Genomic DNA, 140,126 nt, shown 5'->3' on the forward strand with positions numbered 1-140,126 from the left:
GGCCCTTTCTATTAAGTAATGTTGCTATAGCAACTGACCTGAGCAAAGATGACCCCCTGATGATGTCAGGGTCGCAAGGTGGTTTCCTTGCATTTACACGCATGTCTCACCTCACAGTGAGGGTTGAAATGGAGCCTTGACCCTGCTGACGAAGTGCTTCTGTGTGGTCGGACCGGGTCACAGGTTCAGCTCGAAGTTGCGAAAGGTCGAACACGAATGGCGTCGGTGTCAGTGTTATACATACTGGCACTGGAGTATACAGGCACTGGAAACTCCTCTATCATCATTAAATTCTGTTTTCAACATCAATTTTAGCTTCTAAGAGGTTTTTGGTGTTTATTGATTTAAAAACGAAATATTAAGTTCGCCTTGTTTTCTGTTATTTAATTCAAAGTCCATCTGTTCTCACTCGGAGCTCGTTAGTGCATCCGGTTATGGAATCAGACTAGCTGAGTACATTCTTCCTGTGTGTCCTCACACATGAGTCTGCTGTGATTTATGTACATGACAGGTGCTTAACAAATATACACTCAGGACGAGCTGTAGCCATCATTCCCATAAAGTCAAAGTCGTAGTCATAAACCTTTGCTCCCCTTTCATTTGGACAAAGTTTTTTGTGGATGCCAGAATAAACGAGTTCTACATTTCTGTCATTGAATATGCCTATTCTCATAACACCAAAGAGAGTTACTTTTCCTAAGCAATCATTTCAGTTCATGTTTTGGGAATTAAAAGTCTGGCCAACATCCACAGCACGCAGAGGGAATTCAGTTGAACTGCACCCCATTGGCCACATTATGTTTGACTAGTTTTTTCTGATATACTGATAAAGTTAAGAAATCTTTCTCATTATGATGCTTGACTCCAGACTTGCTACCTCACAAAATGTCATGTTTCTCTAGCGTGTACGCATATGTGTGAAAGTATAAGCATGCAAACTTTGGAGCAGCTGGCGCAATCTTCTTGGGCTGTCCTTGATTGGGGCCTCCTCTCATTGGTACCATTGGGCAACCAGCTGTGGTTAGCAAAACGCAGCAGCATGGAAGCACTTAAAGCTAAGGGATGGCCCTCACCCTGACCGCCCCACGTACTTATGAAATACAGCCATGTGTAAGAGTGGCAGGGTGATGACTTTTCTTTTGATATTCAGTATGAGGGCAGTAGGCATGACTAATAACACGGTGTTTATAGTGTGTAGTATATAATTATATGATAAACATCACTCTGCTCTCTTAACCTGGATCTTGAACTTAATCTTCCAATTTATTAGCTGTCTTTAGACTGAGCTCACAACTGTAAAAGCAAACCACAGGATAGCACATGGAGCACAGGTTGTCTCTTTTTACTGCCTTCAGGACAAGAACACACCATTCAGTTTCTTCCAAAGTCATTTTATCTACTGAAATCTCAAACTTTGGCACACAGGTATCCATCCAAATCCTTGATGATAAGTCAAACAGAAGCTGAACTTTCTCTTGGTTGGATTCCAGTTGCTCTTAAATGCAGAAATATGAAACTAATGCCGGTCTGTGTCTGTTAAAGTCAGTTAGTGGTCTTGACCCACACACAGGGGACAGACAAACTTGTATAAATAGTGTACTTCAGTATGAAGTAGTCATTTGTGTGGTGCATGCTAATTGGATGGATTTGTACTCACTGTATGTGTCCATTGTATCACTGTTTGCCTAAAAGACCTTTTTTTAATATTTAATTTTATTTTGAGTTTTGTTTTATTTTGATGTTAAACCTCGGAAAGGCTACAACCTGACAGGAGCCACAAATACAGGAAACAAATAATCAAAACTAAAATTCTTAACAAAACTTGGCATGGCATTGAAGCTGGTATATATATATTTTTTTAGATATATCATACAGTATCTTTAAGAACCTTCACCCCCATCCATTCCCTTAATCCTTCACATATGTACATATAAACATATTTATCTTTAAACCTAAACGCACATATTTTGGAAGGGGAAAGGAAGTTCTTCAATAACATTCATGCCTGTTTTCCCGGGATGTCAAACTTATTTTATATCATAGACCACATACAGTCCCCTTTGATCTCAAGTGGGCCAAACAAGTGTCACTGTAAAGATGTTTAACTACACATTCAACCCAATTTAATATATATATATGAAAGCAAATATTATAAAGAAAAATCTATCTTTAAAGAAATGCTGCTATGCTGCTCTAGTAAATGAAGGAAATCTGTCAGAATGAATAAATAAATGTGTAAAATTACTAGTAATTACAAACACGGGACAGTAATTCATATTAATAATAACAGTTTACTAACAAAACAAACTCTCTTTGGAGTAATTTGGGATTGAAAAAATTGAAATTTACACCAGATAGTGACAAAACAGGATTACTTTGGTGTAGTATGAATGACAATGAGGGAGGTCAGGCAAACCTGTGAATGCCATGAAAGTAAAAAGTCTGAAGTTGGTTCCCTCCATCCCATTTTCCAGAGCTGTCTTGTAGACTTGCCAAGACTCTGCCATGATGAATCAGGCAGCTGTATGTTACACAAACAACAGTTAAAAAGCTAAGCTGTCATTGGGGCATTAATAATGCTGAAACATTAGTTCAGTTATATCTCCAACACTGGTCTGGCTACAAATAATGATGGTGTACATGTACACAGCATGATGTACATTCAGTTATACATTTGATATTCAATACAGAGGAGTCTCTGTGTAACCATTACCTGCATATTTATCTTATTTAGTGACACAAGCTTTCGTGAAGCATGACCATAGTTTACACCTCCCAACTGGACCATACAGTAAGATGATTTTCAACTTGGATTCCAAGCCGACCCTCACTGTTTTCTTTGATGTGAACACAAAAATGCAGGTTAGCTCTCATGTTGCACTATGATATAAAGCAGGATGAAAAATATTCCCATATTCACTGTCAGACTGTAAAGTCTATTACTCTCACGAGTGTCTTTAAGGTCGCTGACTTGAGCGTCTCTTCTCCGCATTGCTTCGTTCTCCTTTGATATCCGGGTTGTGATTTTTTAGGTTTCCGTCTCCAAGGACCTCATCGGATAATTTTTACAGCCAGTCCAGATTGCCGTGAAAGCTTTTCTTCTACTCCTGATTTGAAACAAGGAATAAATAAAGAGCAGATTTTTATGACTAAGTTTTGGATGTCAACAAAGAAACAGCAGACTATGTCATGAGATTTTTTTTTTCTGTTTTCAATGAAACACTGCACGATCTCAGATTTTATCGTGGTGGAGAGGATACTATATGGCTGTAATGTTTTGAAGGGAGAATATTGTGGGTTTTAAAGAATCTTTTATTCATATATTTAAATCATTTTAGATCTATTGCTTTCTCTTGGATTTGCTGAAGAAGACACGTCTAGCAAAGCCAGCAGGAGATGACCGGGGCATGTGAGAGGCTGCCATCAGTTTGAAGGGACCAGCGAGCCTGTGTTTTTGCTGCAACCTTTTGGTTACAGGGCAAATACCTCATCTTTAAAGACTTTATGCTGAAACCGCAGAATAACTGCTCGTGGGACAGAAATGCTGATTCTAAAAGCAAAAATTAAAGAAGCAATATCAGAGCTCCTCAGTACCAAAGCCAAACTCTGGATTGCTAACAGTTCTCATCTCTGGTTATTATCAGTGTGTTAATCTAATGCTGTGCATATATGTGTATGTGTGTGTACTGCATTCCAACCTCTACTACAAGATGTGTTATGATACTTACTCCCTGTAACAGCTCAAGATGATGGCTTGGTATAACATCAGACTAGACTGACGGGTGTGTGTGTGTGTGGGGGGGGGGACTTTGCCATTCTATCATTGGCTGAAAGGAAATTCTTCACCAAGCTTGACAGCCCATCTGATATCACCTGTCAGCGAAAAAAGTTACCTTGTTTCTATTAATTAGGCCTTTTTGTGGGATGAAAAACAGGCAGACTAAATGACTTAAAGAAAGACAAGTTATGAGCAGGATAATGGGCAAATAAGAAAGCACTGTTTTAGCTCACTGTGATATGTTGTAAAGTGAGGACAGTTATCAATAAACACAAATCATCAGAACAAGAGCTCCTAATCTCTAAAAGTCATATGCTCATACAAACCCAATTCCAAAAAAGCCAGGATGCTGTGTAAAATGTAAATAAAAACAGAATGCAATGATTGCAATGATTTTTAATTTCATATATCTTCCAGAGTTCACTGCGCCATCCACAGATGCAGATTAAAGCTCTGTCGTACAAAGATGAAGCCATACGTGAACATGATCTAGAAACCCTGCCTGGGCCAAAACTCATTTAATATGGACTGAGCCAAAGTAGAAAACCTTTCTGTGGTCAGAAGAATTGAACATGAAATAATGGAAAATCTAGACACTGTACCAAAAGAGGAGAGGCACCACCCAGCTGGTTATCAGTACTCAGTTCAGTCAGTCTGAATCACTGATGGTATGAGACTACGTTAGTGCCTATGGAATTGGCAGCTTGCACATCTGGAAAGGTATAAACATGATGATACTAAACCCACATGCTGCATCTATTACTGCAAGAAATGGCATGGCTTCATAGAAGAAGAGTCTGGGTGCTGAACTGGCGTGCCTGCACTCCTGACCTTACATCAAATGAAAACATTTAAAACATCATGAAACAAAAAATATGAGAAAGAAGATAGAGAATTGTTTAGCAGCTAAAATCTCATATCAAACAAGCATGTGACAACATTCATCTCTCTAAGGTCCAGCAACTCGCTTCTGTCAGTCTGCCCCAGGGCAGCTGTGGCTACAACTGTAGCTTGCCTCCACCAGTGTGTGAATGTGAGAGTGAATGAATAGTGGCATTGTAAAGCGCTTTGGGTGCCTTGAAAAGCGCTATATAAATCCAATCCATTATTATTATTACAAACACACAGTGGTACACATGGTTCTGTCCCACCTTTTGTTTTTGGGATGTGTTGCTGCTATCAATTTCAAAATGAGCTCATATTTTTCCTCCAATGGTACGCTTTCTCGAGTCAAACATCTGATGTGTGTTCTGTCTTTGATTGCGAATAAAATACAGGTTTATGAGATTTGCTTATCATTGAAGCCTTTTCAGAATTGGGATTGTACTTCAGAAGAAGTGAATCTGTTTAAATTAAAACCTTAACACCAGAGGTGGGACCAAGTCATTGTTTTGCAAGTCTCAAGTAAGTCTCAAGTCTTTATCCTCAAGTCTCAAGTCAAGTCTCAAGTAATGTCAGGCAAGTCAGAGTCGAGTCTCAAGTCACTGGTGTAAAAGTCCGAGTCAAGTCACAAGTCTGAAACTTTGAATTTCAAGTCCTTTCGAGTCTTTAAAAAAAAACAAACGAAAAAATAATGTTGCAGTTATATGCTAAATGTAAATATTAGACCATGTAATTTTTAAATCTGTGTTTTTCTCAACACATGACAAAATAGTGAACTTAGAAAATATACACAAATTGTGAAATTGCACCTCTTTAAAATGCAGCTCAATTAAACCTAGCTCCAAGAATAATTTTCACCGACAGTTCTGAGATAAGCTGCATGTTATTCTTGGATGCGGTTGTAGGACCAGCTTTAAAATCGCATGACAAAAATATCATACACATTAAAAAAAAACTGTATCACCAACGTAGCCTGGACAACATTTGCTAGTTAGATGAAGTCAGCTATCTCATTGTAGCATATTTATATGCATATTTATAATCATACGGTTCTTGGAGTGAGCGCATACACTCATGAAGTTTAGTAACTTCAGGTCACTGCAACAAGCCCAGGTACAGTTTACCGACGGATGGGTACAGGACCTTGAAATGCACCGTGTAGAACGAAAGACCATCGTACGTATCATAAGTTTACCAGTCTCACAAATTGTCGTCATAAATACACATTCCTTAACCGTTTATTAATAGGACCTTTGAGCTCAATGGTAATTAATTAGTAGTGGAAATAATTTCTGGTACCCATCACAGAAATGTAGCAGTGACAACAATATTGTATGCTGTAATCGTACTGGGCAATTAGTGATACAAAAAACCTGTTTTATCCTGTGAATAAAAGTATATGTTTTTGTCAATGTACCATAATAACAGAAGCGAAACGCAATATTGTGTCAGGACAATTCACTATTTATGCACAATAAATAAAGGAGCATAGCGCGACAATTTCTGTTCTTGCTTGTAACCTATATCACCAATTATGTTATGAAAATGACGTATTAACTACTAAAAAACACTGACCTTCGTGTAAATGCTTGGAGCAGACTAACCTGTGAGCTGGAGTGTTCTGGGACGTTATATTTGATCTTTGAATGGCTGCAATCCAGACCATCCGTCGCGTCTTTGTTACTTCGGAAACATGGCTCGAACAATTTCTCTTCAACGACGTAATCCGATAACAACCGATCTCTTTACCCGTCGGCTTCCCGTGGCTGTCATGCGACCGGCTATTGCAGTTAATAATACAACAGCTTCTTGACATTTTTGTGTTTCTTTTTATCGCTGTATAACTGATTTTAATTGAAAGCCTGCGTGCGCTAGTACCGCTTGCCACGAGTTCCCAGAATCCTTTGCGGTTCTACCCGTGAATGACGTCACATTTTCAATCTCTATATAATATGCATGTTAAATTTTATATTTGGGGTAAAATATCAAGTCTTTTCAAGTAAACCGGTTCAAGTCCAATTCAAGTCCCAAGTCATTGGTGTAAAAGTCCAAGTCAAGTCACAAGTCTTAGAACATTTTTTCAAGTCAAGTCTAAAGTCATAAAATTAATGACTCGAGTCTGACTCGAGTCCAAGTCATGTGACTCGAGTCCACACCTCTGCTTAACACATTAGCTTAACATTAGCTTTGAAGGAGAAAGATTGGGGTTAAGTATTTATGTAACAGCGCATTTATCCAGCTGTGCTCAGACTGAGAAGCCAACGATGGACTCTCACTATATGCACAATTCACTGGTATGTGAGAATTTGTACTACAAAGCAAGTTCAACATACCAATGATGTTTTTTCAGTAATGTGGCTTTGCTGAGCCTAATATCAGCATCAACCCTAATCAATCACACAAACGTGGTTATGAACTCCATAAGTCAGCGCAGGTTTTGTAAATCTATCCGAGCTCGATAACATGAAAGGGACAAGATGGCACCAGAGGACCAAACATGGACAAGTTTAGAGTAACATACAATATTTCTCAAAAGAGAGCATCTATGAAAGAAATATGAGGAATTTGAAAATACATGAGGGGCTGAAAGCAATACTGCTGCTGCAGCCAAGGCTAAGAAGAAAAGTTGGCAAAAGAAATGTTAAATGTTTAAGTTAATGGGCTTATCAATCAGTGACTCCTGAAGGTAGATCTCATTTACAAACATGTATTTACATTAGCTTAATTCTTAGATTACATGTACCATTATCCTGGGGTGTGTAAGACCAAATGCTGTGCAAACGAAGCACAAATAAGAAAAATATTTTAACCAGTAAGCAGGCTTACCTTCAAACATTGGAGCTTTAATGCTGCTAGAAAAATGCTGATAGAATGATGAAATGTTTTTGCCAGCCGGGGAAATAAATGAAGCCAGGAATAAAGCTCACGTCTTTGAGAATCTTTATCTCACTGATACTCATCAGGGAAAGCTAGACTTTCTCCAAAAACTACAGACTCCCTCATGATAGACCTATACAGAGCAGCCCTGAGTTCCACACGTGGCTCATCAGAGAGTTTAATGATCTTCTAGGCAAGGGGACACTGTTTTCCAGATAACTGGTTGGTTGGTCTATAGGCTGTGTTTTTACACATTCTAATAACTAATGTTAAAACTCAACCTATCCCTGAGCTGGTTAGGGCTGTAGTGCAAATAGCAACTGTAATATATCTCACTAAGAAGTGAGCCTTCGTAGCACTGAAACCTCAGCCCATATCTCACCATACAGGCCACTAGTATGATGTGGCTTGAGTAAGAAATGCTTTTGCTCTCAGTTGTTTTCAATTAAATTTTCTAGGAGAGAGACCAAAAAAGAGTTAAGATGACAATCGATATTGGACTCAAGCTAAAATTAATTTCATCCATCGGGATGTAGAATTTAGCTTTTTTGTGGGCAGCACTGTACAGCACACAAACGCTACAATGCCTTCTTTAAAAAGTGGTTCATCTGACCAAATCAAAGTGCAAACACCCTTTTACGGTTCCCGAAAATTTCCATATTTTTTTGATTGTTTCACAACCACATATTTTTCTGATGTTTCCCATGTCTGTACTTCATCTTTCTGATTAATGCTGTTGACCTTTAGGTATAATTAGAAATGTATTTTTAGAAGAGCTTAAAAATGACTTTTTCCTGCTCAGTGTCATCATGTAAATATCTCCCTCAGTTCATGGATCTGATGGACAATGACCATACAGGTCATTCAGGGCTGCAGTGTACCAGTACCTCTCAACCACTAGGGGACTCCGTGCATTTGTAAATGAAGTCATTAGGATCCATGAAAGCAGAGATTAATCCCTCTGTGTGGTTTAATACTAAGATTCGATACAGCTATGTTTATATATTCATATTCTATCATGTATCACAGTGGAATTAATTCAGTCAATCCTCACAGCTTAACCTTTGGATAAAATAGCATGTCAGAGATAAAGTGGATAATGGAGATATTGTCTGAGCAAACCATTAGAACAGGCCAATAAAGTTGCTGGTTTAATTAGGATTAGAGCTGTTTTCACTGGTTCAGAAAGGCACCAGACAACTATTCCAGACTGAGAGTAGCTAGATGGGGGAATGTGGTTGAAAAAAGGTACAATTAATCTCAAGTCTCACTGCCATAGGCTGGAGAGAATGGTGTGAAGCAGAGATGATGAGAATGGTGAGGATGCATAAAGCAGAGATGATTACAGAGTGAGAGAACGTGAGAACGTGAAGTCTGAACAGAAGCTCAGTTGGTCAAACTGAGCCATGTTAAAAGAGGACATGTGTCCATATAGCTGCACGGGCCAAATGAAACCATGAGACTGTATTTATACTGTAACACTAGATTTACAATCTCAGATGGCGATCACTCAATTCTTTAAACTGTTCCACCCTCTGGCATATCCAAATGATTGCCATGTAACTCATGATGTACAGTAAATGTCTGCAGGGATCCCCAAACACTACACAGTGACTGATGACCATAAATTATGTAGTTATAAGGCTGTTTATATGTCATCATAAGAGTCAAATAAACATACACACACTGCCCATTGTGGCCATGATGGCACTTAACAGCACACATTCCTCCTCCCTCAAGCGTGTGTAGTTCATGTGCAAAAATGCACTGCAGTCTAAACATGCATGTTGTTTAAACAAGATTTTCTCTACCCCCTTTTTTCTTTCATCAACACAATTGCATTAAATGTGTGGTTAAACTGTTGTGTTTGTTTAATGTCATTGTGCGTGCCGATGCGAGTGACACAAAAGACACTTTGAAATCCGATTTGAGAGGTCATAGTGTTTGGCTACAGTCGCACAATAGCACAGACTATGGAAAAAATTGGTTTCTGTGATCCAAAAGTATTAGAGACCCCAGAGGAGAAGCATCCAGACCACAGACGATTTAGAGTTACGTAAAGTATGGCTGTTCTAAAAAGAGAAGTCACTGCTGAAATGCTTTTCCCCCAGACCAGCAGGGGGCGTCTTCTCTGGTTTCAAAATGAAATCGCAAAGAAAAGAAGCCAATAAGAGAACCTAATCATTCTTGTGATTTATTGCCTCAATAAACACTTTCCCAGTCAGCTTAAAGTCTCAGTCATTCTTTACAAGTCTTATTTAACAGCGCACAATTGCTATTTTGTGAAATATGGTCTTATTTAGAGCAAAATAAATGAAAAGGCTAGAAAGCTGCTACTGTGAGTTTGTAGTGTTCACAGTTTCCCACTCCTCATTTCCAGTTTAGAAAAAATTAGATGGTGACCGTCAAATCATTTCACCCATGGTTTCAAAGCAGAAACAGACAAACCAGTGGGTGACCTCATGGTGATGACATATCTGAGGGTTATGGTCAGTGAAAACCTCAAATAATCAAATGCATTTTGGATCCTTTCATGCAGGATTTCTAAAGTCGATCTGCATACAATGTGAATATACAAAAAAACCTGTCTGTCTTTAGCTATAGAGACTCTATGCAGTGCTTTGAACATCATTGCATGCTGATGTGTTCATATCAACAATGTGGACATGCTGATGTTGCATAGGTAACCTATGATATTTGCTATTTCCTATGTTTTCCATCTTAGTTTAGCCTGTTAGGATCCTTATATTATAGTACCACGCAAAAATGCATCATTATGCGTCTGCACAGTTTGGTCACAATCCAAGTTGGTGGCAAAGGGAAACTCGCCCGAGGATCTTGCTGTACTTCCTTCAGACAGGGGACATGACTGTGTGTCCTAAAAGTTACAATGACATATAAACAAATGTCAATGAAATTTTTGTTCGTAGCACACATGAAAAAATCACTGGATCTTATCCAGTGTTTGTAAAAACTATCACAGACATTTCAGTCACACAAGACATGAACAATCTGAACGATGTTGCCTTCCCTTCAAAAAGTGGCACCAAATATACAGTTGGATTTGTTGTTACACATTTAGTATCTGTTGTTTTTGCCACACAGTTCATCCACACTCACTCAATACCATAAATGCCACAAATATCCGGAAACAAGTTGAACTGGTACAAAAACACAAAAGTGTCTTTGTTGTAGATTAAGAAGATTTATGCAGCTTACTTTGGCCCTGACAGGAGTCAGTGTGGGTATGCCTGTGTGAACTCTGCAAATCTGACTTGCTTGTTCCAGTAGGCCTCTGCTGTGCCTGAACAAGCTTACACCTCATTGAAACCTGCGTCACCTGATTATGTGAGCTACATTTGAATGTATGTCAAAAGGTATCTGTTTGTTTTTATACCATTGTAGCCACTCTTCACTAAGTGCAGCGAGCCAATCGGGCATGCACTGCACTGCATACTAAGTGCAGTTTGTTTATAATACGTGCAAACCCATAAAAAATGTCCTTTTCTTTACTGACGCAAGCCGCTGTATATTTCATCAGTGCTCACTCTGCTGAGACAAAGTTGGGATCAGTGGGTGCCAAAATGATGGCTGTATGTTGAAGTGTGGGTTTGAAAAAAAGATGGTGTTTGTTTGAAGTCTTTCAGATGGTTTGGTTGCACTGAATCACCAACAACCTCACAATAAGGTGAAATCAGATGAAAGAAAACATGTTATAAAGAGAGGAGAAGAAATTATTTGGGTGAAAAGCAAGGTCAGTGATCTTCTCTGCATTCCAGCTTATAAAATAAATACCTTTGGATCAGGTACTAGATGGGTTTTTAATGGATTTAATTTTTAACCAGCTTTAATGACAAATGTAAAATGGTCAGCAAGTTACCTTGAGCTCAATAATTTCTCCTTGACGTGTGTGTGTGTGTGTGTGTGTGTGTGTGTGTGTGTGTGTGTGTGTGTGTGTGTGTGTGTGTGTGTGTGTGTGTGTGTGTGTGTGTGTGATTAGCAGTTACTGCAGCAACAGGGGCATTCAGTCACAAACCTTCATGAGGTAACAGGCTCCACATCATGGAAGTGCTGCATTGCTCTGTTTTAGCTTTTCTACCATCTGTTCATCTAGCCAGGATTCAACTACGCATCTAGAATGCTACTTTTATAACGATCAGGCACTGGGAAAAAATATATATATTTTACAAAGGTGAAATTTTTGAGGTCATGGGGAGCTTAGAGAGAATATGGTGGATTGTAGTTGAGTGCACCTGCAGGCTCCTTGGCATTTCTACATCCACAGGTAAGACATAAATATGAAAAGAAGCAGAGAAAAGCAAAAGATTTCATTTAGCGTCATGTGTGTCTCTTCTCGTTTTAGTATGAGCCAGATTCTTTGGGTGCACCTATAGATCTTTCAAAAAATCTTAAAACATCTCGTCAGGGGAAGAGGCACCCATCATGTCTTTAAAAACAATGTTAAAAGGTCAGACTGTGACATAGTCTTGATCTCCAAGAGCACTAAACCCTGTCTTGGCTGATATATAGAGCATATACTTGATTTACGTTATTGTCCCTCCTTTTCTGTTTTCCTCAGACACACAGGGACAGATTGTACAAAGCTCTCTTTGCCTCAGTAAATCATCATAAAAGCTGTTTGCTTGTTGCTTCCTTCAGAAAAATATGGGACCCCCCCCCCCCCACACACTTAAATTCAAACATCTGCAGACACTGAATATTTATTGAGAAGCATGTGCCACAAATGACACAAACAGTCTCTGTGTCCAGCTGGGTTATTGGGATTATGTGATCACAAGCTGTTGTGCATTCGTGCCTACATGAGCTTTCTGTGCATTATTTTTATGTGTGCGTGTGTGTATCAGTCTATTTTTGGTAAATGTCTATGTGTGTGTGCCTCTGGCTGGCAGTCTGCTGTGAGTTCACATGTCTGGGTTGGCCTGTTGGTGTCTGTGTGTGTTCCACATGCTCCCAGTACATGCAGGGAGCAGCTCTGTTAATATCCAGCTGCTCTATATGCAGCTTTAAATCCTTGCATACTCTCCAAACTACTAGAAACCATTTAGCCACATTACCCGAGTTTCCCTCTGCTTCAGATTGTATCACTGAATCTCTTGATTTCTGGTAAGCAGGCCAGAGAAAGTGCTTCCATGTGTTTGGCAGCAATCCCCATTTAACCGGGCTTATCTCACAAGAGGATGACTGGTTAATAAAATGCACTTTTGTTTAAAATTTTAAAAATGTTGCTGTCATGTCATTTCTTATCTTGTGTCACACCAGGACAGTAGTGCCCTTTCATGTAGCAAGAAAGGTATTTTATTGTTGTCAGCACACAGCTTGGGAGAACTTCCTGTTAAAGGAACACTGAATGGTGCTGGTTGGTGGATTGTGTTACATCTGGACAGAGTCAAGCCAGCTGTTTACCCATGCTTCCAGCATTTTTGCTAAACTAACCAACTGCTGGCATTAGTTTGACATTTACCATATAGAAGTGTAGTTAAGTCACAGTTAGCATTATCTGCTGAAGAGATTTACTATCTTGATGCTAAAGCATAGATCTCATGGATTGATGGCGTTTTATGGCATTAGCCATGACTGTGACTGTGTGATATGTCCACTCAAGTAAAATTACCTACTGACATTGGTATGGCAATTGCAAGCATGAGTAAGTTATTACCAAAGTTTCATGACCATGACAGGAACAATTGCAATAATTGCTTAAATTAAGCATCTTTAAATACCTTTAATGTACATCACTAGGTCAGTACCACCATTCCTGTGGTATGTAAATGTGACTTTAAGTTGCATTCCTTGTGCTACAGACAGTTGCCCTTTTCTTGAGGAAAACATTCAGTCGGCTTTAAATTACTGTGGCTGACAGAACACTATAGAGACAACTTTTAAAGCAAAATATGAAAGACATGGTAAAAAAAATAAATCCAAAGAACACTGAAAACGCCACACAAGAGTGTTTAATCCCAGTGAAAGTACTGAGAGCATTTACAGAAGGTTACCTTGGGCTGCATTCCAGCATCCAGCACAGAAAAATTCATGAACTTACTCTGACATCTGGTGGACAGAATCTGTTCACCAACAAATCCATGAATTAAGCTGAATTATTGTCCCGTGTCTTTTTCAGTGTTGTGTGCTGTGGGAGTGGAAACACTACATCAGGGAGAATTCAACAGCCTTGGCATCTATCTAATGTAAGCGCTTACTTTTTGAGTCTACTTCTTGACTTACTGATGGGATTTACAAGCACTCCTGACTCTGGTGGCATTCTTGAGTTACAAATACACAGCCTGGTTTTGAAAGCTGGCAAAGCTAAAGACCCAAGGGCTTTAAGAAGATGGTTTAGAAAAACACTGCACATGCTTTTATAGTCTCTGATAAATAAACACACTTGAGAGGAGCTGTTGGGAAGGACTCAGAAAGTTGAAGCAGGGTGCAGAGGGCAGAACAGAGGACATCTTCTGATTCTTATTATTATCTCTGTAGTACAGAGACAAATTCCCACAGAGACAACAGAAAACATCTCTCCAAGGACACTAGAAACGAATGACTGTTTATTCAATCACTACACATAAAGTTAGTGCAGATGGATGCTGTCCTCACACACAGTAACACACAACACACCAATTACACTTAAAAGAGGTTAGTTTGTAATACTGGTTAGTCTGGGTGCATTTTTCTCTATTGCTGGATTAGATAATTGTAAACTAAATACAAGAAAATTGCAGTTGTCACAAACGTTTTCTTTACCATATGTAGGGTAATATCTTGAGCACTTGCAGCTGCTTTTTTTTAGTGTAGAAATTACTGAGTATATCATCATTGTCCAATTTCTTCCCCCAGAGTCTCATTTATTGGGATCATGATTCTTGAACTAGCCTATTTCCTGGATTCTCTCCTGTCCATGTGTCTGCCGTGAGTACACAACCCTCATGGCTACTGTAGCAAAGATAACTCACAATTCTTTGAGGTTTTCAAACTTTGAACTTTGCAGTCTAAACTGCAGTCTAAACTGTAATAATGTAAAGTAATCCTGACTTTTTTCTTGCCTTCTTGCCTGATATCTCTACAGCTGCCCTCCAGACTGGAAGTTGTTTTTACTGTGGGGGAAGATGGCTCGCATTGGAGGCTTTCATAAGTTCCTATACTACTCCATCATGTCAGTGGTCTGTTTCCTGCACCCTGTGCTGGTGTGGCATGCAATCATCCCAGGTAAAACAACACCAGCAAGTTCAATACTTCACATGACTGTTTCCTGTTGCTGTGGCATTTCAGCAGCAGATGCTCCTATCATGGAAAAGCATAAAAAGCATAGATGTAGCATAGAAATTAATGGTGACATTATTATTCTAACTTCAGGAACAATGCTTCTGGTGACAGCCTTTTTCAACTTCATACTGAGCAAGAAAACAAAGACCAAACCTCCCAAAAGCCCGCAGGAGAGCTTCAGCAACCAAGGCCCAACTGCTGTCTTTGTGACAGAAAGCACGGGCTCAGACGGCACCTTCTCATTCTTCCATATGGTGACAGGCAGGAGAGGGCAGGGGCTGGCACCAACAAGCAGAGACAACTGCCTCAGCACCGGAGAGAGAGGAGACAACATCCAGGCTATGCTGGAGCTGGAGCAGACAACAGCACCTAAAGACACAGATGGGGAAAGGAGGAGGAGGTGGAAAGAGAAGAGACTATTATGCTTTAGAAGTGGGGAGGAGCCTGTGGAGAGGGAGATGGAAGAGATGGATGGATACTGTGAGCCAGACACCACCTCAGACACTGCACCTATGATTACTGACTGAATGTCGCTGTGCTTACTGATAACACACAATGGAAATGATGTATAAAGAATAATGCATTCACGCATACTCTGTACAACCAGCTGGTCTTGAACCAACTTTTTGTAGAAAGCACCAATGTCTTCCACAATAAGGTTTATTTTATGTGATTAAGCTATAAAAAAATTGATTTTTATGAAATATTTGACTGATTTGTATATTTTTGGAGTCTTGTACAAATTTAAAAGTTGGAGTTTCAAATGCATGCACTCAAATAAATGAAACCATTTGTACCAACATGTGCATGTGGGTGGATTAAGGCCTGTTTTTTTTATTTTTTTGTTGTTGTTGCTTTTGTCAAAGACAGCACTGAATGAAGAGCAGACATTAATGCCCAGCAATCCCATCCAGTTACTGCCACATACATTATTCATAAGGTCATAAATTAGATCAACTGTTTCACTCATTCAGAGAAAACATGTGCAAATGTGACAGAGAGTATAGCAGGCAGTGGAGCTTGTGCAGGTGCATGCGTCGGCCCTCATTGTGTGTTTGTCGTGTGCGAGCGGTGACCATGGAGACAGAGCTCTGGGAGGAGTGTTCATGTTAATATGGTGATGAAAGAAACATCAGATCGTTCACCGAAAGCACGGCTACAGGCTTCACCCAAAACACGTCTAGCCAAACACAGTAAATTATTTATCGATAAAGGGTCATATGGTGAGCACTAAGAGTGAATCAGGCAGTTTGAATTGCACTTATTTTTACTATAATTATGATTCAAAAGTGAATAGAAAAAAGCCTGTATTGATGTTTCTATTGTTTTCCTTTTTATTTTATTGAGCTACAAAGGACGTGAGACTCTACATGGGCATTCCTCTTTTGTTCAGGTCATAAATCAATATTGTCTTGTTCTGTCAAAACACACACACTCCACACACACAGGGTATTCCTCAGTCTTTTGTTCACTGAACAATAAATATATAACTGTATGTAGCCCTTAGAGGAAACCTCTCTGTGGCATCACAGCTAAGGAGAGAATCGATGTAAACAGAGAGCCCTATTCATCAGAAGGCACCTCAGCGAGAACTGAGGCCAGATAGCATGAACAACCTGAAGGTTAAACAACAGGGTTATTCCACATATTTCTCACAAAGTTACACAACCCAGCATGGTATCACCTGGTGTCATAAATAGCGTCGATATGTTTTTATGTCATGACATGTGTATCCTCTCCAGAGGGACGAGACCTTCGCCTGTGTTGTGGAAAGAACAACAAAGAGTCTTTGTCTGGATTTTGCTGAGGCTGCTCACTGGACCATAACCTGAGCTTTATTATTATCTTCACAATGATCTTTGTTCAATTAGCAGCTGACTGACCTATAAACAGACGGGAGGAAAAGAACGGCACTATTTCTCGCCCTCTTCTATAAGCGCTCCGGCAGCTTTGTCATGTCCACATCCGTCAGAATGAGGGAAGTCGTTCAGCTGCTGGAACAACTTACTTCCTCTGTGCATAAATCATGAATCCTATTCAGACACAGAGAGAGAAGCACTTCCTACAGTTTGTGTTTCCACCCTGCAATAGTTTCCTAGATGGCAGATCCAGGCTCAAAAACAGGATGGGTGAAAAAAATCTTAACAGGTCACAGGAACTTCTTCCCCTAGCTGGAAAAATACAGCAGAGTGGGTCGTTGTTGGTGGTGTTGGTAAACCAATTAGATTTTTCCTGTCACTAAATATGTAACAGCAGAAAGAATTTAAAGAATATATCTCAGAAGTGGATATTGAAGTTAAAATTCACCCTCGACAGCAAATAAACCAAAACTACAATTTGTTACCCATATGGAAAACAAACATCCAGCAACAAGAATACTCTACGAATACATTATTTATCATTTAGAGTGTCAATTGTGTTCAACAGTTCAATAGAAACCAAAATATGCGGCATGGATAACATGTATTTTTTATACAAATCTCACTTAACCCATATAACTTTCAATCAAAACTCTAAATTAAACCTTTATAGTCTTAGAGCTGAGTCTTAACACCCTTAGTGTGGCGAAGACCACAATTTAAAACACTTCTGGCTGATAGGATTAAAGCAAAGCCCCAGAGCCACCTTGATCAAGAAGGGAGAGGTATGCAGCCCTGTTTCAGCCCGCCTATGCTCGAGTGTGGTTGGCTGCGGTGTATCAACGCGGGCTGCTATTGGATATTCAGGATGTCACCTTTATCTCTCGGCTCAGAATACCGCACTGCCAAGGAGGCATGAAAACTGATAACGAAAAGAGGCATATAACGCTGGTGATACGGAAGAAAACGGGGACGCACTCTGTTATGGTAAGGCTCAAAATGATTCAGTTTATGTTTAGTTACGTTTAAAGAAGGCACAATAACTTTCATCCTGCAATAAAAGCCCGGAACAAATAAAAATAGTCTGATAAGAAGAGATGCTCAGAAGTTGGATGCAGGTTAAATTACGCTTTGTTTTGTCTTTTGCTTTTGGGAGTATTGACTAGTATAAGAAACTTTCCGTTAGCCTTCATGTGATCTACTATTTGCTGTTAGAAACCGCGTTCGTTATCGTTAAAGCTCTAAGTCAGCCGTGATTTGCCGATCAGTGTTATCTGCCTCATTAGCATTTTAAATTTATACTTTTTTTGTTGAGATATGTTTCGGAAACTCATTCATTGAGTGCTTTATTTGGAGCTCTCCGTGTCATTTTACGCGTGGGACTGAATTGTCTTCGGGCGCAGCTGCCGGTGTAGGTGTGATAATTGGATACGAATCTCGCGATGATCAAACCAATTAGCAGACCTGCAATGAAAGCTCTTTGTCCACCGAGGAAGCTTGCACACAAAGATGATGCATGAATAGGAGAGAAAAGCTGAGAAAACGCAGACGACGTAAATTCACCGAAACCCGAGCCCAGCCAAATAAAATGAATTTTCATCGCACAGCGTTTGGCCCATCTACCGTATAGCCATTTGTGATTGTTGAATAATTCATAATAATGGTGACAGACTGGAATCCTTTAAGTTATAAACCCATTATTGTGTATAAATATGTATGAGAGGTAGACTGACCATCTCTGTATGCACATACTTTGTCAGCACATTGCTTAGCTGAAGCTGGCGATGGGCAGAGGTCATTAAAGGGGGAGGTAGGACAGATGTTGTTGCCTCAGTAATGCATGAAATAAATGTGGACTTAATTGTCGATTCTTTAAACCCAAACCAGGAGGATTTTGTTAAGGTTATATCTTTAACTTCTCTCTATTTTGTTTAGTTTTTTTTATTCCTATTATTTGGTTGAATCACCTCCCAGAGATCACTTCCCAGTCAGACAGTATGGGGCAGTCTGTTTCCTGATTTCTGTGGTGGCTAACACTGCTCATGCAAGCATTTTTTCTTCTGTTTTTTTTCCTCCTCTACCGGACAAAGTTCTGTTTTTGCTTAAAGATCTAGAAAAAAATCATTTCCTGTATGACTGAGGTTTTTTTTCAGAAAGATCTGCCTCCCTTGATTCTGAGAATAAAAGATTTAATGACTCATATTAAAGTCATCATGAATGGGCCAGTTCCAGATTGAAATGAAGTGTATCAAAGTGGAACAGTATTTATTATAAATAAGTCACACAGCATTACTTTAACTGATTAACTTCCCTTTTTTTGTCATGTGATAAAATCTCAGGAAGTACTGAGACCAAAAAATAGCTCAGACATTTGTGTTTTTTTGTTTTTAAAGTAAAATCTGCACTAATGCTGCACACAAAGCTGCCTTTGTCTCCTGCTGGTGTGAAAGAGACTGCAGTCCCTGTAAATAAAGGTTGGCTCATTATAGATATTTATACTCAGAGATTAGTGGTGAGTGAGTATATACTTGAGTACTCACTTTATCTCCTTCCTAGTGCTGTGTTGGACATCCTTTTGCCTTCAGAACTTCATTAATTCTTCGTGCCATAGATTCAAAAATATGCTGGAAACATTCCTCAGAGATTTTGGTCCATGTTAACAGGATAACATCACAAAGTTGCTGCAGCACCACATCATGATGAAAATCTCCCATTCTACCACATTCCAAGGGTGCTCTATTGGATTAAGATCTGTGGAGGCCATTTGAGTACAGTGAAGTCACTCCTGTGTTCAAGAGGCCAGTTTGAAAAAAATTGGAGTTTTGTGACACGGTGTGTTATCCTGCTGGAAGCAGCCACTACCACCAGACTGAACCGCTGATACAAGGCAGGTTGGATCCATGCTTAAATGTCGTTTGCGCAAACCCTCTGAATTTTGCAGCAGAGATAGAGGGTCATCAGACCAGGTGACATTTTTCTAATCTTCTATTTTCCAGTTTTGATCAGCCTGTGTGAATTGTAGCCTTAGTTTTCTATCCTTGGCTGAACCCACTCTGGTATCTGCTACTGGATCCCATCTGTTTTAAGGTACCAATATACCTTCTTTTTAATAAGCTGTTATTTAAGTTACTTCCTATCAACTAAAAGCAGTCTGGTCATACTCCTCTGATCTCTTGCATCAGCAAGACATTTTCCCCAGAGAAATGCTACTTCTCTCCCTTTCAGATAATTCTCTGTAAACCCCAATGTCTGTCTGGCGCCAACAACCATGCAACATTTAAAGTACATTTAAAGCTTTGAGCTTCACTAGGTCACCTTGACCATATCTATATGCTTAAATGTATTTAGTTGCTGGTATATGATTATTTGCATAAAGAACTGTGGGGCAGGTGTACATAATAAATTGAGTGTGGCACATTAAGCGGGAACCACACTGCTTTAAGATTTCATAAGTTCTATCTTGCAATAGCCACTAGATGGCACCATAGCATCATCTACGTCATAGGTGACTAATCTGTGTGTTGCATAAACATGTTCTTGGTGAAGATAAGACATGTTTTTTTCACTATACTTATAATATAATCTTATGATCAGATAAATGTAGTATGTTATCAGGTGAGGGGAAAAAAACCACAAGCCTTAAATGTGTTAAGCGGTTTGTATAAAGGGCCAAGATTACTATCAAGATTTTTCTTTTTTAAGTAGTTAGCATTGAAGTTTAGAATAACAATTCATTTTTAGTCGTGTTTTTTCAATCACTATATTTTTTTGTTTTCCCTTTTCCTAGTGTTGTACTTCTTTCCTCTTCATTAGCTGTTGGTGAAATGTAGATATTACTTTACACCTTGGCCTTTACTTGCCTCTCATAAAAACCCTTTAGTGTATTTTAGTGCATGTGATATGGTAAAGATAATTAAACTATAAACGTACTGAGTACTTCTATAGCTCTCTACCAATACTGTTATCCTGTTGCATCATCTACAAGAATCCTGTCATACCTAATAAATACCTGGTTCCAAAGGAACCGCCACTTTCCCACAACAGATAAGAAAAGTCCCTAAAATTAATTCCTGTCCTTTGACAAAGGTGCTGTTATTGAGGACTTTCACTTTCCATATTAGCTCACATACTTCTACTTTTTTTTTTTCTTCTTTAAACACTGGGAGGGGGAAATGGTACAGGTCAGTGCATGCTTCACTTATTCAGCTCATGCTGTGCAAGAAAAAGTATTTATTGCTGAAGTTTCTCTCTGTGTCTGTATATTCTGCTTTGACTCCAGTAGGGTGTCACATGATTTACACGAAATCTCAAATGGATTTTGAGCTTAACTAGCTATCATAAAACATTACAAAATCCACACCCTGATCACCTAGATGTTTCCGCATCTATTGTGCAACACCACCAACCATTGTAGTCATAAAATTCAGCATACACAATAACCACTATGCACCGTAATGGTGATCAGTTTCTCCATTGCTTTTACGTTAGGGATTCTCTCAGGTAAGAGCCATGGAAAAGGATGTCATGCATCCAGATTATAAAAACAACACGTGGTTAGTTATAGGTTATAAATTTAGGATACCAATACAAAGTTTAAGTGAAAACAATTTGCTTTATTCCTGCAGCTGACTTGAATCCTTTAGTTTATTAGCTTAAGCTGAGGCTGTCTGCTCGGTGACCTCGCATATCCTGCCAAGGAATAAAATCCCTTTCCTTTCCTTCAATTATTAAGAATATCAAAGGCTTAAGCCAAAATAACACAGTCACAGAATTGTTCAGATATGTTTATTTAAAATAAAGTATAAAACATCAAGCAGTCATATAAATATAAACCACAAAATCTCGAGTTGGTCTTCCCAGCTGCATATACAGAACCATGGACTTGTTTTTTCATTTATGAGCCTCCAGGGCTTTGCTTCAATACATCTTCAATACATAGTCATTAAGAATGAAATAATAAGGAGACTTTGATGTAGAGCTTAGACAATTTAAAGAAGCTTAATGTCTGCAATGACATAAAGAGAGAGAAAAGACACAAGTGGCCTTACAGTAGTTTCTCCCCTGCGCACACTTCACCTCTGTACATACTTGGTGTCATTTTTTTCCTTCCTTAGTCTGACTAGCTACTGAGAGTCTCAGGATGAGACTTTCCTGTTTTGGCCTTTTCTCCTCTGTCGAGTCTGCTGGCGTTGGCCCCCTCTCCTTTTCTTCCTTTGTAGACACAGTTTTGCATCACGACCCAACTGCTGAACTCTGGAGGGGGAAAAACATAAAGGAGCACAGTTAAGAAAAAGATGAGCTTAGAAAATCCAGCATTAAGTATCAGTACTTAATATCAGACCCTTTTTCTTCTTCTGATAGAAATTTGTATTCATTTGTTGTGCAATAAATTCACCTGAAACTGAAATTTGTTACTGATTCTCAAGCAGCAAAGCAGTAGGAAAGATTAAGTAGCAGTACAGTGCTTTGTTACAAAAACCGGCTGGGCAACTTATAAGACACTGTTGGTTGCAATCTACAGGAACTTTGAAGACGGGTGTATCCCCTATGTGTTCATTAGTTTACTGACCAGTGACAAACAGATAAATCTCACCTAAGCCAGCAGCGAATCAGCTGTTTGGCCATCGGCGCTTCTGGATTCAGGCACAGTGATTTATTGTTTCTTTGCAGGGTGACTCTGAAAAACGCACGAAACAACACTTTTAGTTTACAATCACCTCAGTGCACACAGGTCTGAAGAGGTGAAAGTGTGTCTGCAGTATCTGGTACTCACATGACTGTGACGTTGTGACAAGTGGAGCTTGGTAGTAACACTTTGAGTGCCTTCAGTTGACCTCTGACACCCTGTTGTGTTTTTGGACAAACACATCTCCCCGGGATAAATGTGCTGCTTGACTCTCTCACTGCACAGAAATTGTAATAAGATCAAAAGTCAGCTCAGTCCAACCAACAGCACAGGTTAAGTCACTGAAAACCCTGAAAAAGAGTGAGTTTTAGTTGTAAGCATGGATAAGTGAAAAGACTCTTACCTGTGATCAGTACACAGCAAAGGCTAAGGATAGCGAACGCACAGACGGACTGAGGATTAAGCTTCATGCTGAAGGACGTTGACACTGAGCCCAGAACCACATGTTGGCTGCTTTATACTCATGCTCCTCCCCCACGTGGTGTGTTTTCCCAGCGAGGAATTTCCCTGTACCACCGTCCATCCACAGTATCAGGATACAGGAATCTGGGCAAGGATCAGGGACATCTCTCCTGCTTTTGCCAGAAAAAAAGCACCCATTGATTAATAGGTTTCCCTTTTGTTTTGTGCTGTCCACTAGATTCTGAAACAAAAAAGAAGACGACACAAGTGACACAGACATAAATGATGCAGCGATTGCTGTCTTTTTTTCTTGTCTGCTTGTTTTACTTATAATTACACATAAGATGCCCACTGAAGCGGCCATTAACCCCTTAATTAGATTAAGATGTTATTTTCTGCCATTTGCGCTGCTCTATTGCAACATGATACAACATGATGGCTGCATGCCAATGTCATGTGATTTCTCCTAAACCACTGTCCTTGCCCTTAACACTGGAGCAAATATTTTAAATCCTTTTCATTATAAGAGGAAAAAACATCCCAAAGATCTCCAACTTTGGAAAAAGTATGACAGCAAATAACACTAAGTTGCACTATTCTTATTATATGCTTTAACTGTATTTCTGTGTTTCTGTTCACTGCTTAAATCCACACAGACTCTCACAGTCAAAATTATTGGTACATTAGCATCACATGCATATTTTAATTTTTGTGTTTGATGTTTTTCTGCCACAGCTGCACTCTAGTCAGAATGAGTGCGCATCAGACCTACGTGAAGCTCAGTGAGGAGAAACTCATACCAAAGTAAGTGCTCCTTGCTCCATCACTGGACAGTTTTTCCGTTACAGTAGAAATTCACATTTATTAAATTTTTATCAGTGCTCTCACTTTTAGAACTGATTCATCTTTTTGTGTGTTCATGCTCAGGTCTGATATCTTGTCACTGCTGAAGACGTACAACTGTTACCATGAAGGGAAAAACTTCCAGCTGAGGACTCGTGAGGTAGGAAAAGCGAGTGGCTCATGGACCACCTAGCAAGAGACAGTGCTGGGGGGGGTGACCAGAGCAGTTTTGAAAATTGCCTTGCTGGAATGCAGGACACGCTACATAAAATGGCTCACGCACATAACAAAACTGGAACCAGTTGCTATAAACCAGCGCTCTGGTTTTCAATCAAATGATGAGGGAAAAAGTCCCAAGACTGAACTGGTTTCCAATGTGGAGACGGATCTAAACACAGACCTGAGAGTGCTGTGTTTTGTTTTTTGTTTTTTTTCCTTTGGGACAAGCAGTCGGCAAACCACAAAAACGCCCCTATTTCCCTCAAAATAAAGATACAAGGAGAGACAAGAGTTTCAAAATTTCTTCATCAAAGTCTGCTTAGCACAACATTTTTTTTTCTGCAAAATGTTGCTGTTGTGGGTGTAAAGCTGTTTGCAAAAGTTTTAGTTATTTGTCAGATATTCATTCTTTAGGTTTTTTGGTTGGGAGTTTCCCTTTGCGTTTACCAGCGGGTTTTTTAAGGAGGAAGCAATGTGTGAGAGAGAGAGAGAGGGCAGGGCAAGGTGGTCAAGATCTGCCCCTCTTGTTGTGCCCCTAGAGTGAGACTCACTACATTGTCACTTTTGGGAAAATCCCCCATAGCCACAGACCCAGCATGGATACAAAGGCACCAGTGCTATTACAACATTAACCATAATATTAAAAAACAAAGTGGTTGAAATGTGTAAAAAGGAAAAGCCTTAATGTGTGATAAGAAGAGATTAAATAAAACATTTTCCCTTCTAATTTCCATAAAGAATGACTTCGTACACGTTACAGTGGTGGAATGAACCACTGTAAGTTTGTAACAGTATGTCAGAGCTGATTTTTTTTTTTCTTTCCCCAACTCTGCTGAACATGAAAAATGAAATTAAAATTTCTGTTTATCTAAGCTGAATATGGATTTATCTGGGGGGGGAAATACCCTACTGAAGTCCACCACATGGGATTCAAGATTCAAGAAGGCATCGGTGGGCAAGAGACGAAAACAGGGCGTTGTTGGAATGCTACTACGCAAGTAACCCCGGCGGAAGGGGCTACATGAATAGGATGAGGGACCTATGGATTCTTCGATACCCAACATCCACAATGACGGCGAAACAACTAGTAGCTCAGTGTTCCAACATTCGAAAGAAGGGACTGCTCTCACAGCTAGAGTTTGACGAGGTACAACACAAATGCTACGGCAAGGAGGAGTCAGGACGCCAGGTCAGGGGGGCGATATCATCACCCCCACCCGAGATTGGGTACATAGCCCCAAGTGCGATAGGAGAAGGATCGTTGAGTGCGAGAGGAACTGACCTGAAAAATAGGATCATGGCCAAGCTTGAAACCTGGATCCCCCGTAGCCGGTTACCAAGATTACGTGAAGTACCCTCAGAAGGTCTGCTAGATGATGTTAATGCAGCACTACGGGCAATACCTACAACCACGATTACCGACACTAACAAGCTGATCTACAATACGGCAGCAGTGATCAGTGAGATGCTTGGCTACAAGTTGAACAGCGACAAGGGGCAGTACCCTCCATGGAGAAGGAGGCTAGAGGGCAAGATCAAAGTAGCACGGAGGGAGGTTAGCCAACTAACGGAGTTGCAGAAAGGTAAGACAAATAAGGTGCCTAAGAAATACAGCAAGCTGTCCATACCTGAGGCCTTGGAAACTGCCAAGCAAAGACTCACAGCCTTGGCCAGCCGCTTGAGGAGGTACACCAGAGAGATAGAAGGCAGGAGAATAAACCAGCTGTTCTCCACAGAACCAGCAAAGGTGTACTCTAAGTGGCAAGGGAACAATAAGAGAACAGCACCACCAAGGCTGGAGACGGAGCAATACTGGAAGAGCATATGGGAGAAGGATGCAACCCATAACGGCAATGCTCAGTGGCTAGAGGATCTGAGGGCAGACCACAGCGACCTCCCTGAACAGGGTCCAGTAACCATCACAGTGGCAGATATCCAAGAAAGGGTCTCCAGTATGAAGAGTTGGACAGCACCAGGGCCCGACATGGTTCACGCCTACTGGCTGAAGAAGCTGACTGCACTCCACGAGCGTCTGGCAGCACAAATGAACCAGCTGCTAGTTAACGAGAGACACCCGGAATGGCTAACTGAAGGCCGGACGGTCCTGATCCCCAAGGACCCCAAGAAGGGACCGGTCCCCTCCAACTACCGACCAATAACCTGCCTCAGTACTACATGGAAGCTCCTGTCAGGCATCATATCGGCTAAGATGAACAGGCACATGGGTCAATACATGAGCGGGACACAGAAAGGAATTGGCAAGAATACCAGAGGCGCAAAACACCAGCTACTGGTAGACAGAACAATCAGCCGAGACTGCAAGACCAGACTGACCAACCTGTACACTGCCTGGATTGATTACAAGAAGGCCTATGACTCAATGCCCCACAGCTGGATACTGGAATGCCTAGAATTGTACAAGATCAATGGGACCCTAAGAGCCTTCATCAGGAACTCAATGGGGATGTGGCGTACAACACTAGAGGCCAACTCCAAGCCCATAGCACAAGTCACCATCAAGTGCGGGATCTACCAAGGAGATGCTCTGTCCCCACTGCTGTTCTGCATAGGCCTGAACCCCCTCAGTGAGATCATTAACAAGACTGGCTACGGATACCGACTACGGAACGGAGCAGTTGTCAGCCACCTCCTGTACATGGATGACATCAAGCTGTATGCCAAGAGTGAACGAGACATCGATTCACTGATCCACACTACCAGGCTATACAGCAATGACATTGGAATGTCGTTCGGACTGGAGAAGTGTAGCCGGATGGTAACAAAGAGAGGGAAGGTAGTCAGAACTGAGGGGATTGAACTACCAGAAGGCAACATTGCAGACATAGAGGACAGTTACAAGTACTTGGGGATCCCGCAGGCGAATGGGAACCATGAAGAGGCCGCTAGAAAAGCTGCAACCACCAAGTACCTGCAGAGGGTCAGGCAAGTCCTGAGGAGTCAGCTGAATGGTAAGAACAAGATCCGGGCCATCAACACGTACGCCCTGCCCGTGATCAGGTACCCTGCTGGGGTAATAGGCTGGCCAAAGGAGGAGATAGAAGCCACTGACATAAAGACAAGAAAGCTCCTTACCATGCATGGAGGGTTTCACCCCAAGTCCAGCACCCTGAGGCTGTACGCTAAGCGGAAGGAAGGGGGCCGGGGACTGGTGAGTGTCAGCACCACAGTCCAGGATGAGACAACGAACATCCAAGAATACATTGGGAAGATGGCCCCAACTGACCGAGTGCTCAGTGAATACCTCAGGCAGCAGAAACCCAAGAAAGAGGAGGGAGACGAGGAACCATCATGGAAGGACAGGCCCCTGCACGGTATGTACCACCGGCAGATAGAGGAGGTGGCTGATATCCAGAAATCCTACCAGTGGCTGGACAAAGCTGGACTGAAAGACAGCACAGAGGCACTAATCATGGCAGCACAAGAACAAGCTCTGAGCACAAGATCCATAGAGGCTGGGGTCTATCACACCAGGCAAGACCCCAGGTGCAGGCTGTGTAAAAATGCCCCAGAGACAATCCAGCACATAACAGCAGGGTGCAAGATGCTAGCAGGCAAGGCATACATGGAACGCCATAACCAAGTGGCCGGCATAGTGTACAGGAACATCTGTGCCGAGTATAACCTGGAAGTCCCGAGGTCAAAATGGGAGATGCCCCCAAGGGTGGTGGAGAATGACCGAGCTAAGACCCTGTGGGACTTCCAGATACAGACGGACAAAATGGTGGTGGCTAACCAACCGGACATAGTGGTGGTAGACAAACAGAAGAAGACGGCCGTAGTGATCGATGTAGCGGTTCCGAATGACAGCAATATCAGGAAGAAGGAACACGAGAAGCTGGAGAAATACCAAGGGCTCAGAGAAGAGCTCGAGAGGATGTGGAGGGTGAAGGTAACGGTGGTCCCCGTGGTAATCGGAGCACTAGGTGCGGTGACTCCAAAGCTAGGCGAGTGGCTCCAGCAGATCCCAGGAACAACATCGGAGATCTCTGTCCAGAAGAGCGCAGTCCTGGGAACAGCTAAGATACTGCGCAGGACCCTCAAGCTCCCAGGCCTCTGGTAGAGGACCCGAGCTTGAAGGATAAACCGCCCGCAGGGGCGTGCTGGGTGTTTATAAAAATAAATAAATAAATAAAATTACTGTTCAAAATGGGTCAGCTGTTCAAGAGTCCCCACTGCCATCAAGAAGGAGTTAGTGAGTCTGGATGTTCTGGATTTCGCACTCCTAAACCTTCGTCTCGAGGGCAGAAGTGTGAACAGTCTGTGTTGGGGGTGTGTGGGGTCTTTGAGAATGGAGGCAGCTCTCTTCTGGACTCTGTGACGGTAGATGCTCTGCAGAGAGGGCAGCGGAGTTCTGATGATCTTCTCCGCAGTTGTTATCACTCTCTGCAGGCGTTTGCGGTCCATAGCAGTAGTGCTGCCGTACCATGCAGTGATGCAGCTAGTCAGGGTGCTCTCCACAATGCAGCTGTAGAACCTGCTGAGGATCTTGGCCGACATACCAAATTTCCTCAGCGTCCTCAGGAAGTACAGCCTCTGCTGAGCCTTCTTGACCAGCTGTGTGGTGTTCAGTGTCCAGGTGAGGTCCTCAGAGATGTAGACGCCCAGGTACCTAAAGCTGCTCACCCTCTCCATTTCAAGGCCCCAGATAGACAGCGGTGGGTGAGGCCTCCTCTTCTTCCTCGTGTCCACTATCATCTCCTTTGCCTTGTCAGTGTTGAGGGTGAGGTTGTTGTCCTCACACCATGGCACCAGACCGGCTACTTCTCTCCTATAAGCCGTTTCGTCCCCTCCAGTGATGCCACCGATCACTACAGTGTCGTCCGCGAACTTCAAAATGATGTCTTTGTTGGAGTCACCCACACAGCCGTGGGTGTACAGGGTGTAGAGGATGGGGCTGAGGACGCAACCTTGTGGGACACCAGTCGGAGTTGGAGTGTGGGCTATGTGTGTGATTTCTGTATTATTACCGAGGGGCAACCTCCAGAAATGAAGCCAATGTGGAAGTGCCACATGAGGCTGGTTTTGGCCTCCATGAAGTTTCCCCACTCAGAACCACTTTGAGTGGGTGAATGACTCTTACACAGCTATCTGTATACTGAAGTCTTAGGGATAGTGGATATAGAGCCTTTCTGAGTTTAATTAACAGATGTCTGCTAGGCGTCACCATCACAGTCAGCAGAACGTATGAACAGGTAACTTTGACTGGGGGGCCTTCAGCTCACGCTGCGTTGCTATTCTCCCCCCAGAAAACAAACAAACATATTTCAGTTCAATTCAGGTTTATTTGTATAGTGCCAAATCACATCAACAGTTGCGCTAGGTGCTTTACATTGTAAGGTAAAGACAGAGAAACCACAACAGTCAAATGACCTTCTATGAGCAAGCAGTTGGGTGGCGGTGGGAAGGAAAAATTCCTTTTCTTTACCGGAAGAAGCCCCCCAGCAAAATCGGGCTCAGGAAGTGGCGGCTATCTGCCTCGACCCAGTGGGGCCGAGGGGAGGGAAACAGGACAAAGACATGCTGTGGAAGAGAGCCAGAGATTAATAATTACTAATGATAAAAATTCAGAGTGGTGTATAAACACACACACTGAAAAAGAAACACTCAGTGCATCATGGGAAATCCCCAACAGTATGAACCTGTTGCGGCATAACAAAGAAAAGATTCAGGGTCCCGTAATCCAGGCCTAACTATAAGCTTTATCAAAAAGTACAATTTCAAGCTGGATCTTAAAATTAGCAAGGGTGTCTGTCTCTCAAGTCCAAATTGGGTGCTGGTTCCCCAGAAGAGGATCTGAAAGCTGAAGGCTCTATTTACAGAGGCAAAGCAAGACCTTTCAACCGAGAGCACACAATATCCTCAACACATTTTCATTTGTTTTGAAATTTTCTGGTGGGGTCATGCTCTGGAAAGTACCGCTCATGTATCGTTGAAGCTAAAAAGAGGTCATTTGTCTGCTTGTACAATTTGTTTCAAAGTCTGACATACATAAGCCCACATTATCAGTATCCTCCTTTGTCATGCTGCTTATGACTGCTCCAGAAGCACTAAACTACTGTGAACCAAATCATTAAAGTGAGCTGGTACTGCAATAACTTCACTGTGATATGGGTGTTTTAACCTTTTCATTACCATATTGTATGAATTAGTGTAACTTATAGTTAAAGTATAGCAGTAGAATTCAGCTGACGGGGCACAGTGACTTTATTGGGTGGGTGTGGACCCCTGAGGCCCGTTCATAACGTCAGCAGTGCCTCACTTCCACTACTTTAAGTGATTAAACTGGGCCTCTTCAGTTTGTGTGTGCTGTTGGTGCGTATTTGGAGATTTTTTTTTAATTGACTTGTTTAACTAATAATATGGCCTGTTGTGTTGTACAGACTACAGAAATCTGTGCTTCAGTTTCAGTGAGGGAAATTCCAGTATTTTATTAGTCTTTTACTTATGATAAAGGTGCTTTTTACCATGCATTAATTATAGGTAAATGTGTCTGTGCATTGCATCCATACAGTTTACAAATGCAGCTTTCTACCCAGGTTTATTAGTGTTAGCTGGTAACTTAGAACTCCACCCTCTTGTTCGCATGTGGTCACTTCTAGTTCCAAGAAACCAACATGGCAGCATCCAAAAATTCAACACATCAGAGAGTGGAGCCCCAAACCCATTGATGATGTCATAGTGGCTACAGACATATGTTATTTTGCCTTTGGTTATTACTCAATATTCCAGTTAACAACACCAGCAGCAGCAGACACAGAGAGAATTTGTGTCACGGGCATAACAAGACGATGACGCATTCACAGTGACAATGACTCATACACATAAGCTAACTTTACAGGTCACACATCACCAACTCTTACTAGATTCATATTACTTATTTTTGTCAAGAACAATGTATTTGCTTTCTTGATAATTAAATATCAGCTTTATTGTAGTGGTAAAGTTCAAATGCTGTCTTATTTTAACTGAAAATACACTCTTAGTGGAGAAATATTGCTCAGCAGTAATGTTGATGCAAGGATAAATGAAAATGAATTATGTCTGTGTTTAGCTGCATGAGAACTGTTGACAGGGACTTTTGTTCGGGTGCATCACTGAATCCTAATGCTAATTTTGCTGGCAAACAAGCTACTCAATCTGATTACCTAAAGCTGTTTTCACTCAAATGCTGGACAATGACAAACATAGTGGCCATGTAGAACAAGAAAAAGTGCCTGTTTTCACAGCTGGATGTACTCCACTTGGTTTAGGGTTAAGAAGCTGCTTGGGTCAAGTGTGCAGGGAGCAGGACACGAAGCCCAGCCATTTGCTGTGAATTCTTCATACCACTATCTGCTCAATTCTCACGCACCCACTGTTTGTCCCATTGTTTAGATTGTACTGTGAAAACTCCCATTCCTTAAAACAGTTCTGCTAGGTGAAGCTTTAATGTGCTTCTGCATGGTTGTTGTCAAGTCTGTCTCTGTTATCATAGAGTAAGTACAGTGTAACACACATTCAAAACATTACCTTTTGTTGTTTTCCTGCTTGTCTGAGTTTCAGGATTTCTTCAACTATTCTTAATCGCTCCACCTTACAAGGTGTGTACAGAAAGACTGACCAGTGCCAAGAATTCAGTCTTTTATGATGGTCGTACTACAGGAAACGCAGGAATAAGTCATAAAATAAATAAATCATCAAGCACTTTTTTTAGATTATAAACATAGTTGCCTCTACCAGTGAGATTGTGCTTTTGGTAGTGTTTGCATGTGTGTGTGCCATTCTGTCTATAAACGTGGTAGCTCGAAAACCTTTGAATGAATTCTGATAAAACTTTGTAGGGGTGGCGAGTGGGGTTGTGTTAACAGTCCGTTGAAATTGGGCTCACATCCATCAGGGTCTTCAAGGTCAGCCTAATGATTTATTGGTGGAAGTGCTACCAAAGAGCCTTAGAACTTAGAAACTGTATAAAGTGTGGTATGTATTGTCAACATATACAAAGTGCTGTATAGAAATAAATAATATCATGCCACATTTAACCTCTGACCTCTCCTTCAAGTGATAATAGTGCTTATTGTCATTGTTTACATTAACAGCATATATTGATATATCAAAACCAGTTTAACCAGTACCACATAACAATTTAAATGCATGTCCAATAATCCCAAATATGAATAATTTTTTGAAAAACTAAAAAACTTGTGATCAAAAACCTTTTTAACTTGATACTTCTCACTGAACATTTAAAGGACATTTTAGTCAAGACATCTTAACAAATGAATGCTACACATGTATTAGATCCACATAAACAAAAACAAGTAAAGCATAATTATACTCAAAATTATGTCAAGTATATTTAAACGGATTTCAGTGGGGCAAATGACAAAAGTCTGTATGTTGCACTCACTTTTATTGCACTAAAAACATCCTAAACTACGTTTAAAAAGAACAAAGAAAAGGATATTAATATATACAAAATACAATACTGTCCCCTTAAAAGTAAATACTGTCTTGGTGGAGGTTTTGTTGGTAAATGAAAGTGAATTCCACATGGTTTCACCTTGGAGTGAAAGACCCCTTATCTGATTCCAGGAGGAAACACAATCCTCTTGGAGTTGTGTCAGAAAGGGAAAAAAAGAAAACCCTGCAAAATGAAATACGCCGAACTACCCGCTGTGATGACCCCCTGTGAATAAGGAAGCAGCCGAAAGTAGTTTCTTTGTTTTGTCAACTGTTATCAAGAGCAATCTGACCACAGGGTCATGCTTCATCTTCATCCACCGAACAGTAGATATTTTGTAGATACGGCTCACAAATATTACACTGTACTGACACTCCTTGATTATAAGATAAAAGTAGAAAATTCCTCCTGTGAATTGCTAGAAAATATGTGTCTGTAATTAGACAAAGCCAGACTTGCACAATCATTCAGGTTGTCTTTGGAAAGACATATGTGAAGTGGCGGTTGGAGGCTGCAGAGATGTGTTGTTTTTAAGAATCACTCATGATCAAATTCTAAAGGTGTAGTCAGGTGATGTGTATTAGTCATACTGGAGGAGGAGATGTCAGGTGCTTTGAGGTGGAAGTTTAGTACCATCCAGAATAAACAACCCCAGGACCTGTGAGAAGAAAACAAATTCTAACATGTACACTTTTAAAGAGTATCACTGCAATATCTGTAATAATGCAGGTGTAGACTGCCGGAGGTGTCAAATTCTCCTTTCACTCCTCAGATTGCAGAGCTAAGTTCCAAAACATGCTAAAGAGCACTTCAGCATCTGGGTTTGTCTTAAACGTAAACGGTGGATACTGTTTGGGTGTATTTTTCAGACTATAAAGGCTACCACACTGTTGTATGGTGCAACGGTTTCAGCCTGATCTAAGTAAACACTGGGCTCACTTCAGCCACTCCTGAACGTTGCACAGGAGTGGTAGGTTGGTTGGTATATAATATTGCTCTATTAACCTCCGGTGTCCGTCAGTGAGTATATAGCGCACTCTAGTGGCCGAATCCAGGTTTTGAAATGTAGCCCCATTTCTCACCGCTGGATGTCACTAGCATGCTGAGACTAAAAGAGGTCAACGGAGACGGGGGAGGAATCATCCTGGTAGATTTGTAGCTGTGATGGAAGAAGTTTGAACTTAAGTTGAAGCACAGTCAAAAAAAAAATTAAATGGACCATTTACAAGTCGTGCATAAAAATTATTATCATTAGAATTTACTTGGGGGCGGGACACTCACTAAAATGCTTTCTATAGAATATCTTAATCCATGTTCTAACATCCGGTTAAGGAAATCCCAGAAAGTTGTTTCTGTTCATCTGGACCAAACGTTCTTCCAACTGAAAACTCTACGTCCAGGTGAATGGAATAAACCTTTTGGGACTTCTATAAAATAGTTACTTATCTTTAAATATAATTACATGTTATATTCTTTGGATCATCACCAGTGATGTTTTAATATGTAAGCATTTTACTACAAATGTTGTTACTATATCTTTTGTTGCAGTAGGTCAAAGGATGTCATTTTAACTACAGCTGTAGCTTTGGTATGATACTGCACAATATTTCACTATATTTATATTTATTATAACACTGAATAAAATAGAATATTCAGTTGACAGAAGTATCAGCATTAAATAGATGCTCCTGCAGAATGCTGACTTTCATATTTTTATATATCAGCTATCAATACTTTAAAAAAAACATGTAATGTACTATTTTAATATTGGTTTAGATTAGTAGTGTATATTTGTCCATAGAGTGTGAAAAATGTCACTCTTCCCTTTTTTCACTCCATTACTTTCCAGATGTCATCAGTGGGTGTTTGACTGTTGATCACATGATCACATGAGTGTCTGTTTATTTTAGCAGGAGAGTTGGTCTGCTATAAGAATGATTTCAGATTTAGAATTTACTCATTCAAGTGTTGTTTTAAAATGTTTACCTCTGTTATATAGTGTAGATGAAGTACAGAGTAAAATTCTTTCTGTAACAGGGTTTGACTAAAATATGTGCTGCTTGCCTGCGGACACAACCTCTCACACTATGGATGCAAATAACAATTGTTGTTATTGTCAGTAGACTAGGATCATCTACCTTTTTTAATAAGTAGGGTTTAATTTGACAGAAAACCAAAAAAAAGTCTATCAAAAGATCTCAGACGTTTAAAGAGGTTTTTTTGTTTTTAGAGAGTGTGACTTGACACACAAAAAAGAGGGTTTTTTAGTCATCATCTTCTTTGTGGATTAATCTCAGAAACAAAAACATGCTACTTCAGATTCTGTTGATTATTTTACTATTTTATTGCAAACTATAGCCTTTACATCTTAACAAAATATTCCTTTATGTAAACATGTAGAAGTGCAGGAAAATAAATAAGTCTTCGTTTTGCTCATGAGTCACATAGAGATTTTATCACTGAGCAAATACCAGCAGTTCACTTCCTCCTGTGGCTCCTTGTTTGGATACTCCAAAGTACCTCCAGGGTTTCCCACAACAACAAACAAACCTCTCTTTAAGTCCTTATCTGTCCAAACAGCCAGTCTACTGGGTCCTTTCCCTTGCAGTCACGTTCTCTGCTCATCCTGAGGGAAAAATCCTCTGTGCTGCTGTTTAGATTCAGACTGGAAGGTCTGGAAGTCCTTAATGTGCGCGGAGACCCGCGAGGTGCTGAGGCAGAAACTGAGAGCTTCATCTGAGCCTTTGAGAACTGCCGCAGCCTGGGGGTCCTCTGGAGTCTGACAGGGCCGTAGCTTGGGGCCTCAACAGGTCGGGCAAGAGCCTGGATGCTGGTCATGTAGTCCTCTAGAGACTGGGAGCTCTGGGTGGACTGGGAGGATGAAGGGTTGACAGGCAAGTCCTCAAGTGTCTCGGTAATGGTTGGCAAGTGAGGCAGAGACAGCAACAACTGTCTGCGTTTCATGCTGCAGCGGAGAGGAACAATAAAATAATTAGACTCTGGGAAGGGGGTTCTTTTCAAGAAAAAATCAAAAGAAATACAGATTATAGCTGTAATTTCTAATATTTGACAACATATAACTGTGCTGCTAAAACATCTGACATAATCTGTAAACATCTCTAATTACACTCATTACCATTTTTTTAAATTTAAAAACAGGAGCTAAACTGAAAGATGTTTCCCCCTTTCCTTATTCTGTATTGTTTCCTGAAAATAATTACTTCCAAATCATTAACTTAATTTTATAACTCTTTAGTTAATGTTGAATACACTGCTAGGATTTCTCTAAAAATAACTTGTGGGGATAATTCATTTGTAGTCCTGAGGAACAGCTAATAATGAAGAAGTAAAAGAGGAATCATTCTCACCTTTGATACTTGTGTTGTAGGTTTGACATGCAGAGAGAAATAGAAGTGATGTCCAGTCTTTGCAGTTGAGTCTGAGTGGACTGGAGTGTGTATCCAGCCTTTATAGAGGCACGCTGCAGCAGAGTGATTAACCGCTAGCTCCAAAAATAGCTCAGCTGACCTAACTCGCATCTGTGTGAATTTGTGTGCGTGCACTTGAGGGTGTGTTCATGCCTGTTCAGGAAACTCAGGAGTGGTGGGTCAGCGAGGTTCAGTGGTGCAGCTGCACTGAATGTTTATATTTCCAAAACAATGAAGCCCCGTGAGCGCCTCCAGAAATCCACTTTCTGTCTCTTCTTTCCACTCTTTAACATTTATGATTGTTATCATTATGAAAATGAAAACAAGCATAATTATTCTTTCAGTCATTTCCAACCATTATGCCTCCTCCTGATCCCTTGTTATAAAACCAACAGAAAAAAATACACAAACGCACACATTTTCAATGCAAATCAACTCATTAAAAGTTTAAAAAAACAAAACATGAGGATTATGTCTGTAACGGCTCAGACGCCTGTAAAAATTGTTCATCATGTGGTTACTTCAACAATCAGTCTCATGCACACAAGTGAAATGCATGAAAGCAGAGCATACACGAGGATGCATCACATGCAAGCTGCTCAAAAAGTACATAAAATATCTGCCCTCTAATATGAATTGTTTTGTTCTTGTTTAATTAATAATTAATCTGTTTGAGCTCAGTGAAGCCACATGTTTGCATGTAACACCTCCTTAATTAGAAGAATCCATTAAAATTTATTACATTTCAGTGGAAATGATTCAATCTTATTGGAATGTATGTAAATTGAAATGTCAAAACTTGCATACATTTAAAATTCTCTGTGACTTATGAATTCCAGATATATTCAGCCTTTTCCAATGATTTTACTTTTTATTACATAAAAATTATACTTTAAAAATCGATGCTTGTTGGTTTTACTGGTGTCAGCTGAGCAGTTGGGCTTCTGAGAATTAGGAATTATTTCTTATCTGTGTTACTTTGCTGTTGAAACTGCATAATAATTTGATTCATCAGCTTTTCCCCTCAGCAAATCTGTTAAATGATATTTATTGTATTTCTGGGTAATGAATTAGTTATAGTGATGATATAACAAGTTGTTTCAGGCAAGCAGACGTCCTAAAAGTGTGGTGGATGGCTGTTATCACAGTCACAGATGTGTGGTATCTGATTTATCATTGATCTAGCTTTAATACAAAGCACATAAACCTTGACTTGTTGTTGAACCTCTGGATTTATTTTTCACGTTAACACGCCGAAGGCCCTTGATTTCTGCTTTAGTTCTGCCTTTTGTGTTTTGCATTTAGCTGTAAAAGCAAACAGTTTTGTTTTCTACATCCAAAGCACGTACGGCATAGTTTCCAATCTATTCTAATTTTAGAGTTTCACTTTTTTTTCTCAACAAAAACAACAAACTCGCCCCCTGCGTGTACGTGACTCACAGCAGTTATTAAGACTTTGTTCCATTTTGGCCCTCCCAGACGTGATTCATTCTTGTAAAAAGGATTGTGTGACACGCCCTTTTTTCCACAGTTTCTGAGAGATGACAGAGCTCACCCTGCAGCTGTGAGCGAATGTCCCAGCACGTACACCTGATATTAAACCATGGTGGCTGCAGGCCAGCAGGATATCCCCTCTGACAATGACTGCTGATAATTTGTTGTCATACGTGTGTTTGTGTCTGTATGCAGGAGGATGGAGAGTTTGTTCTTGAAGGGCTGCTGAACATCTACTGGGGTCTATGTCGACCAATAAGACTTCAGATGTATGATGACAATGAAAGATTTCGTTTCAGCAGGTATAACGACCTAATTAAGATGCCAGCTTCTAATTTCAGTCCATTTCTAAGCACTTTGAAGCCAAAAGCCAATGATATGTTTCTGAAGAGAATGATTGGCAGTTTCATCAATACTCAGAATAATTAAAACAATTATTCTACTTTTGAGCTAAGCTAAGCTAATCCTCTTTTTACTGTAGCATCATAATTATCTGAAATATGCTAATCTGCTCATCTAGCCGTCTGCAAAAATGTAAATCCATTGCTTACTTAAGGCTTTCAATCACATCTCACCAGTTCAGAACAAGGTAAATACAATAACTTCACATAAACTGTAAAGATACATTAACCTTGTAAAAGCCTGAACTATGACATTAGGTGCGAGAAAATTCTCATTTTTAAAACTGGAATGTTTATGGAAATGTCTAACATTAAAAAAGTAACTATCAATTTGCAGATTTGACTTGTAATTTCTATTGTATTTGTATCATACTACAGTTTAAAAATTGCTACGTCTGACATTTTTGTGCAACGTATGGCTTAAATATGTATTGTGCAATTTAACTGCACACTGCTAACATCACACTGATAATGTAAAGATAACATAAAAACTCATGTATCAAATATGATACGCTTGGTGTTCGAGGTTTAAAAACTTTTCCCTTTGTTTGTCTTCTACAAAAACGGCAGATTTACCGTGGCGAAGCAGGTGTCAGCAGAGTCTAATAATAACTCGCTTGACCGAGAAACCGGACCAGCAGGTGAGTTTGAAACACGTGCGGCTATTCTCTTTCACACACACACACACACACACGTGCTGGATTAGTTCAGATTACACACCTACTGAAGGAGATTATGGTCCCACAAGTGCTTCATTAAGCACTTTGGTAAGGTAGACTCACATGTTGGGCACATACGATCAAGAGATGCCACTGAAATCAGATCACCAGCTCTATAAATAACCAGTTAGACTTGTTAGAAAGGCCTCAAAGCCATCACTAAGCGGTTTTGATAGCATCTGTTTTCTCACAGAAGCACCTTATGACTAAAGGTAAACAACGCAGCATGAATCACCACTGAATCAGTGGTTTAACATTTTGCCATACAGTGGTGATGTGGTCCCCATTATATGACAAAATTAAAAAATATATGGAAGAAAAAATGAATATTCACAACTAATACTATATGATCTACTTTTTACTGTTATAAGTTTTGTTAGATTGTGATTGTAGAGTTGTAGTGTACTGGTGAGAGTCTCAAAAGCTAATTTGGAAAACTCTTGTTAACTTGTAGTGTAACACTGATTTGTCAGAGCTAGCTCTGAGGAGCAAGATTTGTCTGACTTTAACACCATATTAATAGCTGTTTGATTTATGATTGATTATTGGAAAAATCCTGGACATTATTGTATTTATTGAACTATATAAATTGCTTTCAAAAAATTAACTGAACAAGGGTGCTGATAACAAATCAAGAAATCATTTTACTTATTGATGCTAATAATTGTCTCATAATTGGGAAGAAAATACCACAGGGTGAAAACTAGGCTGCTGCTGCTGCTCATGTAAAAAGAATGTGTCAGCAGATGAATAGTTTTTATTGGATATAAATGTATGAAATATGTTCTCCCCTAACCCCAAAATGATTGTTCACATATTTTAATGTTACATTTAATGTCAGTATGAAGCACAGGCTATTGAATCTACACTCACTGTCCACTTTATTATCCCAAAAGGAGGTCTAAGCCAGTATAACCATTACTGGATTAGACCCCCTTTTGCCTTCAGAACGGCTTTAATTCTTTATCCAGAAGGGTGCTAGAGACAATTATGAGATTTTGGTCCATATTGACATGATAGCAACACACAGTTGTTGCAGGTTTATTGGCTGTACATCCACAACTCTCCTGCCTACCACATCCCAAAGGTGCTCTATGGGATTGAGATCTGGTGACTGCAGAGAGTGCAGTGAACTCACTGATATGTTCAAGACACCAGTTTGACACGATTTAGGTTTCGTGACATAGTACGTTATCCTGGTGGAAGCAACTATCACAAGATGGGTACACTGTTGCCATAAAAGGACAGACATGATTATCAACAAAACTCAGGTTTAAATGTCACCTGCTCAGTTGCCACTAAGGGGCCCAAAGCGCACCAAAGAAATATCCACCCTGACAATCCACCACCAGCAGCCTGAGGGGTTAATACAGGGCAGGATTGATTCGTACTTTAATGTCATTTACACCAAATTCTCGCTATATTATCTGAATCTTGCAACAAACACTGACTCATCAGACCAGGCAACATTTTTCCAGTCTTCTATTGTCAAATTTTGGTCAGCTTGTGTAAACCATAGCCTCAGTTTCCCGTTCTTAGCTCACAGGAATGGCACCTGTTGTTGTCCTCTGCTGTTGCTTCGAGATTCAACATGTTCTGCATGCCTTGGTTGTAACAAGTGCTTATTTGAGTTACTATTCCCTTCCTTTCAGTTCAAAGCTGTCTGCCGAATCTCCACTGACCTCTGACATAAACAAGGCATTTTTACCTGCTGCTTACTGGATATTTCTCTTTTATGGAGTGTTCTCTGCAAACCCTAGAGATGGTTCTATGGGGAAATCCCAATAGATCAGTAGTTTCTGCAATACGCAGACCGTCTTCTCGGGCACCAACAACCGTGTCACGTTCAAAGTCACTTAAATGTTGTGGTTGGTTTTGAACTTAATAAGGCTCTCTGGACTATTTCTCTATGCCTAATCAGGAGCTGCTCCTACCTTATTTGGTGATTAGGTATTTGCAGTTGAATCAATGTACCTGTGTTAAAACAGGTGTGTTTTTTCTTTATGTGTCTCCCTCAATGAGGTGGTGACGTGGGTGGTCAGGATGAGGATGACTCTCCTCAGCTACTCAGGACCAGGAGTGATGCTTCCTTCATGCGTGTTCAGAGGAGGTCAAAGACTCACACTGCCAGAGACCTGCAGCGCTTGCGCACACACAGGTTCTCAATCAACGGCCACTTCTACAACCATAAGGTACATAAACAGAACACGCATAACAGTACACCCGTTAATGTTTCTGGTTGTTGACACATCTCCAGGTGCAGAGGGGCAGTGCTTTCCTGTGTGGGTGTGCCTGTGCTTTTGCTGAGTTTTACAATAGCCAGCTGTGATCTCATTTCATTAATGTGCCACAGGGAGGAGAAAAAAAGGGGTTACACTGTGTTCCTGCATCAGTCTCTCAGATACAATACAGTGGGGCAAAAAAGTATTTAGTCAGCCACCTATTGTGCAAGTTCCCCCACCTAAAATGATGACAGAGGTCAATAATTTGCACCAGAGGTACACTTCAACTGTGAGAGACAGAATGTGAAAAGAAAATCCATGAATTCACATGGTAGGATTTGTAAAGAATTTATTCGTAAATCAGGGTGGAAAATAAGTATTTGGTCAATAACAAAAATACAACTCAATACTTTGTAACATAACCTTTGTTGGCAATAACAGAGGTCAAACGTTTACTATAGGTCTTTACCAGGTTTGCACACACAGTAGCTGGTATTTTGGCCCATTCCTCCATGCAGATCTTCTCGAGAGCAGAGATGTTTTGGGGCTGTCGCCGAGCAACACGGACTTTCAACTCCCGCCACAGATTTTCTATGGGGTTGAGGTCTGGAGACTGGCTAGGCCACTCCAGGACTTTCAAATGCTTCTTACGGAGCCACTCCTTTGTTGCCCGGGCGGTGTGTTTTTGGATCATTGTCATGTTGGAAGACCCAGCCTCGTTTCATCTTCAAAGTTCTCACTGATGGAAGGAGGTTTTGGCTCAAAATCTCACGATACATGGCCCCATTCATTCTGTCCTTAACACAGATCAGTCGTCCTGTCCCCTTGGCAGAAAAACAGCCCCATAGCATGATGTTTCCACCCCCATGTATGGTGTTCTTGGGATGCAACTCAGTATTCTTGTTCCTCCAAACACGACGAGTTGAGTTTATACCAAAAAGTTCTACTTTGGTTTCATCTGACCACATGACATTCTCCCAATCCTCTGCTGTATCATCCATGTGCTCTCTGGCAAACTTCAGACGGGCCTGGACATGCACTGGCTTCAGCAGCGGAACACGTCTGGCACTGCGGGATTTGATTCCCTGCCGTTGTAGTGTGTTACTGATGGTGACCTTTGTTACTTTGGTCCCAGCTCTCTGCAGGTCATTCACCAGGTCCCCCCGTGTGGTTCTGGGATCTTTGCTCACCGTTCTCATGATCATTTTGACCCCACGGGATGAGATCTTGCGTGGAGCCCCAGATCGAGGGAGATTATCAGTGGTCTTGTATGTCTTCCATTTTCTGATGATTGCTCCCACAGTTGATTTTTTCACACCAAGCTGCTTGCCTATTGTAGATTCACTCTTCCCAGTCTGGTGCAGGTCTACAATACTTTTCCTGGTGTCCTTCGAAAGCTCTTTGGTCTTGGCCATGGCGGAGTTTGGAGTCTGACTGTTTGAGGCTGTGGACAGGTGTCTTTTATACAGATGATGAGTTCAAACAGGTGCCATTCATACAGGTAACGAGTGGGGGACAGAAAAGCTTCTTACAGAAGACGTTACAGGTCTGTGAGAGCCAGAGATTTTCCTTGTTTGAGGTGACCAAATACTTATTTTCCACCCTAATGTACGAATAAATTCTTTACAAATCCTACCATGTGAATTCATGGATTTTTTTTTTTCACATTCTGTCTCTCACAGTTGAAGTGTACCTCTGGTGCAAATTACTGACCTCTGTCATCATTTTAAGTGGGGGAACTTGCACAATCGGTGGCTGACTAAATACTTTTTTGCCCCACTGTAAGTGCATGTTGTTTTTGAACAGAGTCCAGGTACATAGTGAGAGATTTCCTTTCTGTTTTAGACTTCCTGTGGAAAATGTCCAGGGCACTCAAGCCTAGGAATCCATACTGAAGTGTTGATGAAGCAAAGCGCCTCTACTAGTACTCTGTATTCTACATGGGCATTTTCTGTTGTGAATTTTTCCATTATTGTGTTCCAGACATCTGTTTTTACTCCAGCCTATGGTTCAGTCACTAACGTAAGAGTAAACAGCACCATGACAACTGGCCAAGTCCTGAACCTGCTGCTACACAAGTTTAGGGTGAGCAATAAAGATACTGGTCTCACTTCAAGTTGATTAAAATCAAGTATTTATCTTATTAATGTATTCATTTGATAAATTTTATATACTTGAAAATGTGAGTGAAGTAAGCCGTTATTATCATGGGTGATCATTTCGGTAAATCAGTGGTAAACTGGATCTTGCCACTGACAAACGCACAGTGCTAGCCTGGAGACAGCTACAGTTTCATAGGCAGCATACTCAAGGAAACCAGTCCTTCTAACCTGCTGGCATAACAGCAACATTGTTTTTGAACTAAAAGCTTTCTATGCCTGCCTTAATACTTCTGTCTTCTAAGGTGGAGAATAAAGCTGAGGAGTTTGTTCTTTACATGGTGCATGAGTCGGGTGGTAAGTGAGACCTTTCAATCTGTGTTGTTGTTTTTTGTTTGTTTTTTTTAATTAATTTGTTTATGTTTTTTTTATTTTGTGTGTGTGTGTGTGTGTGTGTGTGTGTGTGTGTGTGTGTGTGTGTGTGTGTGACTTTGCTTATGACCTTGCAGAAAGGACACGACTGAGGGTTGGTGAATACCCACTGGTGACACGTGTGCTTTATGGACCCTGTGAGAAAATTTCCAAGATCTTTATCACAGAGGCAGACCTGGGAGAGGAAGTCACATATGATGTGAGGATGGGCTTAGTGCCACTACTCTTCTTTTATCTTGTGCACATGACTTCTTTTTTTTTTCTTTTCTCTTTTTTCTGTAGACGCACAACAAAACAATGGCTCAATGATAGACAGTTGGGTTATAATTAGCAAGCTGAGAAAAGATTTCCTGTTTAGGGACTGATGTAACAATGGCTAACATGACTAAATCTGTGACAACACTGTAATATAAATAAGGTTGCTGCTCGGTACATTCCCCAAATAGTCTGTCATTTGAATCACTCTAAATTAAGAAAGGCAACACTATTTTTCCACAAGTAAACAAAAGTTTTACCTTTATTTAAAATAATAACTTAAAGCCAAATCTCACTTGTCTGATTTCGGTTCATTGTTCATTGACATGTCCTTTTATTATTGTCGTGTCATCTTATAGTTTTTAAAAGATTAGAGTTTTAAACAAAATGCCAAAGTAATATTTATTCCCAATTTTCTCTGGGTAAAACACAGAAGTGACTTTTGACAATTTGTATTAAGACAACTGAAAAACTGTTCAATACGTGTTCAGTTGATTATTTCAAATAAAGTTGAGGGCTTTTTTTTCTTGGAATAAATATTTGTTGATTTAAGTATTTGTAGTTTAAAGTATATTTTATTTTGTTTGTGTTATGTGCTAAGAGTGTGCATTTGGTTTAGCAGTTTGATTATCACTTTCTGCAAAAAAGTGTATGTTATGCTATGTCTGGGAAAATTTAAAATAGCTCCCTGCAGGCAAAACAACAATTTAATAATGAACAGTAAATGTCATATTTATTAATTTTTTTTTTTTAAACAGAGTATAAATTAGGATTAGAGTCCCAAATAATGGGTAAACAAATATCTATACATCTATATTATGTATACTATATCTATACATCTCAATGAAGTTAAGAAAGAATAAAAAAGAATGGGATGCAGACACCCCAATTACTCCTGCAGGTGTGAACACAAAGTGCACAAGTTACAGGTATTCATCTATTTGGCTATGTATATGGGCCACAATTGCAGCAGATTCCAGTCGCAATATTCACTCTCACACAAAATGCAGACCTTTCCATGAAAGCAAACAATATATCAGTTGCACTGAAAAGCACAAGAATACAATAAATAACAGTAATGAGTGCTTTCTGCCATCTTAGTGCTAAACCAGGGGAAAGGAAAAAAGCTTTGTTTTGTGTAACATTTATTTGTGGATAGTTCTCCCTCAAAATGATACGTTTGAATTTATCTTTTTCCAGGTTGCCCAGTACATAAAGTTTGAGATTCCCGTTTTAGACAGCTTTGTAGAAAAACTGAAAGAGGAAGAGGAACGTGAAATAATCAAACTGACCAAAAAGTAAGTCAAGAGTCTCTCCTCTCATAAATGTTGTAAATCTCGACTGATTTATTTCATGATGTGGAGCCAATATGCATGTTTCCTGTCAGTATTACTGAATCAAAACAAGGCAGTCACTCTTCAGTTAAGGACAGTGTCACGGCTTATTGTTTGCAAGCTTATATAATCTTTCACCTCATATGACTGAGATTTCAGCCTACTAAGCCTGACATTGTATGTACTTTTATGACTCATGTGGCCTTATGAGTCTGTTTACACAGTTCTGTGGTAAACAGACTCTCAGACTTGCTTCTCTTCTGGAGACAAAAGGCACATCATCATAAGAAAAATATTACATTGCAATGTTAAGATCAGGTTTAAGGTTGGGATAACGTTTCCATGAATTACTACAAGTCAGTGATGGAATCGCAACTGTGCCTTCCATGGTTACAGTTAACTTGCATCAAATTGTCTCAACCTGTATTCTTTTTTAGGATTTGTGTTCTAAGTAGCTAAGCTCCACTGACAGTCTGACGAACAAGTCATTCATAACACATTCTTTGTTCAGTCTTTTCATTAAAATAATACCACTCTTCAGTAATAAATAAATATGTATTTGGGTTTAAGTGTGAACATGCAACACAAAGCCTTTATTCGAGTGTTTCTTTTCCCCACCTCTGCAGGTACAGTGCCCTGAAATCTATGATACTGCATCAGCTTGAAGACAGAGCTCACACTGATGACAGAGCATGATTGTTTCTATAAGCGCGTGCTGATGTGTAAGGGGAATGGGCGGGTGCAACACTAATGATTGTTGTTTTAGTATGGGAATAGTTCCAGATACTTTAGTGAATGTAGAGGTAAAGGAGAAAAAGTGAGTCACCACTTTGTATCATCTATTCTGTCAATATTTTTACAACTAAGTGCATCACTGTTTTGATATCTTCTATTAATATATTCACATTTTGTATGAAAATCTTTACTGCACATATGGATATTTATACTGAAGTGTTTTGGTAATGTTTTCTCTGACTTGGACCTTTTTATCTAATAAATCAGCTTTAGTGTTGTCCTTCAAAAATACTGCTTGATGTCTTATAATAAAGAAACTAAGCTTGGGCTTACACACACAGCCATATTTATTATTTCCTGTGTTTCCACAGACTGAACACACATTAGCATTGTTCTTCTAAGCAGCCCTCTTTGCCAGCTACTTCCCATGGTGTGTGTGTGTGTGTGTGTGTGTGTGTGTGTGTGTGTGTGTGAACCCTGACCCTTTCAGCATTACACAATAGAGGTATCCTGAGAGAGTATGGCTGTTCCTTTTTCCCACAGATTTACAAACGGCAAGACTTTTGTAATATTTTGTGGCTCAACCTTGACTTTAAACACTGACCTACAATCACTCACTATTATTGTTTTATCAGATCATAACAGTAATTCAATAATGCTCCCTACTCCCAACCATTAATCTCGCATATATTCACAGAGCTCATGGTCTTACTAAAGCAAATTTAGTTTGAAAAATTGGGCAAGAGGAAGATTGGTCACATTTATCCACTACTTAAGGGAATATTGCTAAAGGTTAACTGTGTCCAGCTAAGGAAAGCTGTATCTTATGAACTTCTAAAACCCTGCAGAAATGGAAAAACTCCAAGTATAGTCATGTTTGCTGAAGTAATTTCTTTTGAGCCTTTGAATACTGGTTTAATTTTCAGTATGAAAAACATATGCTCGTGCAAAATTCCTGATAAGCATCAGAGTCTGCCTTTCCTGCAAATGGATAAGATATTCTGTTAGATTGCTATATATTAAACTAAATATCTATGCATGGAAGTTAGTAGAAACTATAAGCAGACATTGGATTTACATAGCTGAAAATTTCTGGTTTCTGATTGTGTTCAATAAAAGCAAGTTTTATTGATCATTGCAACTGAACTTGTTGCATGCATGTAAATGTTCCATTTGGGGGGGATAACAATTCTGAAAAGTAATTTCAAAAACATCAGCTATTGTCTGAAGATGGTTAAGCTTTTAAAGATATATCGTTTGCATCTATAAACAATGACTGATTCACAAAACAGGAGGTCTTGAACCACATCCGTGATCCAAATAAAACTGCTTCATAGGAAGCTGTGAAAACCTGGCCTTTGCACCCTAGCTGATAGGTCTGAGAGACTGGCAACTGATTAGCAGTAAACCAAAAATAAAAACAATTGTAATGATTTGCATTCACCAAAGAGCTACTGTGTGGACCTTGACTGTTTTATCAATTGGTGTTCCTGTTGTTGTAAATTTACTTACAATCTCATCTCTGAACCCAAAAACAAAACGTTTTATCATATTTTAATATCATCCTAAAATTAAAGGGAGAAAATCAGTATTAAATACAATGTTAATTGTGCTGTACTGCACATAAATTAAAATGCCATTTAGAAAGACTTATTGTAATTCGCTGTTTTCATGTGTGTGTAAATAACACAAACAGGCCATTTGTTAAAGCATTTTTTTTTACTGTAATAGCACCCTCTAGTGGCCATTGAAATACTGATGCACAAAAACTATTTCTGTAGGCACAACCTAAACAGAACCATCTGTGTGGAAAAATTACACTGGTGCAGAAATGACAAAACTGCAAGACCCAGACCAATGATACCATCTTTCATCTTGTCTATGGATTAAATTAACTGGGAAACTGTGGCACACTACACACTCACTGGCTCACAATTTGATTGGCAAGTCGATAGGCAATGTAAACAGGCTTAGTGAGCTCTAATCAGAACCATAATTTACAAAATGAGCTGTTATTCCATTTAGTATAATACAAATAATCTGAAAAAAGTTTACTGAGATCACAGGTCAAGTGGGGGGCTGAAAATTCTAAAGTACATCAGTTACTTCAGTAAAAAATTTCCCACGTGTGAGAATAATAAAAGTTTACCTTATCTTATCTTACAATGTGCAAAGTTGGCAGTGACAGTTAGCGAGACCTAACCTCTCTAAGGGGGTTCGATCCGACTCAAAGGGGACAGAATCATGCCAGGAAAATTATGAATTATTTTTCTAGGAGTGCAAAAAAAAAAAGAAGAAGAGGAACAAACAAATGTGGTCACTGGCATTTCTGGCGTAATAAACACCTGGATTTTATAGGACTGTTGGTACTGTTAGGGGTGTGAGATTATTTATAAAAATAATGGTGATGAACGGTTGAAGGGGTCCCCTGTGAATTTTTGCTTAGAGTCCATCCCAACAGCAGCCTGCTGGCCAGTTAAAAGAATGGAGTTTTAAGGCACTTCCAACTTTTCAAATTAGGAACTGGTAGCTAAATCTATCAAGGGGCCACTGGAGAAACTGGGACTTTTGGCACTTCAGCACTGGTTTCATTTTGCATTAGTTGCAGCTTGGTTGGGAGATGCTCTTAGAAAAACATTAGCATTTAACAAACAGGGCTTTAAAAGGGCTTTAAAAGTTTTAAAAAATCACCAAATTGCTGTTGGGGCAGATGTGTCTGTAAATCATTTCAAAACTATATTTCTCATTTTTCTTGCCTTTTATGGTCCTTTCCCCAGTTTGATGTCAGAGAAATCATGTCAAGTGTCTGTGGTCACTGCTTATATAAACAAGTTAGTACAAAGTGAAATGATACTTCCTGATGATGTGTTTATGGTCCGTTAATTGTTTCATTTTGTGTATTGCGTTTTCCTACGGACAGGTACCGCAAACATGCTGCAGCGCAGTCTTCCAACTGCACGTTCCTAGACGTGGATGACGTTGTGCGTTGGTCAAACGGTGATTGGTTGAGAGGTGGGCCGAAACAGGGAAGGAAAGGACAGGTAACTTCCACCAGTAGCAAGAGAAGAGCTAAAAAATAATAATGAATACAGCAAGAGAGGCACAGACAGCGGCTGTAGTGGGCGCTTTTCATTTCCTTTAACACTCTGTTTCACTTCAGCTCTTTGTATTACGTAACTTCAGTCTTGTCCACGGCTGGCTGAGTAGCCCACTCACCTGTAGCCTGCCGCCTATTTTCGACACTGCCTCCATCGACAACAGACCCTCTCTGCAGGTAGACGTGCCGTCCACGGACTGCCAACGCGTTACCGCTACTATATAATGTACACCGATATATAAGTCACACCCCACTGTATGCTCGAGTCACACTGTATCTTATTTCATACACGCCCCGAGGTGAAGTTGAGATAAAGCTGTGAGAGCGACAGTCCTACAGTTCGATGCGAACCAAGGATGGCGACGAGTGCGGACCCAAAGATAGTTATAATAGGATGTGGAGTATCGGGTATAGCAGCGGCTCACCGGCTTGTCAAAGCTGGATATGGTCATGTGCGGATACTTGAGGCGACTGGAAGAAGCGGGGGACGAATAAAAACAGCAACTCTGGGTAAGTTTATATGTAGTTTCTGTTTTAGTCAGTTTCGTCTTTACACTGTCAGAAAATCAGAAACCAACTAAATTAAATCCTTAGTAAGAACAACATTAATTTCTAAGTGTGAGCATCTTTATTGCAGACAATCTAGGAGGATAAGCGATCCAACATGTTCTTGTCTCTTTCAATCACCTGCTGCTGTCAGCATCTTCTGTTGTACTTATTCTCAGTTTCAGTGCTTGGACTGTTGTGCAGCTTTCTGATGTTTTCCGAATGGTGAAACAACACAAAAATGATGCCAGTGCATACAGACACCTCACATTAAAGTTTTTACAGGACACTATGCAGTGCCGTGAAAAACTAAGTGCATCTTAGCAACCAGGTGCTGTGAAAGTCTGGATGAACCTCACCACACAAAAAAAAAGGGTTTTGGCAGTCTGCTGTAGGCATGTGACCCGGGCACCTTGCAGTCGTTGAGTCGATCTCTGTATGCCAAGGTATTCTAAAGTCAAATGTGAGTGTCTGTCTGACAAGCTAAAGCTTGGCCCAAAGTAGGTCAGACAACAGGATCGTGATCCCAAGCACTAAAGCGGAATAGCTGAAAAAGAAAATAATTGAGGTGCTGCAATGTCTAAGTCAAATTCCAGGCCTCAACACGATTGAATGTGGGACCTTAACAGAGCTGTGCTTTAATGGATGCCCACCAACCTCAATAAACCGAAGCAACATTGTAAAGAAGAGTTGGCCAAAGTTCCTCCACAAAGACGTGAGAGACTACTAAAGTCATGCAGTAAAGAATAACTTATAGTTATTGCTGCTACAGGTGGTTCTTCCAGCTGTTGACTCATGGGGTGTGTTTAGTTTTTCTCAGAATTACAAAGAGTTAACCTGATCTACTAGTACAACGGCCTCCCATCATCAAGATAATTATGCTGTCAACTTAATCTTTGGTCAGTTTACTGTCATTGTGCAAGTAAATGTACACAAAGACTTGTTTTTCTTTGACAGGTAGCACTATTACAGAGATTGGTGCGGCTTACATCCATGGCCCATCTGAGGAGAACCCATTGTTTTGTCTGTCTCGTGACTATGACCTCCTGCCTCCAGAAGCCCTCACTCCAAAGAACCAGGCCGTAGACGTGGATGAAGATCCTCCCTTGGTCCCCAACTGGTTCAGCAGTTCAGGTGACCAGACATAGTAACACAAGTGTACTTCAGCACATCGCATCATCGTGTATATTAATAGCGTGCTTGGTAAGCTGTGATTGTTATTACAACTTTAAATTCTGTCCCAAAGGTCAGAGGCTGAGTGCAGAAAGCATGGAACCAGCTGAGGAGCTGTTTCGTGAGATTTTAGATAACACTTCACAATTTCAAAATCGCAAAAACACATCCTGGGAGAGTGTAGGACATTTCATGCGAACAAAGGTACATTGTTTTGAATTATGCTTGTTGCTGATGATATAAAAAGCTGTAAAGAAAAAAATCTGTTTTGTTGAAATTTGGCATTTTGTGCAGGCGCAGAACCAAGCAGCGGGAAGGTGGAAAGATGAGGATGAAACCACTAGGCAGCTGCTTCTCTCTGCCTTCAGTACTATGCTGAAGTTTGAGTGCTGTGGAAGTGCGACTCATAGCATGGATGACATAGACCTGGCAGGCTTTTCTATGTATAAGAGCCTACGTGGCGTGGACTGCACGCTTCCAAGGTTTGTGCATCATTGTATGCATAAAGGGTGTTAACATAAATGCCATTCATTTACTTGTCATTTGCTCACCTGTAGCAATTTAAGTTTATGCCTTCACCACCAAGTGCTGTCAAAGAGTAAAGCTGCATTGATTAATACTGAGTTATTAAAGTGGCAGTGATTTAGATCCTTAGTCCTTTAGATTGTTTCTTTTATTTACTCCTCTGATCAGCCTGTGTGAGAACCTTCTGTGGTTTTTATTATAGCGATTAGCTAATTATTATTTATTCATTTATTGTCTAGTTTTACAAGAACAAAGCTAATTTATCCACAATAAAGACTAAGACAATGAAATACAGGCACCTTGATGTCTGTAAGTACGCACTAAATAAATAGAAAATGCTCTTGACTGCTCCAGTTTCACCCAGTTAATCTTTATAATTTGTTATTTATTCACTACAGATTATATTTAAAGTAGCCAGACAGGATCCATGGACATGTGCTTGAGCTAACTCTTAGACATATTTGGCACTCTGCCATATTAAAGGTCATGGGCCTGATTTCCATTCGCTGCACCTTAATTCATTTAGAGAATCACTAACCACGACTAAGTCTTGAAAGACTATGAAAAAACCAGGAGCACATGCTGAAACAACTTTAAGCTAGCACGGGGCTGTCACAGAAACACAAAGCAGGAGATGAAGCATAGCTGAATATGTTTCTAAACCAACTTCATTCTAAGCCAAAGACTAGAAAATATGATGAAGCATATCTTCCCTTTGGCTTCACCTGCACAAGGCATTTTTTGAAAAATGTATTGATAGCAATGTTGAATATTATTACACAGGAAAAAAAAACAACTACATGTAAAATAATTACACCGTGACGCCTCTGCCTTGTAAATGGAGTGACAGTAACTGTGTGTGTATGTAAGCCTGTAAAAACTGAAGATAGTCAGATTAACAGTAACAGTATTTCGTCTCTATCCGCCATTCTGTAAATCAGCTCATGTAAACAATAACGTGGCGCACAGCGTGACGTGAAAAAAAGGCACATACCTTTGAGGTTGCGTGGCGACGTAAAGGCAAAAAAAGAGTTTTAAAAAATCTCAGTTTTCGGTGATTGGAAACGCCGTTTACGTGTGGACGAAACAGCTGCGTTTTCAAAAATACCCGTGTAGGTGTGGACGCAGTGTAAAAGAGTTAGTAGTTTATTTTATTACTACCTGTCATTTTTAATTGTTTACTAAATGTTTGAGGTGTAAAATAAACCGCAATGGAGCAAAATAAGGGTGTGTGTGGTTGGAGGATGTCTTTGTGTGTGTGTGTGTGTGTGCGTGCGTGCGTGCGTATGCGCGCGAACATTTTTCTTGTAAAACAAAGGGGGGCCTAGCAAAAAATGTTTGGGAACCACTGCTCTAATCTAATGAACCTCAATAGTAAGCGGTGAGTCAAGTTTTGCACACTTCATGGACACTCATCATCACTTTGTCATTGTCAACAGCTATGATTATCACATCAAATATAAAATACAAATGTACTACAGATGCTGCATTGTGGTCATCTTAATGTATCTTATCTTGCAGAGGATTTGAGCGCCTAATCGAGAACTTGATGTCTGAACTCCCCTCTGATTTGGTGACCTACAATTGCCCTGTGAGCTGTGTCCACTGGAGCAACACAGAGTGTGGCTCAAGTCCTGTGACGGTTGAGTGTGAGAATGGCGAGAGGATTTCTGCTGATCACGTTATTGTCACTGTGCCTTTAGGTAAACTTCTTTTCATATACTTCATCCTGTTTTTCGTATCTCTGCATGAAATTGATTAATTGTAAATTCCGTGCTACGACCAATGTCAGAGCTTAATCTTAATGGCGGGGTTTTGGTAGTGTCACTTTAACAATGGAATACAGACCAAGTTAGATTTAACCCTCTGCTGCAGTTTATGCAATTTTTAATACGTTTTCTTTTTGTCAGGATATCTGAAGAAGCACCACTCCTCTCTGTTCTACCCTCCTCTCCCGGCCCACAAGCTGAAGTCGATCGAGACACTAGGATTTGGAACATGTGACAAAATATTTGTGGAGTTTGAATCGCCGTGGTGGGATGCTGATTGTGAAATCATCTACCTCGTGTGGGAAGACGAGGTTTGTAATACAGCAGCCAGAATAGTTTCATAAGTATGTACCGAACCTGTCTTAATAACAGGTTGACAGATATTTTTAAACTTTGTTGCACAATTTTAAAGATATGAACCTGTTTCTTTGTTTTTATGTATATGATGCAATAAAATATCTCAGAAATGTTGCCTAGTAAGGGTAAAACAATAGAGACATTGTGTGAACTTGTGTTTTAGAGCCAGAGATCAGAGAGGACATAAACCCTTTTGTGTTTTCAGGAGACTGTGTCAGACCAAGTGTCAGATGTGAGTGAATCCTGGATAAGGAAGTTGGTGACATTCACTGTGCATAAACCTTCTGAAACGTAAGTGACATGTTAATCTGAGAGACCATTAATGATTTTTCCCTCCTATAAAGTTTCCTTTGCAATTCAAACCAGCATTCTGACTTCTCTTGTTGATTAACACAAACTCTCAGGGGTAGCCATGTTCTCTGTGGTTGGATTTGTGGCCATGAGGCAGAGTATATGGAGACACTTCCTGAGGAGGAAGTGAGAGAGTCAATCACAAACCTCGTCCGTACATTCACAGGTAAGTTTTATATCTGATCTAAACCTTATAGCTCTTTCCTCTATAGCATAATTAAAGATAAAAAATAAATATCAAAGAGACTAATGATTAAAATTAAAGGTTGTTATACCTAAGAAAACTTCTCTGTATGCACAAGCATCACAACAGTTCAATTTTTCGTTAGAAATCTATAAAACATCTCATTGTTATAGGAATAAAACAAGTTCAGGTAATAAAGAGTATATATGCAGATATAATGGCATTAAATCGAGCAGCAAACGTGTATGACTATTACCTAAATATCTTTATGTCTTACAGCAATAAGACTGAGTTTGTGGTTGAACCTGCTAATATGATGTTGGCACAAATTGTATTTATATTTTAAAAATCTGATAGTCATCACACTCTTACTTATATATAACATATTAGTATTGGGAAAATAGTTCAGTATAGATTTATGAAACCAGGTCAGATTGCAGAGTTTATCCTCTGATGTTGACATGCCCAAAACAGGCCACTGTGCAGATGACAATTGATTGTAGAAAACTATGCAGCTATTTTCCTCGACTGAAACCTTCTAGTGCAGAAATGTACATGTTAGACCGAGTATTGAATAGGTATTGAATGGGCACCATTAAGGTAGAAGCTACCTGGTTTGTGCCCAAGAAAACACACAAATTGCCTGGACACTACGTCAGGAAGGGCACCCATAATAATCTGTCAACTCAAATATACAGAGCTGCCTAATGTGGTAACATGTTTTGGAAAGGGGAGCATCTAAAAGTAGCTTGAGTAGCAAGAAATATTCTTCTCAGATAATTGATCCATAATTGATCCAGCTGCTGCTTTTTAATAAACCAGAATGGGGTGTCACAACCCAGCTCAAAGGACGTGACAAGCAAGTGGGAGACCACACACAGGCTTTTAAAGGCTGTAAGATATTTTTAATGAAATAAGGTAAAGAAACTTAAACACAAGTTAAATAATACAACAGCCATAACTGAAGAACAAAATGAACATAATGAGTGACAGACAAAGAGAGACAGCCATGGTTCAGTCAAGGTGTCTTTATACACTGGGACTGGCCTGCTCAGGTGTGCTGCATCTATAACTGGGTCAGCTCTACCTACCTGCAAGAAACAGGCAACAAGAAAACAAGAACACAAGGCCACCCCACTGGCTGTCACAGGGGGCATATTGGAGGGGCAGGCTGTATAAGGCACTGCCTGCTGAAATGAGCTAGCAAATAGTTACTGATATACAGTATTCAAGTCCTAAAAAGCTGTCATACATAGAGGGAAGGCTTTAATATGTAGTAAAAGTAATTTATTTATATCTGTTTTTTTTATATATTTTCTGAAGTTGTTGAGCCTTGGTTATTTCATATTTGTGTGTAGGAAACGATACCATCACACCAAAGAGAATCCTGTGTTCCCGGTGGTTCACTGATCCCTGGACATACGGTTCCTACTGTCACCCAGCCATAGGCTGTACAGCCAAGGACCTGAAGAACATGATGGAACCTCTGCCTTCACAGGAAACTCTGTCACAGGTACAGAACGTCTTGAGCCACCACTAATATTTTTCTTCCAAGGAGCCAGACTTTCATGTCATTTTTCTAAAGTGGTCTTGAGTAAGAGTTCTCCAGGCTTTTTTGAATGTCTTTAAAAATGTTCAGTCCAGTCCTTGTACCTGACCATTTTCAGAGGAGTGTTTTGTCCGTTAAAATCCATTTTAAAAAGTATCCTTTAGCGCTTTGTTACTAGCAGCCTGTTGGAAAAAATGCATCATTTGTTCACATTTGTTTATTCAATCTATAAAAACTGCCAGTGATAACACAGTTCAATTCAATTCAATTTTATTTATATAGCGCCAAATCACAACACAGTTTGATAAGAATTGCTAGTAGAAAACGTGACCTATCTCGGCATGGTGTGCAGCAGATGAACTATTAGTAAATCAAGTGAGTCATATTGCCCAGGGAAGTACTGACTTCTGTTACTTTATAGTTAGACAGAAAGTGACATAATATAACCTTGAAAAATGTTTCTCACTTTTACTGCTTGTGTGTTTCAGCCCCTGCAGGTGTTGTTTGCTGGAGAGGCGACCCATCCTTGCTTTTACTCCACCGTCCATGGAGCAATTATTACTGGGTGGAGAGAAGCGGATAGACTCATCACTCACTACTGGGCTTCTGTTAGCCCATGAATTCCCTGTAATATAAGAAATTTAAAGATAAAGACTTTTCTTTTAGCTTTTTTTTTTTTAAACTAAAAAACAATCAGATAAGTCTTTTATCTTTTCTGACTGCTCTTTAGTCAGATAAGATAAAAGACAAATCTTATCTGTGTCTTATCTGGTGACACTGAGTAATCATAGTGGTTGTCTTTTGGCACTAAAAACCACAGTGCTGAATATGGGAAAAAAAGAGGGCTTGTGGCATAGTTATGTTGTAATCTGGAGTTCCACTCCTTATCTAGGTTTAAAGGTTGACGCATTACATTATACATTAGTCATTGCTAACATGTTGCCAAGGGAACTTTTACTGGTGGAGTTGTTGGTAATATTAATGCAAGTAAAATTATGTTTTTGTTGTGATTTTAAAAATAAGAATATGCATAAACTGAATCAATGCCAACAATTTTAATAAAAAATATCAAAGAATAAGAGCACTGAACAATTTTAGTGTATTATGAACAAATAAGACACAGTTATGCATGGTCAACCATGGCATACCATAAAAACGACAGGTAGATCACACGTGACTTAATCGCTACAGGCAAGCAGTAGTTGGGCAGGTGCTTGGATAAAATTTGCTAAGCAAAGCAGGTACAATAGAACAAATACAAATGGCAGGCAAAGTAGCAGGAAGTTATTGAAAAGTGGGTCAGTGTGGCGTGGGGTTAGTGATACAACCCTTAGTGAGTGTGACTGAGGAAGGAATTGATTAAAAATGGGAAAACTTGCAGGTATGGATGAAGTAAGCTAGATAAAAAGTACACCAAATAATAGCTTTATTTTCCATAGAGGAAATATCCATACATAAATGCATTCCCTGGACATTGCAACTATTTTGCAATGATTAATAAGCACAAATCAAAGTCCAAATCATCTGTTTTAAACCACAATCAGGACACATGCTATGTAGTTGCTTGTGTGTTTTTTGTCTTTCTATAGAATAAAAAGACCACAAATATAATGTGTGATTCAGATGCAGAATAGTTCATTTCCTCAATAGGGAGAACACCAAATCATTGAAACATTACATTAAACACAAAATAATGATATATTTGCATTTTCTAAAGGACCGCGGTCCTCCTAATATTTCGAATTATGTAATGATTTTGTTTCAGTTTATGCAAACATAATTTATTAGATTCCCTATAATAAAACTTAAGTAAATGACAGGAGATGCACTTTGCTTTACTTGTCACAAGTGGACAAAAGGGCTCTATCCAGGTTTGTGATTGTGTTTTTAATTAATAAATAAAATCAAACATGGACACATTGTAGTGTATTTACTGTGTTTATTTATGCAAGTAAATTAATGTCTACTTTTTTCTCCCCCTGTGTTCACCTTATGAGGTCACCAAATACTCTTGTCTTTATTGGTTTATGCATAAAGAGCAGGAACTTTCTCACTTGCACCTCCACAAAGGTGTTTTTCTTTTCTGTACTAGAAGCACCAAGGTTAATCATAAACCAGGATTACCAGGATCCAGGTGCATTCTAGGGCACCCAGGCGTTTCAGGCTTTCTGTCATCTGAAATGAAAATGTTAGTATGTTATATAGATCAAAATACCAGCTAACTGTAAGAACCTTGATGTCAGTCCTCTGTTTGAAAATACATTGTCTGCTCTCTAATACTCTGAAGTTTAATACTGAAAAACTGCAGTAAGGATACAACTTTAATTATTAACTGACAAGTGAAGTCTTTGTGTTTTGGAAATACAAATACATTTCCTCAAAGTCACCAAATAAAATATTCAATGTGTAATGAAGTGTATTTTATTTAAGAAAGCCACTAAAGACAAAGTAGCTCTCTATGAATATATAAGGTGATGTCATGTGATCAGCTTTAGGGAGGCATGCAAACTTTTCTTCTGTCAGCTCATCTGTCTCTATCTCTCTGTCTCAACAAAGCTTTTTTTGGAGGAGTGACCACTCCTTACAAAGAAAATAACTTTAAATTTTAAGTTATTAAGTTACAATTTTTAAACCTGAAATTTTGGCTTATTGATAATATATTATAATGTAAACATATTTTCAATGTATTTTATTTATAATGGCGAGAATAACTTTCCATGTAGTCAAGCTTTCTAGGGAAAATCGGAAAATGGACTTTATTCTGAAAATCTTGACCGGAAGAATTTTTGTTCGCAGCTGGGGGGTTTTTTCGCTCCACTGAAGGACACAGCTGCGGTTCACCGTTGTTGCCAGACATGGGTGGACACAGAGACGCGAAAGTAGTGATCATAGGATGTGGGATAGCTGGTATAGCAGCAGCACAGAAACTGGTGAAAGCTGGTTTTCATCATGTGCGGATACTGGAGGCGACAGGAAGAAGCGGAGGACGAATAAAAACAGGAAGGATCGGTGAGTAACATGCACTTAGGGCTTTTTCAGTCAACTGCAGTTTTTTAAATTCTGGTGTCCGCAAATTACAAACACACAATTCATTTTCTTGTCATGATGGCAAGCAACAGTGTAAAGTTGTTTTTTTTTATTTCCTCACACTGCACTTTCATGTTGGATGTGATTGGATGACCTAAAGTGAAAGCGCAGCATACAGATGCATGCCAGGGATATGATAGAAGGACTTTGGATACTACGTTAGAGAGGACACCTTATAGCACAGCTGTATAATGAGTTGAACTCTGGCAGAAACTTACACATTGCATAACCGTAATGTATAGCTCCTCCAAGCGTCATAAAGTGGTGTGTAGCAAAGGTTTTGTGGACCCATATGAAGGATTCGTAAGAGAGGAAAGCGAAGTAAAGAAAGAAGCCTTACTGCTGTAAACTGTTCAAAATACAAGATGCAAATAATTTGGAGCAATATGCTGCTACCATTCTGCAACTGACTGGATCAAGTTGGTAATGACATTCAATATGTTTTTGATAATACAGTAACTAAGAGTGATAAATTACTGAAAGCCACATTTAACAGAAATTAATATTTAACTGTTACATTTGAGTTCAGTAACCTTTCTGTTCTATAGGAATATAACTAGATTACAACCAACTGGCAGCCGGTTGAGTCCCCTCGATTTGTGCTAACTGACAAAGTCTCATTCAAACCGATTGAAACATGGCAGGAGTTTGTCTACATTTATAAATTAGACAGCTATTATATGAAACCTTCAACAATGTCTCCTAGAGTGATTGGACTCAATCCAAGTCAGACTATAACTGTTTGCAGAAAGGTTGCCTTCTATAAGGTGAGATTATTCATAGCATCCCCAGAGTATTTTAGTTTATCGATACTATGCCCTATCAATTTTCCCCCGATCTTTGTCAGGTATTTACCAAAAAGTGATTGCAGGAATTTTTTTTAGAAATGACTTGTTGGTTTGGTTTTTGGTGAAATTAACATCACTGTTATGTTTCCATCACTTTGAATACATATTTTCAGGGCCTGAAAAGAACTAGATATTTTATATATGTAGATACAATAGGTAGAGGTAGGTAGGTAAAGTAAAGTAAAATAGGTAAAGGTAGAATCATGAAGATACTTGAAAAACAGGCCATTTCTTTGAGATATGTATATATCTATCTATCTATCTATCTATCTATCTCTCTCTCTATATATATATATATATATATATATATATATATATATAGAGAGAGAGAGAGAGAGAGAGAGAGAGAGAGAGAGATAGATAGATAGATAGATAGATAGATAGATAGATAGTTAGTCACGGTTCTGGGTCCGTTGGACCCAGCAATTGAGTTTATTATGTTTTGGTTTACTTTTGCATCATGGATTATTCTTTATGTTTCTCTGGTACTTTGTGTTTCAGTTATCTTGGTGTTTTGGATTTGTCAAGAGATTTTTGTTTTATATAATTTGATCAGCTTCATGAAATGTGTTTTTCTGTTGTTTAAGCAATCTAAATGTCTATGTGACTTTTCACCTAATAACTTTTGATGAACTTATTCAGCTACTGAACCATTTCCTCTTTTTGAGAACAGATGTAGAAAAGGGAAATAACCCGTTGCTTTTAGTACACTCTGTACAAAGTGTAGACAGGAAACTGCAGAGCATGTTTTTAATAGAAGTGAAACTATAATCTTAAGTGTGTGCTGATTCTGAGTGACGTTGTTATTTTTGTACACACACACACACACACACACACAGACATGTATAAAATAAAGGAACGCAGGCAGCAGTGTGCAGTTGCAGGGTGCGTTTGCTGCTGCCCACGCGTGTAAAAACGACTGCAGTCTCTGTGTTTTCTAACTCGGGTGTCTTAGCTGAAGAATTACAGGGTGATTTAAAGAAATCCCCTGTCAGGATTGTTTTCTCATTCTCTTGTTGTGATGATGATGATGATGATGATGTTTATTATTAGAGTTTCATGTTTCTGTTTATCCATGTTTTAGGAATTGTGGTTTCATGTATTATTTTCTGTCCGTGTCTTTTAGTAGTGTTTCATGTTTTCTGTTTTATTGTGAAAGTCGTTGTCTTAGGTTAGTGTGTGCAGCTTTGTTCCCCCCTGTCTCGTTAGCCCTGATCTCTCCCAGCTGTGTCTCCCTCCTGTTGCCCATTCCCTCATTACTACCCTGTGTATATAAGCCCTGTGTTTTCCCATGCTCGGTGTCGCGTCGTACCCTCAGATTATGCCTGTGTGTTTTTTGGTTTCTGTATTCGCGGCACTTCACGTTTGGTTTTCATGTCAGCAATAAAGCTGAGGTTTTGATTTACAATTCTGTGTTCGAGTCCTGCGCTTGGATCCTCCTCTCCGCCTGCCCGCACACAGAGCCCTGACATAGATAGATAGATATAGATATAACCCCTTCAGAAATCCAGTTTACTCCAGTCTGTTTACGAAGACATGTAAAGATATTACTCGTAAAAATTTAAAGGAAAAAAACACACACACAGAAACATTGGAAACCGCTCTTTGGCTGACGATCACTTTTTGGCACAATACCAGCAAATAATAGAGCACCAAACAGAGACAGAGATTTAACAAAAGGAGGCAGGACTTCAAGGACAACATAATTAAAAGAACAAAACACTTAACTAAGAACACTGGGACTCGGGATTATGACACCAAGGTCTGTAAATGATACTACTGTGTTAACTAATCTCACTATTGTTGTCTCTTAGGACAAAATTCATTCAACAATATACAACATAGTGTAGAAGAAACTAGACACATTTTAAAAATAGAAATACAATTAAAACCTGTTCCTATGTAACAGTATATTTGATCATGTGGTTAATAAAACAGTAGGCTGATTGGTTATCCAGCCAACCCTTGCCTATACCCTTGCCAGGCAGCTCTAATACAACAACAGCATGGCAAGAGTATATAATCCGATTATTAAAAGTTGTTTCCTTCTCTGCTTCTGGACAAAATCTTTTTACCTGTAGGTGATAAAATTGTTGAGATAGGAGCAAACTGGATCCATGGGCCGTGTGAGGAGAACCCGGTGTTTTGTCTGGCCCGTCAGTATGGGCTTTTGGATCCAGAAGCCCTCAAGCCGGAGAACCAGGCCTTGGATATCAGAGGCCATCTTCCTTGGGTTCCCAGATTCTTCAGCAGTTCAGGTTCAAGGATGTTTTTATAAAGTGTATTTGTTGGTTTGATTGTTTTTTTAGATTAGTAATATTTTGATTAGTCTTACACATAACCTAATTACTGGGGCAGGGAAGGTACGTCAACCAAATGCAAAGTATTAATGCAAATAGACAAGGAAAAGGCAGAGGCTGTAAATCATCATTGTTTGCATGCTGGTGTCTTAACAGTGTGAATGGTGTGGCCAACAGCCACTGAGCTCTGCCATCAAGAGGTGATATAGTTAAAGAGTGAAAAAGTCCATGAGGAGTAGAGAATTCCCTTCATTTTATGAGGATGACTTCATGGAACAAATGGATTTTAAATTGATTTAAAAGATTCAGAGCATACTAAATCTGTCTTGGTCATCTTTATTGAATGGGAAGATAAAGTGTGAAACCAGCCTTCAAGAAGAGCTCTGAACTGGAGGAGAGGTTAAAAAAATGTAGAGAAGTCTAGATTTTCCTGACCAGTGTTCTTGTGTAACATCTGCAGGTCGGGAGCTGAACGCTGAGGACATCTTACCTGCTCAGAAATTGTTTTTGGAGCTGATAAATGAAAGTTCCGATTTTCAGAGTCAAAGAGGAGAACCCTGGCCCAGTGTGGGTGATTTCTTACGGGCACAGGTAAATTTCTGGCTGTGTTTTTATCCACAGCAAATCATTAGTGGCATCTAGATTCTCACATGGATTGTGGGTGTTTTTCTTTGCTTGTTATCTGGTGTAGGTGCAACAGCACGCAGCAGAGAAATGGAAAGATGTTGATGAAGCCACCAGATCTCTGCGACTCTGTGTGATCAGTAACATGTTGAAAGTCGAGTGCTGTGTCAATGGGACTCACAGCATGGATGAGGTCAGCATGGGGGCCTTTGGCCTATACAAGACTCTACCTGGACTGGACTGTACATTCCCAGGGTTCGTACTCCTGACTCTGCATTTACACTGTGCAAAAACAACCATTTATTTTGTTAGGGCAAACAAGCAAATACTCAGTCTTAATTATTGTCTTAGTAGATTAGTCAGCCTGTAATGCAATTTTTAATTTAATTCAGTAAATTGTTGCAGCACATATGACTTAATAGTTATGTCCTTTGTTTGTACAGTGGCTATGAAGGTCTAACCCAGAACTTGATAGAAGAGCTCCCTGCTGGTTTAGTGACCTACAATAAGCCTGTGCGCTGTGTCAACTGGAACAGCGCAAAGAGCGCAGAGCCCGTGATGATTGAGTGTGATGGCCAAAAGCTCGTTGCTGATCACGTTATAGTCACCGTGCCACTTGGTAAGTTTCACACGCATAAAATGCTGATTTATACCTCAGTGTATGAAGGTTTTATTACTTAATACATGCTCCCTTATTCACATAGGGTCACAAAAACAAGTACTTCCACATTGAGGCTCAGTGAATTTAAAGTTGTCTTTTTGTCAGGATACTTGAAGAAGCACCACTCAACCTTGTTCCATCCTCCTCTCCCTCTGCACAAGCTGCTCTCCGTCCAGAGGCTGGGTTTTGGGACAAACAATAAAATATTTGTGGAGTTTGATTCACCGTGGTGGGATGCTGACTGTGAGGTCATCTTCTTCGTGTGGGATGATGAGGTGAGATTTCATAAAGGCATACTCAGCCACCTAAATAAAGATACTGTGCATGCTGTGTTGGATCTTAAACAGGAGTACATCAGCTCATATCTCTGTTTCAAAATGTTTGTAGGTTTATGCTGGTTGTTAGATTCTTTGCTAACGCTTGAATGTCTGTTTAATCCCTTTTCATACTTCAGGATGCTGTGGTGGACCAGGTGCCAGATGTGCAAACATCCTGGATAAAGAAGTTGTTTGGCTTCACTGTACTCAAACCCACTGAAAGGTCAACTGCTCACAAAATGCTAATGCTTGCCCAGCATTTTAGATTTGCACTGAGTGGTAAAAACATGCCAATTCGTACATTAACAGTGCAGTTCTGTGTGTGGTTTAATCTTCAGGCACGGTCACCTTCTCTGTGGCTGGATTTCTGGACATGAGTCAGAGTACATGGAAACACTGTCTGAACAGCAGGTCACAGATGCCATCACACAACTTATTCGCAGGTTTACAGGTGAGTCCAGACAGATCATAAGTAGTGAGAAATGCCAGATATTCCAGTGTCATTAGTTTCACAAGGACTTACAAAAGTCATTTTAGAAAGATATGTTTTGGGGTTTGTTTGTTTTTTTGCATGTTTAGGGAACCCCATCATCACTCCAAGGAGAATCCTGCGCTCCCAGTGGTTTCACGATCCGTGGACGTGTGGATCCTACAGTAATCTTGGAAAAGGCTGTTCAGAGCAGGACCTGGACAACTTGATGGAGCCCCTTCCACCAAAAGGATCAAAATCACAAGTAGCTACATATTATGTTCACACTCAAACCACCAGAAACATCATTAAAGGTCTAACACTTCTTTCTAATTTGCCTCTTTCAGCCCCTGCAGGTGTTGTTCGCTGGAGAGGCAACTCATCACTGCTACTTCTCAACCGTCCATGGAGCTGTTCTCACCGGGTGGAGAGAAGCTGATAGACTTATCTCGCACTACTCACTCATTACTCCTTCTGAGTTTCCAAAGTCAAAGTTTTAAAAAATTGCTCTTTGCCACTAAAAAGCTCAAATTTACTATAATATAAAAATGTACTTCACTTTTGATGTGTTACATTATTTTTAAACAATGAAAATCAGAGTGAATATGAAGGCTTGCTGCTAACTTGAGGATGTTTAATGGGCCTCACTGGTACTTTCAACCAGTACAGGCAACACACACAGTGTGTAGAATAATGATGTGTTGACATGAATAATGGTTGTTAATACTGACTGTGCAAATTTGTCATTTGAGGACTGACGATAACTGACTGAACTTTCCTTTTGCAAACTCGAATTGTTGCGTTTGGACTGATTTTAATTAACTATGAATAAACTGTATTTTCTAGTGGATCGGCTTTTTGTGAATGTAATTTTTAGGAACTAAGCACATCTCCTGACATGATGCATTTTAAGGCAAATATTACAAGGTCCTTCACCTCAAAAATGCTAGAACAGCTTTAAAATATGACTTTTTAGCTGTTTTTTAAGCACGCTCACAGAGTCCACAGATCTCAGGCACAGAGGAGAGTTTGGGGCCTCAAGGATCTGCTGAGGATGTATGGATTTAAAGGTTCACTGAGGTAGGCTGGGGCTTGTCCATGAAGAGCTCTAGAGCAGCAGTAATGCATCTTCACCTGCTGCTAATTTGTAAAGTATAATATACTTTAACTTTTTATTTAAGATTTTCTGCCTTTAGAATCATCAAAGTCCTTCTAAGTCTCATCATCCAATACCGTTTCAGATCACCAGTCAAATCTTAAAAAATAAATTCTAAAAAAGTTTGTTGATTGTAATATAGGGGTTCAACGGGGTGAAAATGTATCACCTCTTTGCAATCTTTTTAAATGATTTTGAGTATACAATGAATAGGTATAATGACTGCAAAATGAGTGATGATGATGCTGAGGTCTGTGTAAGACTTATTGTTCTTACGTATGCAGATGACACTGTAGTATTGTCAGACTCAGAGACAAAGCTATAGAAGCCTGTATACCTGTTCTGACTCGTCTCCCCAATGTGATGTTTGTGTAATTTCACTGCAGGCAACTGCAAGTGGCAAATAAAGGCTTCATCATAAGAAGAAGAAGACTTTAAATGCAGTAGAAAGATATTGTGTTGACTGGAAACTAAGTGTAAATTCTAATAAAAGTAAAGTTTTTGCAAGAGGTAAAGTAAGAAAATTCCATGACTTCAAATTTGGAATTTCTGTATTACAAGCAGTGGATCGTTATGCTTATCTTGGTGTCACATTTAATTACAATAACCACTTGAAAGGGCTATTAAGTCAACTGGGGCAGATTTGGAAAGCTCTATAGTTTGTTAACTAAAGCTAGAGATCTGGGATTATCTGTTGAAACTCAGTTACAGTTATTTAACCAGTTGCTCTTACCAGAGGCGTGGGACCATGAAGACATTTCATTAATTGAATCTTAAAGCAAGCATTTCAATATACAGGATTTTATTATTTATGAGAACATACCAGAGTGGTGAATGATAGCTATAAGACCACTTACTGAGATGAGTATATCTGATATTCTGAGACAAAACTGGAATTCCAAAATGTTTAATAATTTTGGAATTCCAATTTTTTCCAATAAATTACAGAATATTTCAACAAGAGATCAAACTGGAATAAAATTTGTGTAGTTTCTATTTTGTGTTATCTGGAAAAGGTTTAGATGCGGTGTTCCCAGTCATTATGGGTAGATTGTATGGAGTTATATGTACCAAATGTTTATGTGGACTTTGTAGATTAGGGAAACTTGGAGATGACTCTCATTACTTGTTTGAATTTAGTCATTTTAAGTTGCAAAAACAAACATGTCTGCCTGTGTATTTTAGGTTGAGACCAAATGTTTATAAGATGGAGAAGTTGTTTAATACTAAGAATATTGTTAAGGTGCGTAAACTTGCAAAATTTTATAAAGAAATTGTATATAAACGTGGATATGTGATTTGTTGGGAGAATGAAATATAGCCTAAAAGTCTGTACCAAAATAGGGTTTTTAAAGGCTTCCCCTTGAAATAATCTCCCTACCACCATCTTTGACACCGTCATCAGTTTTTATTCAATGACACGGAAGATTTTCTGCCCAGCTCAGGTGTTCCTGCAGGGGGCGGTAGCAACTTATACGAACCTGAAAAAAGTAGAAGAAGTCGTCTTCATGCCGGTGTGTCTGCCAGAAACTGATTGCCGTCCGCGGGAGCGCGCGCAGCTGCTTAAAGCCGCAGCGCGCGGATTACTTGCGTTGCCAGCTACTTCCGTGCAACTGATACAACGTGGGGGGAAAAACCCAAACACATTTATGCCTTTGTTATTAGGCAAAGGTATGCATTTATGGAGCTTTAACGTTTCTTGTAACCGAATTATGACGCTTATCAGAAGGTTGCTTTCAGTGTGTAGCGCAGTCACGAATGACTACACGCATCACGATGGAATAATTAATGCCTACAGGTTTAGTATGTCTACTCTTGTTGTTCATATTTGTTATAAGACTGTCGAATAGTAGTTAAAACAATAAAGACCTATTGTGCCAGTATCACCATGACTCTTTCTTGTTTGTTCAGAATAACGACTGAGAACATGGCATTTTAGCGCTACCAAAAAGTGATTGTGGCCTATAACTTGTCACTGAAACAATATTTCGGCTTCAAACTTGTTGTATATATTCCAGAGGGGTTACATGTGATATATTATATCCCAAAAACTCTCCAAGAACTGCTGAATAACTTGTACAGGAACAATAAAACTGATAATATGCCATTTTCAAGCTGCCAAAAAGTGATTGTGGACTATAACTTGTCACTGAAACAATATTTCTGCTTCAAACTTGGCGGATGTCATTCAGAAGGGTCATATGTCAAATATTACATCTCAAACAGTCCCTTAGAAATGCTGGATAACCTGTAAAGGAACATTAACATTGATAATATGCCATTTTCAGCCTGCCAAAAAGTGATTGTGGCCTATATCTTGTCACTGAAACAATGTTTCTGCTTCAAACTTGGTGGATGTCATTCAGAAGGGTCCTATGTGACATATTATATCTCAAACACTCTCCAAGAACTGCTGAAAAACTTTTAAAATAACATTAATACCGATAATATGTCATTTTCAACCTGCCAAAAAGTGATTGTGGCCTATATCTTGTCAATGAAATACTATTTCTGCTTCAAACTTGCTGCATGTCATTCTGAAGGGTCCTATGTGACATATTATATCTCAAACAGTCCCTTAGAACTGCTGAATAACCATTAAGGGAACAATAAAACTGATAATATGCAATTTCCAACCTGTCTGTGAAGGTTCTCAGTCATCCAGGTCATCGTAGTTTTTTTCAAAATTGTTGGATATCATCCAGAAGGGTTACATGTGATATATATTGTTAGGTATTTTAGTACCATGGTAGCATTTACTGGATATTGTTTTATAGTGACATTATGCAGGAAAACTCTGTCATTCAATAAGGCCCCTTTGTTTTAGTTATTTTTCTCTTTGACCCAAGAATTGATGTGTGAGAATCACAGGCTGGTACAAGGTTGAAATACCACAGAGATCACTCCCTCAGCTACATTAGTTTCTTAATCTTTTAGACGCCTGTTGAAGGCCAAATGGTTTGTTTCAGATTTCACTAATGAAAGAACTTTGTTTTGTGCCTTGAAAATATGTCGCTGAGATAATCACAATTGTAGCTGAACTGATACACTACACAAAGGATGCTTCTTCACCCAAGGGCAGGAAGACGCTGCCTTATCTTGGTCTGTACTGGTTTAAACTGATAATCTGCTGTCTCATGAATTTTACCCTCTATATAAACTGTTGTACTTGTGAATAAAGTTGAGTCAATTTGGGAAGACAACCTGAAGCAGTCTCTGTTTTCTTGTTCTCCCAAGCTCGTACTAACACGCTGAATGGCATGCTTGAATATTACTTGAGAATATATTTGACTGTGTTACAGACTAAGGGACATTCTCTGCTGATAGGTGAAGGTACATTCTCTGCTGATAGACGTCCACGCCTCGAAGGAAGTCGATCCACGGATTAGGCCCTGGAAACCGTTTCCTTCAATTTTGGTGTCAGAAGTGGGATCCTGACGAAGGTAGGCACTCGTCTTTTATTTTATAAGACTGTGTTATGCCTTTCTCAGTGATCCACATAGAAACGGGATACGCTGACGAGGCCTTCTTCAGTGGCCCACATAGTAACAAGTGGGATACGCTGAGGAGCCTTCGTTAGTGGCCCACATAGAAACACAGGAAGTTGCCTGTTGTTTTGTAAATAAAAGCAGAAAGGACACAGGAAGTTGCCTGCTGTCATAAACTAAGAAGTTGCTCACCAGCAGAAAGGACACAGGAAGTTGCCTGGGGTCATAAAACGAGAAGTTGCTCGTTAAAAAGTGAGAAGTTGCTCACTAAAAAGATAAAATTGCTAGCAAAAAATCAAGTAACCTCAGGTGTGCCACAGCAAAAATAAAAACTAACTTAAATCCTTCAAGCGTCTAAACCCCTCTGGAAATCACTGACCATGGGTCAGAATAATTCAAAGACCTTAGACGGGTCCGATAAAAAATCAAAATTAACTGTAAAACCGAAAAAAATAAAATATAAAATCACAAATAGCGGCTCAGTACGACTCCCACTTCCGGTTACGTTTAACCCACGCTCGCGAATCAATGAAGACTTCCATGATTACGTATCCAGAACATGCGGAAAAGTGCTTACGTGACTGATTTCGTCTCGAACTTAAAATTGAAGGAAACGGTTTCCAGGGCCTAATCCGTGGATCGACTTCCTTCGAGGCGTGGACGTCTATCAGCAGAGAATGTACCGTCACCTATCAGCAGAGAATGTCCCTTAGTCTGTAACACAGTCAAATATATTCTCAAGTAATATTCAAGCATGCCATTCAGCGTGTTAGTACGAGCTCGGGAGCAGCTTGGGAGAACAAGAAAACAGAGACTGCTTCAGGTTGTCTTCCCAAATTGACTCAACTTTATTCACAAGTACAACAGTTTATATAGAGGGTAAAATTCATGAGACAGCAGATTATCAGTTTAAACCAGTACAGACCAAGATAAGGCAGCGTCTTCCTGCCCTTGGGTGAAGAAGCATCCTTTGTGTAGTGTATCAGTTCAGCTACAATTGTGATTATCTCAGCGACATATTTTCAAGGCACAAAACAAAGTTCTTTCATTAGTGAAATCTGAAACAAACCATTTGGCCTTCAACAGGCGTCTAAAAGATTAAGAAACTAATGTAGCTGAGGGAGTGATCTCTGTGGTATTTCAACCTTGTACCAGCCTGTGATTCTCACACATCAATTCTTGGGTCAAAGAGAAAAATAACTAAAACAAAGGGGCCTTATTGAATGACAGAGTTTTCCTGCATAATGTCACTATAAAACAATATCCAGTAAATGCTACCATGGTACTAAAATACCTAACATATATTATGTCCCAAACACTCTCCAAGAACTGCTGAATAACTTTTAAAAGAACATTAATACCGATAATATGTTATTTTCAACCTGCCAAAAAGTGATTGTGGACTATATCTTGTCACTGAAACAATATTTCTGCATCAAACTTGTTGGGTATCATCCAAAAGGGTTACATGTGACACATTATATCTCAAACAGTCTCTAAGGACTGTTGAATAACTATTAAAGGATCATTAATACCCATAATATGCCATTTTTGACCTGCCAAAAAGTGATTGTAGACTATAACTTGTCACTGAAATACTATTTCTGCTTCAAACTTGGTGGATGTCATTCAGAAGGGTCATATGTCAAATATTACATCTCAAACAGTCCCTCAGAACTGCTAAATTACCATTAAGGGAACAATAAAACTGACAATATGCAATTTTCAACCTACCAAAAAGTGATTGTGGCCTATATCTTGTCACTGAAACAATATTTCTGCTTCAAACTTGTTGGGTATCATCCAAAGGGATGATATGTGGCACATCATATCCCAAACAGTCTCTAAGAAATGCTGAATAACTTTTAAAGGAACATTAACATTGATAATATGCCATTTTCAGCCTGCCAAAAAGTGATTGCTGCCTATAACTTGTCACTGAAACAATATTTCTGCTTCAAACTTGTTGGGTATCATCCAAAAGGATGATATGTGGCACAGCATATCCCAAACAGTCTCTAAGAAATGCTGAATAACTTTTAAAGGATGCCATTTTCAGCCTGCCAAAAAGTGATTGCCGCCTATATCTTGTCACTGAAATACTATTTCTGCTTCAAACTTGCTGCATGTCATTCAGATGGGTCATATGTCAAATATTATATCTCAAACAGTCCCTTGGAACTGCTGAATAACTTGTACAAGAACAATAACACTGATAATATGCCATTTTCAAGCTGCCAAAAAGTGATTGTGGACTATAACTTGTCACTGAAACAATATTTCTGCTTCAAACTTGTTGGATACGATCCAGAAGGGTTACATATGATATATTATATCCCAAACACTCTCCAAGAGCTGCTGAATAACTTTTAAAAGAACATTAATACCGATAATATGTCATTTTCAACCTGTGCATAAAACGTCAAATTTCAAAAATGTTGTAATTCAAAAATAATACAAAAAAAGGATAATGGCCAAATGGAAACAGGTGGGAGGAGATCTGCTTAAACACATTAGGAACACCAAGTAATAGGAAAGACAAAACAAACGGTAATAAAAATGTCATTCCAATACAGCACTTATTAATTGAAACGAAAACCAAAAACAAATAACAATTACATCCAATTAAAGAAGAAACCACCAGTTAAACTAAACTAACAAATAGACCAGAAACAGGGGGTATAGCAGAAGCTCAACACCAGTAAACCATGGAACAACATATATATTAATTCTTTGCATACAGTAACTATACTAACATGTTAGGAAACACAAAATAATTGAATCATCCTACAAACAAATTGCAATCAAAGCTGAACTCTAATGTTGTGAACAACACAGAAACACACACAGCAACACGAACATAAATTAATGAATTAATAAACAAATTGAACAGGTTGAAAATGGCATATTATGGGTATTAATGATCCTTTAAAAGTTATTCAGCATTTCTTAGAGACTGTTTGGGATATGCTGTGCCACATATCATCCTTTTGGATGATACCCAACAAGTTTGAAGCAGAAATATTGTTTCAGTGACAAGTTATAGGCAGCAATCACTTTTTGGCAGGCTGAAAATGGCATATTATCAATGTTAATGTTCCTTTAAAAGTTATTCAGTATTTCTTAGAGACTGTTTGGGATATGATGTGCCACATATCATCCCTTTGGATGATACCCAACAAGTTTGAAGCAGAAATATTGTTTCAGTGACAAGATATAGGCCACAATCACTTTTTGGTAGGTTGAAAATTGCATATTGTCAGTTTTATTGTTCCCTTAATGGTAATTTAGCAGTTCTGAGGGACTGTTTGAGATGTAATATTTGACATATGACCTTTCTGAATGATATCCACCAAGTTTGAAGCAGAAATAGTATTTCAGTGACAAGTTATAGTCTACAATCACTTTTTGGCAGGTCGAAAATGGCATATTATGGGTATTAATGATCCTTTAATAGTTATTCAACAGTCCTTAGAGACTGTTTGAGATATAATGTGTCACATGTAACCCTTTTGGATGATACCCAACAATTTTGAAGCAGAAACATTTTTTCAGTGACAAGATATAGGCGGCAATCACTTTTTGGCAGGTTGGAAATTGCATATTATCAGTTTTATCATTCCCTTAATGGTTATTCAGCAGTTCTAAGGGACTAATTGAGATATAATATGTTACATAGGACCCTTCAGAATGACATGCAGCAAGTTTGAAGCAGAAATAGTATTTCATTGACAAGATATAGGCCACAATCACTTTTTGGCAGGTTGAAAATGACATATTATCGGTATTAATGTTATTTTAAAAGTTTTTCAGCAGTTCTTGGAGAGTGTTTGAGATATAATATGTCACATAGGACCCTTCTGAATGACATCCACCAAGTTTGAAGCAGAAACATTGTTTCAGTGACAAGATATAGGCCACAATCACTTTTTGGCAGGCTGAAAATGGCATATTATCAATGTTAATGTTCCTTTACAGGTTATCCAGCAGTTCTAAGGGACTGTTTGAGATGTAATATTTGACATATGACCCTTCTGAATGACATCCGCCAAGTTTGAAGCAGAAATATTGTTTCAGTGACAAGTTATAGTCCACAATCACTTTTTGGCAGGTCAAAAATGGCATATTATCAGTGTACAAAAGGCCAGCCAGTTCGCAGAACTCACGAACGGAGCCGCATCTGCGGAGTAAGATATCAGCATACGGCTGCCGTTTAGCCAATGAGCGGTGAGGCAACCCATTCTCTTCACCAATCAGAAGACACAATTCTACCTCATCATTACGCACATGTCGACGCAGAGAGTTCGGTCGGAGCTGCAGGTGGGAAGAGTCAGCAGAGTTTTACTCACCGTGTGGATTTTCATTCCTCTAATGCTGTTAGCGGTGTGCGTCCATGAGACTGTAAGTTTCTGTGTTTTATCGTGTTTGTTCTTTGCTGCGGCCATTATCCTCCCTTGTTTAATCCTTGGCGCACACTTTGTTTACCGATTGTTACTGCCGTTTACTGCGAAGCAGCCTCTGCCGTGCGGTCATTAAGGGACCGTCACTAATTTCTCATGTTAGCTCTAATGTAAAGTGCCTAGTTAGGATTTATGTAAATAGTAAAATTAGCATTTGTTGACACTCCCTTATTTTGGTTGAATGTTCCACTATCCAGTATTGTTTGTATTGTTGTATTACACATTTAATTCACTCTGTTCACCTAATTATGGAAGACTTTTATGTTCTTTCCAACAGAAACCACACCATCACTCACCACACGGCATATAGCATTTTACAGTCTGTTAAATCCCCTCACTCACATTATGGATGTGTGCTTCGGATTCTTGCTAAATAAATGAGTGAACGACAGATACCTGAGTGGCAGTGGATTTTGTGGATATGCCATCTGTTCTTATCGGACAACCCTGTTGAGATTGTGGATTCTTAGAGTCAGCACCTTATCATCTACATCAGTCATAGTCAGGAGGTCAAGTCCATCCCACTTACAGTGACCTCCTCCATTACATGGTCCTTCGAGCCGGATTAACAGTTTCACAGGCAAGATGGCTTTCTCATCCACTCCTCGTCCTCGTCGCGATGGTCATCGGCCTCGTTACCTCGATGACTTCTTGGTGCAGTTGCCAAGGAGATCACTACCACAGGTGCATGTGTCGCACAACCAGTCCCCTGATGACCATGGGGCACATCCCAACACCTCAGCCACTCCAGCTGACCAGACTTCTCAGCATGGCACCTCAGACGTGGTATTATCAGCACTGAGAGAAATGCAGGAAGATAATAATCAGCTCAGACGAGAGGTTCAGACTCTGCTTGGTGCCCTCTCTCTCCGGTCCTCAGCCCTCCAGACGTCACCAGCTCCCCAACCTTCTGCATTAAGCCCCAGTACCCAGGACCAGAGGCAGTCCTTGTGGACTGATTCCATGCCTCAGTCTCCTCATCCTGACCATGCCTCCAGACACTACCCACACACGGTACGTTCCTTTCACATACCAGAGGATGACATACAGGATTTACCTTGGCCAGAGGCATCACTTCCACTTGATCCTCAGAGTGCTGAGCCATTCCCTGTTCCACCACCTCCGGTATCAGAAATTCCTGCTAGTGCAGCAGCCTCAGGTCCTTTCAGATGTACGTCACCTTATCAGTACAGTCAACTTCCTGTGACTGAACAGGTCGGGAAAATTAACGTGAAGGACGAGTATGGGCCTGGAGCATGTGTGAAGAGGCAGGTCACCCCTGAATATGCAGAGCCATACACCTTTCAGCGCCAACAACCAGAAAGCTTCCGGGAGATGACTGGGGACCTGCCTCGCTGGCCGCCAACTGATTCCAAAGCCTGGAGGAAATATGGTCAGCACGAACCTCTACCAAGTACAGAGACCGTGTACCGGGGACCAACACCACACATTCCATACTTCACGTCTGATGACCCCAGCCAGTTCGCTCGTTTGCGAATGGCCCTTGACAATATCCTGCCTCACGATGCAACTGAACGTTTCAAGTACCAGATCCTAGTCGATCACCTCAAGTTGGAAGACGCCCTCCTTATTGCCGATTCCTACAGCAATAGTCGCTATCCATACAGCCAGACCATGTCATCCCTGATAGAGCTGTATGGTCAACCTCACAAACTTGCCCTGCAGCGGATCACTGACGTGTTGTCAGAGTCTCCGGTGCGAAGTGGTGACAGCCGAGCGTTCCGTCTTTTCGCCCTGAAAGTGAGGGCTCTCGTGGGAATGTTAGAACAGCTTGGGAAAGAGGGGAGAGCAGAACTAGAGTGTGGGTCACACGTCACCAGACTGCTGTCCAAACTGCCACACAGTCTTCGAGCGCAGTTTAAGCGGTTCATCAATCCTCTTCAGACACCCATCCCAACCTTAGCAGATTTGGCAGAGTGGCTTGAATATGAAGTCCGCATCCAAGATGATGATGTGTATTTCCATCATCATCAGCAACCTCGAGAGCCACGTGTGGATCGTGGGAAGGGTGCCAGACCCAAGCAGAGATCTGCAGCGGCAACCACAACCGTCTTATTGGGCTACGACCCTCCTGCTAAAGGCCCAGAGCCTCCAAAACAGGCATCACGTCCAGTTTCCAAATTGGGGAAGCCAAAGAAATTCTGCCCCTTCTGTAATAATCTTCAGCACTATTTCAATCAGTGCACAGATTTCAAGAAGCTCAATATAGAGCAGAAGTTGTCTTGGATTCAGACAGGCAAGCGGTGCTGGAGATGTGGAAGGGACCATCCAGAGGCGCAATGCTACCTGAAAGCTAGATGCCAGCAATGCAATCAGGTGCATTTGGAGACACTCCATGAGATTAATGCATCGCGATCCACTAGTTCTGACAGACCGGCGGAGGAAGCTGTCCAACCCGTCACGTACTACGTTGATCCAACATGGGGGACCAGCTGTGTGCTACTGAAAATGGTCAGGGTGTGCCTCTATAATGGCAAAATGAAGCTAGAGACATATGCCATCCTAGATGATGGGTCAGAGCGCACAATCCTTCTTCACAGTGCTGCCCAAGAGCTGGGCCTTCAGGGAAAGAGGGAGGAGTTGGCGCTCCGAACCATCCGACAAGATATTAGAACGGTGGAAGGACATTCCGTTTCCTTCTCTATAGCCTCCGCCACTGACCCTCGGAGACGGTTCCGGATCCAAAGAGCATTCACTGCCACTGAGCTTGGGCTTGCCAAACACTCACATCCAGCTGATGCACTGCAAAGGTCCTACCGCCACCTGCGAAGTCTTCCACTTCATTCGTTCCACCAAGCTCAACCATTATTGCTGATTGGCTCTGACTACCCACATCTCCTGACTCCAATAGAGCCTGTCCATCTGGGTCCACGGGGAGGACCAGCTGCACTCAAGACACGGCTGGGTTGGACTCTGCAGGGTCCAGCCAAGGTTCTTCTACATCAAGCCTCCACTCCTCAGTGTCTACTCACAAGCACCCTGACTCCCAGTGCTGAACTTCTCAGTAATGTAGCCAAGCTCTGGCAGATGGATGTTCTCCCATACCAGAATGAGAAGGTGGCCACACGTTCAAAACAGGATACCATGGCTGTCAAGATGCTAGAGGAGAAGACCATTAGAGTGGGGGTGGATGGTATCAACCGGTATGCCACCCCGTTGCTGTGGAAAGAGGAACCAGTCCCGCTTCATTCCACTAAGGACTCTGTCTTGGGTCACCTGCGAGCTACGGAGAAGCGCCTCCTGAAGACGCCTGTACAAGCAGCCACCTATAACCAGGAAATTCAGAAGCTGGTGGATGCAAGCTATGTGAGTAAACTGACCATCGCAGACATGGAGATGGATGGTAGCACCTGGTACATACCACACCACATGGTTCAGCATAATGGCAAGGATCGCGTTGTCTTCAACTGTTCTTTCGTGCACAATGGTAACAGCCTGAATCAGCATCTCCTACCTGGTCCTACCCTGGGCTCGACGCTCCTGGGTGTGTTACTTCGCTTCCGGGAGTATCCCATTGCAGTGAGCAGTGACATCAAGGGGATGTTTCATCAGGTCCGCCTCTTGACTCAGGACAAGCCCTTCCTCCGGTTCCTCTGGAGAGATATGGATCGCACGAGGCAACCAGAGGTTTACGAATGGCAAGTGTTGCCTTTCGGGACGACATGCAGTCCCTGCTGTGCCACCTATGCTCTGCAGCGGCACGTTCTGGATCACAGCAGCCCCAGCGAGGATACCCGTCACACAGTGGAGAAATGTTTCTATGTTGACAATCTCCTCCAGAGCTTCGCATCATTTCCCGAAGCCCAGCAACTGGTTAACAAAATCCAGCAGTTGCTGCTCACCGGTGGCTTCGAATTACGACAGTGGGCTTCCAACTACCCAGAACTCATCAGTCATATGCCACCTGGATCAGTCTCACAGAGCAGTGAACTGTGGTTTTCCCCCGATGGGACTGATGTACCAGAGCGGACTCTGGGCCTGCAATGGCACTGTCAGTCTGACGAGCTCAGATATCAGATTCGGCACACTGAGCAGTTGGTGGAGCCCACAATGCGCAACATCTATCGGGTTCTGGCCAAGCAGTATGATCCGCTTGGCCTTCTCATTCCTTACACCACTCGGGCCAAAATCCTGGTGCAGCATCTCTGGAGGAAAAGGAGAGACTGGGATGATCCAAATCTGCCAATCGACCTGCTGCAGCTGTGGCATGCATGGGAAAGTGAATTGATTCAGCTCCCTGATGTCTCCCTGCCACGTTGTTACGTGCAGCCAGAGACAGACCCATCCCTTTGCAAGCAGAGCATCCACATCTTCTCCGATGCATCTGAGAAGGCATATGGAGCTGTAGCCTACCTTCGGACAGAAGATCATATGGGGGGAATCCAGGTAGCCTTCCTAGCTGCCCGATCTCGAGTTGCTCCCGTCCGTCAACAGTCCATTCCGAGGTTGGAGCTCTGTGCTGCTCATGTGGGAGCCCAGCTTGCTGCCGTCCTCAAGAGGGAACTCACCCTTCATATCTCAAGCATTGTCTATTGGACCGACTCCACTACAGTCCTGAACTGGCTCCAGTCCCAATCCTGCCGCTACAAGATCTTTGTGGGCTCTAGAGTTGCAGATATTCAAGAGCTAACTGAAGGGAGCCTGTGGAGATATGTCAGATCAGGCGACAATCCTGCCGACGACATCACTCGAGGATTACGGCTCTCACAGCTCACCTCTCATCATCGGTGGCGCCGGGGCCCACCTTTTCTCTGGCAGGCGGCATCATACTGCCCGGAGCTCCCGAACCACGTTTCCCTTGATGATTCATCAGAGCTGCGGAAGGAGAGCTTCTGTGGGAACATCACCAGAATACCTGATCCACATATACCTGATGTTGGTTCTTTCAGTGGCTACCAGACCTTGCTGGAAGCTTACGTTCGAGCTGTCCATGGGACAGCTGCTGACTCGACACCCACGGCAGAGGATTACAGGCAAGCGGAGTTAGCACTCCTCCGGAAGGTACAGGAAGACAGTTTCCCTGAAGATTTTGTTCGGCTGTCATCTCACAAACCGGTAGCTGCCAGCAGTCGCCTACTTGCCTTAGCTCCTGAGTATGACCCAGAGGCTCAACTGATTCGGGTAGGGGGGCGGCTTCGCAGATGTGAAACCCTCAGTCAAGACATCTTGCATCCTGTCGTTCTTGACCCTCAGCATCCTATCACAAAGCTCATCGTCCAGGATTGCGATCGCCAGCTTGCTCACCCGGGCTCCGAGAGGGTCTTTGCTGAGCTCCGGCGCAGATTCTGGATACTTCGAGGACGAGAGGCCGTCCGGAAGCACCAGTACAACTGTCCTGAATGCAGGAGGTGGCGCAGCCAGCCGGTCATTCCCAAGATGGCTGACCTTCCATTATCCAGTTTAAGACTTCATCGCCCAGCCTTCTATTCAACTGGGGTGGATTGCTTTGGCCCATACCTTGTCAAGATGGGGCGGCGTACAGAGAAACGGTGGGGGATCATCTTCAAATGCCTAACGACCCACGCAGTCTACCTTGATCTGCTTGCCAGCATGGACACTGACTCATTCCTGATGGGACTGCGTCGTTTCATCTCGAGACGTGGGAAGCCCTTCGAACTGCTGTCGGATCAAGGTACCAACTTCAGAGGTGGTAGCTCTGAACTCCAGGAGGCTTTCAACGCACTCGGCCCAGCTCTGAAGTCACAGTTGGCCAGCCAGCAGATTCATTTTCGTTTCAACCCTCCACAGGCTCCACATTTTGGTGGTTCCTGGGAACGGGAGATTCGTTCCATCAAGTCTGCGCTGCATACCATTCTCGGCTCGCAGCATGTCACCGAGGAAGTCTTTAGGACGATACTCAGCGAGGTAGAGAGCATCATTAACTCTAAGCCGCTAGGTTATGTCTCCTCAGACGTAGCAGACGTTAATCCGATCACTCCCAACATGTTGTTGATGGGGCGGCCTGATTCCGGTATGCCACAGGTCGTCTACCCAGAAGCCGAACTCCTGAGCCGTCGTAGGTGGAGACAATGTCAAGCCTTGGCGGATCAATTCTGGATCCACTACATCCGGAATTATCTACCTTCACTCCAGATGCGGCACAAATGGCAGCAGGAAAGAGATGAGTTGACTGTTGGCACTATCGTTCTCATTGTGGACCAGCAGCTCCCTCGTGCCCTATGGCCAGTTGGTAAGGTCAGCCAAGTAATCCCTGGAGCAGATGGCAGGGTTCGAACCGTTCAGATACAGGTTGGAGACAAGACATATACACGATCAGTGGGACGACTTATCAGACTTCCAGCTCTTCCACCGGAGTCTACTGCCTGACCTTCCTAAGTGAAGTGCACCTTTGCTCCGCAAAGTTGGGGGCGGCTGTACAAAAGGCCAGCCAGTTCGCAGAACTCACGAACGGAGCCGCATCTGCGGAGTAAGATATCAGCATACGGCTGCCGTTTAGCCAATGAGCGGTGAGGCAACCCATTCTCTTCACCAATCAGAAGACACAATTCTACCTCATCATTACGCACATGTCGACGCAGAGAGTTCGGTCGGAGCTGCAGGTGGGAAGAGTCAGCAGAGTTTTACTCACCGTGTGGATTTTCATTCCTCTAATGCTGTTAGCGGTGTGCGTCCATGAGACTGTAAGTTTCTGTGTTTTATCGTGTTTGTTCTTTGCTGCGGCCATTATCCTCCCTTGTTTAATCCTTGGCGCACACTTTGTTTACCGATTGTTACTGCCGTTTACTGCGAAGCAGCCTCTGCCGTGCGGTCATTAAGGGACCGTCACTAATTTCTCATGTTAGCTCTAATGTAAAGTGCCTAGTTAGGATTTATGTAAATAGTAAAATTAGCATTTGTTGACACTCCCTTATTTTGGTTGAATGTTCCACTATCCAGTATTGTTTGTATTGTTGTATTACACATTTAATTCACTCTGTTCACCTAATTATGGAAGACTTTTATGTTCTTTCCAACAGAAACCACACCATCACTCACCACACGGCATATAGCATTTTACAGTCTGTTAAATCCCCTCACTCACATTATGGATGTGTGCTTCGGATTCTTGCTAAATAAATGAGTGAACGACAGATACCTGAGTGGCAGTGGATTTTGTGGATATGCCATCTGTTCTTATCGGACAACCCTGTTGAGATTGTGGATTCTTAGAGTCAGCACCTTATCATCTACATCAGTCATAGTCAGGAGGTCAAGTCCATCCCACTTACAGTGACCTCCTCCATTACAATCAGTTTTATTGTTCCTGTACAAGTTATTCAGCAGTTCTTGGAGAGTTTTGGGGATATAATATATCACATGTAGCCCCTCTGGAATATATCCAACAAGTTTGAAGCCGAAATATTGTTTCAGTGACAAGTTATAGGCCACAATCACTTTTTGGTAGCGCTAAAATGCCATGTTCTCAGTCGTTATTCTGAACAAACAAGAAAGAGTCATGGTGATACTGGTACAATAGGTCTTTATTGTTTTAACTACTATTCGACAGTCTTATAACAAATATGAACAACGAGAGTAGACATACTAAACCTGTAGGCATTAATTATTCCATCGTGATGCGTGTAGTCATTCGTGACTGCGCTACACACTGAAAGCAACCTTCTGATAAGTGTCATAATTCGGTTACAAGAAACGTTAAAGCTCCATAAATGCATACCTTTGCCTAATAACAAAGGCATAAATGTGTTTGGGTTTTTCCCCCCACGTTATATCAGTTGCACGGAAGTAGCTGGCAACGCAAGTAATCCGCGCGCTGCAGCTTTAAGCAGCTGCGCGCGCTCCCGCGGACGGCAATCAGTTTCTGGCAGACAATCACTTTTTGGCACAACACCGGAACAAAAAAAGCTTGACGGCAGATTCGAGTCGGGATGTAAACAGTGAGACACATGTCTGTTTAGTGCATGCAGTTGAGTCAAAGTAAGTGTTCTCTTAAAGCAAATGAAGGACGGTGGATATATATTTGGGTAAATAGCATGAAACTGTACCAGGCACTCCGTCATGTCGACAAGTTCAGAACCGTTTTCGACTTTGGCGGACGGGAAGTGGCTCACTGGTTCCCCGGACACATGGCTAAAGGTGACAGCTTCGGCTTTACATTGGCTGTAAAGTGTGGTTTATGGTGCTTTTGAAAATGCGGGTAATCTGGTGTTCGAGGTCATTTCTTGGTCACATAGTTGCTGAAATAATTTGTTCTTTGTAGGACTAAAACAGATGAGAGCCAACCTGAAGAGTGTGGACTGCATCATAGAAATACACGATGCCAGAATATCCTTTTTATTATATTACACCATAAAACAGTATCATCTTTTAAATAAAAAACAAACAGTGGTGTATTTAATTGTATCAAAATTCCAATAAAAACCGTATTTTCTGGAGGGTGCTGCATGATGCCAGCTGTCATAGCTTTTATTGTTGATATTTGGACATTATTCCGTGTTATTTTGTTAACCAATACCTTAATAATCGATGAGAGATTTTGGCATATTTTTAGGGTGAAAAATCTTTTATATTGGTGTAATTTTAATTTTAAGCCTGAATATTTTTATTTATAAAAAGCCCTTACCTCTACCTAAAGTACCTCTGCAACATCAGCGGATATGATGGGTTATGATTATATGTATAGATAATCTATACACTCTTAAAAACAAATTATTTTATAGACAACATAGCAACATAGCTTTGACAACAATTAAGCTTTGACTTTGAAATGGGGAAAAATGGTGTATATAGGTAGTGAGTTTTTTTCTATTTTTGATTTTCTTAAATATATTGAAGGACAGCAGACAAGGTCACATAAGAAAAAAGAGCAAATTGATATAAACATTAACAGTGTATATGGATTTTATCACCCTTTTTAATCCTTAAGAGAAACTCTTAAGAATAAGAACATTTTGTGCAAAAGGTACTATATGCACCATGTTAACATTTTCATTGTAGAAGCGACTTTTTTAAGGCACGGCAGGAAAATAAAACAGGAAAGAAAAAAAGCACATTGGTTTGTGATTCGGAGTAACCTTTTAAACTTTACTTAAAGAAAGAGCTACAGGAGAGACAGAGAGTTTTCACTATTATGCCAATAAACATGGTGCATAGTTGTGAAAATAGAAGGTGCATCACTGTGAACTGATCTGGGAGATGCACATGAGCTGATTTTAAAAAAATATATATTTATCTATGCAAGATTTTGGCAAGATAACAACTAAATTATGTAGAAAGTGGTTTAGTTTAGTTCAGAGCTTGTTTACCACCTGAGCAAGACAGGTGTTTCTAGTCCTCTACTAAGTACTCCACGTGTGTTCTGAATTTCAAAAATAGCATGTGGTCAGGTGATAATTTAAAACTGCGGGAGCCCTGTGATGTTAATCCTTAACTTTAAAAACATCCCATTCTCTGGAAGAAACCCGGTGTTTCAGGACACACTGAGTGCCAAACCACATTTGCTAATTCTCAACAAGATGGACCTCGCTGATCTGTCCAACAAGCAGGTACAAATTCTTGCAGCAGCTTTGGCAGAGTCGCATGTCAGCAGCATTTTACTGTACTACAGCTACATTTACTCTGCAGAGAATCCTGAAGAAGCTAGAAAAAGAAGGGATGACACATGTTCTCTTCACAGACTGCTTAAAGCAGAGAGACCACAACATCAAAAAGGTAGAAAAACATTTTACTGTTTGCAGCCATTTCCTACACAGCTAAAAAAGTTGCAAAAGTTATGAGCACAGATGTGCAAACTAATTCTGTCTTCTTTTCTTTAGCTGGTGCCAAAGGTGATGGATATTATTGCAAGCAAACCACGCTTTAACCGAGAGGAGGTACATTCAGTCTGGACGGTTAAACTATATTGTTTTAGTGCTCTGTGGCAGAGAACATATATCCTCACTGCTTCTATACAACCTCAAATTCAATTTCTTGCACAAGATATGAGGTATGTCCAGAAAAAGTGCCACAAAACTATAGAAATTGCACTCATATCCTCACCATGCTGTGAGTTTTGCCTATTAAATAATGACACGTCCCTCCTTATTGGCTATCTTAGTCTTTAAGCTACAAATATGGAAGCAAATTGCTCACCAGTGTCTTCTATGTTGAAGAAATTAGTTTTCTTTGAATGTTACATTTTCCTACTTCATTGATTTTATTTAAAATGCAACCACATTAACGTGTTAAACTTTCAGATTACAAATTACTGCCTGATGGTGATTGGAGTGCCCAATGTTGGGAAGTCGTCTCTTATTAACTCGTTGAGAAGAACAAATCTAAAAAAGGGTAAATGCAGAAAAGTTGTGGATTGATTTGAAGATTTCAGTATAACTTTCACCTCCTCATTAACGAGTGTTGCACTTGTACACTAATTTCAGGTCGTGCATCTCGAGTAGGTGGGGAACCAGGAATAACCAAAGCGGTCCTAACTAAAATTCAGGTGTGTGTGGAGAATGCGTTTGCCTTTGTTTGTGTTTTGATGGTCTGATCAACCATCCAGTATTTATAACTGCTGCTGTCCTCAGGTGTGTGAGCGACCCATAATGTACCTGTTAGACACACCTGGAGTCTTGCCTCCTAAAATTGAGAGTGTTGAAACAGGCATGAAGCTGGCCTTATGTGGTATGCAGATTTTTTTTTCTCCCTAACATAATTATTGTCAGTTTGTATATATGATAAAATTATTTTTTTCCAAATAGTTGGATTTCTTGTTTATACAGAATGATTTGAAAATCTGTTTTTCTCCAGGAACTATACTGGACCATTTAGTGGGTGAAGACATCATTGCTGACTACTTACTCTATTCTCTGAACAGGCTAGGAAAGTTCAGGTGGAATTTTTCTTTCTCCTATTTTGTGTTCATGTGCATTTTTTATTTTTTTTATTTAGCTTTCTCTTGAATGTTTACTGTAAAGATGTGTTTGTGTGCAGTTATGTGGACAAATATGATCTCCAAGAGCCTAGTGACGACATCCAGCATGTCCTCAAACGCATTGCTGTAAAACTTGGAAAAACTCAGCGGGTCAAAGCGATTACTGGAGTGGGTAAGACACTGCTCATCCTATGCATACAACTGCTCTGTACAGTGTAATTAATGATTTATTTATCAGTGATTTGGTTTTATTTATTTGCTTTTTGACTGGGAACAAAATTGATGCCACTGCCTTGTCTGTGTTGCAAGCAAGCTTTGTAGTTTAGCATGAAGGCTTGAAATGGGGATAAAAAAAAAAAAAAGTCTGCAGGCAGGAGCTTTAAATAGATATTTTTTATATATATTTAAAAGTAAAGTAAAGAAAAAAATCTTACTATTCCTAAAAAATAAAAGTGACTGCTTATATGCAACTGGCCATTTCCTTAGTTACTATTACTGGGTCAAGATCTGAAGACTGTGGGTCACCGCGTGGTCTTCTGCAACTGTAGCCCATCTGCTTCAACATTTCATGTGATGTGTGTTCAACATTCCTTGAGTTACTGCTGCCTTCCTGTCAGCTCAAAGCAGCCTGACCATTCTTCTCTGGCATCAACAAAAGCATTTTCACCCAAAGAACTGCCACTCACTATTTTCCCTTTTTCTGGCCATTCTCTGTAAACCTTGGAGATGGCCGTGTGGCCATGTTCATTCTCAGTTTGAACTTTGGTAAGTGGTCTTGATCATGTCTGCATGCTTAAATGCATCAAGTGACTGGATGATCATATATTTGCTTTAATCAGCAGTTTAACCTACTGCAGTACCTTTTTTGAACTACTTGCCTTGGAGTCATTTTTGACCAGGACATGTCCTTCAATGCACATATTAAACAAATATGTAAGACTGCTTTCTTCCATTTGCGCAACATCTCTAAAATTAGAAATATCCTGTCTCAGAGTGATGCTGAAAAACTAGTTCATGCATTTATTACTTCCAGGCTGGACTACTGTAACTCATTATTATCAGGATGTCCAAAAAACTCGCTGAAAAGCCTTCAGCTAATCCAAAATGCTGCAGCAAGAGTCCTGACAGGGACTAGAAAGAGAGAGCATATTTCTCCTGTTTTGGCTTCCCTTCATTGGCTTCCTGTTAAATCCAGAATTGAATTCAAAATCCTGCTCCTCACATACAAGGTCTTAAATAATCAGGCCCCATCTTATCTTAATGACCTTGTAGTACCATATCACCCTATTAGAGCACTTCGCTCTCGCTCTGCAGGCCTACTTGTTGTTCCTAGAGTATTTAAAAGTAGAATGGGAGGGAGAGCCTTCAGTTTTCAGGCCCCTCTTCTGTGGAACCAGCTTCCAGTTTGGATTCGGGAGACAGACACTATCTCTACTTTTAAGATTAGGCTTAAAACTTTCCTTTTTGCTAAAGCATATAGTTAGGGCTGGACCAGGTGATCCTGAATCCTCCCTTAGTTATGCTGCAATAGACTTAGGCTGCCGGGGGATTCCCATGATGCATTGAGTTTTTCCTTTCCAGTCACCTTTCTCACTCACTATGTATTAACAGACCCCTCTGCATTGAATCATATCTGTTATTAACCTCTGTCTCTCTTCCACAGCATGTCTTCTTTCCTGTCTTCCTTCTCTCACCCCAACCGGTCGCAGCAGATGGCCGCCCCTCCCTGAGCCTGGTTCTGCCGGAGGTTTCTTCCTGTTAAAAGGGAGTTTTTCCTTCCCACTGTCGCCAAAGTGCTTGCTCATAGGGGGTCATATGATTGTTGGGTTTTTCTCTGTATCTATGAAGCGCCTTGAGGCGACTTTTGTTGTGATTTGGCGCTATATAAATAAAATTGAATTGAATTGAATTGAATTGAATTCACGGGCAATCCTCATGGTTTGTTGCACTTTTCTCTTTTAACGGTTCAATCCCTTTTTTTCCTTGTCTCTTTCAGGAAATGTTACCATCACAATACCAAACTACACAGCAGCAGCATATGATTTCATAAGAGCCTTCAGGAAAGGAGAGCTGGGTCAAGTAATGCTCGACTGACCCGAGTCATTTTACCGACGATAACTAAAAACTGTTTCTGGATTTCTTCAAGAGCATATTAGTCTGTGTCTGCACTGACATGGTGCAGTTTTTTGGGCTTGTGGATAATGCAAAAAGTCACCAGACTCCTGCATGACTTGTAAATAAAAGACATTTATTAAATAGTCATTCTCAGTTTTGCTTGTAGGATACATGAGACAGATATCCAGGGTGGTGTAAACAGGATATTTATTGGCATAAAGACAGTGATAACAAACTCTTTAATTATTATGTACATCAGTGTAGCATATAATAGAGTGCACTTGTAAATGTGGAACAGTCTGTTGCTCCTGAGTGTCTTTTGTAGGTAGATAAATTTTTTTTTTTTTGGAAGATGTAAACACCGTGAAAGCCTTCCAGAGACACCGGTCGCTTTTGAGAGCAGCGGTAGGTTTGCCTCTCATCCATGTCATGATCACAGATCTCAGATGAATTTCAGGTGTTATTAGAAAACAGTGAACTATTCAGAATGCGAAGACGATTGTGGAAAACTAGCTGTCCCAAAGCACAGCACTCTTACTTATTCTGTTATTTAAATTATTGTATAAAGAACGAAATGAAATGTGTTTCACTGGTTGAGTTTGGAAGCTGAACAAAAACACGTATTTTCCTCTGTAAAATAAATAAGTCCATATTTCAGAGAAAAATTACTAATACTGTTTGATTTCAGGGGTGAGAAAATGCTGGTGCCAGGTTCCTTTCAACTTAATAAATGTTATAAAGTAGCTGATAATCTGTACTTCCATATTTTAAATGAACTGCAGCAAGTCCAAACTTTATATTAATACACCGGTCTGCTTTTAAACACAGATAGATTCTCTCATTTGTACAGAGCTGCAGTACAAGTCACTTTTTATTTTGTGCATATTATTAAAAGTATATATTTTTTAAATTTGGCAGTAGTTAAAATTGGCAGAAAGCAGCTCGGTTAGACTCTGAAGAGTCATTGGCATTTTGCTGATATGTTCTTCAGTGAAATACTAAGATTTAAGCTTTAGGGGTGGAAATTGACAGTAGTTCTGTTATATATGCAGAGATGAAGTCTGAGAGGTGAAATGTCCCCATGAATACTAAGCTGGTAACGCAGCCTGTTGTTTGCCGGTTGGAAAAACTGTAAAAAGTACAGTACAGTGATGCTTTTGTCATTGTTTTGTTCTGCTCCTGTGTGGCCGCTCTAACTGGTCTTACCCGTGCAGGTTCCAGTCAGTCCTCTGCATTATAATCATAACCTGGATGGAACTTCGGTTCTAGATCCAATCACAAATGTATCCTACAAATCACCCAAATATCTACAGTATACTGTCCATCAAGAGTCCATATTTAGGAGAAAACATTGTGATAATGACAGAAACTACTTTAGAGAAAAAAGATCCATTTTGAGTAGAACCTGACATTAGAGCATCAAAGTAATTGGTCCTGTTGTAGTAATCCAGCTCTTCCTCCGAGTTGTCTGTGTTGCCGCGTCGGTAGGCAGATGCGTACCATTTATCTGCCGTTAACGCCACTGCTGCCCCTGCTGCTGCTGCACTTGCCACCCTCACCGGTGACGTCCGGCCGGCCACCCTGAAACGAGAGCGGGTCCCGCCGTAAGCGCCTCCTCCCCTGTAGGTCCCTGCTGTGGAGCTGCGGGAGGGTGACCCTCGAGAGGAGCCCCTGGACCCTCCACGTCCGCCTTTACACAGCGTGGGCTCAAACAGGAAGGCAGAGAGCAGGAGGCAAGTCCAGCATGTTGCAACCACCTGGTTCATCCCAGACATCTGTACAGGAAGAGGACACGATGGCACATCTTAAACCTTCCTTTGATGCAGTGGTCAAATAAGACTTAAAATATTTTGTCTGTTGTGCAAATATATAGGAAGTATTTGTCAATTTGCATAGTTTTAAGTTTGCATATACAGTCATCATGGTAATGTGGGTCTTTTAATGATTTCTTTGGGCTGCTCTTTTTCTAGACCACGGTGATCATACAGCATACATCTTTCATGACTTTAACCTCCTAGGACCTGGCGTCCACATATGTGGACATCACATTTTGGGTTATTTAGACCAAAATACTAAATCTTGCTCTACAAGGGCCTGATATCCACTTACACGAACATTATACTGCAACTGTTATATTGAAATTTTAAATGAATATCCTCATATGTGGCTCTCATTTATCTTAGAAACAAAAATAAGGGAAAATAAATCTGGTAATACTTTGGTTTTACATTCATCAGGTCCCAATCAGCCCAAATATCAAAGAGAAATTAAAAACGCATGCCATGGAAGAGTTTGGGACTTAGGAGGTTAAAAATGAAGAATTGGGTGCACAAGTTTTAGCTGATTTTGAATTTACTTTCATCCACACAGGGTCAAAATGATACATACAATATGTGCATACATACCCACTAATATTTTGTTAAATAAACCTTAGCAAGTTGCACCTCAACCAGATGCTTTTGGTAGCCATTAACAAGATTCTGGTATAATCATGGCTACATATTTGACCACTCTTGTTAGAAGAATTGGCAAACTTCAAAAAAAGGGTTGAGGTCAAGGCTTTGGGAAGGTCATTCCAGAAACGTAATGTTAGCCGGCTGTATCCATTACAAAAACAGTTTCTTCATTACTTCATCCACTTTGTGCAATGTACCAGTGCTGCTGGCAGCAAAACAGCCCCACAGCATGATGCTACCACCACCATGCTTGACAGCTCGTACAGTGTCCTTAGGTTTGAAAGACACATCTTTAGTCCTCCAAACATACCTCTTGTCATTGTGACCAAATGTCAATCTTTCTCTTGTCTGACCATAAACCTTTTTGTCAGAAGACATTTGACTTGTTGATGTGGGCAGCGAAAAATTTCAGTCAAGCTCAAAGGGGCTTCGTTCTTGGTCGGCACCATCTCAGTCCATGACAATGTCGTTTCACTGTGGACAGTGACACTGGTGATCTAGCAGTTTCCACTTCATGGCAGGCTTGAGCTTTGGTGGTTCGTTGATTTTCCCTGAACACCCTAACCAATTTCCTCTCATTAGACAGTGTGGGTCTTCTACCAAACCATGGCAAAGTGCTGACATATCTGAATAAGTTATACTTACATTTGAACAGATGATCTTAGAATTGGCAGGCTTTTTTTCTTTATACAAATAGCTCTAAGACACCTTCCTTACTTGTGTAAATCTACAGTTCTCCTTAGATCCTTACTGAGTTTTTTAGCCTTACCCATTGTTCTAAGTATTGGACAATCCACTAAGTGTCAAACAAATCCTTTTTATGGTGGCAAAGAGACTCTATCAGTTGTAGTCAATCTTGACCTCATTAAGCTAAAAGACATACAAAGGTCTCTCTCTCTCTCCCCCCTATATATATATATATATATATGTATGTGTATATATATATATATATATATATATATATATATATATATATATATGTGTGTGTGTGTGTGTGTGTGTATATATATATATATATATATATACACATACATATATATATATATATATATATATATATATACACATACACATATATATATATATATATATATATATATATATATATATATATATATATATATATATATATATATATATATATATATATATATATGTGTGTGTGTGTGTGTGTGTGTGTGTGTGTGTGTGTGTGTGTGTGTGTGTAGATAGATAGATATTGGAACTGTGTGGATTAGAGAAAGCAGATTAGAAAAAATAAATTCAGACGTTTGCACCCGATTCTTGCTTTTCAAAGTCATTAAAGATGTATGCTTTAGAGTCATTCCATCATAAAAATGTAGCATCCCGACTGTCATAAAAATGTATATGCAGTTCCATAAATTTGCTGGGAGTGTGAAGGGTTCCTATTTTTATTTCCAGTCCCACAGCTTTTGAGGAAACAGCTGTATGTCATTAGTTTAATGACTTCTGTGCACTGATTATTTTTGCATAAAATTAGAAAACCACCATATGTTTGTGTGACACAATGTGTTTAAAGAAATACCAGCTAATGAGCATAGACAGCACTGTCTATGTTACTGACCCCCCAAAAATTGATGTGTCCATTTAATGCTCAGTGCTTCTGTTGCACATCACTCCCCTCTCCATTAGAGTGGAACAGTTTAAACAGAAATATGCTAAGCAAAGAAAATTGCATTTGGGTCTCAGCCTGCAGTGAGACTACATGCAATAATATTCATAAAATGGAGGGTTATAAATAAAAGGCAAAAAATAATAATAATAATATGGCGTGTTTGTTGGTAGCAATAGGCCATCGTTTGAAATGCTAGCAGGAAACTGGGCCACTGTTTTCAAAGATTAAAAAAAATTTCTTCGACAATATATGTTCCATATCTTAAAACTTGTCCTTTTATACAAAATTGTCATATATATGCATACAAATGCATCGACAACGCATCCTATTTGATTGTCTTGTACATTCTCATAAATTAGCACTTTCATGTTACAGCCTGATCATCGATTTAAAAAAAAAATCATAATTATATATTGGATTTATACACCCAGGTTACACGCTACATCAAAACAGACTTACCTTTATTCCCTGGTGTTGTTAAGCCCGTTAATGGGTTGGTACTCGGAGGAAAGATGGAGGGGATTGTCGTGTACGGCGCAGGCTTGTTCCATCTGAAGGATGCGAGAGCGCGCAGCACGCTCACAGAAACATCTGAGCATCAAATATTGTTATGCTGACTTCAATAATTCTTCATAGGCATTTTATAATATCAGTTTAGATTCAATGTTTTTTTAATTAGTTTTTTAAAAATGATTTCGCGATCTTATTTATGTAGAAAGTAATTAAACCGGTGTATTTCCTCTGTATATATGAAAAGGTATATCTGTATCATGAACTCATTTTACATCGTTGGCCACACAGGGCTCACTTTTAATCTTAAATTGACCGAACTAGCGACCTTCCCCTTTCTGTAGATACGTTTAAATACAAATCAATTCAAATAAATAGGCTGTAAGCAAAAGGAGTTTAACAGCAGGTCTCGGTTTTACTATGTGATTATTATAAGCTTTTCTATATGAAAAGCTACTGTAGTAAATTAAAGAAATATGTCAGAACGAATAAATACATGTGTAAAATTACAGAAAAGCTTCTCGTTGCATATTGTCTTGAAAATTAGGTCTTTCTTTTTTAAAATACAGTTAAAAGTCAAAAATCTATGCCCTCCTTCATATAGTGCAAAACCATCCAGTGGGCGGATTGGCGTCTTTGTCAGGCGTATTCTATTCTAGCCTTATGTTTGACTTATAATAATATATGAATTTAGTGCAAAAACAGGAAGATGGTGGAGAGGACAGGGATATTTCATCACGTATGTAGAAGGAAAAGTATTTCACCTCCGCAGACAGCAGGTGGCGGTAGCGCGAGTTTCTGTCACGTGCTCGTTCACGGACAACACCAACAAATAAGAACCAACAGGAGGCGAGCGAGAGCTGCTAGCTGCTCCCGAAGCAACTTATCTGACGTCCATCCTGCTGTCATGGCCTTCCTCTGCCGAAGTGCTGCTTCGCTGCTGAAGCCCTACCAAGCTGCCCCGGCCGTGCTATCCGCAGCCCGCCTCTACAGCTCAGGTGTTTTTGTGTGTTTGTGGTTTAAGCGCCACCGTGTCTGCAGGGGTCAGTTTGTTGGTGCTGCACCAACAGCTGCTACAATGTCAAAAACCTGCGTCACTGTCTGTGCGACGGCTTCACGTTTAGGGCAACAGTTTATGTGTTGTTGATGGTGTTTTTGCATCGCAAAGTCTTTGTTTGCGGAGCTTAACAGTGTGAAAAAGTCCCCACTTTTGTCAATGTTGTGTTGTGTGCGGTTTGCAAAGGTAATTTGAACGTGGCATCTTCCAGGTGCTGACCGTTTAGTCTGTGCAATTTATTATTATTATTATTATTATTATTATTAGTGGTGCTACTATTGTTTTGGGGGGGGGGGGGTTGTTTTTTTTTTACATTTATTTTCTGATGATTTTGTTTGAAGTTTATGTGACCTGGTGGAGTTTGGCTCACACAAGAAGAGAGCCATTTTTTGAATTACACAACACAGTGAGCAATCTGTTGAAACATACAAGTAGGAGAAAACAATTTATACTGCATATTCAATATTTGGTGTGATCACATTTGTTCTTCAGGGCAGCTTTACTATCATTTCTTTAAGTAGTCTTCAGGAAGAGTTCTCCAGGCTTTTTGAAGGACATTCAAAGCTGGATGTTGTTCCATTTTTTGCTCTGTTCCCTGTCGAGATAATCCCACACTGTTTCAATAATACAGAGGCTTAAGCTCTGGGGAAGCCAATCCATGTCCTTGGTATGCTGAAAAATTAAATTATTGCCAATCGCATGCTCTCCATTTGGTATTGCATGGTGGATCAAAATCTTCTGGTACTTCTTTGTGTCTGTCCTGAAAGACGTGAGCCTCAATTTAATGAGACTCTAGCTCTAAATACCAGGTTAAAGGTGCAGAGTAATTTGAACATTTAATACAAATAAATGCTGTAACTTTGCTCACTGTCTGAAGCCATACTACTAGGCTGTTGGTGTTAATCCTTAACTGTTTCTTGAATAATCGACCTTGACTTTTGAAATCAGTGTTTTATCAGTGAGGAATTAAATGTCCAGGGTAGTCAGATCAGACATTAAAGCTTTTATCTTGCCTTGTTTTTTTTTTTTTGCTGTATTATTATAAAATACTTTCAAAATAAAATATTAAAAAATAAAATGAGGACAGTAACAGCATAAGTTACATTGGAAGTTTTTTTTTTTCGTTAATGTTGAATTTTGTCTTCATGCAGGTGGTAACTATGAGCATATTTTGGTGGAAAAGCGAGGCGAGAAGAAAAACGTGGGTTTCATTCAGCTGAACCGACCTAAGGCTCTCAATGCTCTGTGCGACGGGCTGATGAAGGAGGTGGGACAGGCGCTGGATGCGTTTGAAGCTGATGGAGACGTCGGCGCTGTCGTCATCACTGGCAGCGAAAAGGCCTTTGCTGGTGAGGACTTTTTTCTGTCCTTGTATTTGCAGATTTCCTCCTTTTTGAAGGCACGTAAAACTGTTTAAGTGAACTTGAGTTTGGTGTGGACTTTTTTGCAGCTGGAGCAGACATTAAAGAGATGCAGAATCGAACATTCCAGGAGTGTTACGGTGGAAACTTCCTGGCTCACTGGAACAGAGTGTCCACGGTGAAGAAGCCTGTGATAGCAGCTGTCAATGGATTTGCTGTAGGTTTCAAGTTTTGTTTTTTGTTTTTTTTCTTTGCTTGTTTTGACATCTGGGGTTTTCATGTAGGCTTGTTACTGTCGATAAGTGGGGGATCAGGTTGGGTTGGTAGCCATTTTTAATTCTTCAGAAATCCGAGCGTTCCTGGTTGGGCTCTTTGCAGGACAGTTTCGAGGCTCAGAAAGTGGATGTCACACTGTAGAGGGTCATCATTGTTAAAACTAAGGACAACAGAAGTAATATGTTCAGTTGTATCATCCAAACAGCTCCTGCTTTGGTGTTTTTATACGTGCATTCTGCTCTTTCAGCTCGGTGGAGGGTGCGAGCTTGCAATGATGTGTGACATTATCTACGCCGGGGAGAAGGCTCAGTTTGGCCAACCAGAAATCCTGCTGGGGACCATTCCTGGTAAAGTCTAATTTATGGATTACTGTACTTTTCTATTAAACTGCACCTCTTTACTAGAGGCTGGCTTTTTGAGCAGTCGATTGTAAAGCTTTTCTGCTCATCGTGTCACTTAAGTTGTAGGTTGCATGTGACAGTTTTCACATGACATCCTGTGTCGCGAGACACAATCTTTATGGCGCATTGGCCTGCTGTGCCGTTTTAATGAGAATCCTGCACAGAAACTCAGAGACATACTGACACATAGAGAAAGATGATGGAATTGTTTGAAAATTGAAAATTGTTTGAATTTGTGGAAGAAACTCGACAAAGGCTTCTGGTTTTGACTTCTTCTCTTCCTTATCAGCGTGTATGACGCAATATTGTCTGAGTGGCAACACCTATTGCGTAGGAGAATACTGCAGTGGCTTTTTGCACCTTAACAAGTATAAATGACTGTATCTGTGTGATGACATCACTGAGGCGGGTTTATTGACACCTTAACTTCTCTCTGCCTGTAGGGTCGGGTGGCACCCAGAGGCTGACACGTGCTGTGGGCAAATCCCTGGCGATGGAAATGGTACTAACAGGGGACAGGATTGGTGCTCAAGAGGCAAAGCAATCAGGTAATGACAAAGAGCACTGCAAAGGCGCTTAAGGTTCTACAAGTTTCTGCTTTATATAAACAACCTTTTCTTAAAAAGATTATTTTTAGATTGTGGTTCTGGTACTTTTACATACAGGAAGGTACTGAATAGTTCTGCACCTGGATAACAGCAAAGCTAAACTGCACAGAGTCTGCTTTTAAACAAAATGTGACATGAATAGTGTGTCAAATAAACTGACTTCTTATATTTATTGTTCTCAACTGTGTATCTTTGTGTTCCTTAGGTTTGGTGAGTAAAGTTTATCCCGTGGACCAGCTGGTGTCTGAAGCCGTAAAATGTGGAGAGAAGATCGCTGCCAACTCCAAACTCGTGTCTGCTATGGCTAAAGAGGCTGTTAACGCAGGTATGCACATTTTAAAAGGCTAAATATTCTAAAACCGACTGAGCTGAATATGTTGGATGTTTTATCTGACTCATCTTCTGTGTGACGGCAGCTTTTGAGCTGACTCTGGCTGAGGGGAATCGCTTGGAAAAGCGCTTATTCCATGCTACATTTGCAACGGTGAGTAGAAGAACTAATATGGGATTAAGTGAAAACAGTGGAGTCAGATTTTAATAATCAATCCATGATCTACTTTTGTTTTGTTTTTTTCCCTTCCCTACAGGATGACCGTAAAGAAGGCATGACTGCCTTTGTGGAGAAGAGAAAGGCCAGTTTCCAGGACAATTAGAAAAGGAGCAGATGAAGATCACAGTCAAGAACACAAAGTTTCTGATATCAGATGAGATGAATTTTTTTTTCTCTAAAGGAGGTTACAAGAACTAAGCAGCAGTTTTTATGTTACAAATTTGAGCGTTCATATCAAACCTTGAAGAAGATTGGCCGCAGTAGCAGGACACCACTCCCCATTTCCATCCCTTTTAGGACCACAGTATACTGGTCTTCTGATGGCTGCTTCCAGTAGGATAACACTCAGATCCTATCAAACTGGTTTCTTGAAAGTAACCTTGAATTTACTGTAGTCAAATCACTTCCATAGGCACCAGATCTCAATCCACTACAGCACCATTGGGATGTGGTGGAACAGGAGAGTCATGTGGCCTTCAGACCGCTAGGTGGCCCTCTTGCGCTGTAAACAAGTGCAGGGAAACGCAACATGGCCAGTAAGTCCTCTGGTCGGCCCACAGGACAGAGACACACCGAGCTGGACAAGTAAGGTCAAATTCACAGCTATGAAGTCACTAAAATACAACTCTGGGTTTTATATATTCGATAAGATCAACCTGACGGAAAATATAACACTATATCTTTGCTCAAAATAAATTGTGCCGTTTGCATCGGGCTTTGGATAAAGTGTCAGCTGTCTTTTTTTCTTCTTAAATTACTAGCTCTGTGCCATACTCCCAAATTTTTTGATGACTGATACCAAGTAGATACCCGACCAGTATTTCTGATGCGCGGTGATATGTTTAACCTATAAAGGGAGCTTATAAAGGAAAAGGTGTGTGTCGTGATTCATGAGATGAATCATCATCAGTGTGCCAAATTTTGGACACATTTTAATAACCACTAAACTATGATTTTAACTTTCCACAACAATAACCCAACAAAACACACCTTTCATTTTATAACTTTTTTTTAGAACATCCAAATGTTAAGGGTTTTTATAGAACTTTAAATGTGCTACAGGTTATAAATAAAACAGATGGGACAATAAAGTTCAGACATTTTTTCATAGAGCATGTTTTTTCTTCATTTCCATCAAAGGAAATAAAAAATTAACACACTTATATACAGAACTTAGATGATAAGGAAAAATGTACCGATCATATACAGTATGAGTCCAATACTAGCGTTGGTATCGATATTATTGATATTTGGATGCTCTTGCCACCTCTGTAAATTACTGATAAGCACTAAAAATCTCAGCAGCAAGCACGCAAGTTAAAGTTAAAAAACAACTATAAAAAAAACTATAGATAAGTTAAGAGTTAAGTTAAGAGTTCCCCATCACATATTGAGTGAGGATCTTCGGGGCCACATAAACCCACAATTTTCACTTCAAAGAAAACACCAGAACAAATTTGGTTAGTGCGCACTTTCTTTTGCCGCTCCAGTCATCAGGAGGCACCTTCTTTCTCTCTGATCTTCACACGGCGGTGCCCCATATCTCCACAAGTCCGTGTCCTAATTGATTTTTTTTATTCAATATTCCCCTGGAGCTTGCTTTCTTGTCAGCCCCTTGAAACAAACCTTTAAAAAGGAGAGGGGGGTGAAAAAAAACTGGTCTCTTCTCTCCGCGGGGAAGCACAAAAGTCCGCAGAGAGGGCCCGAAAAGAAACCTCTCTTTGAGGCTACCAAAAGGTCAAAATAATAAATGTAGACTCAATTGAGGCTCTTCGCTGACAAAGGAAGCAAAACGTTACATTTTGGCAGCGTGGACCCTCGTAGCGTGATAAACTCATTTAAAGAAGCCGGAATAAAGAGAGAGCAGCGTGGGTCCGGGGAGGGTGAAGGGGCTCTCAAGTCTGGCAGACAGGCCTGACTCCCGCAAAGGGCCTTTTCTCCAGCTCAGCAGCCCCCCAAAAACTCTTATCTTCTTAAACAGCAGTGCAGCAGTGCCAGTCATGCCCGGATATCTCCGCTTTTATGTCCGCGTTATAATCCGTTTGCATGCATTTAAATTCAGGCAGCTGCATTTAGTAAGCAAAGCAATATTTTCTCATGAGAAGTTACATACAAACTTAAAAAGTAAAGTTATAGCTAGTTAACGAAAGCAAAACATACGGATTTATATAGTCCTTTACTCGGATATAAGATAAATGCAGATCGTGGATATTTGTTTGCAAATTAAATGCGAGCAATAAAGCGCCAGTATTTCTTTGGTGCATTATTACCAGCATCTGCAAATTCAGTGTAAAAGCCCACAAGCCTGCAACTGTGACTTTACTTTTTAAAAAGCCTTTTTATATGCAGATCAGCACCGGGCTGGCTCTGCGGTCATGGAAAGGATTCCTCAGCATCTTTTTTTTCTTGTCATCCAGCTGAGAGCATTCTGGCCCAGATGAAACAAGCCGGGTGGAGTGTGGTTTTCATCGTACAAATATTTTCATTATCTCACATTCTTGGCGTCACAGATCGGGTCGGAATAACACGTTCACCGGTGTCTGCTTTGAATTATGCCCACCCAAGGGTGTCAGAAACAACACGGACCTAAGATTAATTACACCAGACTACAGGCGAACAACGCGACCCTGCTTTATAGATTCACGTAAGCACAGTGTGGTTAGATAACTTTTACTAACTGAAGCAAAAAGAAAACACAAACTATTTATAAGCTTATTTAGTATTCGTTTAAGCCACATTAGTATTTTATGCTATTATTTATTTGTTCCAAAAACTGGGCTTTCGGATTTTTGAGACTGTATTTAAAGTTTAAGAAAAGTGAGCTAACCAATCAGATTCATCAGTTTTAGCACGTGATCCGTTTACGTTCATCTAAGGAAGACTGTCAAGATAGTTGTTGCTAAAGCTACTAAACCCTTTATCCGACAAACCAACAACGAAAAATAATAAGAGTTTGAATCTTAGCTTGACGACTGAATCTTCCGCCATAACAGTTAACATTTACAACTTTAAAGTTTTTTTTCTTCCTAAATTGGTAATTTTATGTTTCTAGCATGTCACAAACGAAGACGGAAGTTGGCTACAGGCACTACTCTCGCGTCGCTTGAGCCGTCTCCGATTCTCCGTGTTTTGAGGCTGCAGGAATGGTCGTGCTAAGAGGAATCCCCTCTGTTTTATCACCTGAACTTCTGTATGCTCTCGCTAAAATGGGCCACGGGGATGAACTGGGTATGATAATTACACGCATACAGAGCTGCTAACAGCAGTGACCTGTATACCCTGCTTGTAGGCATGCTGCACACTGCTGTGCTAATCTGAGTTTATGTCAACACCACGTAAAAAGGATCATTAACCTGTAGCTACACGGCACAGTTACAGAGATTTTACTCACTCTTCATGAAGTCACTCACTCGTTTAATTATTTTCAGTGCTTGCTGATGCTAATTTCCCAGCATCTTCTATTTGTGCATGTGGCCCAAAGGAGATAAGGGCTGATGGTATGTAAATACACCTGCCTATAAAAAAAAATGTGTGTGTGTGTGTGTCCTTCAAGTTTAGCTTTCAGACTGTGTCTAACCTTAATGCAGGGTTGGGGATCCCACGGCTTATGGAGGCTGTTTTGAAGCTTTTGCCCCTGGACACCTATGTCCCCTCTCCGGTACTGAGCTAAAGCATCTGCATAGGCATTCTGTCGTTTTTGTGCCTGACTGTTTAATATTTAGTTCATATAATGTAAAATCTGTGCTGCATGCTTTCACAGGCTGCAGTTATGGATCTAGTAGATAGTGACAAGCAGAGAGGTTTAGCTGTGCCTGTGTGGGACACCTACGAACAGCTCTTGAGCCAGGCAGGCTCTCAGGTAAGACAACCCTTTCACCCTGTTATTAAGTGAAACAAAATGAGTGTGTGTTCATTTGATTTGTGACTCTGTGTGCTGATTTCTGTTTATATACAGGTTTCTCTTGAGAAGGTGGAAAGGTTTGCTTTCTATGAACGAGCCAAGAAGGCCTACGCTGTTGTGGCAACAGGGTTGGTGTATTTTCTCTGCCTTCATTTGAGTCTAGGTTCAGCTAGATTGAGTTGCATTGCTAAAAGTGCACTTCTGTGTTTCAAAATCAAGTGTAGAAATGGTTCCGTTTGTAAAAAAGAAAGAAAAAGATGTTCCGTGCTAGAAATCGTTCTCATGATTTATCTGTCAGTTGTTGTTGTTTTTCTTTTTGTTTTTTTCATATATTAGCAAACCTACAGCATCATGAATCAAGAAGTGTCGCATCTTGATAATCAGACTGTTGCACTGATTTTAATCGCTTCATTGTCATGAACAAATCTGGATATCATTGCAGAGGCCTGGAGCTAGTTTAATTATGGAGATTATGGTCTGCACGCTAAAGTTTAAAATCAACACAAAAGGCTTTTTTCTTTCTTTCTTTTTTTACATTGTGTCTTTATGATTTTCCTCAGGGAGACAGCTCTGTATGGTAACCTGATACTGAAGAAGGGGGTCATCCCTGCTGAGCAGCTACAGTGACACGCACACACACATTTTGAACACATTTGATGATTTCAGTTTTTATTTTTCTGTTGTTCTGTGATATTAGGCACTAATTGAATTCTTTACAGTCAAAATCATCATATTTTGTGAATTCATATGCATTTTTTTCAAATCTGTAATCACTGCTGTAAATACAATCTATATTTTTATAACTGATTTCTGCATTATGTTTATATCAATAAATAAATGAAACACAGTCTCTGATGGGAGTGTTTACAGTATCTTTATCATCAAGATGCATATGAGCGACACAGATTTAGGTGTTCTTGCTTAGTGAAGCTTTAAGGCAGTGTAATTGAATCAAATGAAGCTCTTGATTTTTTTTTTTTTTTACTCAGTTGCAGCTACATGAACTTAAATGATAAAGAGCTGAGTTGTTGGAAGATCAGCGATGGTAGATCATATCCAAATCTTCCTCTGGCTCAGTGTGCTTCTGAGGTGGAAAATTGACAGGATAGGCAGCTCTGATGTTGTCCTGGTGAAAGACCGGCCTGACTGGTTCTTTGTGGTACACAGCATCCATGTCCTCCTCAGGCTCAAGGTGAACCCTGGCCTGAATTTTAACCGCCATCTGAGGTATCACCGGCTCAGCCTGGACAACAGGGGGGACATCCAAGTTTTGGTTTCGACCTCGGAGGAGATTACCCGTTGAGGGATGGTACAGCTCATCCAGATCTTCCTCAGCCTTCACATATTTTTTCTCCTGTCCGCTGCCTCTCATACTCTTCCAGATCTTCATGTTGGGGTCAATATCATAGTGGGTCCTATCCATATCCTCAGGAGGCTCAACTGCCACTGCCCAGGCTGGCCTACCTCTCTCATCTATAGACCTGAAATGAGTATCACACACCATTTGTTTTTATCAGCCTAAGCAAACATGAGAACCTTTCTTTTAGTTTAAGAAACTTCAACTCACATGACAGCTTTCTGGAAGACTTCATCTGAAAGTTTATTCTGAGAGAAGAGCACAAATAATACAGGATTACGATTCAAATAAATACTATTAACCATAAAAACATGTTTAAAAGTAACAGTAAAGCTGATTTATTTCAATGTAATATAAGACTGGAAGTAATATATACATACCCAAGGCTTTGCTGTGATGCCAAGTATCAGCGAAACACAGACGATTAGAGAAATCCTACCAGGGGAACCAATTTAGGTTAATTGCTAGAGTTCTACTTCATAAACACAGATCCCTGTCAACTTACAAAAACAACTCATCTAATCTATAAGCATTAAAAACCAGCTAAATCTTTGAAGAGATTTCTCACCTGAACATGGTGCGTCTTCGTGCTGGCAGCTCAGTGTTTGGAACAAGATTGCCTTTTGATCACCTGCTACTGAAACGAAGGACCAAAGATCTATCTATAAACCTGCTGTCCCGACCTTTGTATCCTCCAAGTGCAGGCTGTAAGTAACTTATCATTTCTAATCTCGCCTGTGTTTTGTGTTGGTGCCATTAAAATTCCTCTTTCTGTCAAAGTGTCAAAGTACACTCCACGTAACTGAGCAGAACATGTCAAATATAAAATGTCTTTCTTATTTATATCATCCTATATTTTTCTTTGTTTTAATTTATCACAGTTATGCAAACACAGCTAAAATATGTAATAAATATACAATATTGTAATTACATTTGATGCAATTATCTCCCTTATCAAGGCTGTAAAGTTCCTTGTCTTTATTACTGAGAGTAAGAGATAAACTTTATTATCATGCAGCAGTAGTTTCTCCAAGCTCTATACGACGACGGTATCTAACCTCAGTAACTATTGTATACATGGCTGTATATATGTCAGCTAGTTAGCAGCAAGCACCAGTGGATTATCCTTTCTTTCTGTGCTTGGTTACATTTGCAGCATTGTATTAAACTGCAGTTTTCTATCTGAACATCATATCTTCACTGGTGATGAGTTCGGAGCTCATCTGCTGTCATTGTGTGCAGAAAGACGGTAACAAATCACACACATATTCATCTATAAAATCATTCTCCGTGAACTGCAAGCACATTTTACCACTGGTAGTTTTAACTCAATACACTCACACAGTTGCACACTGCATTTTCCACAGAGTTTGGTTTTCCTGCTCTCTGTTTTAATAATCTTTTTATTACATATTTTCACCGTTTCTCTCTCATTGGGTTTAATGCCCTGCTGTGTATCACAACTGTGTAACATCAGGAATTGTTCACTGAAATATCTCAACTATTCTGAGAACTGTCATGAAGTGCTGTGAAGATATTTATGATCCTCTGCTGATGAAGCCTAATGACTAGCACCACCACCAGGTTGACATGTAGTTTTGATTGAAATGTCTCCACAGTGGCATGCACTGCCATAAAATCTGATAATCTTTGCAATGATGTGATCCCTTTCCTGACATTTGCTGTAAGGAGATCAGGTTCTATTTGAGTTTGTCCAATATTTTGGTTTATTCCTGTAAAACAATGACATCCACCTCATGCTAAGCCCTGTTTTGTGTTCATCTCATATATTACATTGGTAAGTATACAGTAATTAGGGTACAACGAGACTCTTGAGCATTCTGCATGTCTTTCAAATAATTATTCTTACACACATATAGACCTGATTTACTTGTCTGTCCTTTTTTGTGTTCAACTTACAGGCATGAGAGTCAAAGTGCGATGAGTTGATTTTCTGGTCTGATATCACGCCAATAATGCATCTATAAATGTGCAGATAAATTATTGTATTTTCATTCATCGGTTGAACTTAATTAGCTCAGATTTGTTCTCATATTGAAAACATTCTGCGTGCTATAAACATTCCCCTTCTATTAGGGATTATGAATTTAAGATTTCAGCTACGTCACTTAGGCTGACTGTAAATAAGAAGGACAGGCAACCTAATCCTAAGATTAGTTTGTAAGCTCAAAAAACACAGTGGCTTGAGCTCAGCTTCCATCTTTTGAGAAAAATCTTAAGATAAGAGACCTCATCTTCCTTTTTCCTTAGAATTCCTCTATTGTTATCTGCCTGGGTGCAAAACATCTGTAGATGATGTACAGCTGCTAAGATCATGCATGAATTTTGAATAAACTGAGGGGACGTGTTTCCTGCATCCCCTAAAAATCTACACTTACTTACTTATAGGCTATAAGATACAATAATACACAATAGCCTTTTTGAATACGTGTATATCACTGCAGGACCCACAATCCAAATACTGGTCCTACTTTAAATCCTGAGTGTGGATTTTACATTACACATATGTAAAATCAAGTTTGACATATGTATAATGTTACAGTGCCACAAAGCAAAAAAAATGCACACACTTCCCATACCAGGCTTACTTTCATGAGAACTTACCCAGATTCAGACGGAGTCCTATTGTGTACAGCTTTAATCATTTAAACAGACTAATCACCCTTCACATGCACATCCATGTGGACAGATTGGAGGCAGATGATAGGTCTGTGATCTTAGTGCCAGGCACCACAGACACTGAATCATCTATGAGTTTGTCAGCTCTTCATGCCAACATCTTATCATACTGCAAAACTGCGTCGGAATAAAACATTCATTCATTCATGTTTGATGCACAGACTGAGTTGTTTACATTACAACTCAATTCTGAATTGCTGCTTTCTGATATGCAAACTCTGGGATTTATGTTAAACATCTGTAAGTTGAAGCATACAACCATAATTTTCCTCAATCAGCTTACCCCTGAGGAATATAAGTTCATTTCAGCTCAGTGTTTTAGCATTTCTGGCAGTGCCTCCGTCAAACTGCTGTCGTGTCTCTTCGCTAAATGTCTTTCACTGTTCATCATGGCAGCAGGGGACCCATTAAGTTAACCCAAGTTAATATTTTCTCATGCCAACAGGATTCAGTGTAATGTACAGGAGCTGTAAGATACAACACAAACTTCCTGTTCGGTTTAGGGGACGGCTCCAGCATGTCGGCAGTCTCGATCAGATTCATGTGTCCAATATTACGAGACAGTCTGGCTTGACTCGCCCCCGCTGAGTGGTCTGCTTCTTTACTAAAACACGCCTTAAGCAAGCAAATACCAGACATCTTTGGAGGCACTTATTGTAAATCTGCCTTTAAAAATAGTTTAAAACCTCCTAAAATAAACTAAACAGGAAGAAATGACTGCTCTAACCGTATGCTGAAAAACATTATGCTGTTGTGTTAAAGAGAAATCTACTAAAGTGAAGGTAAGTCATTAAGAAGGCACTCTTTTCCTACTGTTGTCTTTTGACAAAAAACAAAGCCACATTATGTTTGCACCAACAAGTTGATTTCCAAAGAGATATTAACCAAAATCTGTCCTATCACAGCATGGTGGAAAAGGTGTTCTGAAAAAATTAAGGAAACATATCAAGAAGAAGACAAAAGGAGACGTGGCAGGCCTACAAAAAAAATGTCTACGGCAGATAAAAACATGGTGCAGGCTCTGTCATGTTTTGGGGCTGCATCTCAGCCAGTGGTGTTGGGGATGTTTCCAAAATTGATTGAATTATGAACACAGAAAAGGGCCATCAGATTTTGATCTACCATGCAATATCATCTGGAAAGAATCTGATTGGCAACTGCTTTGTTTTTCAGCATAACAATGATCCCAAACAAACTGCCAATGCAGTAAAAGTATACCTGAATAGAAAAGCGCACAGTGGAACACACAGTCATGGATTGCCCCCCCCCCCCCCCCCCCCCCCCCCCCCCCCCCCCAGAGCCTGGACATTAACATTTGAATGTCCTTCACTAAGCCTGAAGAACCATCCATGTTAACAACAAACGGCCAAAAGGCCAAAAGACCTGTCGTAGAACGTTCAGGCTGTTTTTAGGAATAAATGTGGTGGTACCAAATATTCACTTTCAAGCTGGATAGATTTGTAAAGAACCCTCCTTAGTATGACATTCTGGCGTGCCAGCTTTAGTGTCTACATATGCATGTTAGAGTAAATAGCATTTTTCATGGTCCAAGCTAAACAAAAATAAATAATGATGACAGATCTTTGGACAGTACAGCAGATAAAGATATATTATCATTTTTGGATAGTAAATGTGAAGCTACTAGGAGATGGTCTAACTTAGCATGAAGACTAAAGAGAGAGTAAAACCACCTACTTGGTTTTTCCTTGTTAATACACAAACTGTTTTACTTAGAACAACTTTAAGTATGCATGCTATGATAACCTAGCTGTACTCATCTGGACCATGGTGCTAATAAGAATTTACTATTCCTTTAGATAAGATCTGGTCTTTGCAAAGATAAACATGAAAGAGATTGTGATTTTCAGAATATATTGACCATTTGTAAATAGCGGACATTACTCATGTATAGTTTTGGGCTTTTTATGGGCATGTTTGGGCATGTTTATGATCAGACATTAAGGCCTGCACATGTGATCTCATAGAAACCACACCTTAAGACATCCAAAGGAGTCTTGAAGGTGAGCTCTGATGAATATAGTGCGATGCAGCTCTTATCCATCTGCCCCTTTTTCCCTGCACATACACATCAAACATCTCTACATGAAACCCAGAGGCAACCAGCAATGGACCGACCACAGGACAGTGCTCTCTGAACTTCTAACAGTCCCGCAGGTTTAAAAATAATCTGATCCTTTGTATGAGTAAGTGGTGCATCACTCAACCCATCTAGGTGCTGCAGTGCTTTTAATCTGTGTTTTGAACTGAAGTTTACAATCAGTGGGATTAGCTGAAAAGTTAAGGGAGGTTGTTTTTCAGAGCAACACTTAATGTAAATCTGTGTGGCAAAAATGTGTGAGCTTTGAATTATATGCATATATTTCTAAGTCATTTATTTTAAAACATGCAAAAAGAATTATGCAATTAAAAGGAATAGTAGCTAAAAAAAACCCCAACTACCTTTGTAAAACAACAAACTATCAGCAGCAACTGAGGCTAATTTTTTTTACAGACTAACTAATTCCATGTGCTTTTCATGTTGATGCATAATAAGATATCCAGTGTGGAATATTTTGACCCTATCAAAATGAATTTTTATTGGTATTCTCTGATAGTGAACTCTCAGGGTTGCTCCCCTGCATTTCATTCTGTAACCACTTTCTTTCTCTCCATGCTCAAAGAAAAGCAGTTATTATTCAGTAAAACCAGAAGTGTCATGGTCCCTGTGCCTCACCAGCTGATTCTGTATTAGGCAACATGTTTTCTCTCTCTCTCTCTCTCCTGCCGGGGCGATGCTCATTATGGGCTCCCGCCCCTGGCCCACGCACCTGCTGCCGATCGGGATAATCACAAGGCCGATTTAAGACAGCAGCACTGTGTCACTCGTCGCTGGATCGTTGAGTTATCAGCGTCAGTCGCTCAGTAGATTGTAAATAAGGATCTGTGAGTTCGTTCCGTCTGTTCGCCTCTAACTATAATCTCTGTGTACAGATCTATCCCGGACCTTTCCCTGCCTGCCTGTCATCCCGTGGACGAGTGAGTGGATGGTGTTTCCCCAGTGTGGGGAGTGAAGAGAGAGAGCCTTTGGAGGACGTCAGATTCCCGTCTTTTCCCTCACATACCCCGGAACCCTGGACCCCCCTCCCCTCCCTCCAGCACTTTGTAAATAGCATCACCTGGTGTCGTTGTGTAAATAAAATCTGTAAATCCTGTAAGGAGTCCCGGTCTGCGCCTGAGTCCGTTAACTGAAACCTGACAAGAAGTCTCATCGAAATTGTGAAATCCACATCATTTTTCATTTTGATAAAATAATAACTGCACATAACCTTGTACTTTACCTGCATTTGTGCAATAAAGAACTTCATGTTGAAGCAAAACCAGCATAAATGATGTTTAAATGCTGGTTTCTTCTGCCAAGCGCATGATTGTTTTCCTCTTCCTGTCACTCAGAGATGTATTAATGTGCGAGTATGTGAATGACAAGCAAGTAAATGTAAAAGCAACAGTGAAGACCAGAGCGAATGGGAGTTGTCAGTAAGCAAAGGCTGATGCCAATAAACTGAAACACACAGTCACAGTGTTTTTGCACAAAATGCTACAAGCAAGCCAAGAATAAATTGCCTGTCTGTAACTGTTTAAACGCAGCATTAAGTCATGATTTATTCCCGTAATTCTGGGATAGAAAACATGTTGCAGCCTGCAGCAATTTACGAGGGAAACCACCAAAATGAATATTTGACAAAACTCCCATTTTAAATTAAATGATCATTGCATCATGCAGCTTAATGTTTGACTCACTTGTTGCATGACTTGTATAAGTGTGTGTATATAAGACTACTGCATGCAGGAATGATGCATAGCATAGCTAGAAAGATCAATATATCATTCCAGCTTTTAGTCCTGGCTCCGCCCTGAAACCAATAACAGCCCATTACCACTTAGACTTTCGTGAATGCAGCTGTCATGTTTCTACTTGACTCAAAGTGGCATCTTCATCAAGATGTCTTCACTGCTGAAGAAACAAATAGGGAACACAAGATTTAACAGGTGGCAATCAGCTGGAGACATCAGACTCCACACTAGACCTCAGCACATTATGTATCGCTGTTTGAAAGCAAATGGAAACAGAAAAGTCACTCTCCCTGCCCACACTAAAACAATCATCAGCACCAAAACCTTATCATCAGCGTCATTACTATAAGTAAATCCCATAAAGGTTGTCCCGGAGCGCAGGGCTGTATTTGAGGCTAACCACCCCTCTGTCTTTACACGCAGCCTTCCGTCATATCCCCCCGCATTCACAACATTTAGGAAAGCTGGGGTTTTCTAAATAACTAAAATTAACTCAATGATCTACAATTAACTTAATTGATGCTTCACCAACACTCATTAAACACACATCAGACATCTCACGGTGGATTTTTCTTGCATGAATTACAGGGTTGGGGGAAGGACCTCCATGGAAGAGGGGAGGCGAATGTGAAGTGTAGTGACGGGTTGGGTGAACGGGAAAAGGGGTGGGGGGGGGGAGTTATGAAGAATTAGCCACCCATCTGTGTAACAGTTACACAAGCATTATTTCTTTGACACTGCCTTTAACATTGTGAGTGCTTAATAAACCATTTCCTCATGATCAGATGGGATTTCATTTTTTTTTTGTAACCAGAGCCAGTCAGTCTGGGGCCCTGATCCACCTGACTATCTGGCTCCACAGGTAATGCCTGAAACTGTTTTCCAGCAACAATAGGACTGACGACAGTTGAGGTAGACGAGGGGAGATGCACCAGAATCTGCACAGCTCCACAGAAGACAAACAAAACAATCTGTTATGTAACTGATGACAGAGGAGTGGGCAGCTCATTGTTCAGGAGGAGACGCAGAGGAATGGCTAAACTCTTTTTGTCCAGGGCAGGTAATCTGAAAAGCTGATCTGACCATCTGCATGAAAGATGTCCTTAGCTGTGCCAGCTGCCTGTGCTGACTCAGAACCATCACATTGCTGGGACAATGTGTGTCACCTCCATGAAAATAATAGACTATAATGAGAAGGAAATCTCAGGTGGTCTTTCTGTTTTTCTCTCTCACACAGCCACGCACGTACACCCTCCTCCTCCTTCCCTCAATCACACCCCTCACAAACTCAGTAAACATATGGGAGCTGTTAAACTAAGTTTAATGGCTATTTACTGTGTTTTGTGCGCTTCTCATTAAAGAGATTTTCCACTCAAAGAGAACTAATGTTTTGGAAAACACATCATGCCAACACTTGGCACATCTGGCTTATTTCAGTAATTAAGAAACCGACCTTCTAACGAAAGAAAGAAAAAAAAGGGGGGGGGAAACAGAAACCGTAAGTAAGGACATTCAGTTTCAGGTTCACAGCTGTTATCTTTACCTAGCATTAGATTTACTTTAAACATGTGGTAATGACTTCAGGACAGCTATAGTCACCTTTTAAGTCGATATGTCCAGCACTCACTGACTCAGTCATTCTACTTTTAGCTCAACAAATATGTGATAAATAATCTGCCATGTCCAGCCACTACTTGCTAACAAATGGTAACATCTGGACTGAAAAATGAAGCCAGCAGAATTGATAAAAACTGCAGTTTTTCTGATTTTTGTTGAGGCTAGAGCTAAAATCAGCTCCATAGACACCTACAGCAAAATGCTCAATTCTGTAAATATTGTAAAAATAAAACTGTTTAGCCTTTTTTTAATAGTAAGAGTTTGGTGTCTTTAGCAAATTTTCTCCTTTCATGAGCAGTATTTTTAGCTCCTTACACTTAATTAAGGCCTAAAGTGATCATTATTAGGGGGTGTTTTCACTCACGTGCGAATGCCAGCACAGGTGCTAACTGACTGCTAGAGTTTGCCAACCTCGACTTCGACTGTGTGCTGCTTGGAGCAATTTAATGCAATTGTCTACCATAATAATGTCAAACAGCCTGTAGTTAATGGTAATATCAGCCACTGTAATGGTCTCTTTTCCAGTTTTGGTGGAGGGGGAGTCTAATATTGTATTTGTTATTTATGTGTCTGCAGGCATTCAGTGTACGGTTACCTTGGTAACCAGGCTTGCTTGCAATAGCTGTTAATTTAGCAATCCACCCACTCAACCAAATCAAGCTGGCAAAGGCCAAAATGCCACTGCCTCAAAACAGATCTTCATGGAACTTTTGCCCATCATTTAGATACAGTCTAAAGTTGCTACCTGTGTTTCCTACCATTTAGAAGCAAACAGAGATTTTTCTTATGCCAGTGAAAGTTGTACATCAAGCTCAGATTCCACTCAAGGGTTGTTTTCCACTACTGGTGACCTCAGGAGCAATCGTGGTATTCATAAATAAAAATAAAACAAACTTATTATAGATGCTTTAGCAAGCAAGAGGCCCACACAATGCAATTTAAAGACATCTCCTCTTCCAGCTTGCATTGTTATGTGAAAGCAGAGATCATTCATGCCAGAACATTAAAAGGCCTTGAGAGCTGAGTATCAACCATGAAACACAAAAGCCTCGCCCCCTCCCCTTCTACCCCAGTTCCAGTCGCTGAATGACTCCTCACTGGAGTCCACTGCAGCCCTAGCTGCCAGCTGGAATACCCCTAACCTTTAACCTCTGACCTCCAGCCCCACAGAATTTATCACAGAGCCATCAGAGAATGAACTCAGTGGGGAGCACATCCTTGTTGAAAACGTTGTCAGGAGGTGAAGGGCGTACAGTTGTTAACAGAGATTAAAGGTGTTCCAGATGTTTATTACGCTGCCCTCACCACTGTATATTTAATCCAGAAATCCTCTCTGTGTCTGTCACATGGGTCTGAATTTGCGTGTATCTGATGTTGCGTGTCATGACCTAATCTGTGCCGATGCTCCCGGGTTAAGGAAAGGATCCTGCTGTTCCTTGATGGAAAGCCTTCTGCTACAGAAAGATCCAGTTACAAGAGCACCGCGCTTTCATCCTTATTAAAGAAACATGTGCCCGCTCTGAGCAGTTATGTCAGTGGATGAAACTTTGTATGCTTTCGACTTTTATGTTTTTTCCCTGAGAACATTTTACACAAATATGGTCGGTGCAAACACCCACAAGAAGAAATATCCATCTTAGCCTATGAGAATATTTAAAAGTTAATACAAGAGGGCTATTAGTGAAAGTGTTTCTAACAGTAGTGATTTCCCCAGTGATGTAGAAGGTCAAGGTGATTCAGTTAATCAGCATCCATCACTTACAGCTAACTAGAGCGCTACTTTCTGCTTAAGTCTTTAGAGAGATCAATTTTTTCTTAAGTGTGAGTATTTAATAAAGTATTAATTTCATCAATATATATATATACTTTTTCCTTTTTATTTTGTTTATTTTATTATTGCATTTTTTTTAACTGTATCACAAAGACAATCTGTGATCAGATTTGAGGAATCTTGCACATGCAATGCATTACTGCACTGCATTGCTCACCCTCTGTATCTTTTATAGTAGGCTCCATTCATTTAAAAGTGCGCAAAGTTGCTCATTACACATCATTCAGTAAACTCTCGCCACAGTCAGACGATGTGAGTCAGACCTCCAATTCGACTCCACCAGTAGACGTTCACTTGACAGTGATGACTGCCTCCTTGATGTCTATCTCTGTAGTTCGCAGCCACTGTGCTCCCTGACCTCGGCTCCCAGACCCCGGTTTGTTCCCACGCTGTGCCCTGTGGAAAGTCTGGCTCCAGCCTTTTCAAACCATAATTGCATACCTGTAGAACGCAGACAACAGCAGAGCAAATACAGACACAGCTAAAAGGGAACGAGGTTACCAGCAGAGATATGTGATAGCTTTCTGACACGTACTTTCTGCTGTATTTAACTCATCTTACAGGTCAGCGCTGTAAATAAGGCACTGATTCTTGCACCAGTTACTCCAAATTCCACCAGGCCAACACATATAACAGCTCACTGTTGCACATGTAACAGATAAGATTTTTGCTGTTGGACATGTTTAACTAATGCAAATGAAAGTAGCTACAGATAGTGTATAGTCAAACAGTCTGGGGGCAGATATGGGGGGTAGTACTATGGAAAGAAGTGCAGATGCCATACAAGAAGACATGCTGCATTGTTGTTTATGCTCTTTTATGTTACATTGCTGAAGATAAGATTATGGAAGTTATACGAAGCTGCAAAAAGCTACCAAAAAAAGCCTTTTCTGTTCCATTTATTAAAATTTTATTCACTGTTTAATCTTGTGAAGTAAATTAAAATATCTTTTTTTTCATGGTGTCTTTCTCACAGTGAATCACATGAAATGATGTGGAAAAGGTCTAAGCTAGAGAACTCAAACAAGCCTTTAATAGGTAGCCCGAGCAGAGTTAAGGGCTGCAGACGTGCTGTGCGTACTGGTCTGCAGCCAGTCAACGGGAACTTTAAGTGGATTTTGTGAGCCAAATTTTGCATGTCATATCAGCATAAGTTACAGCAGTAAAATTGTGTTCCACAGCATGCGGTACACCTCTGGCTCACAATATTTTTATCTAAATGGGGCACAAACTCTCTGCAGTTAGTTCATAAAATAGAATTGCATATATTCAGAGATCTGACACAAGAAATTAACTGGAGAGATTAAACGCAGAAGTCAGAGCTTAATAAACTCACACAACAGTGATGTTCACTGTATCCTAACACAAGACAAATCTCACAAAAGAGTGTTTAAGTTACATTGTTGGTTTACATAGCCCTCTGAACTTATCCCTGAGGAAAGACATGTTCCAGAATGGGATTTAACTAATGTCTCTAAATCACTCCCAGCTGGCCTGACTGCAGGAAATGTTTCTTTCTTCTCAAAAACTCCAAGTAAATGCTACATGAAGTATGGTGCATTCATTAGTGTGTCTTTCTTCAGAACTTACACTGAACTGTCTGTCCTGGATGTCATAGCATTTAACGCCTTCCAAAGCCGTGGTCACAGCCTGTCTCTGTCAGTGTGGTTGGCCCTCTGCAGTGCCATGAGCACGCCCCCATTCACTGCTTAACCTTTCAAAAGTGGTCAACTAACTTCAGAAGGAAAAAAAAATCCCAGCAGTTTAGTGTAGAGTCAAACAGCCCGGGGCCAGCAATAACAGAGTGGAACTGATTAGAGGAGGAGAAGGAAGGAGGGAGAAAGAGGAAAACAAGAGAGTAAAATGAGACAGGGACTGATAGCATCTTCTTAACCAACGTAATTACATTAGACAGTTAAAGGCTTCAGACTGCGGCGTGTTTAAAATCTCATGTGAAATGTAAACAATAGCAAAAGATGATGCTGTAGAAATATTTCCTTAATTTGGACTACAAGTTTGTGTTATGGGCGTAATTAAAATAACAATAAATGTATCTAAATCTGCCTACTTACTTAATCTTACTGCTTGCAATCATGAATTATTCTAAAGGAAAGCCTGTAATGAAACTGAGTACTTTGCACAGATTCATAGAGAGGCAATGCGATCTAGGCAAAAAAGAGAGCTCTGTGAGATCAAAAAATTAGCCTAAGAGATCTTATTTGTTGCTTGTTTATTGGATTTTTTGCATGGTCTTTTCCTCTCCTTTAGTGCTCCTGTTTAGCCCTTTGCTTTTAAACACTCAGTCCACTTCTCACCATCGCCAACTTTTCATATGTCAGTGAAAGCTGTTGCTAATAAAAGTTAGAGAGCAAACTATGAACAGGAGGTGCAAGTGAGAGGAGGGAGGCACATTCTTTCTTGTCTGCTTTGCCCTTGGCAAAAGGGAGTCCACAGTGCTCTGGGACAGGACTGAAGGGGAGGAAGGGGGTTAAGAGAGGGGAGGTGCGCATAGGAGTGTCACCTCCATCACCCCAGGACATGGAAAAAACATTCAGTTTCATCAAACTTCAAAAGAACAGCAATTACATAGGAGACACGGGATGGCAGGGCATCCCTGCACGGCGGTGGCAAAGCTGCGGGGAAAGAACCACGCCTTCAGAAACTTAAAAAGAGGGGACTCATCCCAGCCTCTCTTCTCTCATCACCTCTCCTCGACATGGCTATAAGCAACACTAAAGCAGCACCCCAATAGCTCATCTCCATCTTCTCTGTGTCCAGAGAAGGCGGCCATTGTGTGCCCGTTCCTCTTTCCCCAAGTCAGTTTCCTATTGAGGCTCTGAAAAGGCCTTTGAGGGGCCCTGTTTTGGCTGTGCAGCTCACCTGCAGAGGGGAAACTATGGGTCTATTCTAAAGCCCAGCAGCTGCCAGGGCAGAGAGGCTGGCACCCAGTGGGAGAGAGAATAGTGGCCGCAGAGTCTTTCAATATGAAGCCACTTAGTAACAGAAGGCATGTGCCAAGCTTGCAAAGCCAGAATGAAGAGTCATCCTTTGGAGTTCACCAAATATCAGAGAAGAATTAGACCCATCTCCTTTTTGCTCGCTTTTGCCATTATCCACTACGTCCTAACTTTTTCTTGCCTTGCTGTTTATAGAATAATAATCCACAGGTAGCAGGAGAAAGAGAGCCGGGGTGCAGCAGACTAGAGGTGAGTAGGTTTATTTGGAAAATGCAGATCAACAGGTGGGACAGTGGAGTAAGAAAAACAGCTACATTGGTAAATGCATGAGACAACAGGGCTACCAAACAGCTCTGAAAGGCTGAATTTCCTTGCCCTGTGACAGATCGAGCTATGATACCGCTGTGAAGATCCCAGCGGCTGCGGTCCTGTGAAGAAGCCTTCACCACACAAAGCCCCTTTTCTGTCAGCAGGCTAGCTCCCACACTGGCGCTAATTTACGATGCCCTCACAGCAATTTCCACAGTCAGAGAAGTTCAATTGTGTTTTCCAGCTCATTAAGCATCAGCACAACAAAGCTTTCATCTTCTCCTTCATCTACTTCATCCCACTCTTCACTCCCCACATTTATCCTGCTGTCAGCTAATCTGCCTCTTTCACCGAGCATCCAACCTAAAGGGCGCAGGTAAAATAGGCATCTGTATTTACTGCTATTTGTCTATGCCCTTGAGTTTTGTTAGTTTAAAGCACGGCCGCAACTCTAAAGACTCCCCTCATACTTGCGAAGGGAGAATTTAATGGTTGTTGATTCAGGGGCCTCCGCTGTGCCCTCCCATCCCTTTCAGAGCTTCATGAGACGACGTGGACTCTATTGTAATCTCAGAAGAATCAGCTTGGCTTATTTGTTCAGGCTGTCACTGCACTGAGATCACAAACACACACTCAAATTCCAGTTAGTGCACTAAATATCTTTTAACTAAACTATATTTTTATGTGTGATCTGTACTGGCAGGAGACTGCTGAAGTACAGTAGTGGCATTTTTCTTAAAGTTAGAGAGGCACACACGTGACCAGATAGAGAGAGCAAATGGCACAAAAGAGGCCCCGAGTAATGGCTAGCATCACATTTCACCTGAATTTTGAAATGTAATCATTTACTCTCATAATCAAAATATATACAGTGCTGTGCAAAAGTCTTGAGCCGCCTCTAATCCAAATCATATAAAGCAAATACAGAGTTTTAAACAATTCTAACAGTCAATATTTGGTTGACCACCTTTATTCTTCAGCAGAGCTAGAACTCTCTTAGACAAGCTTTCTAGTAATTTCTTTGAGTAGTCATCAGGAATAGCTCTCCAGGCTTCTTGAACTACATCCAAAGCTCATTTTTGGGTGGATTTGTCTGCATTTTGTTCCGTTTTCTATCAAGATGATCCCACACTGCTTCCGTAATATTGACGGTCGGGTTCTGGGAAGACAAAATTAATATGTGTGTGTCTATCCACGTGTGCTTTTACTGCACTCGTAGTGTGTTTAGGATCACTGTCATCCTGAAAAAGGAAGGTGTTGCCAATCAGATGCTTTCCAGATGGTGTTGCGTGGTGGATCAAAATCTGACAGGATTTTCTACTTTGTCCTTAGTTCTCAAATTTTAGTTTATGCAAGCCATGCCGTGTCAACTCTGAGGTCAATGCTGATATAAATAAGCCAAACAACAACACTGAAACATTCTGTCAAATCATTTGTTATTTGACTAAACAGCCATTTAAACTACACAAATTTTTATATCTCAGTTTGACTAAAGGTTAGTACACCAAATAAAAATTTGTTGGCTATTTTTAGAATTAAGATTTACATTTACAAAGAAGGAAAATGGCATCTAATATTTGAAAAAATACCATCTTTGCTACACAGTTGTAATCTATTAAAGGAATATTTAGATATTGTGGAAAATCCATGTATTTAGTCAGTACAAAGACTTGGGAACAGCTGGCTTAGCAGTGCCCAAAAGTGACAAAATAGTTTACCAGTACTGCTAAACATTTAACTAAACCACTGCATGATTTTTGTTTTGTTTTGTTTATTGTGCATAATTAAATTGGTGGAAAAAAAACGCATTGTATTTGGCAGATTATGGGACATTTTTCCTGCTGAATGTCTCAGTGGGCTGCCCATCTCTCAACAGGTGCTGCTGTGTGATTTATCGCAGTTTAAGTGGTCACAGCATGTTGCACTGCAGCTGCCATCACATCAGCGGTTTTTGGAAGAATATTGTTGGAAGTCTTTGGCCAAATTTACAAATCGTCAGCGGCACTTTTACACAAATTGGTGCACTATTTTCATTTTCCAGAAAGCCTAGGCCAGCTGTCTTCGCTATTGTCTCCCATTGTGTTGTGGTCTGACTTCACTCTGCAGTGAGGAGGAAAGAGGAAACTGATGCTGAGGCAGACACATTTGCAAGGTCTTAAGACTGCATAAAGACTTGCAATGTACAGGATCATAGCAGATCGTATTCTGTGGTAACAACCACTCACTTTACCCCAAAACGGCTCAAATTACTATGAGAACATAGAAGGCCCTCTGTGTCCCTCTGTGAAATACTTCTCTCAGGCACCTCTTTAGTAGTTTAATTGTTTTTCTCTGTATTTTAAGACACTGCATTTAGGAAAATGTATCTCTGGGTGTCTGTTTTGGTCAGGTTTCCCTTGCTACTATTAGTCTTCCTATTGCTTCTGTGCTGCACCCTAACACTAATCATGCCTATATCTGCCATCATAGCCAAACAATACCATAATCTGACATCCCAAGCATCTGTTAGTGGGTCATTTTCCAACATCATCATCTTTGTCATTATCATCCCTGAGTGCAAGCTGCCATCTGAGTCCCCCCTCCTGCTCTCAGCGCCATCCCTGAGCTCACTCTGTAACCCCTGGCTCGTTCCAGGCCCATAGAAGGTGTCCGGTTCCCTATACACCCCTCCATTTCTCCCAAACTGCAACAATACAGCAACTCTATCTCTGTGTTCACCTGTTAGCACCTGGCACCACGTCCACATCAGCCAAAGGCTTCTGCTCATCCCTGTCAGACACCATGTGGGACTCGCCTTCCTGTCACCAAACCCAACATCCCACACACAAAACACACAGGGGCACAATGAACCGCTCACCGCTCGCCTGTCAACACTTTCCCCTGACAGCCGAGCCATGCTAACATTATTGAGGATAAATGAAAAGTGCTTAATCAATCAATAATCCATCGGGTAATTACAAAAGCTTCAAGCATCATCTGGCACATGAGTCCTGAGTATGTACTACTTAAGAAATTAATTAGTAAGATAATGCTTTAAACAAGCAACCTCAGTTTCATTCATGCAAGTACGTTGAGTTTGAACTGCATGAACTTCTCCACTGTGCCTCTTATAAATCATATTTATCAACCACTAAATTACAGCAGCAAATGCATTTCGGATTATGGAGAAATAAGGAGCTTGGAAAGAAGTTCTGAACTGAAGAAGCTTCTTGGATGAGAAGTGAAACATCCAGCTGCTTTTTTTTTTCAAGTTCCTTAAACTATCATGACCTGGATGACCTACATGATGAAGAAATGCGTTACTAAGCCCCGATTATCAAACCTCATACTCATCACATGTTGGCACTCAAAGCATTTAAGATTGTGATTTGTAGCCTAAACATACCAACACATTCGGTTCTGTAAACAAACCCCAGTCCCTGACATCAAGGTCCAGCATTTTGTACACTTGCCACTTCCCTCCAACTCGTGTGTGATATATAAATAAAGCTTTGTTCATTAAAAAGCCTGTGAACATCATCCAGCCCGCAATTACATATGTCATCACAACATAAATTGGAAAAGAAAAGGAAAAAAGATTTAGGACTGCTATGTGTGTGTGTGTGTGTGTGTGTGTGTGTGTGTGTGTGTGTGTGTGTGTGTGTGTGTGTGTGTGTGTGTGTGTGTGTGCTATACTTGCTTTCCAAACTTCACTTGTTGCTCAAAAAGTTGTGGATGGAAACTGAAGTTGAAGCTTTCATCGTGGCTATAATCACCTCCTGTCTGGTTTTCCTGGCTCAACTTTGCCTGGATATTAGTCTCTTGTAAGGGTCAAATCTGTGTCCTTCATCACAGTTTTGCTCAATAGGTTACACTTGACCTTGGGTTAAGAGTAGCAGCTCTTAACACACTATGTGCTGACAGTTGCAAAGATGAGAAAACTAATTTAGGCTGACATGTTGTTGCAGTTGCTCTCGACTGCTGATCAGATAACGAGGCACATCAGAGGAAGACCTCGGGCCCTGCACATCCTCTTGGCTGACTGGCATGATTGGGCCTGAGTAAAACTGAGCCGGAGCCAAGAAAGCCTGTACCTGTCAACATTATTGTTTCAGTAACTGATGCAATACCCATGTCAGTCATTCTAATTTTGGCTCTGAGTGCTGCAAGTGGTAACTAGTGCTTAACAAGTAACTTTAACACAATGAATGACCACAGTTTATTTCAAGAAAACAAGACAGAGTGCAACTCCTTGTGAATGTAAGCAGGGAAAGAAGAGTTTGTGATCTTCCATCCACTGACATTTTGACATACCAGCTTTGGCAGGTCCACTCAGACACACAATAATGTTCTGTTATGCTTCCGCAGACAGGCCTCTCTCGTCCCCTTTAAAGACGATACACTTTCACCACCACAAGTTCCCCGCTGCGCGTTTCATAAATGTTTATCCCACATGACTCTAGCCCCCTCCCCAAAAGTTTGCTTAGGATAGCTGCGAGCGCTGCCAACTCAGATGAAAGGGAAAGATTTAAAGAATGAAATATATAAAGCCTGCTTCGACATGCTTGGTTCGAAAGGTTTCAAACTCTTTTACAAAACCACAATTAACTCTTTACACAGTTCTCCACTGAGTTAAATAAGCAGGACTTGGAGTTGGGTAAAGAAATAAAGTCAGTTTGACATTTTTTGACTTTACATGTAAATAGTTAATAATCTTATAACCTACAGGATGAATGGATTGGCATAAAATATCAGGAAAACACATAAGAGCTGATTCCAAAGGGGAAAAGCAATGGATAAACCCGCACCAGTGTTTGCTGATCACAGTATAATGAAAGATTGCTTAGAAGTGATCTACTCTTTCCAAACATGCTGAAAAGTCATTATTAATTAAACACCAGACTATGTGAAAACAAGCTGCAGCTGTCCTATAGATAGATTTTAATTTCTCAACATCAAAATGTTTGGTTGACTCTTGTGGCATGTGTGTGCCATTCTTAGAGAAGCAGGAAACTTTTTTTATTTAAATATTTACTCATTCATTACAAAACAATAGAGGAGAAACAACAACACTACAGACAGCCCAGCGTCTCCTTTCAAACAGGCGGAGAGTGAGAGTGGTAATATTCACAGTTACTAGAGGAGAATGTAATGTCGCACTAAATTACAGTCATTGAAAGCTTGTATGGTTACCCAGCGATCTATCACTGTCACACAGAGGGGGAGAGGGGGCGGGAGAGCAGACAGGCGCCAGGCGCAGCAGGATCAAAGCAGGGACATACCTCAGGGAGAGAAACAGTTAACTCCATTTAACCAATTGTCCTACAGACAGTCATTCAGTCAGTGCGCTGCCGCTGCAGGCCCAGCAGCAGTTCCCATAAGAGAGAAGAACGCTCACATATAGAGTTTCACTGAAAATGATTTGACTTGATTTGAAGAGCTGCAGAACAAGGCCAATTTGGATGGGCTGCTTGAATGGGCCCTTTACTGTCTCTCAAAGGGATTACAGACAATGAACACAATAGGCTGAAATATGGCCATGGACAATTTGATTACAGGCCACAAGATAGAAATTTACAGTGATAATAACTCTTTGGAATATAAAGAGTGCTGTAAATCGCTGCCTGGATTGCCTTACTGCTTTAATGAAACCTGGTGAAAAACTACTGTCAACACATTCTCCGGTACAACTTCCCAGAAGGGGCCCAAAGAGAAGAATTTGTGTGACATATATCTGGTGAGGTTTACATCTATTAAACTGTGAATGGATTTATGACACAATCACAGCACCACATGGTAAATATTTTTAAAAACAAATAATTACACTATATACACACCCAGAAGGCACGCACCAAATCTTAGCACTCATTTAGAGTCCGTTTGTGTCCACCTGATGTCTTTGTATGCGCAACCCATTTTCTGGTTCTGTTTTGTTGTCTACCAGTTCAGAAAGGGAATATTTGACTATTTAGGCAAAGTTGGGATTGTAAAGCAGAAAATTAAAAACACAAAAATGCTCTGTAAGAACTGAAGGGGACAAGCATGGGCGAATTGATAAACTCTAAATAAAAATATTAACCAGTGCAGATTTAGATTTGGATTCCAGCAAAGAGTGTTTAAAAGGTAGGAACTGCACATCTGTCCTACCTTACATAGAATAACTCGAGCTGTGCCACTGACGAGAGGTTTATATCTGTCAGAAACCACAGCATATAAAATGGACCGCAACACTGTCTTTACAAATTCGGCCTATCAGAAACCGCTTTAGCCCGGTCACGTGGAAACATCTAAAGACTGATAGGCAGGCGGCAAGATGGAAGGGGAACTTGTGGCACTGCGCTAACTGAGAGACAAGTCTGTGCGTAAAAGCCTGAAAAACACACAGCTGTAGCGTCATCGGAGGAACATCTGCACTAGCACTTATCTCCTCAAGAGAAGCCACGAAAACATAAACAGTGTCGGAGAGAGCGGCAGGAAAATTAGTTGTATGGCACCGCAGTCGTGCGTAATGAATCCTGCGCAAGGATCACCGCCCGTGGCTGCTCCCGGGGAGACTTCGCCGGAGGATAGAGCCGCTGATGGAATTGGAACTGATGAGCTGGACCTGTCACCTGTTAGAAGGTGTAAAACCAAAAGTTCAGATCTGCCTTTCAGTGTGGAATCACTCATATCAGACAGGACGCCGTGCAGAAGCCTCCAAGACTCAGAGCCTGGCTCGGGTTGCGTCCGGATAGAGGACGCAGATTGTGCGTCACAGAGAGGATTTTATCGGTCTAAAGCGGAGGCGGTGGACCTCAGCGACAAGGAGACGAGCTCCTGGTTGCAGGCGCCTTGCGCATCCCCTCCAAGTGAGTGTAGAATGCGCTATTGCGACATTTTGTGCGATATTTAAAACAAAAACGTCAACAACTTGTATAGACATATTCAAAGAAGCATAAACAAAATGACTGCTAAACGATTGTATAAAATATTATAATTGTCTGTAATAAAACTATTAAGAGCCAACAGTGAGAGGGAGCTTGAACTTTCCTCCAAAGAGTAAATAACGGCAAAGGTGCACTGACTGTAGAATAGTTAGGATATTAAAAAGCTTTGATATTTCCCCGATCTTTCAGATTATAGTCTATGCGCAATCAAAAATTAAACTTCAAACAATCACTAGTTATGCTATTAAATCGATCGCCGAAGTTCTAGCAGCGTACATAACTTCTTAATTGTATTTCCAGGACTTCCCAGCCCCAGCCCGTGCAACCTACGGAAACACAAGAACAACAGGAAACCCAGAACTCCCTTTACAACCTCTCAGCTTCTTTCTCTGGAGAGGAAGTTCCGACAGAAACAGTACCTCTCCATCGCGGAGAGAGCGGAATTCTCCAGCTCCCTCGGCCTCACAGAGACCCAGGTCAAGATCTGGTTTCAGAACCGCAGGGCCAAGGCCAAGAGACTGCAGGAGGCCGAGCTGGAGAAACTAAAGCTGGCCACGAAGCCGTTGCTCCCGGCCTTCGCCTTTCCTTTCCCCTTGAGCGCACCAATAGGCGCCCCGGCGCTATACGGGGCCCTGAACGGACCTCGGCCTGCCTTACCCGTACCAGGACTATTCAGTGGACCATATGGGATGTACTACTTGTCCTAACTCATACTAACTTTTAAGCTGCTTCGTTGGGGAAACTGCCTTAGCTTTATCCAGCAAAAAATATTCTTATGAAATAATCTGTCTGAAATCTCACATTGAATGAAATGTTTTTCGTTAAAGCGCTAATGGGGAAAGAATAATATAATAACCCACAGCAGGGATATGTTAACATAACAGTCTCGCTTCATTTTAAAGCTGTTCATTATTTCCAGGAACAAAAACAAAACAGTTGATTGCCTTTTTTATTTTCAGCTGTCCCAGCTCAGGTATGCTTCAGTTCCAGTAATTTTACTGTAGTAAGGGAAGACCACAGAAGACGATTTTTTTCAGAGCCTGTTGCTTTGAGCTGAAAGCAAAAACTTGTAATGACGCACTGAAAGACAACGGCTTGTTCATTATTTCTATTTTAAATGCTTTGAAATGTCCCGCCTCTTCAAGGAGAGTTTTAATTTATAGAAAAAATATTTAAATGACAGTTTTGCTGACTTTCTATATTTTTCTGATAGTCATTTCTGATTTATCTTATTCATGTATGCCACAGAGCTCGAATGTTATCCAAAAAGAAACGTATGGTAGATTAATTCGGGGGTTTTTTAATGGGCATAACCGCTCATTTAGAAACAGCTTCACAAATAACGGGAATCACTTTGACACTTTAATGTTGCAAAGATGCGAAAGTGATGGTTGAGAATCTGTGGATTTGGTGTTTTAATAGGGTCTCTGAACTTAAAATGGAAATATAGAAAATTAAAGTTATCCTTTAATCACTTCCTGAGGTGAGCCCTGATGCTGTAAAACTCTAAAAAGACTTTAAAGGCCTTTCCTCTTCAACAAAACAAAAACATACATATTTAAAGAATGTCGTTTCTACACGTTGCATCTTTTGTGCCTTAGTTCTTCAGTGCTTTACATTAACTGGGGTGAGAACCAGAAGATCTTTAAAGGTTAATTTACTGTAACAATAAGATTTAAGTTTCCAGCTCGTTGACAACTGTGCTCATTTCATAAATACAATAAACCTGCTTTACTCGAGCCCTTACCTCAAAAGGAGAATGTTTTTGCACAGGTGTCAGAAGAGCTCTCGAGATCAGCTTCATTACTAAATGTAGATAACTCCTCGTGTAGTTTTGCAAACACTCCAAGTGTTGAACGTGGCAGACCAACTTACATGAGCTATTAAGGTACAGTGTATTTTATATTTCAAGAGTGGAAGATGTTTTGTACAAGTATTAAAGTTTATTATGGAAATCCCTGACATTCTCTTTTGTTTCTCCTAACAAAAAATTTAAAGTGGGCTCCAAAAACCTGCTTTTTTATATTGAAAACACAGCAGTTAAGTATTACTGCATCCTTTTTTATATATATATAAAACTCTAATAAATGCCTTTTCAGTTTTTCCAGTCAAATTGTGAATGGGTAAGTGTTGGTTGTTGTGTAAATGCAGCACTGCTCTGAGGGATCAGCAACACCAGAACAGCACCACATGAATGCAGTTCATTTACCACAAACAAAAAAAAACAACAATTAAAAAAAAAAAGGAAACTTGCAATTTTTGCAAAATAAAACTGTTTTTTATTTCAGGTTAAAAACATCTATGACTGTGAAGGTATTCTGTACAAAGGTTATAACGCTGTAAATCTGAAAGGCCAGAAAATAGCAGCCTTGACTTTGATGCTTCACTTCCTCCTTCCTCGTCGTCCTCTAAAGCCTCGGACCGAACCGTGACCAAAACACACAGTGTTGGGGATCCTGAGAGAAAAGAGCACAGCTGCTCAATTCTGGGCCTCAGATTGCTTAGTTTTAAATGCTAAAAAACTGTAGTACACATGTGCTGTAATCAGTACTTTACACATATTTAACTTATATAATATTCTGGATTTTTTTTAATTGCAAATTTCTTAAAAATGGCTGATTTAGTTTTAACACATACAGATTTGAAGGCTAACCTGTAGGAATACTGAGGCTTTCGTGGCGCTGTGCTCTCAGTGTCCTGGGCTGCAGCAAGAACGTCCTCGGTAGTGGCTTTTTCCTCACACTCGTGTGTCTCCATGGATTCCCCTCCCTCGGGTTCGTCGGACGGAGAGTTACACATAACCTCACAGACACCCTCAGACTCACACACATCATCCACCACCTCCATGGCTGCGTCTTTCTGCTCCTTTCTTTTTGTCTCTCGTCTTCTATTAACAAAGATACAATATTTAAAATACGCATAAGGCAAACATATTAAAGTGATGCTATTTTAAACTGCGCCTTTCACAGAGTTAGAAAAATAATACAAAAATACAAATTTTACACATCAGCATCAATAAAGAAGCAAAAAAATCTTATGCTATAATGTGTCTGATCTTATCATGTCACTAAATAAATAATAAAAGAGACATGTAGAGTGTAATGTAAGAATATAAAGAGTAGATAAGGCAATAAGGAGATTGACTAAAAGTCATAATTTGACATTTTGCTACCATCTAGTGGACAAAACACAGCCTTACCCTCGTTCCTTTTTGGTTTTATCGAATCTGAAGTCTGGAGGATACTTGTGAATTCTTATTAAATGGTCCTTCCTGTGTTTATTAGTCCTGAACGTCTGTCCACAGCCTTCCACCAAACACTGGTACTGAAAAATGTGAAGAAAATGTCATTGTTCTTCAAAAAAATAAAAAAAATAAAAATATCTCCTAACAGCAGAGCTCTATTTGACACCGACTTACCATGTCCTGTTTCTGGGCAAGGATAGTAAAGAGAGAGTCATGCCACTCCTGAATGTGAATGTCCAAGAGCCGGGCGCTCGGCAGGGAGCGGCGGCATGAGCAGCACACGTGCCTGTGCAGGGCGTTGTAGTGGTGCTCGTACTCCTCCAGAGCACTGAAGACCCCACTGCAGCCTGAGATGTGACAGGCAAACTCGGACACGCTGACACAAGACAAGAGGAGGAGGAAGGTTATCAACAGTCTGACCAACACTGAGATTACAAGTCATCAGTCAAGTAGAAAATCCAACACGGTTGCTAAATAATGATCCCTTCTGGGGCAAATTTGTCATTTTACTGAATATTTTTAGCATTTCTCAATTAAATATGTCCAAGTGCATAATCTACTACTGTTGCAATCATCTTATTTGACTCGTTTTATTTCTAAATATGATCGCTTATTTTATTTACAAGTAATCAGCTTCCCAAAATCCCAAAAATGAAATGTGGGATTAATGTGTTATTTTTTTTGTCATTGTGCAAATATAGTGATTATAACATCCACATGAACGGAATCAACTTCATGGGATTTCCTTACCTGGATGGACATTAAGACACCAAAGGACAAATAGTATGTGGGGCAGGTTAATATGGAAGCCTGTTTCTGCCACTGAAAAAACCAAACATTTTTGGTGAGGGGGGGCAGGTGTCAAAGTCTGTGCAGTCACACATAAAGAGTGACACCTGCTCACCCTAACAACAACATGAAAATGTAATTTGAAAGTTTCAGGAGACATTTTAAAGGATGAGTGTGTTAACCCATGCATTGGCAAATGTAAATTATGTGCTGTTTAAAGGTGACCCATGCTCATAGCTAGCTAGCTAGATAGATAGATAGATAGCAAGCACTTATATCTCCTGCCTCCCTCACCTGAGTGCTGGCTTGTCTTCTGCCTCCGAGATGTACAGGTCCTGCAGGTACATGTGTCTGTGAATGTCCCCGTCCTGCAAACAGCATTCATCTGCACGTTACAGCCGTTAGCAGAACGAGCAGCTGCCTGCTTTTCTGCTCGGTTTCTTGGTGCTTGGTTACCTCAAACAGCTCGTGGTCCTTGTGCAGGCGGATGATCTGCGGCGTGAAGCTGAACGGGTTGTTTCCCTCCTCGGACTCACTGAGTCTCCGGTCCTGCTGTTCATCGCGTCCCTCCGTCCGAAGCTGGAGTGCTTCTGGCTGCAGCATCGCTTCTACACGTTTTCATTGGCCGGGCACAGAAACACTCGTTCACTATTATAACGTTATCAAGTCCAATGGTCGCTACGATGTTACCTCTGGGAGAAGGGTCTGGCTGCAGCCACTGTGGAGCTCCACAGTAACCGGATACACGTGACCTCCACACTAACCGGAAGCACGTGACCTCCACAGTAGCCGTAAACACGCATGGATACCGTGGAAGTTTTTTTTGTTTTTTTTTTATAAACCTTTATTTAAACATCAGTACAATACAAAATGGAATTAAACAGTACTACAATAATGGTGTTGTACTTACAAAAGAATTGTATGCATAGATAAACAAATACAAGAACAGTATTCAGAAACAACAATATAAATATGCTAGGGGGAAAGTAACTGATCAAGCCAAAGAATAAAGTGATTGAAAGATCTTGATTTTTTCACAAACACCAATAGTTTTTATAGTTTTTGGGTTAGTGGAGTTCTTAATTGAGTTAAGATACTGTACAAGTTCAAAGGAGAATACATAAAAAGAGGGATGTCTTCCTAAACATTTGGACTTGTGAATATGAAATTTAGCCATTAAAAGTAACAAGTTAACCATATATCTGTTATCAAAGTTGAATTGTTTTTGGTTTTTGTGCAGACCAAACAAAACATATTTCCAAAACAATAAAAATCCTTTAATATATTTTCTGAAATAAAAACACATAAACTCTGCCAAAAGTCTTGTACAAGGTTACAAAACCAAAAAAGATGTATAGTAGATTCCTTGGAAGTTTTACAAAAGCTACAGCTTGTATCAATGTCTAATTTGAATTTGCTTTGAAGATAATCTTTAGAAGGATAAATTCTGTGTATTAATTTATAAGAAATATCTTTAATTTTGTTGGTAATTAAAAACTGATTAGGGAGTTTCCAAACTTCGTTCCACATAATACCATCTGACAGCCGGTTCCAGAAAAAAATGACATATGGTAGCGTGGTTATGGTACTCTGAAATAAAGCTCTAATCGATTTATTGTTGTTTTTAGATTGCTTAGAAAAGCAAATTTTGCCAACAAAAGTTTGTATGGGAGATGCCAACGGCCTGTGGAATGAAGTGATATTAGGTTGATTCTTAAACAGCATACAAACCCCTGATGGTATTGAGCCAAATACTTTGGTATAATCTTTGGTATAATTTATAGCTAAATTGAAATGTAAACAAAATTCTTCATAGGAGAAAAGAATACCATTTGAATCAAATAATTGGTTGACTAAAACAATGTCATTCCTAAACCAACTATCTAAGAAGAGAGATTTTCTTTTAAATAAAACATCCTTATTATTCCAGATATAATAACTGTGTGGACTAAAGTTATGCTTGTAAATAAGAGTCCATGCTAAAAAAGCTTGACGATGAAAAGCAGAGATTTTTAAAGGGATTTTATCAATATCAAAATTACAAGTAAGGAAAAATTCAGTGCCACCTAACTTAGAAAACATGAACACAGGTATAGTATTCCAAATGGAAGTAGGATTAGTAATTAGATTCTTCAACCAATTTATTTTGAATGTGTTATTTAAAGTGTTAAAATCCAACACATTAAGTCCTCCATTGACATAGGAGTTCATAAGAACTGTTTTTTTAATGTAGTGTGTCCTATTTTTCCAGATAAAGTTGAAAAGTAACTTATCAACCTCTTTTATAAGTTTTTTATCAAGGTGCAATGCCAATGCAGCGAGAGATGCCTTCTGCTTTAGTTATTAATACCCTGCCTTTTAACGACAAATCTCTTAAGAGCCACTGATTAAATCTGCGTTTGAGTTTCTCTAGAATAGGATAAAAATTTTGAGTGATTCTACTTTCCTGATTTTTGGTTATTATGATACCTAAATAACGAACTTCTTGTTTTATTGGAATGTTACACAAAGCTGTTTTCGAACATTCTTTTATCGCCATAAGTTCACATTTAGGAATATTCAAGTACAATCCAGAAGCTTTGGAAAATATGGAGATAGTTTCAATAGCAATAGAGATTTGATTTTCATCTTTTAGGAATAATGTAGTGTCATCCGCTAACTGTGTTATGAGTACATCTTTGCCAATTAGTGATATACCTTTTACATTGCTTGATTTCATATGGTTAGACAATAGTTGGGCAATTAACAAAAACAGGTATGGAGAAATGGGACAGCCTTGTCTTATCCCTCTTTGTATGTTAAATCTGGGTGAAGTACCGTTTGTTAATTTAATACCGCTGTTACTGTTATGGTATAATGTTTTAATCGCTGTAGAGAAGTAAGAGCCAAAACCATACTTATCCAGAGCTTGAAATATAAATTCATGCTCCATTGTATCGAAGGCCTTGTAGAAGTCTAAAAATAATATGAAACCATTGCAATTTATGAGGTCAGAATAATCCAGAATATCTAAAACCAATCTGATATTGTTAGTTATGTGTCTTTTGGGCATAAAGCCAGATTGTGTTTCATCAATAACAGAGTCAAGAATCATCTTAAGTCTGTTAGCTATAATTAGAGCAAATACCTTATAATCATTATTTAGCAAGCTAATTGGTCTCCAATTATCAATCATTAATAGGTCCTTATTAGGCTTCGGAATCAACGTAGTCAAACCTTGATTCATCGTAGTGGGAAGCTGTTGGTTTCCTATGCTTTCTGCAAATACCTCAAGAAGAAAGGGAGACAACTCTTCAGAAAAAGCTTTATACAATTCAGCAGTAAGACCATCCGTACCTGGAGATTTATTATTTTTCAATAGCCCAATTGCATCTTTGACTTCTTCTAATGAGATGGGTTGATCACATAATATAGAATCTTCTTGGCTGATAGATTTAACATTCAGCGATTCTAAGAGATGATTTGTAGCTTCCTGAGAAAATGTAGAGCTATAAAGTTCCTTATAGAAATGACTACAATATTTAGAGATTAATCTGTAATCCTCTGTTATAACCCCATTTATCATTTATTTGCTAATATTATTTATACTTGAGTGTTTCTTTTCTAAACTGAAGAAATAATGGGAATTACGCTCACCTTCTTCAAGCCATTTAGATCTTGATCTGATAAAAGCTCCTTTTGCTTTGTCTGTGTATAAACGATCTAATTTATCTTGTAATTTAGCAAGGTTCATTTTATCCTCTTCAGTTAAAGTGTCAATTTGTTTATTAGATAACTGTGTGATTTGAGAGATTATATTTTCTTCCTCTAATCTTTTGGACTTTGCATTAAGGCTGCCAACCTTCCTTAAATATTTGCCAATTTCAAATTTTAATAATTCCCAGTTATTTCCATACTTTAAATCTTTTTGAGCTATAGACCAAAAGTTTGAGATCAGTTCTTTAAGCTCCTTTTTCACATCGTCTTTTTGTAATAATGAGCTGTTGAGTTTCCAGTATGTAAATTTAACAACAGAAGAATTAGATAGAGAAGTTAGATTTATTTTAATCTAAGAGAAACTGAGAGAAACGGACCCCTTTCATCAAGTAAGTCTGTTATAAAGATTATGTTTTTTTCAAACCACTCTTTAATAAACAATGACTTCTTATTAATTGTAATTGTTCTGTTATTCCACAAGGTGGAGCAATGTGGTGAAAAGTTATGGGCAAACACCATCTTCCAATAAGACAAGACCTATAGTGACAGCCAGATGCTCTTGACTTTTTCGGTTGTATTTTGGCGCGGGGTTATGACGTCACCTGATAGTCATCACTGAACACTAGTCGCCCTGCTTTGACCTAATACAGCTGTGGGAAACACTGTCTTCCCTCAAACTTAATAGTTAAAAAAAATAAATGAATAATAATAATAATAATAAATATCAATGCTTTATTCCAAAGGAAGGTTATTTCAAGCCCTACCGCTCTCATCTTATAGAACATTAAGTTTTTGGTGTAGTTCAAGAAATATCAGAAAACAGAAATAATTGTATTTGAGTTTAAATTAGCATCAGCCCTAATTATAAAACCCCAAATTTCACTCAAATTCTGAATTTGAACCCTTTTTAATACCATTTAGATCAGCTAATTCGAATTATTTACAAAGAGAAAAGCATAAAAGCATTTTCTAACTATGATTGCAGTTAAATGTATTTCAATAATTAACAGTATCAATGATTATACATGCGTCATAACTTTTTTGTGCAGTGACAGAAAACCCCCAGCAGCATATTCGTGGACAAAAGTGGCCACCTTCTGTTTACCTTCACAAAATGCCATAAATGAATATATTAAAACAATTTCCACTTGATTTTTCAAACTGGTATCAGTCCTTGTCACGAAAACCAACATTTTATTCAAATTCAAATTCAGATTTTTTTTTTTTTTTACCCTTTAAAGCCTAGTTTGGTTATATTTTCCCAGTAACTTTTCAGAGAAAAAGGAAATAAAGTTCTGAATTTTTTAACCATATAATGCATGAAACCTAATATTTTTTCAATCATTACAGGTCAGTAAAAGTAACAGTAACAATGATTTATTTAATTTTGCATGATCAGTTCTTGTGATGAATGACCAAAAATAAACAACCACCTGGCGTCTTAGGGGCCAGAAATGGCCATTTAATGACCAAATGACCACTAAGATGACAAAAATTTGTATTTGAGTTTGTGTGCATCCTCATTAGGATGTGCTAACCACGAGGGAGTGGTCTTTGTAGGCACACTTTCCATAGGTGGAGCAAGTGGATGTTCTAATCCAACATCTAATCCTGCAGGTGCACTTCTTGCTCAGTCTTCTCATTTTGTTGGTGGGGTATGGGTCACACTCTGGTTCAGACTACTGTATCTTGGGATGAATGGCAGCTATCGAGTACTGGGGACAAGGCTGTCTTGCAATTGTTGAGGTCACCAGCATGTGCCCCAGCTCTTCCAGGATCACTCTTCATTTGTAGGTGTTAGAGGACTCCCACTCCTGTGAAGTGGTTTCCACCGAACAAAGGCATTGTATTCCACAACATCCAGGAGATCGTAGAAAAGACCCAACAGCCATCTGCTAGTTTTCCTTCAACAACTCGAGGTGCCAACATCCTGTCTAGGTTATCCACACCGTATTTGTGCTTCTTGTAGTCCAGGCTTCCTCTTCTCCCCATTACTGCCTGTTGGTTACCTGTGTGTTGTGCACATTTTAGCCTCACTTGGGCATGTAGGATACTGCCTTCACCAAAACTACCATGGCAAAGACAGACAACAAAATCTTCCTCTGTTGCAACTGGAGGAGCTGGGTGAGGTAGGTCTGGGTTGTTTCCCCTAAATGTGCCAACCAGAGCCAGATTTCATCTGAGGAGTTTCTTTGCCAAGGTGTGTAACACACACACAAACAGATTCTAGGTCTGACCAGCTGTCTCAGCCATGGGCAAAAGACAACAACCAATAAAATTCAAAAAGAATTTATTAGTACAATGATCAAAAAAATGAAGGGATAAAACAGTCCAGTGTCCCACTTGAAAAGGGGATAAAACCCACAGTCCAAGGCCAGAGCCAGCGATGCCTCAGTTCAGTTGCACTTCAGATATCAACCAGCAGCTGTCCCCCAAGACCCACCACCCTGAAAGTAGATGGCCAGTAATCACTCCAGCCTCAGCAACCCAATTCTGCCTTTAGGCTGCGGCATATAGTAGGCCCTGGTCTGCACAGAGAGACACAATATAACTACATCTTCAATATACAATTCACAGAGCAGCAAACTATCCATCCTAAACATATTTGAATCAAGTCATCTTAGATCTGATCATATGACATACCTGCACAGAGAGACAAAACATCATAGCGGTGTTTGTAGTGTGGGCTATAAGTAGACTAGCATATCAGTGCAATCAAATACACCCGCCTTCAATTAATCCAACCCCATCACAGCCATTGGCTCACAGTAAATGTGGCACGCAAAACCACAACTTCCCACAACAAACAAGGAGATGAATTAATACAAGCAACATTAGTCCACCATGTTACAGGTGAACGAAGTAAAGATGTTGTCAGCGTGTCCTTGGAGCGCCTCTGTTGGTTGGAGTGTGAACCCCTTTTTCTTTTTAACTCCTTGGAACTTGGAGTCTTGTCATCCCACATGCCACATGTAGCTTTATTCTGGGGTAGGCTCTCATCTACACTTCATGTATATCTCTCCAATTCTCCTCCCATGCAGATTTTTATAGGTGCACAGCAGCTAAAAGAGCTTCTTTCTTATAAAAAAGTCAAAGGCAGGTCTCAGGCTGCTAATGCAGAGAACTGCATACAGTGCGGGCCCTGGTCTGATACCAGTGGGCACTGGATTGTAGGGCAGTCTCTCTTCAGTAGTGGGACCTACATAGTTTTCCTTCACAAGGCATCCAGTCAGTTGCAAGCTCATTGTTCTTGAAAATTGCTCCCTAAATGTGTTTTTTTTGTGACCTAAAAACATTAAAACACAGGTCACCAATCAACATCCCTAAACTTCAAGCCTATGCTTCAAGCACATTACCACTAGATGGCTGCAAATACAACAACGTGCCCTGATGGCTAAAGAACTCTTACCGTTCTGTAGCAGTAAGCTTTGATACTCAACAGTTTGTGAGAGTGGTTAGGATGGGTGAAACTTTGGTGGCAAAGCGTTTTATTTTTCAGTTAACTGCAGAAATAACTTTCACAGACTTTCCAGGCGTGGTTTTTTAAAGTGCTTCTGTTATTCGTGTCTGTTTCTTCACTCTGCTCGTTCAGCCCCTCATGTAAATCACAGACTACAGAGTTCAAAAACATATTTGGAGACAATTTTTTTTAACAATTTCTTTTTTTCTTTTTTGACAATCTCTTGTGGTGACTCGTGGTTGCTCTGATTTAGATGCTACAGGATATTACGAGGCAGAGAGGAAAAGAGAGAGAGAAAGAGAGAGAGAGAGGCGGAGAGCTGAGGATCCTCTGTATTTCCCTCAGAGAGCCAACCACACAATGACAGAGTGTGTCTGATAGAGCAACATGTCAAGTTCTGGATGTTTTATATGGATTTTCTTCTCCTCATGGGGTATGTAAAGAGTTCTTTCTTTCTTTCTTTCTTTCTTTCTTTCTTTCTTTCTTTCTTTCTTTCTTTCTTTCTTTCTTTCTTTCTTTCTTTCTTTCGATTTATCTAATAAATCATTTAACACTTGCAGGGATAATTACAGCCAGTGTAGAGACTCTACCTCATGTCATAAAGTACCAAACAGTGATACCTCTGAGGCTGAAGGACTCATCTGTTTTTAATGATGATGATGCTGCTGCTACACACAAGGTAACACTCACTCTACTGTGCTGTTGAAGCAGTTCATTAAGAAAAAAGTGATCTGAAGAATGAATTTAAATCCCTTCTGCTTCTTGTGTGTGTGTGAACAGAAATACCCTGATGCACTGCAGTACTCTATATGGATCACAGGGCAAAACCACACTCTGCATTTGGAAAAGAACAAGTGAGAAAACTTTAAATGACTTGTTTGATTTTGAGCTACTTTCTAAGGCTTTTTTAAACCTTAGAGGTTCCTCAATTTGTGCACTTTCTTTTTTCAGGAATCTAGTGGGTAAAACCTTCTCTGTGACACATTACTCTGATCAGGGAGACCAAATCTCAACCACTCCAGATCTAAGTGTATGTATCTTTACATTATTTTATTTGTCTACACCATCGGGAAAATGTGTCTATTTTGTTTTTGTGAAAGTGCACAAGATGCTTAGCACGATACTCCATAGTCATTCTCTCTCAGATCCTTTTTACTGGTATAGATTACCATATAAGTATTTGACTGCACAGGCTTGAATCATATGAAAGCAGGATATCCTGTGCCACCAACTGCTTTCAGAGGTGTTTGTACATTTATCATTCATTACCGGATTTTTTTTTTTCCTTTTGCGAAATGCCAATATAAATCTTTTGACTATATTAAAATCATAGCTCTGACCTGAAGAAAGACAACAGGTCTTTTGTGCTCACTTATTTGTATCCACGCTTACTGTTAACGTATTTCTAAAGTAAACACTTTGCAGTAAATTGTAATTATCTGCTACAAATATCAGATCAGGGGCATTTTGTGCAGTATGTGTAATTATTTCTTGCACGTTTCAAAATATCAAATTGCATAAAAAAAAAGTTTCTCAGGTTCCCGATTATGACCACAGACACACACGCAGCAGGAAGAAACAGGAGGAAGTGGGAATGACATATAAGGTTAAGATTAGCATCCAGACCACACTGAGATATCTGGGAGATTAAAAAATCCCAAATGTCATTATTAATTCTGGTACAAATCATGGCTGTCTGTTCAGGTTCACTGCTACTACCACGGACACATCGTGGGAGTGGAGGACTCCTCTGCCAGCATTGGACTCTGCTCAGGAATAAAGTGAGTAATGCAGGCTATAATTTTTTTCTTTCATCTTTTACCTCTAATTACAAAAAGGTTTCTTTCCCTGAAGGGGTGCCCAAATTTCATAAAAACCATGATGCTATGTTACGGTAAGACTTCGTCTGTGACTCATGGCCAGCACGCCCAAACTAAAGGGAAGATCAGCATCCCTCCTAAAGATCATCAAGACTGCATGCACAGTAACTCGTGCTCCTTGGATGCAGACTTCTCTCGTTAACCCTTCTGTTGCTGTCATGAAAGGGGAAAGTTGACGTTTGAGAACCAGACATGCTGAAAAGTTTGCCTTTGTCCCCTCTGTAGGGGGTTTGTGCGCCTCCGGGACCAGACGTACCTCATTGAGCCTCTCGGTACCAAGGCAGGACAGCAGGATGACGGCCAGAGTGCCGACACTCACAGCGATGAGGGTCTTCATGCTGTTTACAACTACAAACACCTGAGGAAGAAGAGGAGCCTCTGTTCCCATGGAAACACGACCACTTTCTATGATCATGTAGCTCGTCCGTCTGGACTGTTCCGGCTCGCCAGTCTGGTAAAGACACACAAGGTGGACACATCCAGATTTATGGTGCTGTCTCACATTTCATAGATTTATGCAAAAAACAAAAAAACAGGACTTTGCATTGTGATACAAAAATATAAGTAATTCTCTATCGTCATGACATTTATGAAGATGTATGAAAATAGATTTCTTTAGGTCGACAATTAGAAGTGAAGTTACAGTGAAATAACCACATTTCCCACAAGTGACAATACATTTAGTCAATGAAAGGATCTAAGAAAAAAGGGAAACACCACAGAGAGAAGTTATAGATCGCTTTTAATATGTTTGGGTCATTACCTGTGACTGAGTGTGTGAATATTTAGCACAAAGTCACTGTTACACTGCTCTAAAAGCATTTAAACGATCAAATGGACTTACATAGTGCCTTTCTATTCAACTTTAAAAACTCAAAGCGCTTTATACTAGGATTCCTATTCACCCAATCACACACACTTTATTCACACTCACATCTGGGGTAACTCAGGGTTCAGTGTTTCTCCCAAGGACACTGTGACACACAGACTGGAGGAGCTTCTGATTGGTAGACAACCTACTCTACCACCTGAACCACAGTCACCCCAAACACTGAAACTTTTTATTTTTCATTAACCACCCTTTAACCGCATAATCCTAACCAACAGGTACACATACACAAATGCTCAACATTGTTAATATCATGTGTCTTTTGTGTTTCTCAGAAAAGCAGAGCTCAGAAAGCAGAGCGAACGAAGAGACCCAGGACGGTGGAGCTGGTTGTTGTGGTTGACCATAGAGAGGTTTGAGCTCACTTTTTCTTTTGCCTAGTCACGAGTAAGACAATTTTTGAGGTGTAAGATCTTCTTTTGTTCATGGCATGTTGTTAAATGTGATACTAAGTGAAATAATGGTTTCTTTCAGTATAAGAAGTTTGGCAGTAAGAAGACAATAGAGGCCAGAGCGCTTGAAATAGCAAACCACGTGGACAAAGTACGTTTGTGTCTCGGCACTGTTTCTGTGTTTTCGTGTCCCACACGTCTTCAAGCTTTACTTTCACTTTGGATTTCACGCAAGAAATGTGTCCTGATACTTTGTTCTTTACTGACTGGAATCTGACCAGTAAAAGGAAGGAGAAGGTTTTTTTTTTTCTCACTGTGAAAAATCTAACTTTAACTGTGAATCTTCACACCTTAACTGAAAATTTTCACACATATCCCACAATTCTCTTTGCATACTCCCAATGTGTATGCATCATCTTGCAGCACTAGACCCAACATTAGTTTCCTGTTGCACATTTATAAAATCTGCTGCTTGAAGCATTTTGTGGTTTTGCAAATGCTGATTTTAACTGATTTCGCTCACCGCGCTGCTCTGTTTCAGCTCTATCGCCCTGTGGGCGTTCGTGTGATGCTCGTCGGCCTGGATATCTGGTCATACAGAGATCAAATACATGTCAGCACTGACCCTGAGGTCACCCTCCGTCGTTTCCTTGAGTGGCGTCAGCAGCACCTTCTGCCGAGGACCAAACATGACAATGCGCAGTTCATAACGTAAGATGTTCGTCTTTCTACTGCTTACTAAACCTATCTAAAAAATGATAAGATAATTTGTAAACATTTTGCCTCATCACCTTTCAGAGCTGTGGATTTTGATGGCTCCACTGTAGGCTTAGCAAACACCAATGCTATGTGCACCTCTAACTCTGGAGCTGTCAATGAGGTAGTCATGTTTCAATGTGGATTTCTTTAATTAAAAGTGGAAAGATGTGGAAATTAAATGTTTGTGAATTAAATGTCGCACAGGACCATAACACTAATGCAATTGGAGTGGCTTCCACCATTGCGCATGAGATGGGTCACAACCTAGGCTTGTCCCACGACACTGAAGACTGTGTCTGTGGCACTTCTGTGTCAAAAAAAGGCTGCATCATGTCAGAGAGCGTTGGGTAAGCTCAGCTTTGCACCTGTGCAAATGAACACCCTCCTATGTGCAGACCTTCGAAGGAAAAACATCTGATATGGTCTTATTATCGTCCACCTCCTCTAGCTTAAAGTATCCGGAGCTGTTCAGCAGCTGCAGTCGGCAGCAGCTCAGCAAGTTCTTGGAGGAGATCAACCCGGCATGTCTGCTCAATACTCCTTCCACCGATCGAGTTTATGGGGGCCCCATGTGTGGAAATGCCTTCTTAGAGCCTGGAGAGGAGTGCGACTGCGGCACGGTGGAGGTTTGTGCATATCACGTTCGTTTTGTATAGCCAAACTCCCATTACTGAAACACACAATGATGACTGAGATGTGCATGCCTCTGTATGCCTGCCAGGAATGCAAGAATCCCTGCTGCAATGCCACCACCTGCAAACTGAATGCAGGAGCCCAGTGTGGAGAGGGAGAGTGCTGCCACAACTGCCAAGTAAGTACTACTCACTGTGTGAAGTCACACTGATACTAATTATGTTACTATATAACAAGACACAGTCTGACTGTGCCGTCTGGCTGGTTATGTGTGAGTGCGTGTATTTTAGTAGTCGGTACATCACCATCTGTGTTCCTCTCCACTCCGTAGCTGAAACCGACAGGCAGCGTCTGCCGACCGAAAGCAAGAGACTGCGACCTGGCAGAATATTGCACCGGCTTCTCTGCTGTCTGTCCGACTGACGCCTACACCCAGAATGGCCTGCTGTGTAACCATGGAACAGGGTACTGCTACAATGGACAGTGTCCTTCACGCCGGGATCACTGCAAGAGGCTTTGGGGACCAGGTTAAGAAACTAGTGAATCACAGTTTGCTTCAGATGTGCTTTATTCTTAATAATCAAGACTCATCAAGCTGTATTTTTTGCTGTGATTGTTTTCAGATGCTGAAGTCGCTTCAGACGCTTGTTTCTATCTGCATGGAAACTGCAGAAAGACACACTTTAACCAGAGATGCCCAGGCCGGTATGCAATCCAAAGCTCTACAATTGCACATATTCACTGCCAGGTACTGTTTGTTCTTGAAACCATCCCTTGTGGTTTTCGGTTACAGAGATCAGTCCTGTGGTCAACTTTTTTGTTCCGGCGGATGGGAGTTCCCTGTGACATCCAGGAAGTCCCTTTACAAAGTAGGAAACGGAGACATGTGCAATGTGGCAACTATGAACCCTGAAGATAACTACCCCGAAGATTTGGACATGGTACCTACTGGCACTAAGTGCGGCAAAAACATGGTGAGAAAGCTGCTCTTTGTAGCTAAAATGAAGAAAACATCCATGCGCTACAGATTCCTGCAAAGTCTTTGTGTGTCCTTTAGGTATGCTACAATCAACAGTGTCAAGACATAAAAAACATAAAAATGTATGGAAGAAATGACTGCTCTGCCAAATGCAACAACCGTGGGGTGAGAACTTTAGATCCTCGGCACTCTAAAGCACTGTGGATTTATGGCAGCACAACATGCGTACTATGAGTGGGATCTCTTACAGGTCTGCAATCATGAGAGCAAGTGTCACTGCGATCCTGGCTGGGCTCCACCTTTCTGTGATGTGCAGCAGTCCGAGCTGCCTCAAGGTACTCTACTATCCTGACATACACCCACTGATAGCCCGCTTCTCCCTGCCCTTTTAATAACCATGATTTACACATGACCCATATGCTCTGTTTTCCACTGAGCTGCAATACTTGGATTGAATTTCTCATGGGCCTTAAAACAATCGTGCTCTGTTCTGATGAATACAAGCAGACACTGATGCAGTGGCATTTCCTTATTAGTGTGTACATACGCCCTAATTATGTTACAGAGGAGTTTGCTTCCTGAGGGGGGTGACGTATGTTGTTATTTGCTCATCCTTGGGCAAAAAAAATCTCATTGGCCTAATCTGTTGTGTTATTGTGTGTGTGTACAGAGTCAGGCCTGGTTAAGTTCATAGTGTCAGTGGTGGCTGGCTTACTTCTTCTTTTGCTCGTGGTTATCGGGAGTTTGATGTGGTACGTCAGAAAGAGACAGCCTGCGAAGAGGTACAGAAAGGAGCTCCTCCTCTCTTTTAGCTTTTGGATCACCACAATAAGTAAATAAAACTTTATAAGCTTGTCAGAGTTTCTTTTAAGCAATTGTGCATATTTCCTTGCAGATACCTCCCATCTTCCGCGGGACAGTTCAACCCGTTGTTTCGGTCGAGCAGCGAACGACGCAGGCCTCCTCTTGGATCAGCACAAATCAGCCAGCCTAAATTTTTGGAGTCGTCGGCCACTCAAGCATGTAAACCGCTCTTCTCTGCTCCTACCAGATCACAGACTGGAGCACTAAAGCCCAGCCGAGCAGCTCCAGAGGTGAGCACCTTCTGTGATGTAGCAGATTTGCCACCAGAGTGCCGTAATGTGCTGTGGCAGTAGATTTTGGCCTGTGTTATTGGACCAAATTCAAATCATAAACAGACTTGTATTTTAGTCAAACTGTCAAAAACCAGTGAGGAATAAGGCTTAAAAAATAAAATTTTAGACTGTACTCATTTCTATTTTCTCCCTTTACAGCCGCCCAAGAAAGCAGCAGCCGTACCCCAGCCATCTGTGTTTCAGCAGGTAATCTGACCTCCGGTTCCAGCTTCATTTAAATGTTATTTATATGTTTCAACTAGTAAATAAATGTTTTTATTTAGGCTATAAAGCCATTCACGCAGGCTCCAGCTGTTTCAAGAAAGCCAATCTTTACTGAGGTAAAACTGCATGTCTTCATTGTCTTTTGGGGCAGTAATTATTTTTAAAAAATTTTATTTTAGTATCATTATTCTGGTCTTATATATATACTTTTTTTTCTCTTTTTTTCAGAGTAAGCCACTGCCTCCATCGAGACCTCTGCCACCACTCACAACAAAGCCGGTAAATAACGTTCAAACTGAACTCATTATTTGCGTATACACATTTAACAGTGCTTGCGTTTGCTGCTTCTTTAAAACATGAACTGTTTTGTCTCTCAGATCATGAAACCAAAGCCCCCAATGCCTCCAGCGAAGCCAAAGCCCTCCGCAGTCCTGTCTTCATTGCCTCACACTCAGCTGGTATGTATTCAGACTCAGACATTCTCAGAGGCTATCACGTTTATGAAGATGTCTGTGGTTTTTGGCTCTGTCCTAGCATAGCAGTGTAATGAACAAGCAGTCAGTGAATCAGTAAGCATATAAACTTCTCCTGACCACCAGTGAGTTGGTGAGGCACTAACATGGGGAAATAAACACACCAAGACCAAGTTTGGAGAATAAAAATGTCTCATCCCAAGTATGTGTGCTAATACTATTTATCTGCTCCCCTAGCTCGGCGGGAGGGCTGCCCTGATGCCTCCCAGCAGGCCCAGATGACAGTGGGACTAATTCATCGAGGTGTAAACACTGAAATCCTCTGACAGGGGACATTGTTTTTGTCTCACCTAGAAGGACCAAGAAGATCCTGTCTGGAGACGCTCTTCTGTTTTAAAGTAGAAACAGGATCCGCTGAAGAATCGGCATTGTTAAGCAACACAGCTTTTGTGGTCTCCTTGAGGATTACCACTGCTTATGTACACCTTCAGTATGTTAATGAAAACCTGAAGTAATGATCAGCAGACTCATATTCTGTGCTTTATGAATGACAAATGGCACTGCTGCCATGACGATTGTTTAGTTTATTTGAGTCTTTTTAAAGGGAAACATTTGGTTTTTGGGTTTGTTTGTTTTTTGCCTAAATCCTGGGATATGTGAAGATTTTATAAGGTAACTGCACTATCAATGCTGTAACTGTTCCTTTTCCCTTTTCCCTCACATTTTTTTTGGTACTGCATTTCTCTGAAATATGGTTGTTAAGGGATTTTAAAATGTGGCATGAGCACTTTACAGGTAGATTTTTTTAATTGAAGAAGGTCTTTTCTTGTCATTTTTTTAAAACTCTTTGTACTGACCTGTCTATGCTTGACTGTGCAATTGAACCAGTACATATATCTGTTTTATTTTGCGTGCTGACCTGATAGATGTCAAAGGATATTGATTATTCTATGCAGCAGACAAGATCACAAAGTCCTTTCACTCATAATACCAATGATGAGGATTCACCCTCGATTTGTCTTTAAATCTTTCAGTTCTGAATGTTCTAATTTATTGGCTTGCAATAAACGTGATCCATCACACTCAGTGTTTCTGTCACTTTCTCTGTCTTTATATCCAGATGATCCAGAAGATATTCATATTAACATCTGTGACTCTCTGTTGATTTTTTTGCTCTGTCCTATCAGCAGCGTAATGTCAGAACAAAACTCAATTAGATCTATAATTGGTTGGGGGGAAAAAAAGATTGATTTTGTAGTTTTTCCCTGCAAAACCTGATTCAACATGTGAATGGAGTCCAGAATTTCAGCTTTAATTCAAAGGGATTTTTAAGAAACCATTGCATTAACTCTTTCAGTTATAGTAATTTTTATACAGTTCCCCATTTTCAGAGTCTAAAGAGACATTGATTGCCTTCAGCTAAAAGCCTAAACAAACCTATCAGGGAGATTTAAAAAAAAAAAATGAAAAAAGTCAAATTTGATACATGAAAAGGGTGAATGCACTCATCAACTCAGCCACACCAACAGGGCTGAAATACCACAGAAGAGAATTAAGGTGCATGATGACATAATTATTCCATGGTCATGAAAAGAAAACCTCCAAGAACTTGACTTCAAAAGATGGCAAACACTCTTGAGGAGGTGTATCATTGTCAAGGTCTGCAATAAAGAGATGCCTTCTTCATTTGAAATACAGAGAGTTTACAACGAGGTGCAAACCACTGGTTACACTCAAGAATATAAAGGCCAGATTAGAGTTTCCCACAAACCAACTAAAAGCGTCACAGAAAACAATGGAAACACAAAACCAAGACGAACTTGTTCCAGAATGATGAGAGAGAGAAGTATGGATATGGAAAAGGAGAGAAACTGCTAAAGCATACAGGGTGAGTTTGCTCCAGATGAAGGGGT

At 40.3% G+C, this 140,126-nt stretch overlaps 14 protein-coding genes across 17 annotated transcripts; 9 read left to right on the top strand and 5 right to left on the bottom strand.

The window, feature by feature from the left end:
• The first annotated feature begins 11,746 nt into the window (after positions 1 to 11,746).
• Positions 11,747 to 15,345, top strand: tmem72 (transmembrane protein 72). Its single transcript, XM_085369313.1, has 5 exons — positions 11,747 to 11,822; positions 13,677 to 13,743; positions 14,393 to 14,464; positions 14,622 to 14,761; positions 14,909 to 15,345. The coding sequence occupies exons 1-5, from the start codon at positions 11,747 to 11,749 to the stop codon at positions 15,343 to 15,345; spliced, it is 792 nt and encodes a 263-aa protein (XP_085225439.1).
• Positions 15,346 to 17,604: 2,259 nt separating this feature from the next.
• On the top strand, positions 17,605 to 45,368 carry rassf4a (Ras association domain family member 4a). The gene is made up of 11 exons (XM_085369312.1): positions 17,605 to 17,664; positions 23,501 to 23,569; positions 23,693 to 23,768; positions 37,406 to 37,512; positions 38,182 to 38,252; positions 40,353 to 40,522; positions 42,536 to 42,637; positions 42,957 to 43,008; positions 43,161 to 43,282; positions 44,539 to 44,636; positions 45,299 to 45,368. Exons 2-11 carry the CDS (start codon positions 23,517 to 23,519, stop codon positions 45,366 to 45,368), a joined length of 921 nt encoding a protein of 306 aa, XP_085225438.1. The 5' UTR covers positions 17,605 to 17,664; positions 23,501 to 23,516.
• Positions 21,624 to 22,773, bottom strand: LOC146620036 (growth-regulated alpha protein-like). Its single transcript, XM_085369310.1, has 4 exons — positions 22,707 to 22,773; positions 22,451 to 22,580; positions 22,271 to 22,354; positions 21,624 to 21,930 (listed from the first exon to the last, which is right to left on the bottom strand). Exons 1-4 carry the CDS (start codon positions 22,771 to 22,773, stop codon positions 21,813 to 21,815), a joined length of 399 nt encoding a protein of 132 aa, XP_085225436.1. The 3' UTR covers positions 21,624 to 21,812.
• Positions 34,615 to 35,726, bottom strand: LOC146620037 (protein DEPP-like). The gene is made up of 2 exons (XM_085369314.1): positions 35,657 to 35,726; positions 34,615 to 35,253 (listed from the first exon to the last, which is right to left on the bottom strand). Exons 1-2 carry the CDS (start codon positions 35,683 to 35,685, stop codon positions 34,845 to 34,847), a joined length of 438 nt encoding a protein of 145 aa, XP_085225440.1. The 5' UTR covers positions 35,686 to 35,726; the 3' UTR covers positions 34,615 to 34,844.
• Positions 45,369 to 48,467: 3,099 nt separating the features above from the next.
• Positions 48,468 to 55,578, top strand: LOC146620038 (peroxisomal N(1)-acetyl-spermine/spermidine oxidase-like). The gene is made up of 10 exons (XM_085369317.1): positions 48,468 to 49,014; positions 50,008 to 50,184; positions 50,297 to 50,427; positions 50,518 to 50,705; positions 52,270 to 52,451; positions 52,659 to 52,828; positions 53,080 to 53,165; positions 53,279 to 53,391; positions 54,768 to 54,922; positions 55,447 to 55,578. Exons 1-10 carry the CDS (start codon positions 48,861 to 48,863, stop codon positions 55,576 to 55,578), a joined length of 1,488 nt encoding a protein of 495 aa, XP_085225443.1. The 5' UTR covers positions 48,468 to 48,860.
• A 2,227-nt stretch (positions 55,579 to 57,805) lies between these two features.
• On the top strand, positions 57,806 to 64,027 carry LOC146620039 (peroxisomal N(1)-acetyl-spermine/spermidine oxidase-like). Of its 2 annotated transcripts, XM_085369316.1 has the most exons (10): positions 57,806 to 57,967; positions 60,975 to 61,151; positions 61,654 to 61,784; positions 61,885 to 62,072; positions 62,261 to 62,436; positions 62,584 to 62,753; positions 62,933 to 63,018; positions 63,134 to 63,246; positions 63,375 to 63,529; positions 63,612 to 64,027. In XM_085369316.1, the coding sequence occupies exons 1-10, from the start codon at positions 57,814 to 57,816 to the stop codon at positions 63,762 to 63,764; spliced, it is 1,503 nt and encodes a 500-aa protein (XP_085225442.1). In that variant the 5' UTR covers positions 57,806 to 57,813; the 3' UTR covers positions 63,765 to 64,027. The 2 variants fall into 2 exon arrangements, with proteins under 2 accessions (XP_085225442.1, XP_085225441.1); XM_085369315.1 differs by having other exon boundaries at positions 63,375 to 63,746.
• Positions 64,028 to 80,290: 16,263 nt separating this feature from the next.
• mtg1 (mitochondrial ribosome-associated GTPase 1) lies at positions 80,291 to 85,473 on the top strand. Its single transcript, XM_085369318.1, has 11 exons — positions 80,291 to 80,483; positions 80,608 to 80,672; positions 81,788 to 81,892; positions 81,972 to 82,058; positions 82,163 to 82,219; positions 82,583 to 82,673; positions 82,766 to 82,827; positions 82,913 to 83,009; positions 83,136 to 83,217; positions 83,319 to 83,431; positions 85,256 to 85,473. The coding sequence occupies exons 1-11, from the start codon at positions 80,309 to 80,311 to the stop codon at positions 85,351 to 85,353; spliced, it is 1,032 nt and encodes a 343-aa protein (XP_085225444.1). The 5' UTR covers positions 80,291 to 80,308; the 3' UTR covers positions 85,354 to 85,473.
• Positions 85,474 to 86,681: 1,208 nt separating this feature from the next.
• sprn (shadow of prion protein) lies at positions 86,682 to 87,149 on the bottom strand. The gene has a single exon (XM_085369914.1). The coding sequence runs from the start codon at positions 87,147 to 87,149 to the stop codon at positions 86,682 to 86,684; it is 468 nt and encodes a 155-aa protein (XP_085226040.1).
• A 3,665-nt stretch (positions 87,150 to 90,814) lies between these two features.
• Positions 90,815 to 94,941, top strand: echs1 (enoyl CoA hydratase, short chain, 1, mitochondrial). Its single transcript, XM_085369319.1, has 8 exons — positions 90,815 to 90,974; positions 92,185 to 92,382; positions 92,484 to 92,611; positions 92,918 to 93,017; positions 93,515 to 93,619; positions 93,885 to 94,004; positions 94,096 to 94,163; positions 94,267 to 94,941. The coding sequence occupies exons 1-8, from the start codon at positions 90,884 to 90,886 to the stop codon at positions 94,330 to 94,332; spliced, it is 876 nt and encodes a 291-aa protein (XP_085225445.1). The 5' UTR covers positions 90,815 to 90,883; the 3' UTR covers positions 94,333 to 94,941.
• A 2,424-nt stretch (positions 94,942 to 97,365) lies between these two features.
• fuom (fucose mutarotase) lies at positions 97,366 to 98,903 on the top strand. Of its 2 annotated transcripts, XM_085369320.1 has the most exons (6): positions 97,366 to 97,457; positions 97,658 to 97,726; positions 97,817 to 97,887; positions 97,990 to 98,088; positions 98,185 to 98,258; positions 98,691 to 98,903. In XM_085369320.1, the coding sequence occupies exons 1-6, from the start codon at positions 97,373 to 97,375 to the stop codon at positions 98,755 to 98,757; spliced, it is 465 nt and encodes a 154-aa protein (XP_085225446.1). In that variant the 5' UTR covers positions 97,366 to 97,372; the 3' UTR covers positions 98,758 to 98,903. The 2 variants fall into 2 exon arrangements, with proteins under 2 accessions (XP_085225446.1, XP_085225447.1); XM_085369321.1 differs by lacking the exon at positions 97,658 to 97,726.
• Positions 98,904 to 99,166: 263 nt separating this feature from the next.
• LOC146620044 (uncharacterized) lies at positions 99,167 to 100,063 on the bottom strand. Its single transcript, XM_085369750.1, has 4 exons — positions 100,056 to 100,063; positions 99,868 to 99,922; positions 99,698 to 99,735; positions 99,167 to 99,611 (listed from the first exon to the last, which is right to left on the bottom strand). The coding sequence occupies exons 1-4, from the start codon at positions 100,061 to 100,063 to the stop codon at positions 99,167 to 99,169; spliced, it is 546 nt and encodes a 181-aa protein (XP_085225876.1).
• Positions 100,064 to 119,219: 19,156 nt separating this feature from the next.
• Positions 119,220 to 120,365, top strand: msx3 (muscle segment homeobox 3). The gene is made up of 2 exons (XM_085369323.1): positions 119,220 to 119,580; positions 119,959 to 120,365. The coding sequence occupies exons 1-2, from the start codon at positions 119,220 to 119,222 to the stop codon at positions 120,363 to 120,365; spliced, it is 768 nt and encodes a 255-aa protein (XP_085225449.1).
• Positions 120,366 to 122,003: 1,638 nt separating this feature from the next.
• Positions 122,004 to 124,417, bottom strand: znf511 (zinc finger protein 511). Of its 2 annotated transcripts, none has more exons than XM_085369325.1 (6): positions 124,148 to 124,417; positions 123,986 to 124,059; positions 123,077 to 123,278; positions 122,858 to 122,982; positions 122,312 to 122,542; positions 122,004 to 122,114 (listed from the first exon to the last, which is right to left on the bottom strand). In XM_085369325.1, exons 1-6 carry the CDS (start codon positions 124,292 to 124,294, stop codon positions 122,042 to 122,044), a joined length of 852 nt encoding a protein of 283 aa, XP_085225451.1. In that variant the 5' UTR covers positions 124,295 to 124,417; the 3' UTR covers positions 122,004 to 122,041. The 2 variants fall into 2 exon arrangements, with proteins under 2 accessions (XP_085225451.1, XP_085225450.1); XM_085369324.1 differs by having other exon boundaries at positions 122,312 to 122,545.
• Positions 124,418 to 131,207: 6,790 nt separating this feature from the next.
• On the top strand, positions 131,208 to 138,495 carry adam8a (ADAM metallopeptidase domain 8a). Its single transcript, XM_085369326.1, has 25 exons — positions 131,208 to 131,280; positions 131,408 to 131,526; positions 131,628 to 131,701; positions 131,799 to 131,877; positions 132,552 to 132,628; positions 132,953 to 133,181; positions 133,892 to 133,969; positions 134,091 to 134,159; positions 134,550 to 134,719; positions 134,807 to 134,888; positions 134,972 to 135,114; positions 135,216 to 135,393; positions 135,489 to 135,578; positions 135,732 to 135,927; positions 136,024 to 136,105; positions 136,194 to 136,374; positions 136,458 to 136,544; positions 136,630 to 136,714; positions 137,050 to 137,161; positions 137,275 to 137,473; positions 137,675 to 137,722; positions 137,800 to 137,856; positions 137,969 to 138,019; positions 138,118 to 138,198; positions 138,451 to 138,495. The coding sequence occupies exons 1-25, from the start codon at positions 131,235 to 131,237 to the stop codon at positions 138,493 to 138,495; spliced, it is 2,658 nt and encodes an 885-aa protein (XP_085225452.1). The 5' UTR covers positions 131,208 to 131,234.
• The last annotated feature ends 1,631 nt before the right edge of the window (positions 138,496 to 140,126 follow it).

Source organism: Diplotaxodon limnothrissa, linkage group LG13, assembly GCF_057381915.1.
Source record: "Diplotaxodon limnothrissa isolate DT_005_m linkage group LG13, D_limnothrissa_male_GT1.1, whole genome shotgun sequence".
NCBI classification, from domain to species: Eukaryota; Metazoa; Chordata; class Actinopteri; order Cichliformes; family Cichlidae; genus Diplotaxodon; species Diplotaxodon limnothrissa.

Bases quoted from the DNA above. Each gene is read 5' to 3' on its own strand.
- sprn (XM_085369914.1), bottom strand. From the start codon at position 87,149: ATGTCTGGGATGAACCAGGTGGTTGCAACATGCTGGACTTGCCTCCTG.
- echs1 (XM_085369319.1), top strand. From the start codon at position 90,884: ATGGCCTTCCTCTGCCGAAGTGCTGCTTCGCTGCTGAAGCCCTACCAA. The intron at 94,005-94,095 runs GTATGCACATTT...GTGTGACGGCAG, and splicing joins TAAAGAGGCTGTTAACGCAG to CTTTTGAGCTGACTCTGGCT. The intron at 94,164-94,266 runs GTGAGTAGAAGA...CCTTCCCTACAG, and splicing joins TCCATGCTACATTTGCAACG to GATGACCGTAAAGAAGGCAT.
- LOC146620039 (XM_085369315.1), top strand. From the start codon at position 57,814: ATGGGTGGACACAGAGACGCGAAAGTAGTGATCATAGGATGTGGGATA. The intron at 61,785-61,884 runs GTAAATTTCTGG...TATCTGGTGTAG, and splicing joins GTGATTTCTTACGGGCACAG to GTGCAACAGCACGCAGCAGA. The intron at 62,437-62,583 runs GTAAGTTTCACA...TCTTTTTGTCAG, and splicing joins TATAGTCACCGTGCCACTTG to GATACTTGAAGAAGCACCAC.
- LOC146620038 (XM_085369317.1), top strand. From the start codon at position 48,861: ATGGCGACGAGTGCGGACCCAAAGATAGTTATAATAGGATGTGGAGTA. The intron at 53,392-54,767 runs GTAAGTTTTATA...ATTTGTGTGTAG, and splicing joins CCTCGTCCGTACATTCACAG to GAAACGATACCATCACACCA. The intron at 54,923-55,446 runs GTACAGAACGTC...TGTGTGTTTCAG, and splicing joins CACAGGAAACTCTGTCACAG to CCCCTGCAGGTGTTGTTTGC.
- rassf4a (XM_085369312.1), top strand. From the start codon at position 23,517: ATGAGTGCGCATCAGACCTACGTGAAGCTCAGTGAGGAGAAACTCATA. The intron at 23,570-23,692 runs GTAAGTGCTCCT...GTTCATGCTCAG, and splicing joins GAGGAGAAACTCATACCAAA to GTCTGATATCTTGTCACTGC. The intron at 43,009-43,160 runs GTAAGTGAGACC...ATGACCTTGCAG, and splicing joins CATGGTGCATGAGTCGGGTG to AAAGGACACGACTGAGGGTT.
- LOC146620037 (XM_085369314.1), bottom strand. From the start codon at position 35,685: ATGTCAAACCTACAACACAAGTATCAAAG. The intron at 35,254-35,656 runs GTGAGAATGATT...TCTCCGCTGCAG, and splicing joins CTACAACACAAGTATCAAAG to CATGAAACGCAGACAGTTGT.
- fuom (XM_085369320.1), top strand. From the start codon at position 97,373: ATGGTCGTGCTAAGAGGAATCCCCTCTGTTTTATCACCTGAACTTCTG. The intron at 97,727-97,816 runs GTATGTAAATAC...ACCTTAATGCAG, and splicing joins AAAGGAGATAAGGGCTGATG to GGTTGGGGATCCCACGGCTT. The intron at 98,259-98,690 runs GTTGGTGTATTT...GATTTTCCTCAG, and splicing joins TACGCTGTTGTGGCAACAGG to GGAGACAGCTCTGTATGGTA.
- tmem72 (XM_085369313.1), top strand. From the start codon at position 11,747: ATGGGGAGCTTAGAGAGAATATGGTGGATTGTAGTTGAGTGCACCTGC. The intron at 13,744-14,392 runs GTAAGCGCTTAC...TTCTTCCCCCAG, and splicing joins AGCCTTGGCATCTATCTAAT to AGTCTCATTTATTGGGATCA. The intron at 14,762-14,908 runs GTAAAACAACAC...TTCTAACTTCAG, and splicing joins GTGGCATGCAATCATCCCAG to GAACAATGCTTCTGGTGACA.
- adam8a (XM_085369326.1), top strand. From the start codon at position 131,235: ATGTCAAGTTCTGGATGTTTTATATGGATTTTCTTCTCCTCATGGG. The intron at 134,160-134,549 runs GTACGTTTGTGT...GCTCTGTTTCAG, and splicing joins TAGCAAACCACGTGGACAAA to CTCTATCGCCCTGTGGGCGT. The intron at 137,162-137,274 runs GTACAGAAAGGA...ATTTCCTTGCAG, and splicing joins AAGAGACAGCCTGCGAAGAG to ATACCTCCCATCTTCCGCGG.
- znf511 (XM_085369324.1), bottom strand. From the start codon at position 124,294: ATGCTGCAGCCAGAAGCACTCCAGCTTCGGACGGAGGGACGCGATGAA. The intron at 122,983-123,076 runs GTAAGTCGGTGT...CACATTTTTCAG, and splicing joins TTGCCCAGAAACAGGACATG to TACCAGTGTTTGGTGGAAGG. The intron at 122,115-122,311 runs GTTAGCCTTCAA...CTTTTCTCTCAG, and splicing joins AAGCCTCAGTATTCCTACAG to GATCCCCAACACTGTGTGTT.
- msx3 (XM_085369323.1), top strand. From the start codon at position 119,220: ATGGCACCGCAGTCGTGCGTAATGAATCCTGCGCAAGGATCACCGCCC. The intron at 119,581-119,958 runs GTGAGTGTAGAA...TTGTATTTCCAG, and splicing joins GCCTTGCGCATCCCCTCCAA to GACTTCCCAGCCCCAGCCCG.
- LOC146620044 (XM_085369750.1), bottom strand. The intron at 99,736-99,867 runs GTATGTATATAT...CTCTTCTCTCAG, and splicing joins GCATCACAGCAAAGCCTTGG to AATAAACTTTCAGATGAAGT. The intron at 99,612-99,697 runs GTGAGTTGAAGT...TACTCATTTCAG, and splicing joins GTCTTCCAGAAAGCTGTCAT to GTCTATAGATGAGAGAGGTA.
- LOC146620036 (XM_085369310.1), bottom strand. From the start codon at position 22,773: ATGAAGCTTAATCCTCAGTCCGTCTGTGCGTTCGCTATCCTTAGCCTT. The intron at 22,581-22,706 runs GTAAGAGTCTTT...ATTTCTGTGCAG, and splicing joins TTGCTGTGTACTGATCACAG to TGAGAGAGTCAAGCAGCACA. The intron at 22,355-22,450 runs GTGAGTACCAGA...TGCGTTTTTCAG, and splicing joins TGTCACAACGTCACAGTCAT to AGTCACCCTGCAAAGAAACA.
- mtg1 (XM_085369318.1), top strand. From the start codon at position 80,309: ATGCAGTTGAGTCAAAGTAAGTGTTCTCTTAAAGCAAATGAAGGACGG. The intron at 80,673-81,787 runs ATATCCTTTTTA...AACTTTAAAAAC, and splicing joins TAGAAATACACGATGCCAGA to ATCCCATTCTCTGGAAGAAA. The intron at 82,059-82,162 runs GTAGAAAAACAT...TCTTTTCTTTAG, and splicing joins GAGACCACAACATCAAAAAG to CTGGTGCCAAAGGTGATGGA.